The 111,955-nt window shown below is 43.2% G+C and overlaps 1 protein-coding gene across 4 annotated transcripts; it reads left to right on the forward strand.

Annotated features, from left to right (window-relative positions):
• The first annotated feature begins 13,965 nt into the window (after positions 1-13,965).
• wt1b (WT1 transcription factor b) lies at positions 13,966-88,777 on the forward strand. 4 transcript variants are annotated; one of them, XM_055649239.1, is made up of 8 exons: positions 13,966-14,653; positions 32,912-33,034; positions 40,143-40,245; positions 62,942-63,044; positions 64,833-64,983; positions 76,352-76,441; positions 78,552-78,644; positions 87,017-88,777. In XM_055649239.1, exons 1-8 carry the CDS (start codon positions 14,257-14,259, stop codon positions 87,136-87,138), a joined length of 1,182 nt encoding a protein of 393 aa, XP_055505214.1. In that variant the 5' UTR covers positions 13,966-14,256; the 3' UTR covers positions 87,139-88,777. The 4 variants fall into 4 exon arrangements, with proteins under 4 accessions (XP_055505214.1, XP_055505215.1, XP_055505216.1 ...); XM_055649240.1 differs by having other exon boundaries at positions 78,552-78,635; XM_055649241.1 differs by lacking the exon at positions 87,017-88,777 and adding an exon at positions 78,874-80,775.
• Positions 88,778-111,955: the final 23,178 nt, after the last annotated feature.

The following is a 111,955-nucleotide window of genomic DNA, read 5'->3' on the forward strand; positions in this document are numbered from 1 at the left end:
GATTCATTTACCATTGTAAATTGCCCCCAGTATATAGCACGTGGATGCGAAAGTGGATGTGAATAGGTGGTTAATGGTCGGCAAGAACATGAACAATAGGTTCAATACCGAACCCTAAATATTGTATGATCTGGCTTGTAATGTTAGTGCTGGGTGTGGCAGTTTGTAGTGCACACCTCGCTGGCCTTGTCTCTTATATCAAAACTGCAACAATAGCTCATGTCGTGGTTATAAAATGATACGACACAACTTATAGGAATGCAACATTCAATTTTTCATCAAGATAAAATATAATTTCATTTCAAAGATGTACAGATTTGTAAACTGCTTGCAGTGTGTAGGATAGTGCGAGTGTATGGTGTGATTGCTGGTCTGTGCAGACTTGGTGGGCCAATGGGCCAGTTTCCGTGTTGTATCTCCAAAGTCTAAAGTCTAAAGTAAAAGTAATTTGCTTTCATAAGACATAACCAGAAATTCAAATAACACCATAGTTCCTTTTTGCAATGAACTTTATTAATTCATCTTATTGATATGAATATATGCACCTCACAGAATATAGAAACGTGTTCACTAAAGAATGAAAACTTCCACTTGTCGGTCACACGGCCTATTTTGTCGGTCACAGAATTGGTAACTGGGTGGTTCAAATAGGATAATGCAGAGCTGGATATGATGCAGAGCAGTCAGTGTATGTGACAATGTTGCATCAGCTCCCGTTAATGTGGCATCTGAAGTATAGATTCCAAACCGAAAGCTAGAGGGCATGAGAGTGTCAAAAGAGTCAATATTCAATCTTTACAATACAATACAATACAATTTATTTGTTATCATTTGAACCTCTTGATGTTCAAACGAAATTTGGTTTCTGCAGTCATACACACAAGAAAAAAGAACCAAGACACAACCTAATTTACACAAACATCCATCACAATGATGGAAGGCAAAGTCTTATCTCTCCCCTGCACTATACCCGATGTCAGAGTCAAAGCCCCCGGCGGGCGATGGTAAGTGTCCAGCGGCCATTAAAGCCGGGCCGGGCGATGCAAGGCCGCGCTCTGGGTCTTGGTGTTGGAGCCTCCGGCGGGCGATGGTAAGTGTCCCACAGCCGTTAAAGTCGCGCAGGGCGATGTAAGGCCCTGCTCCAGGTCATCCTCAACCCCGCAACTCGGGCGGGAAAAGTCGCCGTTGCGGAAGCCCCGAAAAGCGGTCTCCCACCAGGGACCCGCGGGCTCTCGGTGTCACTGTCCACCAGACCTGCGGTTGGAGCCTCCGAATCTCCAGGTAGAAAGAATTCAAGCAAACTGTCATTCAGAGTATTGCAGGAAATAAGCAGTAACAACAGGAAGTTGTACCTGGATTGTCCATCTGTTCTATGGCTCACAAAATCATTAATTGTTGTATCTATTCATATTGGACCCATTTACATAGAACATAGATCAGTACAGCAAAGGCACAGGCCCACAATGTCCGTGCCAAACATGATGTCAGGTTAAACAAATTTCTTCTGCCTGCATGTGATCCATATCTCTCCATTCCTTGTATTTCCATCTGCCTATTTAAAAGCGTCTTAAATGCCACTGTCATAACTGCCTCCACCACCACCACTGGCAGCTCGATCCAGGCAACAACCACTCTGTGCAAAAAAAACTTGCTCCACAAATCTCCTTTAAACTTTGTTCCTTTCATCTTAAACTTATGCTTTCCAGTCTTTGACATTTACACCATGGGGAAAGAAGGTACCTTTCTATGCCTCTCATAATTTTATATATTTCTACCAGCTTCACCCTTCATCCTCCGAAGCTTCAGAGAAAACTATCCAAGCTCTCTATGTAGCTAATACACGCTAATTAATCAGGGCAACATTCTGGTCAACATCTTCTGCACCCTCTCCAAAATCTCAATATCCTTCCTGTAATATAGTGACCAGAACTGCACATAATACTCCAAATGTGGCCATTTAGAAATAAATGGTGCATATTTGTTCAATTTAACAAACAGCCCAGAAATATGTATTTGGTCAAGAGAGAAGTACACTCTCTTTTTCTGTAGCTACAAGCAAATGAACTAGGAGTGAAATATCAAAGGAGTCAGTGCCAAAGATTCAACAGATCTCTCCTCTTTGTCAGAACACTCAAACCTCCATCCGGTGATTTAAGCACATATAACCATGTGGCACTGAGGAAGTGCTGCAGTCCAAGAGGTTCTGTGGTCAACGAGATATATATCCCAAATTTTGCTGCGCCAGGCTTGTCATCTATATTTATTGTCCTGAATTGTTTAGGTTTACCTCAACTGAATTGAAAGATCTGAAGGAATCAAAAGAGATTTTTTTTTAAATGAATAATCTCTAGAATTTCTACGGGCGTGAGGTAGAGAGCATACTGACTGGTTGCATTATGGCTTGGTTCAACGACTTGAATACCCAAGAGTGAAGGAGATTACAAAAGTAGTGAATGCTACCCGGTCCATCCCCACTACTGTCCTCCCCACTATCTAAGGGATCTATAGGAGGCACTACCTCAGAAAGGCAACCACACCATCCTGGTCATGCTCCCACTTTACTCCTACCATCAAGAAGAAGGTAGAGGAGCTTGAAAACCATGATTCCGGCTTCATAGAAACATAGAAAATAGGTGCAGGAGTAGGCCATTCGGCCCTTCGAGCCTGCACCGCCATTCAACATGATCATGGCTGATCATCCAACTCAGTATCCTGTACCTGCCTTCTCTCCATACCCCCTGATCCCTTTAGCTACAAGGGCCACATCTAACTCCCTCTTAAATATAGCCAACGAACTGGCCTCAACTACCTTCTGTGGCAGAGAATTCCAGAGATTCACCACTCTCTGTGTGAAAAATGTTTTCGTCATCTCGGTCCTAAAAGATTTCCCCCTTGTCCTTAAACTGTGACCCCTTGTTCTGGACTTCCCCAACATCGGAAACAATCTTCCTGCATCTAGCCTGTCCAATCCCTTAAGAATTTTGTAAGTTTCTATAAGATCCCCCCTCAATCTTCTAAATTCTAGCGAGTACAAACCGAGTCTATCCAGTCTTTCTTCATATGAAAGTCCTGACATCCCAGGAATCAGTCTGGTGAACCTTCTCTGTACTCCCTCTATGGCAAGAATGTATTTCCTCAGATTAGGAGACCAAAACTGTACGCAATACTCCAGGTGTGGTCTCACCAAGACCCTGTACAACTGCAGTAGAACCTCCCTGCTCCTATACTCAAATACTTTTGCTATGAATATTCAGGAACAGTTTCTTCCCAACAACTATCAGTTTATTCAACACTTCAAACACCAATTAAACATCAAATTATGCACTGTCTTGGTTGCATTAGGGACTTCGGGTTTTTGTTTTGTTTTGCACTTAGATTGGTTTTTTTTAATCATTTATTGAACTATTTTATTTGTGTTATTATGTTACCTATTGAATACCATGGTTGCAGATCTGTTATCCCACTGCAAGTAAGAATGTTATTGTTCTGTCTCAGTACATATGACAATTAAACACTCTTGACTCTTGAGATCCAGGTTTCTAGCCCAAAGCACCCCAAAGTTCAGGAACAAGGCTCAAAACAAAAGAGCAAGCTATGTCCAAAGATTCCTCTGGGAATCTTTGACAGACTGCAGAACCATGTGCCAGGTTTTCCATATTTCAAATTGGTCAAGAATTTTGAATGTTTCTGAATGCCCCATTGTTGTTGCCAATGTTGTCATTTGCTGCCAATTTCAAACAAGTCCAACAATCTCCATTGCAATCAGTGATCTGAGAGCCAGTCTCCAGTAAAACATCAGCAAGATGCAACCTCATCATCCTACCACACTAGATCCAGGCCAGTAAGCCATCACCCATTCTCCCCTCACACTGTGGATATTTGTTTTGTTTGGCAGTATTAAGTTAAAGCAAATTAATGGAGTTATGGTACAGACCATAATAATTCTATCAATACATTAAATGGGTTTGAGGGTCTAAATGGCCTAAATGAATTTTTTGATTCCTAAAAAACTTAACAAGCCTAGTTCATTGTTTTACAAATACATAATATGAAATCACTATCCATCACTCAAAACTGCCAGAACACCCAATGGAAGTTCTGTTTTGTTTATTGTGTTTCTGTGACAAAATAACTATTTAAATATTAAATAAATAGCTGCTTTTAAGTACCTTCCTCTAGAAACTGAGAATACATCTTTGCTACCATGCCCTAGCTTATAGAGCATACAAGAGGGTGAATATTCAATTCTAATTAGTGACCTATTATGACCTAATGGCCAATATGATTCTTTGACATGCAATTCAGTACAACCTATCATAGTACAATTCAGTACAACCTATTACAGAGAGTGGTGGATGGAGCTCAGTCCATCACATAGATCTGACTCCCAGCCATTGAGTTCATCTGAACTTCATGCTGCCTTGGGAAAGCAGCCAATATAATCCCATCCCTGTCATTCCTCCTTCTCCCTGCCTCTGTCACAGAGTGGATACAGAAGCTTGAGAGTGAGCACTACCAGACTCAAGAACATCTTCTTCCCCTCTTCTGAATGCTCCTTCCATAAGTTAGGGTACAGTACGGATTCTCCAACCGGCCTCATTACGGACATTGGATTTTATCTCTGTAACCGTTGTGCTACAATGATGTATTCTGCACACTGTGTCTTTCCATTCGCTCTTCCTATTGCATTTTTGGTTTGGCTTGATTGTATTCCTGTATAGTATTATCTAATTTGCTTGGATTTCATGCAAAACAAAGCCTTGATACACGTGACAATAATAAACCTAAACCTACAGTACATCTAAAACAGAAAATGCAGGAAACATCCAGTAGATCATGCAGTATCTGTTGAAAGACCAATAGTTAATGTGTCGAGTCTGAGATTATTCTTGTTCATCTTCATAAGATCATTATCATGTCTTGAAATCTTGCAGTACGGAAATTGGCTACCACAGTTCCTAGCCTACTATAGCCACTAAAGTTGAACAATTTGGTTGCATAGTTTTTTAATGGCTTTCTGGTATTGTGGTTAGTACTATACAAATGCTTCTTTCTTATTTTCTTTAATGAGCACAGCTAAGATGTTCCAATTTTCTCACAGGTTTTCTTACATGAAAAAAACTCTAAGGAATAGAGAATAATCAAACATGTCTGGACAGGGTGGTGGTTTATTGAGTAATAGTCTATTCCCCCAGCACTTAGGTTTCAACCTCAATGAGGAAATAGGTTACTTGCTAATGCTCCCTATCTCTCCCGACCTATTTAATTTATTGCATTTATCTCAGTGAAACTCAGACTTATTTCACTGACTCTCTATAAGCAGCAAAAAAAATCGGCTAGCAGGAAATGTTTCAATCTGACTAGACCTGAGACAATAGTAGTATGATGCGGCAACCTTCGGTAGAGGTGTGGCATTGATGGCATAGGAAGCAAGCACAGACCTGTTCAAACTCACTGTGAGTAAGCAAAAAATTACCAATGTATTAATCCTGAGAACATTTTAGTTTACTTTGGTTTACCTAGAGATACAGCCTTCGGCACACCGAGTCCACACTGATCATCGATCATCTATCTGTTCACACTAGTTCTAAGTTGTACCATTTTCTCATCCACTCCCTACACAGCTGGGGCAATGCACAGCAGCCAATTAAACCACACGTCTTTCGGATGTGGGGGGGAAACCGGAGCACCGGGAGGAACCGGAGCATCGGGAGGAAACCCACATGGTCACAGGGATAACGTGCAAACTCCACACAGACAGCACTCGAGGTCAGGATTGAACCCCTGGTCTCTGTTGCTGTGAGGCAGTGGCTCTACCAGTTGTGCCACTGTGCCATTTTTATTTTGGGGGTAAACTGCAATCTATCAGACAGCGGTGAGTCTGAAGAAGGGTTTCGGCCCGAAACGTTGCCTATTTCCTTCGCTCCATAGATGCTGCTGCACCCGCTGAGTTTCTCCAGCTTTTTTGTGTAACCCTGGACAATTCTAATCCTATCTCATCAGCAAAACATTCCACACCACCTTTTGCACTATATATTCTCATTCAATTTTGCACTAATATCTTGACTTTTGGACAATTCTTTTAAATGTTCATTGGCTTGTAGAATGTATATGTTTACGTATGTATAATTTCTCTGAGTCTTTATGCCTGTTGCTAGCACGATTTGCATTGTACCTGTACCTCGCTGTACTTGTGCAAACTACAATAAACTCGACTTGACTTGACCACACTACCTCCACCTCCTATTATGGAGATGATGGAAATGGAATTGGAATTTCATGAAATGGAATGGAATTGATGAAGATTCATCACAGATGGTTTGCAATATTTTATCTCCCTTTAGCAGGGCCATAAAATACAAAGGAATGTCAGGTTGGGTTAGAAATCGATATATACGGCGTAATTTTAAATGATTTGTGCAATGCAATAATATATCTCTAAATCAACGGGCATTGATGAACCTCGGAGCACAAGAGAGGCAGAACTGGAATCTTGAACAAAACACAAAGTGTTGGAGGAACTCAGCGGGCAGGAAACATCTGTGCAGGGTATGGACAGACGACATGTCTGGTTTCGGGACCCTTCTTCAGCCTCAGTTTGTTGCAGTCCATTACATCCACAGACGCTGCCTGGCCCGTTGAGTTTCTCCATCCAGCACGGTGTGCTTTGATCAACTTTGGTGGGTGTGCAAGGAATCTACAGTTAACACAAATACAGTAAGGCGGATCATTGTTACTCGGCAGGAAATATTCGCAAGCATTAGGGAATTCTGTATTTTTATTTAAATGCACGGAGGCAGTTCTCTGCGAACGGTAACGGGCGGACAATACAATGCAATTGTTACAAGATCACACCATTTCAGCGCAGCGGTGAGTTAAATGCAGCATGATCGAAGATTTTGTCCTTCCGGATGAAAAAAACAAACTGGCTAAGATTGCAGGTAAACATCACGAGATATCTCTGTTATCGGTCCCTGAAACTACATTATCTGAGCATTACTGTTTTGCTTTTTTAGATGCAACACATTGACGATTAGATTTCCTACAATCTCCAGCAGTGGACCGATCGGCACATTTGTGTCGGGTTATACAGAGATCTAACCATCCAAATTATACCCCCTCAGCCACATATTAGGGATAATTTACCAACCCGCACGGCTTTCGGATGTGGGAGGAAACCGGGGAGCTCCCAGCCGCCGTACTTCAGTGGCGATGTCAACATATGTGTGCAAAAGACCATTTTGCAATACACACAGCTAGTCACAGATGATTTGAAATGAAACTTTACTTTTTAAGAAGATGGAAGCATTTCCCCATTAATCAATTATTTGAACAGATGCAGAATATAAAAATGAATTTCACTGTACCTTGGTACACGTGACAAACAAAGTGCCCTTTAACAATTGAATATGTCCTGGTAACACACAGCGGGTCGGGTAGTCGCTGTAATGGTTAAACACTTCAGAAATGCTTCATTAGCTCTGACGCTGTTTGGAAAATCCAGAATTTGTAAAAGCAGCTTATACATTTTTCTTTCAAAACAAACAATGTTATCTGCAGTAGAAAGCCAGCAACTGGGCTGTCGTGGAATTTAAGTAGGAAGGAACTGCAAACGCTGGTTTACACCGGAGATAGGCACAAAAATGCTGGAGTAACTCAGCGGGACAGGCAGGGTCTCCGGAGAGAAGGAATGGGTGACGTTTCGGGTCGAGTCACTTCTTCAGCCACATTCTTCGGACGTGGAATTTGATCTGAGCTAATTCCCGGTGATGAGACTGAGCAAGTCATCCATCTGTATCAGATGGCCCATCGTATCCACACTGAACTTCAACCACACTTTCACACCAACCCTACACTGAATCGGTGTTTAATATTATCCCTATATCCCCATGATGTGTCCCCAGATTCTGCCCCTCAGCCACCTATTAGGGACAATTGTATCAATCCGCACGTCTTTTGGATGTGGGAGGACACCCGCGCGGTCATAGGAAGACCGTGCAAACTCCACACAGACAGTGTCAGACATCAGAATTGAACCCGGGTCTCCAGAGCCACGAGGCGGCGGCTCGATTCCGAAATGTGGCTCCTTTCACTCCTCATCTCTCTTTTCTCTCTTCATTTCAAGCCTTTGTCATTTGCTCCACCCATCTCCCAATCAAACCCCATCATCTGTATCCACCTATCGCTCCCCAGGGTTTGTTCTGACCCCACCTCTCTTTTCCAGCTTTCTCTCCCCCCCCCCCCCCCCCCCATAAGTCTGAAGAAGTGCCCCGACCCGTAATATTGCCTGTTCGTTTCCCTCCACAGAGTGTGTCTAGACTGTTGAGTTCCACTAGCACTTTGTTTTTTTTGCTCAAGAGTCTCTGATATATTGCTGTAACTTCTGCATTGACTTTTATGGCCACTCTTGCATTTATCAAGCGCCAATCACGTTTGTATGAAACGTGGCTGCCGTATTCTGGCTGTATCGGCCGGAGTAAAGATGAAATTAGACCCCCTTCCCCCTCCCCCCCCCATCGTTCTTCTTTTATCCAAGTTTTGATGCGTTCTAAGTCGCCTCTCATATTGCGCCAATGTTCCTACCAAGGCGCAACGTTGCTCTTTAGACAACTGCATTTATGCTCTTGGATCGACTTGAAAGAACCTCCACCAAAACAAAGCCGAGGATTTTGATCCAAGTATTGAAGAAGGGTTTCGACCCGAAACGTTGCCTATTTCCTTCGCTCCATAGATGCTGCCTCACCCGCTGAGTTTCTCCAGCATTTTTGTCTACCTTCGATTTTCCAGCATCTACCGTTCCTTCTTAAACATTTAGGGGGGTGTACTTTGCAGTTGGCGGACATTCCCCGGGTGATCCTGGTTCACGAAACCACCATCCAAGGCTTTGCCTCACCTTAAACCTATGTAGAACGCACAAAGCCCCCCAATCTCACCCAACTCCCTAGACAACCTTTGACACCGGTGCCAATTTCGCCCGGGAGCGGTTAATAGTTTCATTTGACGTTGAAACCTATTTGAAGCATGAAGGATATAGATAGGATAGACAGTCAGAACCTTTCATCACATGGTAGAAATGTCAAAGACTGGAGGGCATATCTTTAAGGTGAGAGGGACAAAAATTTAAAGATGAGCGGGTTATGTTTTTACACAGAGAATAGTGGGTGCCTGGAAAACACGTTCAGGGTGGTGGTGGACACAGATGTGATAGCGGCATTTAAGATGCTTTTAGATAGGCACCTGGATATGCAGTGAATGCGGGATATAGATAGCATGTTCCTGCGTAGAAAGGAACTGCAGATGCTGGTTTATACCGAAGATACACACAAAATGCTGGAGTAACTCAGCGGGCCAGACAGCATCTCTATGGAAAAAGGATGGGTGACGTTTCGGGTCGGCACCCTTCATCATACATGTTAGCACAAGTTCTTTAGGGCATGTTCCTGTGTTGCACATTTCCATGTGCTATGCCCTATGTTCCCAACGGCTCGACAAATAGCATCTACACGGGTCTGGATGGAACTAAACCATTCCATTCGACGTCCAACACCCATTCCCATCTCTTCCACCTTCCAATTACCCGATTCAACGCCGCAAATAAAAGCCCTTCCACGGCGGGGTGCCAAAATGGACAAAGATGTCGCTTTTCGATTCAAAGTCTGTGCGAGATTGTAAAATAAACAGCCCTGGAACCCAAAAAAAACGGGCGAAATCTTCACAAATGAGCACAGGTAGAAATCTCTCGACAGAAATGCTGTCCATCCTTTTCTCCCCTCACCCGCTGAGTTACTCCAGCATTGTGTGTCCACCTTTTGAAATTAATTTAACTATGCGAATTGGCTCTTTTTGTTGTAAAGAGGACAGTTATACTTAAATGCGGGAGAGTGTGTAATTTTAAGAAGGTACACTGTGGTAAACGTAATTGTTCCCAAAAAAGAAGGATGGGGGTTGTGTTAAATAAATCGGACAGTGAATTGGATCTATTCCATTTAACGCGAGGCACAGTGGACCGTCACCTAACGAGAGGGTGTGAATAAACCCGAGGGGCTCAGCAGCGATGATGCGTCACATAGAATGGGGAATGGGAGGGGATGGGGGTTCTCAACATGACTTACAATGTCAGAACCCAGATGAATTGAACGAAAAGACGTGCGCTGAATTAACACATTTCTATTGAGAGGAAAAATGTAAAAGAGGTGAGTGGGGTGAGTTTTTTTTTCACACAGAGAATGTGGGTGCCTGGAAGGAACAGATCCCTTTGCAAACTTAGGTCCACGCTTTTATCAAGTGTCCTCGCGACACTGCAAATGTTGCACTCGGGACGGGGTCCGAGAGGGGGAGTGGGGTGTTGGAGGAAGTGTGGAGGGGTAGTGTGGAGGGGGGGAGTGTGGAGGGGGAGTGGGGCGGGGGGGGGGGGGGGGGGGGGGGGGGGGGGAGGGGGGGGGGGATGCCTATCGCAAACGCGTCTTCGAATAACTTCGTTGCCTTTTGAACCGAATTTGCCGATTCAGGGATTCAACTGAATCAACAAATCTCTCACCCGACGCCACGAACACGGCCTTTTTAATGGTTTCAGTATTTACACTCCACGACAAAATTAAAATTGACCTCTCGAGTCTAACATTGGACAGCGCTCCACCTCTCGCTGAACTGACAAGACTAGCGGTCCCAAAGTGTTTTTAAAGTTGGAATAATTCTGAACGCGCAAATCTATCACCTCAGTTTTCCACACATTCTCTCTGCCGGAATAATAATTTCAAATTCAAATCATTTTCTGAACCTGCAAAAAATCGTTCTTAATCTCCCTTTTTATTCACTTTTAAGCAAAAAAAAACCTAAAACGGTTTAGTTTTTTGTTTGCAATGTTAAAGTTTCACCACCCAATTTCCCCCCCAAACTAATTCCCTCCTTTGAATTTTCTCTTCCTGTTGTTTTTATTTCTTAACTAGTCATTGTTTTTTTTTAAACAAAGGATTAAAACATGTTTAAAACAATTTTGAGAAGTTTAACTTTTGTTTTATATTACGTAACATTGTGAGCCCCACAGGCGTACGGTTCAATTTGCCTGCGGTAAAATCCATCATACACCTGACGGTCCGCCATCCCGTTCAAATCCACTGTGCTTTACTTGTGTTTTCTTTGAATAGCGATTCCCTGTCCCATTTATCGAAGAATAGTGCGATGTAACAAGCTGTAAGCAAAAATCAATAGTATTAAGTTCAAGAAAACTCGCAATCGACCTACATTGCGCCTGTACTCTAGTATATGCAAAATTAATTCCACTGTGTTCTTGCATATGTGACAAATAAAGCACAATTGAACTATTGTTGAACTAGCTAGTATGCCTGTAACGTACATGCACTATACATACTCATGAAACATGAATATTATAATATTCTGCAATATCGAGTATTACAACGCAGGCCAAACGTGTTTGATTGTCATATGTAACGATAATGGAACAATTAGTTTGTTTAAACTGTTAGCAGCATAATGGGCCTGCAAACATAATACGCACAGTTAATATATAATAAACAAAATAATTGATAACCACAATAGCCATTCAAAAAATACCCCAAAGTCCTTAGTGCAGCCAAAGCAAGTGCAGACACAAGAAGGGCCCCGATCCCAAACGCGCCCATCCATCCAGGTTACTCCAGATGCTGCCTGACCCGCTGAGTTACTCCAGCACTTTGTGTATTTTCGCACCCCCACTTGAAGTTGGTGTCGTGTAGTCTCCTACAGTCTGATGGCTGTTGGGGAGAAGCTATTCTTGAACCTGTTGGTCATGGATTTCAGATTCATATACCTTCTTCCCGATGATAGGAGCGAAATGAGAGGGGAGGGTGATCTGGGTCTTTGATGTGAGTCGACATGGAATTGTAAAATATCCTATAATAAACTCAATTTACAAACTTACAGAAGAACCGCCCCCCCCCCCCCCCCCCCCCCAGACCACAACAGGGAGTGACCCAAACAAGCACAGTTTTCTTCCTCTTAATCGTATATCAAATTAAAAAAAGATGTCCCAAAATGTCAAACACATAATGTCTCCAATGTGCAGAAATAAAACCATCGGTAGCCTTTCCTCATGATTATTGATTAATAGATGTATTCCCCAACAGTCACATAACTATTTAGAACTTTAGCTGTGATTATTGTGTCACGGTGGACAAAAATGCTGGAGAAACACAGCGGGCGAGGCAGCATCTATGGAGCGAAGGAAATAGGCAACGTTACGGGCCGAAACCCTTCTTCAGACTGAGCCATTGTATACCTTCGCCCGCACGTGCCCTTCCACAATTTACCCAAATCCTAGCACAGTGTTTGCATGGGAGCTCTGGGGATATATTTTGTTTTAAAATGGACTCTTCAATACAGTTCCAATCAGGTGTCACTGTAAATAAATCGCAAAGACACGCTCTGGCGACGAAAGCTTCACAACTGTTCCGAAATATAAGTTTCCATCTCAATTCCAGGTTATCATTTACAAGAGAAGTGGAAGGTAAATTATATTTGTTTTCTTTTTCACAAACTGGTCCGCATTAAAAGTAATGAATGCATTGGAGTAAAGCCGCCTCACTCTTAGAACTCGGTGGCGGTGAAGTTTATGAATGTATACGATTAGAGTTGAGGTGGATTTGCAACTCAGTAGTTCTCTGTGTATTATGCAGTGCTACAGACTGGAAACCATTTATTGAATTACTCTGCAACATATTCCCCAGGCCACTGGAACCAGCGGCAAGCCTTCAACAACGTACACCGCTGAGTCGGTTATAAATCTTTAGCAAATTAACAAAAAAAATAGAAGTGCGTGGAATGCCTGACATGACAGCGCGTCTCACACCTGTTTTCCTGAACTTTTGTTACTAGCCCGCCCGTTGGTGTGGATTTCACCTGTACATCAACCCCCAGCCTCCATTAACCTGAACTGTTTTTATTTAAGATAGCAGATTTAACGAGCTTGCTGTTTAGCTGCCCGTCGGACTCCTGGACCGTGTGAAAATTAAAAGAAAAACATGTCAGGCAACAAGTAATCGCCCGCGAGGGGAGACTTCATTAACGTTTAAATGCCGTTTATGTGCTACCCGCTCTTTTAATGGATCCCAGATCTGTCACTTGGAACTGATGCCTCTCTCCTGTTCCATGGCGGGGTTTTTCTTTTGGTAAAGCTAATGGTTCATCTCCCAAATTACCAGCACCTTGGTCAATAGCCCCGTGGTGTGCTGTCTAAGATTAGTCAATGATATGATGGTTAACACGTTTAACACGAATTGCTGCTCTGCTCAACTCCGTCTACAACGAACACAGTGGGGAGCAAATTATAATCCATTGCCCATGACCGCACAGTGGCAGCAGAAGTTGTTTGAATTAATTGAAAAACATTTTTTTTTCTAGAGACCCAGAATGGTGAATTAAGTGATTGTCGAATTAAAATCGAAAAGAAGTTATTCAGATAAAAAAAACAATGTATTCTTTGGAGTATCAGGTTTTAAACCCCCAACAGATATCCCGACACCAGAGCATAATTTCTTGCAGAAGAATTATTAACTGCCCGGCCTCAATTTTATTCCAAGTCGCTCCCAGTCAGAAGAGCAATAGGTTGAAGTTGATCGTTCAATCCGACTTACTCGTCCGATCGCCAGGATCCGTTATCGCGGGATAAGGTCTTCAGAAAATCAATGTGGGGCAAGTTTGGTCCGATTCAACTTGGCGTTTCGACTTGAATGGCAACATTGTCATTCAATATTAGGGTTGACCCCCCCCCCCCCCCCCCCCCCCCCCCCCCCCCCCCCCCCCCCCCCCATCCACCCCCCTCCCCCTCATCCCCACTCCCTCCCCTCCCATTTCTCTCCTCCTTCCTAATCGACAACAGCAGCACGGGAGGTGGGGGGGGGGGGTTTCCACCGCTCAGTGTGGGAGGGGAGGTCTCGGGCTAGAGGTTGCAGACTCCACCTCTCCCAGTATTTCAGACCGGGAGTCTCCAATCCGCTCCGACACATGTTGGCCATAGTGTGTGTGGTGCTGCGGACATCCACACATCTCGCCACCCCATCACCGACACCCCCGAAACAATAACCTCTCCATTGCTGTCGAACCCGGGACTCTTAAAAAAACGGAGGAGAGCAGACCGTGTTCTGGAGGGAGGGGGTAGCTAAAAAACTTGGTTCATTGAGAAAGAGGAAGGAGGAAGCGCGAGAGGGGGGAAAAAAGAAATAAACGATTGATTCATCTTGGTTTAGAGAGACCGTGGATACCATGGGCTCGGACGTGCGAGACTTGAACTCGTTACTGCCTGCCGTGTCCACGATGACTCCGGGTAACGGGAGCTGCGCTATGCCGGGCAGCGGCGCTCCGCAATGGGCTCCCGTGTTGGACTTTCACCCGGGCGCGTCCTACAGCGCTCCGATCGCCCACCCTTCCTTCATTAAGCAGGAGCCGAGCTGGGGCACCACGGAACCGCACGATGACAACTGCCTCAGCGCCTTTACCGTCCACTTCTCCGGGCAGTTCACCGGCACGGCGGGCGCTTGTCGCTACGGACCGTTCGGGGCTCCAGCACCGACCCAAGCGCCGCCGAGCCAGCCCAGGATGTTCGGCCACGGGGGTTACCTCAATCACTGTGTCGACTCGCAGACAGCGGGCAGGAATCAGGGTAAGAAAGAGCACACTCTCTCTCTCACACACCCACACACACACACGCATAATAGAAAGTTTCATGTCGAAATAAACACAAAGTCCTGGAGTAACTCAACGGGTCAAGCGCCATCTGTGAGGGGGAATAGATAGGCGGCGTTTCGGGTCGGGACCTTTCTTCAGCCGTAAGAATATCCATCATAAGGATATTAAAGAAAATATATAGGAAGGAACTGCAGATGCTGGTTTATACCGAAGATAGATACAAATTGCTGTAGTAACTCAGCGGGACAGGCATTGCTTCTATCCAGAGACGCTGCCTGTCCCACTGAGTTACTCCAGCATTTTATGTCCATCTTCAAAACCTGTTGGAAATTATTATTCTTTACGCCTTGCCAGTTTTGTTCACGATTCCAACATCTTTAGCTCCTTGTGTCTCCGGGAAAATATATTTCGTAGCTTTCGACAAATTAACAGGATAATGGCATTAAGAGCGAGTCCTTGTTTTGCGCTGTTGGAGTAATTTGACTTGTAAAAGTGGGGTTCCTCGTGCCGGGCACACAATCAATATGAAACCATCTCCCCGCAACCCCGTTTATTTAGTGAGACAGCGGCGGGTTGTGTTGCGACGGGGTTAGCGACCATCTCAGGATCAAACAACACAAGCAAGTTTCAGGATAAGGTTAGGGATCCAAAGCAAGGTTTGTGCTTTAGTTAAGAGTGGACAGGCGGACGAGGATTCACTGGGAAGGCGCAGAGCTTCTCCAGTCGGTGTCAGCGCTCCTTCCATACCGAGTACCGACATCTCGCAACTCTGATTAGGCAGATGTCAGGAAAAGTTATAAAAGCAAACCCGGTTAAAAAAAAGAGAATACTTTATTCCAGCTGGTATATGACTGTGTGCACAAATTATTATTTTTTATCGTTGACCGACATTTCCCAAACCCGCGTTGGTTCTCGTTCAAAAGACGAAATGAAAACATATAAAATGCCGGAAACACTTATAATATTCCGGATCCGATGAGTATTTCAGGCATTGTCTGTCCTTTTCTTTTCAGATTTCCAACTGAGACTAATATTGTTTAAACTGTGGGCTAATAGAGAAAAATGGTAAACATTATGTAGTGTGTATTCGCTTGGAAGTCGAGGCATTTGGTCTTAATAGTGAAAAGCAGCGAGCAGGTTTATAAAGGTACCACCGGAGATATGGCAATATTCTGGATAAAATGAACCATTAGATGGATAATAATGAAAAAATAAAATGTATTGCGCATGCATTTTCTTTTCTCGTTCCCGTCGTGTCAGTTTTGTTCAAATTCAATGATGTTTTGGTTTTTCATGTTTAGAATTCGCATAGTCGCGGTTGACTGAATATAATCTAACAGGTGGAAAAATAAAGACTGACGCTTGATACAAGATCGGGGTTATAGGAGAAAAGCGAAGTGCATTTCGTTGTAGGAAACAGTGACTAAGCGAGGTTACGGCGAGATTATTTACAATGCATACAACTCCCGAAATATTGAGACCAATGAGTTGTAGATTAATATAGAATGAGTCCTATAATCTTGCTTTCAAAGGGCCATGGACCGAGGTGACTGGAAACCTAAAGGGAAAATTGTGCGGGATTTTAGATCGAGGATAATTCCAAAACAATTCGTTTTAACGCGAAGGATCGTCTCGATCGCGCAGAAGGAGACTGGTGACTATAATCATCACTAGATAGTCACAAAATGCTGGTGTAACTCAGCAGGGACAGGCAGCATCTCTGGAGAGAAGGAATGGGTGACGTTTCGGGTCGAGACCTTTCTTCAGACCGAGAGTCAAGTTCTGAAGAATGGTCTCAACCCGAAAAGTCACCCATTCTTTCTCTTCAGAGATGCTGCCTCTCCCGCGGAGTTACTCCAGTATTTTGTGTGTCTATCTTCGGTGTAAACCAGCATCTGCAGTTCTTCCCTTCACGTAATCGTCACTGGAGACTGTGTTGAATAGATAAGAGTCACATTACTGTTGCGAGGGGAGTAATACGGGAAGGAAAAGAGCGAGGTATATGTAACTACCACCAATCCACAAATGTTGTATCAAAATGTACGTGAATGAAGCCCTACATTATGTTTGGACACAAAGAGCTGCAGATGCTGATTTACAAAAAAGTATACAAAGTGCTGGAGTAACTCAGCGGGTCAGGCAGCATCTCTAGAGGAAGTCTGAAGACGGGTCCCGACCCTAAACGTCACCAATGCATGTCCTCCAAAGATGCTGAGTTACTCCAACACTTAAAGTGTCTTGACCTCTACATAATTTTTCTTTGGTGTCCTTTGTAGATTAATATTTTGCTTTTCTTTGGAACTCAGTGTTTTCGTAATAACGGCGATCGATACATTTCCTCTCGCAGTCTTAAAAATAGAACCGCTCTCTTTAGATTACTCCCCAGGATTGCTGAAATAAATAGCAAATTTCTTTAGAATCTGACTTCTAACAACGAAATGTAAAATGAAAGTGAAGTACGAGAGTGTTTGATCAAAGGACGCCATACAGTTACATACAGTAAGGTGCCAGTAACTGGGAGCGAATCAGGCGCCCGGGGTTAAGTTGCTGTTGAACATTAACACCAACTACAGATACTGGTAACTTGAAATAATAATAAAAAATACTGGACCCTCCCAATTATTCCAGTTTATTCCGTTTTTTATATTCTGCATTTTTTTAAATTGATCAATGGAGCAATGCTAACGTCTTTTTTAAATGATGAGAATTGTATTTGAAATGTGGGCTATTGTAAGAAGCGATTTGTTTCCGAACTTGTTCTTTTGAGTTTGGAGATGTGGCCGCTGTGTGTTGATTTGCCGAGGGTCGTGGGGTTGGTTTCCGCACACAGTATGAAACAGGTGGGCCGAACGGTGTGCGAATCTTGCCGCCGCCGTACAAGCTGCGAAGTGGATTTGGTGTGTGAAGGCATCTCAAGGTTCACAGCCTGGCTGGAATGCCGTTCGTGGGAAAGATGTTACCTTGGCGCGAAGATTACCTTCTGCCAAGTCTGCTCCGAGCGGCATCCAAACGGGACATCCCCCGAACTCAGCGCCCAGGTGCGCGTTCCTCTTCCGAATAACAAAGTCTCAGAAATCTGAGGCAGATCAACGATTTTTCAGCACACCTAATCAATTACAATTTTTTGGACATCTCTGATAAGACCTTTTAATTAAAGGGAACCTTGCTATTAAATAATTTGTTCCAAACTGAAACCGGGGGTGGGCGAGGGGGGGGAGTAAGGGACGATATCACAATATTTAAAAAAAAACTAATACCGGAAGAGCCGCAGCCAAAAAGAATTTAATGCTATTGCTTTGAGCAAATCTGAAGGTCATCGCTAGTTTCTCAAAACGGAGCGGCAGTGTGATCTCTGCTGCGGTGTGATTCCTTCCTATATGCTGGACTGCCAAAAAAAACGACCATTATTCCTCCTCGCTGCAGACAAGATAAAGGAATCAGCGAAAGAAAACACCGCCGCGAAACAGACATGTGTTGTCTATTCAATGTTATACCTATTGAGGGATTTGATACACAGGAAGTTTCAGAAACGAGAATGTCCAAACACAAAAGTTTTAATTCCATAGGATTTCACAATTGAAACTTGAAATTACAACTGAAAGAACATTTAAGCCGTGGTTTACTCTAGGGCTACGAAGTGTGTTAATTTTCAAATCATATTGAGGTTGAGGTTCTGGTTATTATTGTCACGTGTACCGCGGCACAGCAAAAAGCTTTGTTTTGCGTGCGATCCAATCAAATCGGAAAATACTATACATAAATATAATCAAGACAAATTCAAGTACAATAGGTAGAGCGAGGAAATAGGTAGAAATGAGGTTACAGGACGTTTCTAAATGAAGTTAAAGTCCCATTAGTGATCACTTAGATGTTTTTAAATGATGTGATTTTATTGATTTGATTTATTGATTAATTTCGAATCGGTAAAATAACTTTTTAATCATTATTCCCAAGTGATAACTCAACAATACAATCTCAGCCCTTCATCCCGACGGATTTTTCCCAAGCATTAGGTGTGGAATATTACAATGGGGACCCAAACCACACAGGTTATGTTGATAACTAAACTCGCATGAACGCTGAGGGAGTCTGACTGTTATCCATCGACATTGACAACTGTTGGGCTGTGGCCTCTCCAGAGTCCCGATGAATATTGAGTTTATATTTCGTAACATGTTGAAACTCCGAAACCGTAATACGTACCAACAGCAACTGAGAATTGCAAAACCGGAATTAATCAATTTTCCTTCTATACTCCTTTCCCACGCAATCGGATTGACGTCCCCAAATGTGTAACAAGTCGTTCACGACATTTAAACTCAATTTTGGCCTAAATTTGTTGGGTGTTTTTTTGTTGTCTTCAGCGCATGTTTGGGGAATCGGTATATTTTCCTCACCTCGATAAGCGTGGGAGAATTGTGTTCTTTCCTTGCCCGAGCTGTCGATAAACTTACGAGGAAAGTGGGGGAGGGTCTGGGAGGGAAGAGATCAGTATTGACGAATTTACAGCTGGGTCAGCGGCAAGTTCGGCCCCACAGCCGCGCGCTGAAATATCGTCTCAAATTGGCGGACGGATTCAATGTGGAATGTGGATCGAGTCCTGACAAACCACCTTCGATGTAAACGTGGAGAGGAGGAATGGGTGACGTTTCGGGTCGAGACCCTTCATCAGACTGAAGAAGTCCGAAACGTCACCCATTCCTTCTCTCCAGAGATGCTGCATGCCCCGCTGAGTTACTCCAGCATGTTGTGTCTACCTTCGATTTAAACCAGCATTTGCAGTTCTTTCCTACACATTCGACGCAAACGTGCTTGGTTGGGTGCGGCAAACAGTCCCCACTATTGCATTTGATCTTCTAGTAAAGCATTATGATTAAACCCAGTATGTAAATGAATGGGGCATGTTTTAGCAAGAAAGGAATAGGCGCGATTTTCATCCTCGATGAAAGCAGATGGGCGTGAATCAGACCAAGTTGACTGCGGCTGAGTTTATGAACGAAAGGGACTCTTAACCCCCCCCCCCCCCCCCCCCACACACACACACACACACACACACACACAATGACTTTTAATTAGATCAGGAATCCGACGCTGGTTTAAAAACAGGCGAGATAATTGAAAGTCATCCCAGCACCTTGCGCGCTGCACAAGATTCCAGCATCTGCAGTTCCTTGTGTCCAATTGAAACTAACTCGGCGTTGAATATCGCCGTGGAGTTTCACGCCGCCGCCAAACTCTCTCCGCTAAAACACTTAGTGATTTATTTTTGCAGTGAGACGGTTTGCTTTAGACCGTTGAAGGCAGTATAATTTCATGTACGGATTGGCGGGGCTGCGGCTTGAGCAGCGCGGACTTTGGTTCGCCGATCTTTAAACGCCAGTGCCGAGCGCGGATACGGCGTGACCCCGGAGTACTTTCACAATTAATCGCGCACTTTACGGATTGCCGGCCCTTTGGACCAAAGATTATTGGAACAACAAACTAGAAGGCAACCCACTCACAACCTTCCCATTGTAAATTGTTTGTAATCTTGACATTTAGTTCGAACACACCCAAAAAATATTGGTTTGCTTTAATTTGAGAATAATTGATTTTATTATTGTTTAAAAATGCCCCCCAAAAAAACGCCCAGCCGCTTTCTGGGACGGACTTGTGTCAATACAGCGGCGTTTTATAATTTCTCTTTGCAATTAATACCACATACGTCTGAGAATTTAATCTTACAGGTGCCATCAAGCCAAAAGATTGCATGGTGGAATATTATCTTGCACAGTGCAAGCGTAAACATGCAGGTGTCATCGCCGAGCACAAGATTTAGTTATTTAAGAAGGAACTGCAGATGCTGGAAAATCGAAGGTACACAAAAAATGCTGGAGAAACTCAGCGGGTGCAGCAGCATCTATGGAGCGAAGGAAATAGGCAACGTTTCGTCCCGAAACGTTGCCTATTTCCTTCTCTCCATAGATGCTGTAGCACCCGCTGAGTTTCTCCAGCATTTTTTGTGTACCCAAGATTTAGTTAGGCGGTAAACGGACATCCGATAAGTGCGAGGATCTCAATGAAACCGGCGGTTATATCTGAAGAGGGGTCACGACCTGAAATGTTGCCTATCCATGTTCTCCAGAGGTGCAGCCTGACCCGCAGAATTACTCCAGCACTCTGTGTCTTTAGTCACATATGAAAACGAGGAATAGATGTAGTCTGAACTGGAGAATCAACTGGAGAATACTATTAACAGCTTTAGAGTTATGCCAACAACAGGGCCCGTTTTGTTCTGAATTTTGGGGCATCGTATACTATTTTTATTGGATTAGTTAAACCCGACCCGATTACCCAGGAATTATATTATGCGTATTTTACTTACCATGTTGCGTTTAAGGAAATTTTCGAGTAAATTATTTACCTGAAGAGGAAACTTGCCGTTTTGCATTTTTTAAAAATAAAAACGTGGTTCTTTAAAATACCTCGTCAATTGTTTAAATTTCAGGTGAATTATCTTTAAATGGAAATGAAGATTCAGAGTGTTAATCCCACTTCCAACTCCGCGTGGGTTTTCTCCGGGTGCCCGGTTTCCTTCCACACTCCAACGATGTGCAGGTGTAAATGTAAATTGTCCCTAGTGTGTGGGACCGCGTTAATGTGCGGGCATCGCTTGTCGGCGCGGACTCGGCGGGCCGAATGGGCTGTTTCCGCGCTGTATCTCTAAACTAAACTAAACTAAACTCAGAATGAACTCCTGCCTCGAATAGACATTTTGCGCAGTCTTTATTACCTATTGGAGAAAATCGAAAGAATGTTCCTACACTTCGATTATAATTGACGATTACTAAATTGGGGAAAAAAAACTATTCAAGATAACGAAAAGTGAATGAGCATCGCCCCTTATTTATAGAATGATGTACTGAAATAACTGACATATAGGTTTTAAATAATTGCACATGAAATGCAAAATCTTCCAATGTTACACTTAATTCCTCGTCATAGGCTCACACCTGAATTGCTTTCTTGATGTTAAGTAGTAATGTATTGTAGCAATGACAACTCACCATTCCATAGGAGGAAATTCAGTGGTTGCAATGGGCAGAATTTCACCAACTGCGAAGAAACAGCGCGTTTTATTTTTGTTAAAACCATTGCAACAGCAACCCAATTTAACGCAATTCGCGGCTTCATTCTGTGATTCAGATTAAGTCTCCGTCATTTCCGAACTCACATTGTCAAGACTTTATATGAATTCATTTTATTTTCATTTTCCCTTTTCGGCTTCCACCGCGATTATAAACCAGTTACAAACCGCAGTCTACACCCACTTTTATCACAACCTCAGATAGACACAAAGTGCTGGAGTAACTCAGCGGGTCAGGCAGCATCTCTGGAGTAAAAGGATGGGTGACGTTTCGGGTCGGAACCCTTCTTCAGATTTCCAAATTCCACACCAGTGAGATGTTTTTTTTAAAGGAAGCTTGCGCGTTTTTGGAATTGTCGCCGTAGTTTCAGTTATGATTACCTGTATGGTGTAGGATTTGACGAATAAAAGCGCAAAGGAATCTCAAAACAATTAAAATATCCTAATTTGCGCCAATACAATAGTACAGATGTGTATAATTTGTTTAATCGTTTACAGTCGGGGAAAACCTGGACCTCAAAATTGTATATTCATATAGAGGAAGAATTATGTGATTAAAACAAATAGGTCAAATTGTTATAATATCGCGTAGAACTAGTCATTGTATGGGGCGATGCAGAAGCAAATATAGCTGGCGAATTTCCTCCCGCCTCCTCACTCCGGTATAAAACCCGGATTAAAACGCAGAAATCATTACTTAAGGGGATTATCTCAATGAATGCTCAACACCGTTTAAATTAAAACAAATTGAAGGACATGGATGGAACAAGATGAACTGTCTGGTTGTAAGGTCGGGAGATTTATTGAATGGTCAGGTTTGTCATTGAAATATGATTCCTGGATTTTGATAATTTAAGTATTTGCGCATTGTCGGTACTAACATATCTGAGGTTCAGGGCTGTTTTTTTTTAGGGCTTGATGTATCGTTTTTCAGAAGCTTCTCCCATCCTTTGGAAGTGTTTAGAGTGTAACAAGTAGAAATACCATGTCTTCTCTTATCTTCAGTTCGCCAACAAATCTCCTCAAAGAAGACAGACATAAAAAGCTGGAGTAAACTCAGAGGGTCAGTCAGCACCTCTGGAGAAACGGAATAGGCGACGTTTCGGGTCGAGTCCTTTCTTCAGACCCAAAACATCACCTATTCCTTTTCTTCAGAGATGTTGTCTCACCCGTTGTGTTACGCCAGTTTTTTGAGCCTAACTTCGGTTTAAACAAGCATCTGCAGTTCCTTCCTACAAATTTCCTCAATAGGATGTCAATTCCTAACACAGCGCTGAAGGCCAAAGCCAGGGTATTCCTCCCGCATTTTTTTTCTAGTGGGAAGGACATTAATGAGTGTCGTTTTGTTTTGGTGTTGAACGCGATGGCAGTTTACCCAATGTTCAGACTAGTCCCGAAGACCAAGTTCACTGGAGCCGATTTTTTTAATTCCCTCGTCTCCTCTCCAAATTTGGAGATCTTTATTGGGTTCGTCCAGATTTACTGGAAGAATTTAGCAATTTCCATATTTTTTCCAAGATCTTTCACTCTTTGAAGTGTTAGTATAATGTCTCATATTTTTTAAGTGCAGATAACACTCTTAGTTCTATCAACTTGTTTCCATAACGCGGGATTAAGGATAATGAATGCCTCTAGTTACTTTCCTCGTCATCTCTTTGAAACACAGGCATTCTTCAGTAGAGCATTGGAATAAGCAAATGACACTACCTTGGAATAATATTCCGTGCCTCCAGCCAAACACTGCATCATTCTATTTTGTATTATTAATTGACTCGCTATAGCGCAGGGAAGGTTTAAGTGAGAGGGTCAGCTACCATTCCTAAATTATTTTCATTCTTATGCCTTTTGCAAAGATTTTCCTCGCGTGCAATATACTTTTTTCTTGCCAGATCGCATCAACGGGCCAAGATGACATTGCAATCTAACCCCGTGTGTGATCTTATCAGCATTCCCTCTTCTCACCAAATACCCTCTTCTCACCAGATTGAATTGGATTTTGTCGTGTGAAGGAAAGTGATTTATACACTGCCTAATGAGCCATTGAGGTTTGACTAAAGTAAAGAATAACAGACTGCTCTGGGAGTGAAGCAGAGAGCTGTAACATAACTGAGCGCTTCTGACAACAGCAGAGAAGTCTGAAATTCACTGCAGCTAGAAATGGATGATAAATTCGGCAACATCAAAGATGTTATTACATTGGGCAGCCTGGTCCCAGACCGCCATTGTTTTCTGTATTTACTGATAGTCTTGGTCTGATCTCCCGGGGAGTAGTCGTGGTGAAAATTGAAAACAACGTTAGGGGACTAATAAGGACTACCTAGCCAGAGATGCTCATGTAAATAATGCACAAACTAACCAATGCTTGGACTTTCAATGGACAAACTATAGATCAGGGTGAGATTGGCGTGTTTCAAACAATATTCTTATTATTTGGACCCGTTGCTTCTATTTAGCAGCATTCCTGTATTAATTTTATGCTGGTATTAATAGGTAACTCAGGATTTGCAATAGAGCCACTTTATTCATCCGATTTATTATATAATAAAATGTTCCATTTTGAACGTTGCTATCAGTTTTTACACAGCTCTGCCTTGCAGGTTAATATATTATATTTCCCTCACTGAACACTCCCATGCAGCTTTATCTTATTTTCCAACACTGCCACCAAGTCGTATCATTTGTGCTCTTGGCAAAGCTGAGGCCGAGTTTGCTGATGGAGTTCTTATTTTTACTTTTATTGTCATTTGATGTATTTCTTGTGATGTGCTTCCAAGGCCAAGTTATTTTTACCATGAGGACAGATTGAAACAAGAACTGTGACACAGATTATAAAAGGGATTGGAGACTAATGTAAAAACAGAGCACAAAAACATGGATAATTTTTCGAATTGATTGATTGATTGAAAGAATCAGCTTGCGAATAGGCCCATTGGCCCAGCTACTCCCCACTAACCATCGATCACCCATTCACTCTAGTTCTATAGGTCCACAAAAATGCTGGATAAACTCAGCGGGTGCAGCAGCATCTATGGAGCGAAGGAAATAGGCAACGTTTCTGGCCGAAACCCTTCTTCAGACTGTTGTCCCATTTTCGCATCCACTGCTTACACACTACGGGCATTTTACAATTAACCCACAAATCTGCACGCTTTGGGATGTGGGAGCAAGCCGGAGAAGTGGAAGCCCACATGGTTACAGGGAGATCGTGTAAACTCCACACAGACAGCATCCGAAGTCAGGATAGAAACCGGGTCACTGGTGGTGTGCGGCAGCAGCTCTACCAGTTGTACCACTGTGGGGTCCAGTTTACTACACATACAAATATATTGCAGGGATATAATCAAATAATCAGAGAACAGTACAACACAAAAGCAGTTTATTTGTTTAGTAATAATCCTGCCAGAATTTTGAAAGAATAAGTCTCACGTTCCTGTTCCTTTCCCACAGAAATGCATTTTTTCCCCTTTTCAAACACTTATTTAATTTACCCTTTTAAGTTATTATTCAGACAGTTTCCACTCTCTTTCAGTGCACTGTTGGAGATTGTAGTAGATCAATATGTTAAAAAAACACTGTTCCCCCATTTCTCTTCTGGCTCTTCTGTCAATTATCTTAAATACCTTGCAGCAAGTTAGTTGGATTTTTACACTGTCACTTGCATTGCGTGTACATTTATGTTGCCATGTGTATGCGGGACATGGCGCTGAGCATAAAAGATCAAGAGTAAAGAGTGTTTAATTGTCACGTGCACCAACAATACAACAATGACATTCTTACTTGCAGCAGCATTACAGGCCTATAAACACAATACATACAAATAATATATAATAAACACCAATTCAATAAAGTACTAACTACAATACAAATGCAAGAAACCCCCCAAAGTCCTTAATACAGCCAAAGACCATGCATCCAAGTTTTCATAGTTGAAGTTGGTGGCGTTCAGTGCTCAAGAGCCTGATGATTGTCAGAAAGAAGCTATTCCTGAACCCGGCAGTCACAGTTTTCAGACTCTTCCACCTTAGCTTCTCAATGGTAGGAGTGAAATGAGTGTGGCTTGGGTGATGTAGGTCTTTGATGATATTGGCTATCTTTTTGAGGCAACACCTCCTACAGATCCCTCCAATGGCGCGGAGGTCAGTACCTGTAATTGTTTGGCAATCATTTACGTACCAAGGTTTTCAACAGCTTTTGCAACTTTATCTTTTATGAATGCAAAATATAACATATTGATAACATATTTGGTTAAAGGTAGGTAATTTGCATTATTTGTAGGTCATTTTTGTTTAAGAGCAGGGAATAATAAATGGCTGATCCTTGAGAAACTTTATTAATCAAGCATCTTCTGTGAAATCGGTCAGCTTTATGTTCTGAAAATATAAAGGCCAACTGAAAATTGTGAGCACGTGTGTGTGTATATATCTCACAAACGTTGTATGTGTATATTTTCCGCTAAGTTTCCATGGGCGACCATCTTCTCTCAGTCTGCTCGCTTACTACAGCAACAAATCTTGGTACCTAATCTTCAGTTAGCAAACTGCAAGGCTTGCAGAGTTCAAACATCAGGAAATGCTGCACATGGGTGAGAAACAGACACATGAAACTCCTTTCCCAAGTTGGTGCTTTATTTTAACGATACCAGGGAGCAACTGGAAGCCTCTCATTTGTCATAACATTGGCACAAGTCAAGGCTACACTTATAAAGTTCCCAAGAGGTGCAATAGATTGACTAGATACATTGAAAATTAGGCTTCACATTAATTCTCTTGTGAGGAACCTTCCCAGGTATGTAATGAAAGTAATAATATTGGGATACATAATATTCCCCGTGTTGTCTTTCTTTAGTGATGCTTTTATGGTCACACAGCAATATGAGGCATGGATTGTGCCTTGGAGATTTTTGTTGTCATATTAACCATTAATATTATGAGGCCGAGACATATGCTGCAGCATTTTACTCCATTCTTGTTCTTCCTCTTCTGAAAATAATCACTCACTCTGAAACAATCTCTCTGTCTTTAATCAAGTGAGGTTTTTCATTTTTGTGCCCTGACACTCAGCAGCAGCTCAGCCATGAGACAGAACTTCTTATTAGAGTGGCCCAATAGTTGAGCAACCGTCTCATAGCATCAGAGACCCGGATTGGATCTTCATCTCGGGTGTGGTCTTTGTGGAGTTTACATGTTCTCCCTGTGACCACGTGGGTTTCCTCCGGGTGCTCCAGTTTCCCCCCATATCACAAAGGTGCACGGGTTTGTAGGGTAATTGGCTGTTGTAAAAATTGCCCCTAATGTGAGGAGTGGATGTGAAAGTAGGATAACATTTAACCGGTGTGAACGGGTAATCCATTGCCAGCATGGACACGTTGGTCAAAGGGTCTGTTTCCATTCTGTATCTTTCAATCAATCATTCAAAAACAGGCAGACAAAAATGCTGGAGAAAGTCAGCGGGTGAAGCAGCATTTATGGAGCGAAGGAAATAGGCAACGTTTAGGGTCGAGCCTTTTTTACCTACGATTTTCCAGCATCTGCAGTGCCTTCTTAAACATTTAAAAACAGCTCATTCCAGGTCTGATTCAATATCATAAAGATTCTTCTGGTAGCCAGTGGACAAAGATCAGGAAAACTATGTGTACCACTGTTTACTCTCCTGCTTTGATAAAGATCCTTGCTATGCCATTGTCCCGCATATGACCAGCTAAGGTACTGGGCCAGAGATTCAATGCAAATGCTTTCTGACTGAACAAGGGATGTAATTTATTCATGAACCACCAAAAAAGCTACAATATAAATTTTCATATATTGCATAACGAAAGCAAAAAATGCTGGGAATGCTTAGATGGTCAGGTAGCTTCCGTGGAGAGAGAAAGTGAGTTAAGAGTTCCAATATATTGCATTGGGACAATTAGTTATTTTTAGGATCGCCATTTGGCACTGGTTTTATTTGAGCTATTTTCCATTTGTCTGATGTCTTCTCTGTTCTTAATGACTGATAGAGACAGAGGAACTTCACAAAAATTCCACTCATTCCCCAGTTTCTTCACTGTCCATGGCAGCTGTCCCATGTAGCGGATTGGATATCTGGAAAAAAAATTAAAGAACATATCTACTTCAGCCAAACAAAGTCCTTGAGAAGCTGGTGGGAGAAATGGAACGAGATTTCTATTCCATATAATTACAAGTGAAAATGAAGTGTCTGAAAAGTCAGATGGTAGAAATCTACCGGGTTGAACTATCATCCTGTACAGGTCAATGGTGACATGAAATTGGGAGATGCAGTTATTATGGACAAAGATGGCCATGAAATACTGCTGAATTTAGAGAATGGGCGTTAATTAGAAAATATATCAAACTTTAGTAAGTGCAAATGTAAGATTATATGGAAGATAGACACAACGTGCTGGAGTAACTCAGCGGGACAGGCAGCATCTCTGGAGAGAAGGAATGGGTGATGTTTCGGGTCGAGATCCTTCTTCAGACTGATGTAGGATTGTATGATTTGATGATTGAGAAGATCGTACCAGTTTGTCAAAAACACATGCTAGTTTGCAGTGAAATTTTGTTCTCCATGGTTTACTTATTATCAACGATGTCTATCACATCTTCGGGTGCCTATTATTTCTTTGATCTAGTTATGGCAGTGGTTTCCTACTTTACACGACAACAGGGAGGACACCAAAAGTACTTTGTTTGGCTGTAAAGTATTTTGATACATTCTGAAGATTTTACATAAATGAAAGCCCATTGATTAATCTGTTTCAATTCCAACCTTCCTTCCTCCCTTGCAATCGACAAAATAGTTTATTGCTCTCAATTCTTCATTGTCAACGATTTCTCTGGAAGATGTCAGTTCTGCCTCAAAGCCAAAAAGGAAACCTCACCAATTATTCAAGTGTTTGTCTTCCTCTTGTAGCTGTGACTGTCCACTCCTCCAGTTTCCATTAACAAGCATCCAGGGGGCCAGGTTTGGCACTGGGAATCTTCATTACGCCTAATGCGCCCCAGCAATTGTTCCTTATCACAGCAGATGGCCACCATGCAGCCAGACCTACTGTTTTCCTCATTCAGGACAGCGTTTTCTTTACAGCTCAGGAACCTTGGCGATGTCAATAGCAAAGAAATGACCTGGAATAAGTTCTAGGAGGAAAGGGAAATGTGGCGTCATTTTAGTTACAATAGAAATGAGAAAGATCATTATCACCACCATTCACTAATCTCTAACTAATGCTTTGACCACTTGAACTCACATCTTGGCTTCATTATCTGAGCTAATTGCAGTCATCTCTTTTCATTGCCATTCTCTCCCAAGCAAGGATGCTTCAATTTTTTTGTTGTTTTTATTTCTGAACTTATGAATTCTAATGTTTTATCAGCATATGTGTTATAGCCAACATATAACTAATGTTGCACAACCAATTATAGAGGAAACTTCCTATGTCCCCATGTTATAATCTAAGATGTCATGTATTTCATGATTTAAAAGTCACACGAACTATAGCTTGTACACTAACCCTTCTCATTTTACTTTGCAATATTTTCCTCTTTCGCCTAACATGGGAAAATAATAACTTTCTCAGACAAACCATAGCAGTCAACACAATAATTTAATGACACTGATCAACCACAAATCATTCCGACCATTTATCTGGACTAAGAAGATGCTTAATTTTACAATTTAGTTTAGTTTAGTTTAGTTTGGTTTAGTTTAGCGAAACAGGCCCTTCAGCCCACTGAGTCTGCGCCGACCAGCGATTCCCATATATTAATACTATACTACATACAGTAGACACAATTTACAATTATACCAAGCCAATTAAACTACAAACCTGTAGGTCTTTGGAATGTGGGAGGAAACCAGAGATCCCGGAGAAAACCCACGCAGGACAAGGGGAGAACGTACAAACTCCGTACTGACAAGCACCCGTAGTCAAGATCGAACCCGGGTCTCTGGCGTTGTAAGGCAGCAACTCTCCAAGTCATTATTTTGAATAGGAAATATATTCCTGTTCAAGGAAGAACTTCCAACAATAGAATTACTACTATTGTAATACTATAGGTAATAGTTCACCATTCACCACCCCTTTCTCAGGGGTGATTAGCATTAGGTAGTAAATGCTGGCTTTATCAGCAATGGGCACAACTGTATAAAAATGTCATTTCTACCATTAATTTCTGTGCCCAATTCCCCATTCTTCTTTGGAGATCTCTAGTTTTGGTGAACTTCTAGTTGTATCACAATTCGTGTTTGGTCCTTATCTTTCCATCGCCAATTTCGTTACATTTAAGCTTATTTTAGAGCAGAAATTCTGTAACTGGACAGAAACAACTCTATTCTGAAGAAACTTTTGCCTTTCCTTATACCTCATTCGTGTTCTGTTTTGTTTTAGCTTCCTTCCACCTTTTATCCTTGTTTTTCGCTGGTTGAGGTTTCCTTTCAATGACTCACATGTTCCGTATTTAGCAATGTCCCATAATTATGTCAACAGCATTGGTCCTAGGCCCAGCATCAGACTATGACCATTGCTCCCTCACCTTCCTCAGCTTCCTCTTTTGAAACTCCATTGTTTCTCTTTGGATGGTGGATCAGTTCCACCAGTGTAGAGAATTAACAAGCAGCATGTAAACATGGTTCCCTCTTTAGATTTTAGACTTTAGACATACAGTGTGGAAACAGGCCCTTCGGCCCACTGAGTCCATGCCGACCAGCGATCACTAGCACTATCCTACACACTAGAGACAATTTACAATTTTACCTAAACCAATTAGCTTACAAACTTGCACATCTTTGGAGTGTGGGAGGAAACCGGAGCACCCAGAGAAAACCCACGTGGTCATAGGGAGAACGTACAAATTCCATACAGGCAGAACCCGGGTCTCTGGCGCTGTACGGCAGCAACTCTACCGCTGCGCCACCACAGTGGAAAACTTTTTTCATGCAAATGCTAAACAATATGGCTTACGTAAGAAAGTCATGTGTTTTTGTATGTACATTCAGAACTGGTTTTGTTGAACCTCTGGAAAACACGGGTTCACAGGCAATTTTGAACCATGCAGTAACGATTGAGAGCTGTTGCAGAAAACATGTAGAATGGCACTCAGAGGGAAGGGCCTTCACTTACAGGGACGGACTGGAGAAGATACCATTGTTCTAAGAACAGCAAAGGTTGAGGAGTAATTTAATAGAGGTGCTCTAAATCATCAAGGGGTTCAGATAAAAAATGCTTTCACTGGGTCAAGAACAAGGGAGCCTGATGTCCGATGAATGGAAATACAAGGCATGTGGTTTCACTCCGCAATATGTCTAGGTTGGAAATTCACTGTGTGAGAGGATAGGGGAAGCAGGTTCAATCCCACAGTTTTTGAAAAGGAATTGGATAGATCCTTACAGAAGGAAGAAACCTGGATTGTGGGGAAATGGCACAGGTTGACTGGTGGTGTCGAGAGCATCTGATGACTCGACTAATCAATTTGCGCAGCTCCTTCCCATGACCGTCAGAAACAGCCTTTCTGAAACAAGTTGCTTTGAATTGCAACGGCAACTGTTTTGCAGGGAAGAATTTAATTTTCAAATTAATTGATTGTACAGATTGAATAGTTTCCTGAATTAAAGGATGTGACAATTTCTGTGCAGTACTGAGAAGAGAGGCAGAGACAGAGAGGTCTCCTCTCTTAGAACGTTGAACATAAACCAATTGCCCTTTGGCCCACAATGTCCATGCCAGCTATCATGCCGTTAATCTTCTCTGCCTGTACATGATCCATAGCCTTCTATTCCTTGCGTATCCAAGTGCCCAGCTAAAAGCCTCTAAAATGCCACTATTATATCTGCCTTCACCACCACCCCTACCAGCTAATTCCAGGAACCCATCACTGCGCAATAATCTTGCCCTGCACATCCCCTTCAGATTTTCCCCCCTCTCACCATTAGTCAACAATATTTCCACCCTGGGGAAAATGTTCTGACTGTCCACCCCATCTATGCCTCTCAATCTCTGACATTTCAGAGAGAGCGATGGAAGTTTGCCCATCCTCCGATGCGCCAGAGAAAACAACCCTCCACCTCTATCCCTCCTGCAGCATTTGCATCCTGGAATATTGAGCCATCGGTCGTGTTCCTCAGTCACGTTTTCGCAATAGTTATAGTATCCCAGTCCCAAGTTGCTATTCATGCATGAGTTCATCGGCCTTACCTATCAAGCTCCTTGTATTTAAAGAAATCTTGCATTTAAAGTTTAAGCCATCAGGCTTCCCTTGCTCTTTTTGAAGGGACTCGAGGATAGAATCGACACAGTGTGGCTCAAGGGATGGGTGGCCTCGTGATTTTAAATTCCCTTAACTTCAATAGGAAGTATGTGAGCCTGATTATTGATTCTCTGCCCCCCTCTCTACCTTGTACTATTCCACTTCCATGATCCTGTCTCCTGCCACCAACTACGAGTAATTGTTTTGCATTTACAGGGTTGATATTTACCTCCTGTCTCTTCTGACACAGTAGTTGGATGGAACCAATTTTATGATTCTATCGGAAGAAGTGAACAGCCAATGTCTTCACCACAACCAAAGTCATTAAAATCAAATGCTTTTCATTAATTTGATTGCCTTGGATTTGATTGTGTGAAAATTAGTTATTGCTTTTAGCAAACCAATTGGCTAGGGGCGGCATGCAGACGCTGTGGTGCAATTGCTACCTTAGTGTCAGAGACCTGGCTCAATCCTGACCACAGGTGCTGTTTAACCAGAGTTTGTACGATCTCCTTGTGACCGGTTGCATGGGTTTTCTCCAGGTGCTCCGGTTTCCTCCCACATTCCAAAGACGGGCAGGTTTGTAGGTTAATTGATTTCTGAAAATAGTCCCTTGTGTGTAGGATAGAACACAGTGCACGGGTGATCACTGGTGGCACGGTCTTTGTGAGACGAAGGGCCTGTTGCCATGCTCTATCTATGAACTAATCAAATCAATCAACTTTGCCTGCACTAGAAATATACTTGGTTGGTCGATGAAAGTTTGGGAAATGGAAGTTACTGTGTGAATTCTATTAGTGGTGGCATAAAATCATAATTCAGATTTTATCAATTCCTCACTAAATTTCTTTTGTGTTTGTTTCAGGTTATAGTGCTGTGGCTTTCGATACGACTCCAGGTTACGGTCACACCCCGAGCCATCACACTCCTCAGTTCCCGAATCACACCTTCAAGCACGAGGATCCCATCACCCAGCAGAGCAGTATAGGTAACACTTTTGTACTCCACTCATCAAAGGATCTTTTGCTAAAATAGCAAATCACTTGGCTGCCGTGAAGGGAGAGTGGACGCTGGCCCGCTTTGGCTGCCGCTGCTCTCTCTTCACATTGTGTTTTTGATTTTCTGTTTTCGGACTGAATTATGTTTTTAATTTGTGTTTCTGTGATGTCTTTATTATTTATTTTATTCTGATTATATGTTTTTTATTCCTGTTAATCTTTGTAAGGTGTCTTTGAGATGTCTGAAAGGCGCCCAAAAATAAAATTTATTATTATTATTATTATTACTTATTTTCTCCTTTCCATCAATTCCAATGGCTGAATGATTGCTGCCTTTTGTGCAAAATCATCTAGGAGCTCAATTAAATATCTGGTCCATTCTGGGCCGTGAAATAATTAAAAATATTTGTAGAAGTTCCTAAGCAATATTTTTGAAAAGTCTGAAATATGTTTGTCAGATTTATGTATCTATGTGACTGATTAACATATCTATATCTACTGGCCAAAGATAGACACAAAGTGCTGGAGTAACTCAGCGGGACAGGCAGCATCTGTGGAGAACATGGATAGGTGATGTTTCTTCAGATTATTGGCAAGACTGAATAAACAGTTAAACTGTAAAAAAAGTCAGAAGCAAATTAATTTTATTAATTTAACTAAACCGACTAATATGTTTATCTTTAAATGGGACGTGAGCATTAATTCCAATGCTGCATTTGATATCCATCTCTCATTGCCACTGAGAAGGTGGGGGTGTTTGTTATGTGGCATTTAAGTGGTTTTAGTATTGTGATGTTGAGAGAGCAGTAACACTGGGTTTACATGGTATAGTGGGCACCAATGTTGATATGTTTGATGAAACTTGAAAAAAAATGTTGATCATCGACATTCAGTCTATAGCAGGTGACAATGTTTGACGGATTGATTTTAAATGTGTGAGGGAACATTTATGTTCTTTTAGACGTTAGACTTTAGAGATACAATGAGGGAACAGGCCCTTTGGCCTACCGAGTCTGTACTGATCAGCGATCCCCATACTCTAGCACTATCCGTATACTATCAGTAGTAAACAAAGCAAACTCAATGCTTGCATTTATTTCAAGAGGGCTTGTATACAAAAACAAGGATGTGATGTTGAGGCTCTATAAGGCACAGGTAAGGCCACATTTGGAATATTGTGAGCAATTTTGGGCACCATATCTGAGGAAGGATGTGTTGGGTCTGGAGAGGGTCTAGAGAAGGTTTACAAGAATGATCCCTGGAATGAGTAGGTTAACCTATGATGAGCATTTGTCAACACTGGGGCTGTATTCGTTGGAGTTTAGAAGAATGAGGGGGGACCCCATTGAAACAGACATAATAGTGAAAGGCTTGCATAGAGTGGATGTTGAGAGGATGTTTCCACTGGTGGGAGAGTCTAGGACTAGAGGTCATAGCCTCAGAATTAAAGGATGTTCTTTAGGAAGGAGATGATGTGAAATTTATTGAGAGGGTGGTGAATATGTGGAATTCTTTGCTACAAAAGGCTGTGGAGGCCAAGTCAGTGGATCATTTTAAGGCAGAGATAGATAGGTTCTTGATTGAGGTTATGGGGAGATGACAGGAGAATGGGGTTAGGAAGGAGAGAGAGAGATCAGTCATGATTGAATGGCAGAGTTGACTTGATGGGTCGAATGGCCTAATTCTACACATCCAACTATGACCAATATCCTACACGTGTGGAAGGAAACTGGAACACCCGGAGAAGACCCATGTGGTCACAGGGAGAACGTACAAACTCCGTACAGACAGCTTAGTCAGTATTGAACCCGTGTCTCTGGCGCTGTAAGGCAGCAACTCTACTGCTGCGCCACTGTGCTGCCCCACAGAATTTATTGAGGTCATAAATTGTGATTATCAAGGACTCCATGAGAAACTGATAGGCAAAAGCTCAATGAAACCTGCCTGAAATTCTATTTTAGCGCAGGTGTAAGTCGAGCAGGTTGAAAGCCTGGTTGGTGAAACAAGGAGAGGAATATTGGTGAATTGCCTACTGGAATCTGCCGCAAAAAAAGCCTGGTGTAGAATACCATAATTTAATTTTGTGCATTTAAATACTAATTACAATGCTGGATGTGTTTTACGACTTTTCGACATCTGAGCATCAGTGTTTTTTAAAAGTGACCTAAAATTAGAGAATTCAAAGTTCATGCTGCTGGGTTGTGAACTACCCAAATGAAATATGAGGAGCTGTTCCTCCAAAGTGCCTGAAATGGATGGCTCTCCACATCGTCCAATCACTCTCCACATCCCTCACAGTTTTGCATTCCACAATTGAAAGGAACAAAAATAAAAGTGCTGGAGGAACGCAGTGCATTTGCTTCCGATCCATGATTCCCTCCAGCGGCTCGATTTTTTTTGCTTCAGATTCCAGCATCTGCAGTCTCTAATACCTCAAAGGAAAGGGAAAATGGAGAGATTTACTGCCAGGCCACCATGTTCCCTGGCCACCACCCCCAGCAGCGAACCAGAGGCCCTATCCTTACACTGGTTACAACAGTGCAAATCCAGGCTCTAATTTAATGGCAGCTGTAGTCTGCTTGCTAATTCACTAGAAATAAAAGTTTACATTTGTTCATTGCCAGAAAAGACCGAAACAACATTACTTTTATAAATATGCTGCCCTCAAACTACCCCTGATGAATGTCCTGCAGTGACTTGTTACAGTTCTCCAGCACATGATGTACATAATTTCAGATTAGTGCAATACATCATAGATACCACTGGCCTATGACAATATTGCACTGTATATATTTAAATAGATTGTAGCAACATAACATGATATAACCGTAGATTATGTCTCACGACATTGGAAACATTTATTGGTTGAGATTTTTAAATAGTTTAGCAAGCTAAAGAAACATTTCTATTTACTGACCAACAAAACACAGATGTGCTGGAGGATGTCAGCAGGTCAAACAGCATCTGTGGAGGCAATGGAGAGACTTTAGACTTTAGAGATACAGCGTGAAACAGGCGTTTCAGCCCACCGAGTCTCCACCAACCAGCAATCACCCCGTACACTAAAACTATCCTACACACGAGGGACAATTTTACAATTTTACCGAACTTACAAACCTGCACGTCTTTGGAGTGTTGGAGGAAACCGGAGCACCTGGAGAAACCCCACGTGGTCACAGAGAGAACGTGCTAACTATTTGCTGGATAGGCAACATTTTGGGTCAGAACGCTTCTTCTGACTAAAAGGTTGTGTTTCCATTTCCTCCACTGACACTGACGGACCTGCTGAGTTCCTCCAACACTTTGTATTTTGCTCAAGGTTCCAGTATCTGCATTCTCTTGGGTCTCCATTTCTATTTACTGCTTTGCCATTGTCAATTGATTTTGCAGGGACAGAGATTTCCTCAGTTAATGTAATGAACGATGAGGCCATCGTTAATAAAATGAATACAATTAATAAAAGCTTGTTTTATTTATTACAACCATTGTAAAAGCATGGAGATGCTGACCTTCTCTTAAATAAGCAGCTGCCTGTCTGTGAATTATCTGAAAAAGGACTTCTCATTGCAATGTCCTCTCAAACATGCAACAGTTTATCCGAAGTTGCAATTCATTTTGTTATAGAAGAACAGAAAGTTTTCATGATCTCCATTAAGCAAAGTTACAACAGCTCAAAAGCAGATCAATTAATTTGAAATGCTTGCACAAGTTTAACAAGCATGAAATAACAGATCTGGTGACATGAATCACGGCCATTCAGCCCAACTGATCTCTCTTGGTGTTTGTGTTGCACAACAGCACCCACCTCTCTGTAGGGTTGATGGGGAGAAATTAGCTTAGGCGGTGGCGTGTCCAGGTCTATAGAGGGCAATGTCTAAAAATTCTAGATGGGCCTATCAGACATAAAGTTAGGGAAACAGTGTGTAAGATCTTCCTGCATCAGTGCCACTTCCTAAAATGCCTCCTGCAAGGACCCGGCACATCAGCAGTTATGTGGTCAGGGGTCCGATTTCATACTGGGAAATCTGGCCAAATGGTTCATGTTTAGTTTCATTTAGTTTAGAGATACAGCGTGGAAACAGGCTCTTCGGCCCATCGAGTCCATGCCGACCAGCGATCACCCCGTACACTAATACTATTTTACGCACACACTAGGGACAATTAACAATCTTCACCAAAGCCAAATCACCTACAAAGCTGCACATCTTTGGAGTGCAGGAGGAAACCGGAGCAACCGGAGAAAACCCACATTGCACCAGCAGGTACCGCTGCACCACTGTGCTGCCCCAAATGTGGTAACTGGTCTATGGGTGGCACGGTGTAGAGTGCTATTAGAGGGGTATTGCTGAGGCCAAGACAGCAAGCCTAGAAACCTTCTGTCAGACCAGCCACTGAATCCAATAGTTTTGAATTGTCTCATTGAACCTAGAACAGGACAGGACAGGCCTTTCGGCCCACAATGTTTGTTCTGAACACGATGTCTAGCTGAAACTGATCTCACCTGCCTGTAAGTGATCAATATCCCTTTATGCCTTGCACTTCCCTGTGCCCATATAAAAGACTCTTAAACACCATTATTGTATCTGCCTTCACATCCACCCCTCAGACATCTAAAACCTACTAAAATCAAAGGAGACAGTCATAAAGAAAGAGTTTAAAAACAAAAAATAAAATATATATATATATATAAACACATAGAAATAATTTGAAACCAAAGCAAAATAATTATAAAGCTATTTATTTTTCTTTTGCCATTAAGTTCTGTGTTTTATAACCACCATTGGATTCAATAGCACTGGATCTAACTGCTGCACGATTTGAGTGACGATCCTTTTGAGCAAAGACAATGAGTATATTGCCTCCTGGGAACTGGTTTTGATCTGGATTATTTTCTTCTATCGATTTCTACAGTTCACAGTGCATGCCTTCTTTCAGTCTGAAAGGCTGAAAATCAACTGTTCCTCTAGGAGACAACAGCTTGTAGGATTCAGGCCTTTGATGATGTTTGCAACTAGTTTTTAATTTCAATTTTAGTTTTAGAGATACAGCATGGAAACTGGCCCTTCAGCCCACTGAGTCCACACCGACCAGCAATCACCCACATGCCAACATTATCCTGCACACTTGGGACAATTTACCAAAGCCAATTAATCTACAAACCTGCATGTGTTTGGAATGTGGGAAGAAACCAGAGCTCCCGGGGAAAATCCACGTGGTCACGGGGAGAACGTGCAAACTCCGTACACACAGCACCCGTAGTCAGGTCTCTGGCACCACTGTGCCACGCATTTGGTGCTGAGCCAATTGTCTATTTTAAATCTGACTTCAATAGACTTTATTAGCCAAATGGGGGCATGGGGAGAAAGAGTAGAGTCACACACACCATGATTTCATTCACTACAGAACAACTTTGAGAGACCATGCAGCCCTGTCTTATTGCCTTCTCTTATCTTTCACCTCAGCTGATCGGAATATGCTTCTTATGTAACTTTAACATTTTAATTACGGTTTATCACGGACAAGTAACTTGCTTGCATTGAAAGCTTGTTACATTAGCAGTAGAATCAAAACAGATAAACGTTTCAACTAATGCTTGTTTTGTGTGAATATGATCATTAATTAGTCTCATCTTTCTAAGTAATGTTACAACAAGGGAAACTGAATTGATCAGGGAGCTACACTTGATCACATCTTGACACTCAATTTCAGAAAGACAATTAATCCCCATGAGAAGCAAGACTGAAATGGTGTGTTAATATATTAATGTCTAACCTTAATATTTAATAATTAAAGCTTATTTTTGCGTCACTTGAAATTGTAGTGAATTTCCAGTTGGCCATCATGCTATTAATAGTTAGCAAAACAATAAAGGGCTGAAGGTGCTCAATGGATCAAGCAGCATCTGTGGAGGGAAATGGACAGACGACGTTTTGAGTCCATTTCTGATTCTGAAGAAGAGTTCTGACCTGAAACGTCAGTTCATTGTTCTCCACAGATGCTGCCTGGCCTGCTGTGTTTAGCCACTCGCTTGTTTTTTTTTGCTCAGGATCCCAGCATTTGCAGTCTCTTGTCACTGGATACTGTTAATGGGTGACTAAATTAATGGTCTGAAGAAGGGTCTCGACCCGAAACGTCACCCATTCCTTCTCTCCAGAGATGCTGCCTGTTCCGCTGAGTTACTCCAGTATTTTGTGATCCACCTTTGTTTTAAACCAGCATCTGCAGTTCCTTCCTACACATTAATGGTTGATTATTTGGACTCACCTTAAATACTTCCATTCATCAATCTTTAACACAACTTTCTTTTTCTCTACTTTCTTTATTTCTATCTTTCCTTAAAGCTTAAAAAATGAAGGGGTACAATAAATGTAATAAGATATATCTGGCTTGTACTACTGTAATTGTCTGTACTAATAAAAAAAAAATGTTTTTAAGTAAAAAACCCATTGGATGATTTGATGTGGAATATTTAAAGACAATTAATTATTTCTGTGCATATAGAAGGGCACACTGAGAAGGACAAAGCATAAGCACTGGTTGAAAGAATAAAGTAGTTTGTGGTTTGAGGGAATTTCTGATTTCTGGCTCCCAACAGTCTGTTCAAAGGTACTCATGCTTTGGGAAAGAGAGAAGAGCTGGAGAGAATTCGAGCTAGAAGTTTCTCTCGACACCCAGCTTCCTTCACATAGCCCTCCTGATCTCAAGATGTAAAGGCATGAATCTTATTCACACTTGTCATTAATCTTGCTTCATTTCCACTTGATAGCTAGTGACTGGTTTAGATCATATTCGCTGTCAGAGTATATGCAGGTAATTCATGCCACGTTGACTGAATCTATGAGTGTTAAGTGGGATATATTGGTCAGACTGGGTGAATTGAGTTTGTCATGCAGTCTAAGGTAATGGCAATTAGGACAAAAATGTTATGCATTTGCTAAATCCCATTTGTACCCATTGGAGTTAAGCACAGTGCCATGTAATATCTGGATCACATCTATGCTGCTTTAACAATGTCTGTTAAATCATTTCACAGCAGCTCATTCATTATGGCTGCCTGACAAGGCTGTGAGTAACTTGCCCCTGTCACTTATTCCACAGGAGAGCAGCAGTATCCAGTGCCTCCACCTGTGTACGGCTGCCACAACTCAACAGACAGTTGTGCAGGGAGCCAGGCCCTGCTGTTAAGATCCCCCTACAACAGGTAACATCTTTGCATTACTTCCAGCTGGAAGAGAAAGTCTTTTTTTTGTGCATTTCCTGGAGCTACAGGTTTAGGTTGAGGTTCAGGTTCATTATTGCCATGTGTATCGAGGTACAGTGTAAGGTTTTGGATTGCATGCTACCCAATCAGATCAGATAATACCATACATATATACAATCAGGTCAAACTGAAGTACAATAAGGAGAGCAAAGGAGAAGATACAGAGTGCAGAATATAACTCTCATCATTGTAGTGCCCCAGTTCCATAGACAAAGCCCAATGTCTATGTGGGGTAGAGGTGAATCAGCCAGTAAGTCTGAAGAAGGGTCACAACCTGAATCGTCACCCATCCTTTTTCTCCAGAGATGCTGCCTGACCCGCTGAGTTCCTCCAGCACTTTGTATCTATCTTCAGTATATACCAGCATCTGCAGTTCCTTTCTACACGCTCTTTATAGCAGGACCATTCAGAAACCTGATAACATGGAGGAAGAGGCTGTATTAGAACAGAATGCGGCAGAAAAAGGATTAAAGAACATCAGACACATTATATCTTTCGGTTTGGTGATCGATGCACTCAAAGATGACTCACTACTTGTTATTATCTATCATCCCCAGATACGCAGTCCAAGGATTTATTTATGCACAATCTTTAGTTTGACACTTGAATGTTTGTGTGATTGGCTCATGTATTTCTTGTGTTGGGCTGTTACAAATGAAGGATTTACATTTCTCTAGCTCCTTTCTCAACCCCAAACTTTGACAGCTCAGGCATAACATTTGAAGTTCAGCCACCCCCTGCACATAAAGAAACATGACAAACACCTTGAATACAGTAAGTTCTCATAAACAGCAACGTGTACCAGTGATGTTGATCAAAGGTAAATAACAAGCATAATACTGGGTAAATACCGCGTACTCTTCTTCATTGTACGGTCAACTCCAGCTGAAGGAACAGATGGGGATATGGTTTAACAGCAACTCCATCAATACAACATCCACTCATTACTCACAATAGTTCACATGTTGATATTTGAATTATGAATTATCTTTTTCCAAGGTAGGTGCGGTACCAACCTACTCAAGGCCATTGAGGTTCGAAGGATTCGTTTTGCCATTTAGACATGATAATCCTGAGCTCTCAAACAATCTGGTACGCAACTTGCCCAGGGGGAGAATGATTGTTGCACCCTCTGTGGTTTGTATGAGTTCATATAGGGCTGTCATGGTATCACATCGGTTACAACGTGCTGGAATAACTCAGTGAGTCAGGCAGCAACTCTGGAGAACATGGATTGGTGATGTTTCGGATCGGGGTGCAAACAAGGGTCCCAACACAAAATGTCCCCTCTCCATTTTCTCGAGAGATAGAGATGCTGCCTGACCCACTGTTACTCTAGCACTTTGTGGCCTTTTGTGTAAACCAGCATCTGCAGCTCCTTGTGTCTACAGTATTATAATGGTTGTGACTGTATCAGTGTCCAGATACCACGGCCATTAATTCAGGTACACAAGTTCAATTCCCGTCAAATCAAAAAACAATAAATGCACCTGGAATTTGCTAACAAAATCTCTAACATTAACCATAAAACTATTGGATTGTTGCTAAAAACCTATTTGGGAAGGAATTTTGCCTTCTTTAACCAGTCTGCCTGCATGTGGCTCCAGATCCACCAAGAGTTGAATTGTAGTGACTTCTCAATTCAAGGGCAATAGGGATGGACAAAACATGGCGGCATTGCCATTCTAATCCCTCAAGAGGAGAAATCAATAAAAATCTTCTCCAGATATATGCGCCAATTTTGCAGGTTGTACCAATAGATTTAGTTTTGTTTTAGTTATAGAGATACAGCGTGGAAACAGGCCCTTTGCCCCAACGGGTCCATGCCGACCAGCGGTCACCCCATACACTGGTTGTACATCAATTTACGGAAGCCAATTGATGTACAAACCTGACTGTCTTTGGGTTGTGGGAGGAAACCGGAACACTTGGAGAAAACCCACGTGGTCTCATGGAGAGCGTGCAAACTCCATACAGCCAGCACCCGTAGGCTATTAGTTTAGTTTAGTTTTATTATTGAATATATCATATTGTACAATCATGCAAAATAACAAGCAATTCCACGATGCACTGTAACCTCAAGAACTAGATGACCTTGAGATCCTGGTGGAATTTACCTATCTATCTCAAGATGGAGTAGACTGAGGAGGATATTACACAGGGTGAACATAGTCTTTGTGCTGTTGTGTGCTGTTTGTAATGGCAGAGGTGCAATGTCTGTGAAAGTCTGGGCTTGTTATTTACACACTGGGCTAATGTTGGCCCGCATTTAGAAGCCGGAATGTAGGGTATCTTAAAGCTCCTTGGCATTCCTATTCTGTAAATTGACCAGGGAAATGTTCATTCCCTTTAGAGTTAGATATAGGTCTTAGGGCTAATGGAATCAAGGGATATGGGGAGAAAGCAGGAATGGGGTACCGATTTAGGGTGATTTAGGTTATTGAATGGCGGTGCTGGCTCGAAGGGCCGAATGGCTTACTCCTGCCTCCACTCTGAAACCATACTTCGGCTGCAACCCCCGGGGGAATCATCTCCCATGAAAGTCAAGCCCTTTAAGAATTTTGTACATTTCAGTGTAACAAAAAAAAACAGTGAAATGAACATGTCCAAAAATACTTTGAGTACATGCTCCCATCAACGTCAAGGGAAGGAGATAATGATGTAATAAGGAAGGAAAGAAGTTTATCAAGATGGATGGTGTGTGGTAGGTTGATGACAGGGATGTTTTTGGAGCTGATATTGGTGAAAAGTGTGCACAATCTCCCACACAATCTATAAATATGACTCACAATGTAACATTGAACGCAACATCTCATCCAAGTGGCGACTGGAGTGACCTTCCCCACAGGATACAGACAGGAATACCTGGGCAGCAAGGGAAAACTTTTTTTTTTTTCAAACGTTAGCCGTGGATTGTAGCCAAGAGAGAAACAGTTCTGGGAATCACAATGTAAATTCAAATAAGAAAATTGTCTCACTGCTTTTGTTTTCCTGGCTGAAAGAAAAAGTGATAACGTTTTCTCCGTCGGGTGGAAAATCTAGCACCAAGGAAAAACATTGAGTGTGTTTGTTTTCGGTAGTGAAAATTTGGATCGTAACAACTCTCGGCATTAATCAACTTTCTTTTCTTGACAGAAACTATTGTTCTCATTCAGAAAGTATCACAGAGTTTTTCCAATCCCCTTTCCGACTCTAAAAATATGCCGAGCTTCCAACTTGTTATTTTTAATAAACTGTTACAAGAGTAGGATCAGGGTTAGGGATAAGTTATTGAAAGGTAGAACTATTATTAGAGCTTGTGTTACATTGGAGGATTAAGCATTCATTTCACAATTGGGCCTAATTTTAAAGACGGGGCATTTCATTGCCTGTCTGTCTAATGTACTTGTCGCAATCGTTTTATTGCTAGTAGCTGAATAAGTGGCTTTCTACAGGGAACAGGCTTACACTGCTGTATCGCAAAGCATGGAGGCAGAGTGGGTTACAACTATGTATGGAAGAACTAATGCACTTGGGGATTTTGCACAGTACTTTGCACTTAGGGCTTCATTCAAAAATTAAATGCGCCCCAAGTATTTTCATAAGAATCGTTAGGATCTAGAAAGCATTAACTGAAGTCACCAGGAAGTTACTAAGAGTTGCAGATGTGCAAGGTTTGTTGGTTAATTAGCCTCTGTAAATTGCAACTTGTGTGAAGGGAGTGGATGCAAAAATGGGAGAAAACAGACCGATTGTGAATGGGTGATCGGTAGTTAGCGCGGGCTCGGTGGGCTGCAGAGTCTGTTTGTATGCTGTATCTTTCAATCGATCAATTCAATCAATCATTGCTCAGTAGTCTAGGCAGCATCTATGGAAACAAGAAACATCAAAACTAGGGAAAATAAAGAAAAAAACAAGGAGAAAAGATAGTGAAGAGGGGTGGTAGAACAAAGGGAATATCCCTGATAGGACGAGGTCAAATGGCAATGTGAGTAGCAGTCAGGGCTGAACTGTTAGGAAAGGATAATACTTCTGCATAAAGTGTTGGTGACAGCAGGATGTGTGATGTGTTCAGTCGGCCAGTCTTTAGAAATAGAAACATATAAGAAAAGTGAGACAAAATTATGTCACAAGAAACTGCAGATGTTGGAACCTTGAGCAAATTACAAAGCACTGGGGAAACTCAACGAACCAGGCAGCATCTGTGGAGGGAATGGAAATTCAATGTTTCGGGTCAGGAACCTTCTTCAGACCGACCTGAAATGTTTCCTGTTCATTCCCTCCACAGATGCTGCCTGAACCGTTGAGTTCCTCCAGCACTTTGTGTTTTAAAACAAAATGATGGCAGGCAAATTGTACCTCACCGTACTTGTGTATTTGGCAATAAACTGGATTTGCCCTGAAATCCTTCATTAAACGGAGGAACTGGATAATGGAGAGCAGATAGTGAGGTATTCTATTCTCTGGTTGGGAGGAGGAATACAGAACATGAGGGATTAATCTTGCAAATACACTAGACCATGTAGGAGGGATGACAGGAAGCCCTTCCTTTGTCAATGGCTTCATTGATATTAGTGGACTTTTATTCACCGAAAGTCTTCACTAGAGTGGAGAAATGGACTTGGATACCACTCAACCTTCATCTAATTGCATAATAGAATATGGTTGTAGGTCTGAATGGCCTTATCCATGAGACTGAACTGACAGTAGAAGGTACAGTACATTTAGTATTTATAAACTCCTTAAGGGCCTGTCCCATTTTCACAACCTAATTCACAACCTCTGCTGAGTTTGCCCTTGACTCATACTCGCAGCATGGTCGGCACGAGGTCGTAGGAAGTCATCGGAGGTCATAGGTAGATTGTAGTAGGTACTAGTAGGTAGATAGTAGTACGATGCTAGTCGTAGGTACTGGTGGCATCAAGTAGGTCGGGACGTTTTTTCTAGCATGGTGAAAAATGTCCACGAGTAAAAAAGGTTGTGAATTAGGTCGTGAAAGCGGGACAGGCCCTTAATTGGAACTAACGTCCATAATGCTAACCAGAATTCTGCCTGAATTATGGGGAATTAGCTACAAGGAGAGATTGGACAAATTTGGATTGTTTTCTCTGGAGCGCCGGAGGTTGAGATGAAAATGATAGAGGTATATAAAATTATGAGCTGCCTAGATAGCGTAGACAGATAGAACCTTTCTCACAGGGTGGATATGTCAAAGATTAGAGGGCATTGCTTTAAGGTGAGAGGGCAAGGTTTAAGGGAGATGTGCGGGGTAAGTTTTTACACAGAGGATGGTGGTTTGCTGGAATGTGCTGCATGGGTGATGGTGGAGGCTGATACGATAGTGGCATTTACGAGACTTTTAGATATGGAAGGAAATGGATCATGTGCAGGCAGAGAGCAGTTTATCTTGGCCATGTTTGGCACAAACATTGTGGGCTGAAGAGCTTGTTCCTATGCTGTACTTAGTTTATTTTTAGGTTTTAGAGATACAGCACAGAAAGAGGCCTTTCACTGTGCTGACCAACGATCCCCATACAGTAACACTATCCTATAAATCAGAGACAGTTTACAATTTTTACCGAAACTAATTCACCTACAAACCTATCGTCTATGGAGTGTGGTAGGAAACCGGAGATCCTGGAGAAAGCCCACGTGGTCACATGGAGAACGTCTAAGCTCCGTACAGACAGCATTTGTAGTCAGGATTGCATTTCGTTGTCTCTGTACTGTACACTGACAATGACAATTAAATTGAATCTGAATCTGAATCTGAATCTGAACCCTGGTCTCTGGTGTTGTAAGGCAGCAACTCTATCATTGCACCACCGTGCCGCAACATAGTGCTTTTTGTTCTATGTTCTAAATGTCTTGTGATATGTATCGATACGCTCCCTGGTTGATGTTTATTGGTCATAGAGTCATAGAGTGATACAGTGTGGAAACAGGCCCTTCAGTCCAACTTGCCCACACCGGCCAACAATGTCCTAGCTACACTAATCTCGCTTGCTTATGCTTGGTCCATATCCCTCCAAACCTGTCCTATCCATGTACCTGTCCAACTGTTTCTTAAATGATGGGATAGTCTCAGCCTCAACTACCTCCTCGGGCAGCTTGTTCCATACACCCACCACCCTTTGTGTGAAAAAGTTACCCCTCGGATTCCTATTAAATCTTTTCCCCTTCACCTTGAACCTATGTCCTCTGGTCCTCGATTCCCCTACTCTGGGCAAAAGACTCTGTGCATCTACCGATCTATTCCTCTCATGATTTTGTATACCTCTATAAGATCTCCCCTCATCTTCCTGCGCTCCGTGGAATAGAGACCCAGCCTACTCAACCTCACCCTGTAGCTCACACCCTGGTGATCGGTGCTGCTATAGGCTGCAGTCTATTGAACCACTGAGGTTCTCTAGTAACCCTGCGAAAACAATGCGGCAGAGATGTGATGAGTAAGAGCATCGGATTAGAGAGAGAACAACACAAAGAAAGTAACCCCGTCAGGACCGTGGGGGGAGACAGTAATAAATGGAGTGTCAGGTTAAGAGAAAGTGAGGGGTAAAGCTCCTGCAGCAATTGTGTCGGCCAAGCACCTCCCAATAAAGCACCAACTCGGGTTCCTGAAGGAATTAATTACAGGAGCATTACGGGAAGAATTTGTGGAATTGCAGAGATTGTGGCACCGACCAGCACGGGAGGCAGCTGCTGATGCCGAGAAACTCCAGGAGAGTTTAATAATTTGCAAGCCTGATATGGAGGCAAGTTTGTGGCAGAATAAAAGAAAAGGCAGTCATGATAATGGATGGCGCTGTCGAAAGATGCTGATGTATGCAAGGTGGGGTCTGTAGTAGCACTAGATCATTAAAGGTAAACTGCGCTGGTGGGGGTCCCATGCATTCCGACTGATCTTCTGTGTCCCGCTGGTTAAAACTGAAACTTTCTTTTTAACTAATGATAGAAGGGGTAGAGTCCTCGGCTATGAAAATAGCAGGTACCGCTTCCATTCATCACACCTCTGTCGCATTTCTCTTGCTTTGTCAGGCCAGGCGGAGTTTGGCCATCCATCAGTGGCCACCTTGGAGTTTGCGGTTCAGGAGTTTACAACTATCAGCACGGTTTTTTTTTCTTTCTCCACCCAGACATCACTCACATTGCCCAGGGTTACTTCATTTGTTATACCTCTGCTACATTCCACCATTTTTATATGATGCCCCCTCCACTCTTCCCCTACCTCCCGTACCCCCCATTTGCATGCACACGCACACACACACACACACACACACACACACACACACACACACACACACACACACACACACACACACACACACACACACACACACACACACGCACATACACACACACACACACACACACACATACACACACACACACACACACACACACACACACACACACACACACACACACACACACACACACACACACACACACACACACACACACACACACACACACCCACATATACGCACACACACACACACACCACAGACGCACATGCACACATGCCCACACACACACACACACACACATGTGCATGCACACATACACATACCCACACAAAGGCACATACACAGACACACATATACACACACATGTGCATGCACACACACACACATACCCACAGAAATGCACACACACATGCACATACACACACACAAATGCACATACACAGTAGGACACAAACACACACAAACACATTTACTATACAGACACACACACTCTCACACACTCACACACACTCTCACACACACACTCTCTCACGCACACACACATCTCCTAGCATGGATCTCCCCAACAGGTCAGATTTTTCTGTCTCAAAACATCAATCCTCTATTTTCTGCACAATCGTTGATTTGAAAACAAAAATCGGCTTGTCAGCAAACTACAGCATTGGAGTGCAGTGTTGCCAGGTTCTAAGCCGTTGAAGATATCAAAAACTGCAGATGCTGGATTCTTGAGCATAACATAAAATGCTGGAGGAACTCAGCGGGTCAGCCAGTGTCTGTGGAGAGAGTAACTAGGCGATGTTTGGGGTACTTTGTGTTTTGCTCTAAGCTAAACTGAACTGTAATTAAGTGAATGCCACTTACACTCACAGAATCATGGAAGTATTGGAATGCAGAAGGTGGCTATTCGGCCCATAAAGCCGATGGCACCTCCAAGAGAAGCAATCACCTCAGGGCAAGACTGATGCATTGGGGAGTAAATGGCTGTGTCACCACTTGCCCTGATTATTCAATGTTTTCTGCTGTGCCTATGCAGTAGATACTTTCACAATGCCCATGAATTGGGCAGGAATGGGCTCAGATAGGGTGAATGCACTAATCTTTTTAACAGGGTTGGGGAATAAAGAATCTGAAGAGTCCAGACCCGAAACGTCACCTATCCATTTTCTCCAGATACTGCCTGACCCACTGAGTTACTCCAACAATTGGTGTCTCTCTTAGGGGAATCAAAAGTTTTGTGATCATAACTCTACACAATATTATAAATGTGGCCTAACTCAAGTCCTGTAAAGCTGCAACAAGAGTTCCTGATTCTTGTACCCAATCACTGGTTCGATGAAGGCAAGCATACCATACACCTCCTATACCACTCTATCTTCTTGTGTTGCAATTTCAGGATGATATAGACTTGGATCACATGAGTCAATATAAACTTGGAAAATCTACTAATGGCTGAGTCTTCACATTCTTCTCTCTCGCAAACAGATGATGATGTTGGAACATACTGTGTATTCTTGCTACCTGTCTTGCTTACATGTATCTGTTTTTGCTTTGTCAGTCTAATTTTACCTTCATTCTATACTATCAGCCTTGTCTCAATTGGTAGCACTTACAGTACACTCTGAATTGAATGTGTTGTGGGTTCAAGACCTGCTCCAGATGTGCTGAGGATGGCATTACCCTTCCCATAGATTGTTAAAACCATCTGTCTCTCAGATGAGTTGTGCAGCACCAAGGGGAAGTGCAAGCTGGCTTATGTCCTAATATATTTTTAACTCCCAGCTAGCATCGAGGAATAACTAAATTATTTTAATCATTTGGTATTTATTTCTACTATTGTACATATGTGCATTGGTTCGTGGTATGTCTCCTGTGTGCAAATGGAATTTCGTTGCTGTGTTTCCCATTCTTTCTATTCTAGTTTAGCAGTTTGTGGAGTCTCCTGAGTGCAAATTGGTTGCTGTGTTTCCCATGTTAGTTTAGTCTAGTTTAGAGATACAGCATGGAAACAGGCCGTTAGACCCACTGAGTCCACGCCAACCAGCAATCACCTGTACCCCAGTTCTATCCTACACTCTAGGGACAATTTACAGAAGCCAATTAACCTACAAACCTGTTTGACTTTGGAATGTGGGAGGAAGACGGAGGGCCCAGAGAAAACCCACGCGGTCACAGGGAGAACATGCAAACTCCGTACAGACAGCACCTGTAAACAAGACTGAACCCAAGTCTCTGGCACTGTAAGACAGCTACTCTACTGCTGTACCACTGTGCCGCCCATTACAACAGTAACTACACTTCAAAAGCTGTATAGCATGTTGATATGTCATGGTTGTGATTGACGCAATAGAAATGTAAGTATTTAATGCTCTAGAGGTTATGAATTAGAGACATTTTCATGGAGCTATACAGCACGGAAACTGGCCATTCAGCCCACCTTGTCAATGCCATCCAAGTTGTCATTGTGGGCTAGTCCCATTTGCCTACATTTGGCCCATTGCCCTCTAAGCCCTTCCTATGGATATATCTGTCCAAATGCTTTTCAAAAGTCATAATAATTGTATCCTCTTCTATTGCTATATCTTGCAGCTCATTCCAGATATGGACTACCCTATGAGTGAAAACATTGTGCTGAGATCCGTCTTCTATCTGTGGCCTCTCTCCTTCACCCTATGCCCTCTAGCTTTAGAATCCTCCACTCTGGGGAAAAATACATTGAGCGTTCAAATTATCCATGCCCCTCGTGATCTTGTACATCTTAATAAAGTCACCCTCAGCCTTCCATGCTCTAAAGAAATTAAGCCGTAGTTGCAATCATAGATACTTCTAAACTCTTCCTGTCCATATATCTGTCCAAATGTCTTTTAAAAGTAATAATTATATCCATTTCTACAGCCAGCTCTGGCAGCCCATTCCCGCTATGAAAGACCCTTTGAGTGGACAAAGTTGTGCTGAGAAACCAAATAAATGCTCTTGCTTAGTTTTCACGGTAACATTTTAAGCGTGAATATAAGATACGCGCTCAGCGGGCCGATCAGTGCTAGTTCTGGAGAACTTCTACACTCCATGCTACAATTGTTTGCCCAGATATAACTCCCTCATCAGCAGGAAGAGGGGCAGACGCACGCCCAGACACACGCACTGACAGTGTGGCTGCATTAACTCCAGCTGCCTTCCAGGCAGATGTCAGTGGAAAAAAAAAAGTTCTATTTTTCAAAGCTACTGGGTTCTTACTCAAGTTCTTAATGTAATGGTAGACGCTGTTATGTCTGTTTCTGTAAGAAAGAAGCACATCAACCTTGACAGAGTTCCAAGATATAAAACAAAGGAAGAGCTTACCCCTGGGGAACTGTGAGAAAATTGGACATGATATTGCATTCATGTATTGCAACACCAAGTTAAATGTGCTCCAAGTATCTCCAAACATAAGCAGCTAGCTGCTTTCTCCCCACTCCCTTTAAAGAATTTAATCTTTTGTGAGTTACATTTTGACAGGAAAGTTTGAAAATTAAGCTCAACAATGGCTTCTTCTTGGTAGAAATGAGGATCCTGTTGAAATTTAATTCTAGACATAGCCTCATCACTAAGAAGTGAAGCCAAGGTATTTAGCTGGCTTATCAAACTGTTGGTTAAAATGTCCAGCACTCCACCACTATCAACAGTTACCAGAGACATTTTATCTGAAGGATTGATGCCTATTAACTTTTCTTTCCCAGTCGTGCAGTAATCAAGTAAGCCTCACCAAAGATAAGCTTGCGATGTACTAGCCAACGTTGGAGAAAGTACTTCAAAAGCACATTGATTGTAATTACAGTTAATGAGCATTGGAAACTATTATTTTTGGCTGGCCCATGGGATAAATCAGTCCCCGTTGCCTGGACTGTGTGAGCATGCCCACTGGATGTCAACACGTTTTGGCTGATGGATCACCCTCATCTGGTGGGAGATGTTGGACATCTGATGGTGACTCTACAGCCTCACCACAGGCGATGGGCGAGTGGCGAGACGGTCATCAAGGCATGAGTTTGAAGACTAACATACAGTAGAGTCACAGAGTCATACAGTGTGGAAACAGGCCCTTCAGCCCAACTTGCCCACACCGGCCAACATGTCCCAGCTGCACTAGTCCCACCTGCCCGCGTTTGGCCCATATCCCGCCAAACCTGTCCTATCCATGTACCTGTATAACTGTTTCTTAAATGTTGAGATAGTCCCTGCCTCAACTACCTCCTCTGGCAGCTCGTTCCATACCGCCCTTTGTGAAAAAGTCACCACTCAGATTCCTATTAAATCTTTTCCCCTTCACCTGAAACTTTTGTCCACTGGTCCTTGATTCACCTACTCTGGGCAAGAGACTGTGCATCTACCCAATCTATTCCTTTCATGATTTTATACACCTCTATAAGATCACCCCTCATCATCCTGTGCTCCAAGGAATAGAGTCCCAGCCTATTCAATCTCTCCCTATAGTTCAGACCCTCTAATCCTGGCAACATCCTCATAAATCCTCTCTGTACCCTTCCCAGCTTGTCAACATCTTTCCTATAACATGGTGCCCAGAACTGAAGACAATACTTAATATAATAATCTTAGGGTTCAACAGCATAGGAGCAGACCATTCGGTTCTTTCTTTCAGTTATTTTAGTTCGTTTTTTTTTTAGCTTATTGTCACATGTACCGAGGTACATTGAAAAGCTTTTAGTTTTAGTTTTACTTTCAGAGATACAGCGCGGAAACGGCCCACCAAGTTTGCGCTGGCCAGCGATCCCCGCACACTAATGCTATTCTGCACACGCTAGGGACAATTTTTACATTTATACCAAGCCAATTAACCTACAAACCTGTACGTCTTTGGAGTGTGGAAGGAAACCAGAGATCCCGGAGAAAACCCATGCAGGTCATGGGAAGAACATACAAATTCAGTACGACAGCATCTGTAGTCAGGATCGAACCCTGGTCTCTGACGCTGTAAGGCAGCAATGTGTTCACAGTCGTGCGATCCGCAGGGTACAGATACATGATGAAGGGAATACGTTTAGTCCAAGATAAAGTCCAGTAAAGTCCGATTAAAGATAGTCCAATGGGTCTCCAATGAGGTAGAGAGTAGCTCGGGACGATTCTCTAGTTGTTGATAGAATGTTCAGTTGTCAACTAACAGCTGGGAGGAATCTGTCCTTGAATCTGGAATCCCTTCATGCCTGTGCTACCTTGCAATAAGATCATACATCGTGATAATGGCCTACAATTGCTGTCCTGACTGACTCTCTTAACCATGGATTTTCCTGTAATCAAACAAATCTTCCTCAGCCTTGAATAAACCCAATATGGATTTGTCCACAGCTCCCTGTGCCAGAGAATTACAAAGCCAATCACATAAGTGAAGAACTTCCTCCTCATCTCATTTTAATGTGGTCAACCTCTTTTCTAGACTGTCTCTTAGTTCTAGACTACCTTACCTGTGGGACCATGGTCACAGTGACAAGCCTATGAAACACTCCCAGAGAAAGTGTAGAAGAGGTTTACCAGAATGTCTTCGGGGATTAGAGTATTAGCTACAAGATATCAAATTATGAGAGGCATTGGCAGACTGGACAGTCAGAACCTGTTCCCCAGGGTGCAAACTATCAAAGGCTGGAGGGCATAGCTTTAAGTAGAAAGAAGCAAAGTTTAAAAGAGAGATGTGGGGCAGATGTTTTACTTTGAATGCACTGCCAGGGATGGTGGTGGAAGCAGATATGATAGTGTAATTTAAGAGGCTTTTATGTAGGATGCACATGGATATGCAGGGATTGGAGGCATATGGATCACATGCAGGCAGAGGAGGGTACTTTAAGCAGAAATATCGTGGGCCAAAGGGCCTTTTCCTGTGCTGTACTGTTATTGAACAATCCCCTCACTGTGAGATCTTTAAAATTTTGGTGCCCTGGTGATACTTATCCCTCAACTGACCGTATTTAAAAGAAAATATCTGGTGAGTACCGCATGCTCTCTGTGGGCAAGGGAGAAAGGTGTTACACAATGTCAGGGATAGACACAAAGTGCTGTCGTAACTCAGCAGGTCAGGCAGCATCACTGGAGAAAAATGACGGGTGATGTTTCCTGTCAGGATCCTTCTTCTGACTGTCAGTCTGAAGAAGGGTCCTGACCCAAAACATCACCCTTTGTTTTTCTCCAGAGATGCTGCCTGACTTGCTGAGTTATGCCAGCACTTTGTGTCTATCTTTGGTATAATCCAGCATCTGCATTTCTTTGTTTATACTACTTGTTCCATAATACTAGTCTTATTGTAACATCTTTCAGTTCTGGCGAAACCTAAACTCTGTTTCTTTCTGCGCAGAAGCTGCCTGACCTGTCAGATCTAAGTTTACAGTATTCTCTGCATTTATTTTATTTTTCCAGCACCTGCAATTATTTTGCCTTCTGGTTACTTTTCCCACTGCATGAGGAAGTAGGGACTCGGGAATATTAGATCCTGGCCTTCGGGACTTAGATAAGAAATTCTTCTACGATACGATACGATAAAACTTTATACATCCCCAGAGGGAAATTGGTCTGCCAACAGTCACTACACACAACAAGGAAACAGAAACTTGACGTTAAAAGTGAAAAAAATAAAAAGACAAGCGACTGTTGGCTGGCTGCTGTGTGCATAGTGCCTTAACCAGAACAAACAAACAACCTAACAAACGAACGAACGCACGCAGGCGACCTAACCCGCAAGTTCTGGCGAGTTTGCCCTCGACTCATACTCGCAGAATGGTCGACACGAGGTCGTAGGAGGTCTTTGTAACTCTCCTTCATGCTTCAACCAACATGTTAAAAAATGCCCGCGAGTAAAAAAAGGTCACCATGGAAAAAATCGATACTTTTTTTACTCATAGGTTTAGTTGAAGTAGGTCGTAGTAGGTCGGCATATTAGATCTTCATCATAGTCGTAGATAGTCTTTCATCATAGTCGAAGGGAGGTCGAAGGGAGGTCGAAGGAGATCGAAGGGAGGTCGAAGGAGATCGAAGGAAGTCGTCTTCACTCTCCACTATTCGGTGTCCAATTTTCCTGAAGTTAGTCGTAGCTAGTCGAAGCTAGTCTGCAACATAATCGATGGAGGTTGAAGGAGGTCTTCTACATAGTCGAAGGAGGTCTGAAACATAACATTTTTTCAAGCTCTCCTGAACTCTTCTAAACTCGCCAATTAGGTCGCCCAAGTGGGACAGCCCCTTTATCCCCTGGGCAGAGGATTGTAAAACTAGAGTGCCCCCCCCCCCCCCCAACTGGGTTTCCCTTTGTTTTTCCCCCGTCCCTTACCGTGGTCTCCATATGCCAGGTCCCCATTGTTCTTCATGGTGGTCCCCCCACGCCGGGTCCCCATAGTCTTCCCCTCCACCCCCTCATGTTCATCAACTGCCGATTGGCCCACCAGCTCCGAGGCCCCACCACCGCCGAGACTCCTGTCACCGCCGAGGCTCCTGTTGCAACCGACGCACCCTCTGCCATCAAAGCCCCACCTCCACCTACGTCGAGGCTCACATTGCCACCGACGCTCTCATCGCCGCCGCCGCCGCTGAGGCTCCCTCAGCCCAGGCAGGCCTCGTCGCCCGGTTTCTCCGCTGTCCCTGGGAGGCCTGTGGGGGCGAGTCGGGCCTACCGGGACACGTTCCGGTCAGCGCCGCGGTTGTACGGCGGGTGGATCGGGCCCACGCGACTTCCCGGAACACTCCCGCCGCACGTGTGGCTCTCCGGGACCTTCTACTCGTGAGGGGTGGTTCAAACGGGTTGATTCTGGGTCAACTATTAATTTTAAATCTGAGTTTGATAGCTTTCAGATACCTGAAGGTTTGAACGGATATGGAGATAAAGCAGGTATGGATATGGACACCAGTGAGTCAGAACCAAAATGAAGAATGGAACCATCTTGTGGGGCCAAGTAGCTCCTTCTCTTCCACATTCCTATTTTCTGCAACAAACCGTGACCAGATTTCTAAAATACTTCATTAACTGGTTGAACTAAAGTTATTATATTTAAAGTTATTTATATTTGCTCCCGTCTACACTGAATTGGTTGACACTTTGGCAATATTTTTGATGGGATCTTAATTTCTTTCATGGTCTAACTTTCTTTTGGCTGTTTGCTAAGATGAATGTAGACACAAGCAACTGCAAATGCTTGAATCTTGGATAGAACACAAAGTGCTGGAGTAACTCAACACGTCGTGAGATGCTGCCTTGCCTGCTGAGTTACTCCAGCACTTTGTGGTTTGTGCTCGGATTAAAGTGCTGATATGAAGTTTTTTTTTGTTCTTCCAAAATAATGTAGATATTATCCAACTTATTCTCTGCGTGTTATGTTAAGAAGATTACTGAAGATTTTGGGTACAGAAAAAAGCTGGAGAAACTCAGCGGGTGCAGCAGCATCTATGGAGCGAAGGAAACAGGCAACGTTTCATCCCGAAACATTGCCTGTTTCCTTCGCTCCATAGATGCTGCTGCACCCGCTGAGTTTCTCCAGCTTTTTTGTGTACCTTTGTTTTTCCAGCATCTGCAGTTCCTTCTTAAACACTGAAGATTTTGTCAGCTTTAACGGGTCTCATCCTACTATTTTTATGGATTTCTATATTCTTCCCAAGAAACCCTTTGACCTTCTAAGTATCCTGACCGTCAAGATATAATTTATAAATTCTCTTTAATTCCATAAAAATTAGTCCATGTACATTTCAGCATTAAATGTATTTGGCTTGAAACTTCATAGATGTTTGGATGAAAATCTGCCAGCAACACTGTAATTGAGAAATACCACATGAACTACAAAGAACAGAAACATACTGGTCAATTTATGTTCAACAGAACATGAAGTGCCGGAGGAACTCAGTGGGTCAGGCAGCAACTGTGGAGGGAATTGATAAGCAACATTTCAGGTCGCAACCCTTCTTCAGTCAGTTTATGTTGGTCTGTGATGGCCTTGCAGAAGCACAGTCTCAACCACAACATTCCCACAGTCTTGTTTTTTTTACTACATTTGAAAAAAAATCCTCAGTAATGAGACTCCTAATTTGAGGAAGGACATCCTTGCTATTGAGGTAGTGCAGTGTAGTTTCACGAGGTTAATCACCGGGATGGCGGGACCGTCATACGTGGAAAGATTGGAAAGACTGGGCTTGTATTCACTGGAATTCAGAAGGATGAGAGGGTATCTTATGGAAACGTATACAATTATAAAAGGATTGGACAAGCTAGATGCAGGAAAAGTGTTCCCAATGATGGAAGAGTCCAGAACCAGGGACCACAGTCTAAGAATAAAGGGGAGGCCATTTAAAACTGAGATGAGAAAAACGTTTTTACCCAGAGAGTTGTGAATTTGTGGAATTCTCTGCCGCAGAAGTGCAGTGGAGGCCAATTCACTGGATGAATTTAAAAGAGAGTTAGATCGAGCTCTAGGGGCTAGTGGAATCAAAGGATATGGGGAGAAGGCAGGCACGGGTTACTGATTGTGGATGATCAGCCATGATCACAATGAATGGCGGAGCTGTCTCGAAGGGCCAATTGGCCTCGTCCTGCATCTATTTTCTATGTTTCTACGAAAGTTAAGTCTGATAATTATGGGCGGCACAGTGTATCTCTAAACTAACTAAACTAATTAATAGAATGAGCATTAAATTAACAATGTGACTGTTAATGACTGCTAATCAACCTGTCTGGCCCAGAAAGTATTTATAAATGGACAGTTCATCTTTATTCTTTCCTCACTTGATTATATAGGTCAGATTTTATTTTCAGATGCATATTTTCATTTTCATTTTTCTTTCTTTAAGTCCTACTTTCTCTCTATCTCCACTTCTCTTCCTATTTTTGATTTGATAGCTATTTCATCTCATCCAAATTACACTGGCTTAAACAAAGCACTTTCCTTTGTTATTGCTGAACGGATTCTGTTACGTTCTATAAATTAATACCATTAAAGTATGTGAGATGGGTTCAGTGAGTTGTGGAGCTGGCGAAGACTTTAGATTTGGGAAGAGGAGAAGCTGAGGAGAGATTAGAACACCTTGAAGAAGATATAACAATCAAGACATTGCCCTGTTCTTATAAAACATAGAATAGAGAGCAGTGCAGCAAAGGAACAGGCCCTTCGGCCCACAATGTTCACGCTGAGCATAATACTAAGTTAAATTAATTTCCTCCTTGATCCTTATGATCCTTGATAAGTATGATCCTTATCTTTCCATTCCCCACATATCCGTGCGTTTATCCAAATGCCTCTTAAAAGCTAGAAGAGTAAAGAAGCAGGAGAAAGCTTGGAAACTTGGCTTGCCCTGCCATTTACTTTGATCATGGCTCGCATGTTCCAGGCCCCGACTCCCCCCTTTGTGTCTGTTCCTCATAGACCCTAACCTTCCAAAAGGTTATTTACTTTTCCCTTAACAAACCTCCCAAGCCTCCAGCCTCCATAATGCTCTGTGTGGCGAATTCCAAAGATTCACCATCTTCTACGAAAATATATATTTTTTACGTATTGTTGTGTTAAATGACTTTCCATTTACAAGACAAACTTTGTCCCCTTATTCACCTATCCCTCACTGGGATCATCTCAACCTGTCATGTCCGATTAGGATCTTGTATCTCTCAACAAGATCACCCCTCATTCTTCTGAACTCCACAGAATATAGACCCCACATATTTTTCTGCTCATGATTGGACAATGTTTTCATCTCAGGAATTAGTCTAAGTTCTGGCCACACACTCATCTCCCTGCTACCTTCAGGTAGAAGGTACAGGAACCTGAAGACTGCAACAACCAGGTTCAGGAATAGCTACTTCCCCACAGCCATCAGGCTATTAAACCTGGCTCGGACAAAACTCTGATTATTAATAACCACTTTCTGTTATTTGCACTTTACCAGTTTATTTATTCATGTGTGTATATATTTATATGATGGTATATGGACACATTTATCTGTTTTGTAATAAATGCCTACTATTTTCTGTGTGCTTAAGCAAAGCAAGAATTTCATTGTCCCATATAGGGACACATGACAATAAACTCACTTGAACTTGAACTTGAACTTCATAAGTGATAGGAGCTGAATTAGGCCATTTGCCCCCTTCACGTCTACTCCGCCATTCAATCATGGCTGATCTATCCTTCCTTCTTAACCCCATTCTCCTGCCTTCTCCCCGGTAACCCCTGACACCCATACCAATCAAGAATCTATCTACTTCCGCTTTAAAAATATCCATTGACTTGGCCACCACTGCCTCCACAGTGTAGTTAGTCTCTTTTGGACTATCACCGGGTCTGATGGGCTGAATGGCTTTTCCTTGGCTGCATGTTTTATGCTTCTGTGATTCTGCGCTCTTAGGCAAGTGAATCTATCAAGTGAACCTTAACACTGATTGGGCACATGCATATACTCAAAAGAGTGAATAATAAACGTGTCATGGTTAGCTTACTGCTTTCAAAGAAAGAAAATTAGTCCAGACAGATTATATTACATGCATAAATAGACGACTGAAGCTCTTTGGCAGCCCATCATTCAAGTCATATTTAAAAATCCTTAGGGATTAGAATCAATAGCTGAATATAACTCATGCTCAATTTTTAAGGTTGAAGTGGAGTCTGGAGTGATTTTGACAGTGGTGGATTTAGAGGGTGATATGTGCTGCTTGCCCTGCGAATGATACTGCTGAAATGGGAGGTTGCACAGAGATTACAAACTGCTGGCTCGGGAATCGCTGGCTTTTGGGTGTCAGATTCTGCCAGCTCACTGTGAAATTAAACCGCGTTTTGCCGGGTTTTTCATCCCCCGTGTAATGACCCATGTAAGAAGCTCTGCCAAAGGTTTGTCCAGCTCTTGTTAATCTGGTCATTCTCTGGCTGGCACTTACAGCAAACCGTGTAAGTCCGAATATGGAACATAGAACAGTACAGCACAGAATCAGGCTCTATCGCTGCCCCACCGTGCTGCCACTTCTGTCTGCACATGATCCATATTTGTCCCTTCCCTGCATATCCATGTGAGCAAAAAGCCTGCAGGAGGATGTTGATGTGTGCAAATTTCTATGGGGGTGTCCGTGTAAAGGTATTAGGGCGGCACAGTGGCGCAGCTGTAGAGTTGCTGCCTTACAGCACCAGTAACCCGGGTTCGATCCTGACTACAGGTGCTGTCTGTATAGAAACATAGAAACATAGAAAATAGGTGCAGGAATAGGCCGTTCGGCCCTTCGAGCCTGCACCGCCATTCAATATGATCATGGCTGATCATCCAACTCAGTATCCTGTACCTGCCTTCTCTCCATACCCCCTGATCCCTTTAGCCACAAGGGCCACATCTAACTCGCTCTTAAATATAGCCAATGAACTGGCCTCAACTACCTTCTGTGGCAGAGAATTCCAGAGATTCACCACTCTCTGTGTGAAAAATGTTTTCCTCATCTCGGTCCTAAAAGATTTCCCCCTTATCCTTAAACTGTGACCCCTTGTTCTGGACTTCCCCAACATCGGGAACAATCTTCCTGCATCTAGCCTGTCCAACCCCTTAAGAATTTTGTAAGTTTCTAATTCTATAAAACCGATTCCCCCCTCAAAATCTTCTAAAAATCTAAGCGAGTACAAACGAGAAGACACAAATCTTATCCAGTCTTTCTTCAATATGAAAGATCCGATGGAAAACGCTTCCACCCAGGAGATCAGTCTGGTGAACCTTATATCTGTAAAAAATTAGATCCCTCTATGGGGACAACACAATGTCCTTCCTCAGATTATACTAGAGAGCAAAACTGTACGCAATACTCCAGGTGTGGTCTCACCAAGACCCTGTACAACTGCAGTAGAACCTCCCTGCTCCTATACTCAAATCCTTTTGCTATGAATGCTAACATACCATTCGCCTTCTTCACTGCCTGCTGCACCTGCATGCTTACTTTTAATGACTGGTGTACCATGACACCCAGGTCTCGTTGCATCTCCCCCTTTCCCAATTGGCCACCATTCAGATAATAGTCTACTTTCCTGTTTTTGCCAACAAAGTGGATAACCTCATATTTATCCACATTATAGTGCATCTGCCATGCATTTGCTCACTCACCCAGCCTATCCAAGTCACCTTGCAGCCTCCTAGCATCCTCCACACAGCTAACACTGCCCCCCAGCTTCGTGTCATCCATAAATTTGGTGATGTTTCATTCAATTCCCTCATCCAAATCATGAATATGTATCGTAAATAGCTGGGGTCCCAGCACTGAGCCTTGCAGTACCCCACTAGTCACTGCCTGCCATTGTGAAAAGGACCCTACTCCTACTCTTTGCTCCCTGTCTGCCAGCCAATTCTCTATCCACTTCTATACTGAACCCCCAATACCGTGTGCTGTAAGTTTGTATACTAATCTCTTATGTGGGACCTTGTCGAAAAAAAAAAAAAAAAAAAAAAAAAAAAAAGAAAGTCCAGTTATAACACATTCACTGGTTCTCCCTTATCCGCTCTACTAGTTACATCCTCGAAAAATTCTATAAGATTTGTCAGACATGATTTACCTTTTTGCATAAATCCATGCCTGACTTTGCATGCCAATGATTTCACCACTTTACCAACACCCAGGTGTGCTGCTATCCCAATCCACCATTTAATAACTGATTCTAGCAGTTTAACCCACATTTATCCACATTATACTGACTGTTTGCTCAGACTAACTGGTCTGTAATTCAGTGCCCCCCAGTTTTCTCTCTCCATTTGGAGATGTTTCTCCCTTATATGTATCGTAAATAGCTGGGGCCCAGCACTACATTAGCTACCCTCCAATCCTCAGGAACTACTCCAGAATCCAAGGAGTTTTGAAAAATTATCACTAATGCATCCACTATTTCTGGGGCTACTTCCTTAAGTACTCTGGGATGCAGCCTATCTGGCCCTCGGGATTTATCGGCCTTTAATCCATTCAATTTACCTAACACCACGTCCCGGCTAACCTGGATTTCACTCAATTCCTCACTCAGTCATAAGGAGAGGTTGGACACACTTGGGGCTATTTAAGTACTCTCTGGAGTGTCAAAGGCTAACCTGGTGGGGGAGAGGGGAGGAGGGGTGTCAGGGGGGGGGTTGGGTCCGGGGAGGCAGATCAGGGCACCGGTGACCTGGTGGAAGTATATACAATTATGAGAGGCATAGATATGGTAGACAGAATCTTTTTCCTGTGATGGAAATGTCAAATAGGTTTGGGCAAAGTTTATAAGGTAAGAGAGGGAATATTTGAAGGCATGTATGAGGCAAGTTATTTACATAGAGAATGGTAGGTGCTTGGAATGTGCTGCCAAGGTAAGTAGTGGGAGCAGTACAGTAGACAATTTCAAAAGGTATTTAGACAGGCACATGAATAAACAATGAAGAGGTTTAGACCATGTACAGGTAGATGGGATAAGTTTAAGTTGGCATTGTGTTCGGCACAGACATTGTGGGTCGAAAGGCTTGTTCCTGTGCTGTACTGTTCTATGTTGTATGTTGTATGTTCTATGTTCTATGTGCTATGTTCTATGGAACCCAGAAATGCTTTGAGGATTCTTTAGAGATACAGCGCGGAAATAGCCCCTCCGGCCCACAGAGTCCGCACCGACCAGTGTTCACTCCATACACTGGCCATATCATACACACTAGAGACAATTTAAAATTTTACTGAAGTCAATTAACCTACAAACCTGTACGTTTTTGGAAGTGTGGGAGGAAACCGGAGCACCTGGAGAAAACCCACACTGTCACAGGAAGAACACGGTCACAAACTCCGTACAGGCAGCACCCGTATACAGATTCGAACCCGGGTCTCTGGCGCTGTAAGGTAACAACTTTACCGCTGCGCCACCATGCTGCCCTAAAACTGAAAACCTGTAAAAACTGGAGTGGTGCATTAATGCGAAACACTCCATGACACCTTCGTAGAGGAAGAAGCGTGTTCTCCGTGATGTCCTGGTCAATGTTTGCCCTGTTACCAACTTCACCAACGCAGATGACCAGGTAAGTGATCACGTACTGCTGTTGTGACCATGCAGTAGTTGCCTTGGCTTCTGCCGTACATTTCTCTGCAGTACATCAGTGAAGCCTTTTCAAAAAGCGTCGTGTCCATCTCCGTAAAGAAACGTGTGAGATCCTAAAGTGTTGAAAATAACTTTATAAATGTCCAAGGTACACAAAAAAGCTGGAGAAACTCAGCGGGTGCAGCAGCATCTATGGAGCGAAGGAAATAGGCAACGTTTCGGGCCGAAACCCTTCTTCAGACATTTATAATTTATAAATGTCCAACTTGACTTGTCTTATTTTCCATTGCGTAGGGAGTAATTGTCAACACCCTTTTTAAAGGGAATTTTGGGAGGAAATGTGACCAGGGGGAATAGAGTGTGTTATTTTGTCCTGACTAACCAATCATCTGCTTTCAGCCACACAGCGGGATACGAGACCGACAACCACAATGCCCCGATGTTGTACAGCTGCAGCACGCAGTACAGAATACACACGCACGGGGTCTACAGAGGCCTTCAGGTGAGTGACGCCGGCTTTAATCCCCCCCACTTGTCTCTGCCGCTGTCTTATGAGAAAGCCAACCCTTCGCACTTGACCTTGAGAAGGCTGATTGCAGGCAGTGTGAAAGTGGGTTGAACTACAAGACCACTTGTGGTACGCAGATGGTTCTAATTTGAGGCTTTCCCAATGCTTCAGACAAGAGATCCTGTTTTGTATCAGCAGATTTAAAAAAAAAATGTGGACTCCACACTCCTTCTATCATCCGTCTGAAAATGAGTCAAGATGGCAGTTGTCTGAAGATTTACAACTCTCACCCCTTTCAGCTGGATATTTTTGAGAAATTGGCAGAATAGTTTCAATCACTACTGATTTTATCTCCACTTGTTGCACTTCATTCTGAATATTAATCACTGCACTATCTTCTCAGTGAAACCTCTCTCTCTGATATATCACACCCACTGATATAACAGGTTATTTATGGTTTCCTCTCTGACAGGGAGGCCTTGATTAACACCCTGCCTATATAACACACTTCTATCTGGGCCATGGTTTTCGTCCATGGAAACTGGAAAAGCAAACGGTTTGACCCCACTGACACTGTGGAGTTGCCTTCTACACTCTCCCAAACAGATGGCGTGTCGTGCTCTAAGGATCAGGCAATGTATAATAGAGACAGGGAGGTTGTGCACAGCAGGTAACAATTAGTCGTAACATTGCATTCTTGTTTAAGTAGTGCTGCCAATGGAAAGAGAATGGAAACTCTTTTACCTGCCCTTATTAGTTTTAGTTTAGTTTAGTTTAGTTTAGTTTAGAGAGATACAGAGTGGAAACAGGCCCTTCGGCCCACCGACCAGCGATCACTGCACACTAACACTATCCTACACACACTAGGGACAGTTTTTTTTACATTTATAACAAGCCAATTAACCTAGAAATCTTGTGTTCAAGAAGGAACTGCAGATGCTGGAAAATCGAAGGTACACAAAAATGCTGGAGAAACTCAGCGGGTGCAGCAGCATCTATGGAGCGAAGGAAACGGGTAACGTTTCGGGCCGAAACCCTTCTTAAGGTTTCCTGGTCTGGATGTCTGCAGTCGCAAGCAGGGCTGTCTGTCATCCCCCACTTATGCAGTGATGGCATGGAGGGTGCGGATTCTGTTCAGGGTTAGCCATTGCTTGCGATGGAGGTCAAATCCCGGTGATGATCTCTCCGTTGTTGGTATTGGCATATTTCCAAGCTCTGTGCGCCACTCTGTCTTGGTGTCATAGTCTTCCAGGGATTTGGTTGGTCCAGACGGGTTTGTGGGAACAGTATATCATTATTGCTTTCAATACCAAGAACAGGTTAAGAACAAAATGTGTAGGAAGGAACAGATGATGCAGTTGGTGACATTTTGGGTGGAGACTGTCTGAAGAAGGGTCTCAACCCAAAAAGTCACCATTCCTTCTCTCCAGTGATGATTCCTGTCCCGCTGCGTTACTCCAACATTTTGTGTCTAACTTATGGGTTGAGGACAAATTGGATAGACATGAAGTGCACAAAACTCAACGGGTCAGGCAGCATCTCTGGAGAAAAAGTTCCCCCCTCCCCCCCCCCCCTCTTCTACTTTCAATCTGAAGAAGGGTTTCAACCGGAAAAGTCACCCATCCTTTTTCTCCAGAGATGCTGCCCGACCCGCTGAGTTACGCCAGTGCTTTGTGGCTATCTTCAGTATAAACCTGCATCTGCAGTTCCTTCCTACACAAGACGTCGGAGTTGGAAAATCTTGTATCACCGATGAAATCTGGTGCATGTTCGTTGTTTCAGGATGTTCGGAGAATCCCAGGTGTGGCTCCCACCATCGTCAGAGCGAACACAGAAGCCAACGAGAAGCGTCCCTTCATGTGTCCGTACCCCGGGTGCAACAAGCGTTACTTCAAACTCTCCCACTTGCAGATGCACAGCAGGAAGCACACAGGTAAACACAACATGGCTTTAGCTCATCGAGGTGCCCCCTGTAACCGAGCAGCCATGAAAGCACATTGAATGGATGACTGGCCTCATGTACCAAATTCACCCCCAACATTTGGCTGGACTCAGAAAGTCCCCAAACTTTGTGATGGAAAACAAATAGATGGAGCTTGGTTATGCACTATTCAGATTGATGTTAAAACTATGGCAGGGATTGCATATGTGAATCTAATGTCTCTACCGTTCTTCTATTGCCTTCTGCAGTCTAGCAGCTCAACATCTAAGTCACAGGGGCACAGCAGTTAGAGCTGCTGCCTCACAGCACCAGAAATCTGGGTTCAATGTTGACCTTAGATGCTGTCTATGTGGAGTTTGCACGTGCTCTCTGTGACCGCCAGGTTTTCCCCAGCTGCTCTGGTTTCCTTCCACTTTCCAAATGTGTGCAGGTTTATAGGTTAATTGACCTCTGTAAATTGCATGTAATGTGTATGGAATGGATGAGAAAGTGGGATAACATAGAATCCCCACCCCGAAAAGAAGATAGCATTGGGTTGTACACAATAACAGGTGTGTTTATGATTTACATCCATTTATTTTGGCTCTGGGGGGTCATGAAAATGAATGTATGAATGCATACTTTCCCTTTTGGGTTGAAAGACGTGAGATTGTATTTGTTTCATGAGAGTGTAAAGGTCTTATTCTGTTGCATATTGAGCATTGAACAAATTGAATGCTAGTTCTTTCAACTCACGCCATCTCTTTCAGCATACTCTTTGTATCAACATCATTCACATGGTGGTTAGAATCAGAATTATTGCGGCTCCGATGGAGGTTATTTGGCCCATTGAAGTGATGCTAGCTCCTAGTGAAGCAATTCATTGATCTTCAAAATAGAAACCACTACTCATTCATTTTTTGTGCCATGTGCACAGGGCGCCATAGTGGCACAGTGGTAGATTTACTGCCTTACAGCACCAGAAAGTAGGGTTCGATCAAAACCTCGGCTGCTGCCTGTACAGAGTTTGTATGTTCTCCCTGTGACAACGTGGGTTTTCTCTGGTTTCCTCCCATACTCAAAGTCGTACAGGTTTGTAGGTTAATTAGGTTAATTGGCTTCGGGAAACAAAAACTGTACCCTAATGTTTAGTATAGTACTAGTGCATGGGATAATCACTGCTTGGCGCGGACTCAGTGGGCTGAAGTGCTTGTTTCCGCACTGTATCTCGAAAGTCTAAAGTGCATTAGTCCATTTAATCTGATCTTCCATCTATTTATATTCTTTCCCTGGTCCATTTAAAAATGTCCATGCTCCTTCCTAAATCAATAACATCTACACATTTTAGCAGTTTATGTTACAAGCTCAAAACAGTAGGGATCCCTTAAAACAGTTCTTGGCTCACCACTCAGCATTCTCTTCCACTCCCCCCTCTCCTACACTCAAAACAGTGGATGCATTTTATAACGGCTGTTTGGGGAAGCACTCGTGAAAATAAGAATCAGATTTTGTTGAATGCAGCATCTTGAGGACAGGGTGACATCAAAGACAACTCCATCTACTCTCCTAGGCCACCATCTCATTTATAATTCAATCCTTTCCAGGGAGAAATTGTGAGGGGTGGTGCAATAAATATCTGTATAAGTTACAGAGATGGGAAGCAGTGAGTTATAGTTGCCTCCTGAATGGAGGTATTTATCCAGGACTGTTTCCACCAGATGGAGGATTTAGGACATATTACCTTGAAATCCAAATTTCCTATTTGAAATTTAGCCAAGTGGCCATTAATGGTTTAAATGCCTGCCAATTATAAAATCCCTAACTCCTAACCCCCCCAAAGGAAGTCTAATTTATTGTATTGTAAGGCTAGCCAAGATTTGTCCTTTATGTACTCGGTTCAGGAAGATTGTAAACCAATATCACAGATTTTTATTTGAATGGCGGAGCACCCTCTTGACTTGAGCCGCAATTTAAATCTAATATCGTGAAGGTACAAAAAAGAGAAAGATCATCTTGTCAAGTTGAGCAACATTTTCCCAACGAGAGGCACGATAATAAATACTGGCAAGAATAGGGGAACATTGTCAGAAACAGGAAATAAGAATTCCAGTGGGAAACTCAAACGGAATAAGCTTGCTGACAAGCTACAGATACGACATTTATCGATTTAAAAAAATAACTCCAGGGCAGGTTACTTCAGCGTGTAACTCTTGTGCTTTGAACATGCATAACAGGGCAAGTTTTCTGTGCAATCTACATAGTAAAACCATAAACACATTTATAAAGAACACATTTACAATTTCATCAAATTCAGCCTTAGTTAAAAAAACATGATTCATGGTGTGAGATAAAATTTAGTTCTGTTTGTAGACACAGTGCAGAAACAGGCCCTTCGGCCCACAGAGTCCACACCGACCAGTGAATCCCGTTACACTAGCACACACTACACACTAGGGACTATTTGCAATTTTTACCAGATCCAATTAAGCTACAAGCCTGTACGGTTTGGTGTGTGGGAGGAAACCGGAGATCCTGGGCAAAACCCACGCGGTCAGGGAGAGAACGTATAAATTCCATTCAGATAAGCACCCGTAGTCAGGATCGAACCTGTAAGGCAGCAACTCTACCGCTATAGTATAGAAGCTGGGATGTAATGTTCAAATTGTACCAAGGCATTGGTGAACCAAATCTGGAAATGTAATGTACAATTTGTAAATGCCCAGTTATAGGTAGGATGTCAACAAAATAAGCTAGATACAGAGGAATTTACTAGAATTTGTTGCCTGGGTTTCAACAACTAAGTTAAGAGATAGGTTGAATAAGTTAGGACTCTTGTTCTCTGGAGCGCAGAAGAGTTAAGGGAACCTGATAGAGGTCTTTTAAAAGGATGAGATCAGAGAAACAGACATCAATATTTATTGGACAAGCTTTTCTCATTTGATGAATGAAAAGAATCAAACACCGTGTGAATGCTTCAGAATTAAGGGACAGAAGTTTAATTATTAATATGCAGGGGGACCCACTTTACGCAGAGATGGTGGCGGTGTGGAATGAGGGTTGGCTGTGGAGAGGTTCATTGTCCCATTTAAAAATAAATTAGTTACCAATAAGTTATTGAGAAGGGAATGGAGGGTTAAAGTATAGAGTGCAGGCAGGTATTCTAAGGGGAAAAAATTTAAGTTCAGCATTGGAAACTGTAGGGCTGAGATGGCCAATATGTCCGTGCAATAGTGTTGATATGGGATTCATGTTTATATAGCAAAGTGCCTCCCAAATACTCTTGTTGCCGACCAAGAAAAAAACAAATTTAAGGTGTAATTTTCCTTAGTTTGCAAATGTTATTCTTAAACAATGGTATCCCAACTGGAAATAGTCTGTAAGAAATTTGGAAGTGGTTTTATTGAGAATTTAAACAGGACGGATTGACTTGTGAAGAATTACTCCTTAGCTTCTATGTGTTCTAACACTCTGTGACCCTTGTAACCTGTCTATCTGCTATTGTGTAATCAGAATTTGGTGTTTCATCAACAGGACATAGATCATTTGAAACATACATCAATATCCATTAAAGCAATGATTTTATGAATGAAAATTTTTCTTCATACCGTTGAATGCTTTCCTCTTGAGGCTGTCAGAATTAAGAAATAACCAATGATTATTGCACTTTTGACCATTTTTATATTCCGATCTTTATTTTTGGATGTAAGAGTGAAGGACCGTCCCAATGTGAGAGATCTGAAACCTTAGTTACCAATAAGTTATCGGCCAAGAAATCAAATAATAAAGTATAGTGATAACAATATTCTAAGACAAAATATCTAAGGCAGCATTGGAAACTGGAGCCTCTGCAGGTATATTCCAATATGTCCAAGCAATAGTGTTGAGGCTGGGATTCAAGTTCAGGGCAAAGAGCCATCGCATACTCTTGTTGCCGAGTTGAAATTACAAATTTAAGGTGATCAACACAAAATCAAAGGGAGACATCGGAATTATTCTTAAACAACGGTTTCCCAATTGGAAATAGTCTGCAAGAAATTTGGAAGTGGTTTTATTGAGAATTTAAACAGGACGGATTGACTTGTGAAGAATTACTCCTTAGCTTCTATGTGTTCTAACACTGTGGATGGCCCGTCCCTCCTGTCTATCTGCTATTGTGTAATCAGTGCAATGTTTCATCATTCACTAAGAAGATTTGGTCCCGACCAGTTCCAGAAAGTGATGATTTTATGGGAATGTTTTTCCACACGTTGCTGGCATTTCCTCTTGAGGCTGTCAGAATTGCATTCCACTCCTGAGTTATTGGTGACTTTTGACCATTCTCAAGCCAATGTTTATTTTTAATTTTAACTGTGAAGGACGGTTGGCCCTCCTTTCTCTCAAAACAAAATGTTTTTCATTTTTCTCTCTTTTTTTTGAAACACAAAGTAATCATACAGATAGAATAGTTGAAGTGATGTGTGACTGTGCTTGCTCCAGGGTTAAAGTTCTTGCGGTTTATTACGGTTCCACCTTTTGAAGAATGTGTGAATCCTTGGGTTGCTGGCATTATTCCTGAGTTATCGCTAAATCTCATTAAGATTGCTGACAGAATATGCTGAAATATTTAAAAGTGACACAGTGAAGAATTTTATTTCCAGGCATTGCCTTTTACAATCTTTAATGAAAAAATGTTGACAAACCAAATTGGGAAAAATATTATAAGTCAGTGCTTTTTTTTAATTGTAAGATCTTTAAAAAGTTAAAACGTTACTAATTTATTTTTTAGCTACATACTATACGTTTGTTAATTGTGCACACTGGCACCTTTTTGCCTACAAAAAAAAACACTTTTATTGGTCAATGAGATTGTCAAGGAGGGAGCACATTAACTTCAGATACAAGAGAGAGATTAGAAGACTTATTTTAATAAAATTAATGAAACATAGATCGAATCAAGATCCATCTTTTCTTTCAGAAGCAGCTTAGCGTTTGAAAGAGAAATATATTAAAATTAGGGAGCTGAAGAAAAAAAGTGGAATCAAGTGATCACAGTTGATTTTTTTCCCCACACAATGAGAACAGTCACAAGGGACAAATGTCCCTCTTTTGTTTCTATAATTCTATGATTTTGTGTCGAAGTATTGGCACCGCTGTTTGCTTTCAGGAAATCCATCGGAATTTAACTGCTGGATGGAAGTTTACGATGAAAATGTAGGGGAAAAAAAGTGCATCTTAAGCAGTTCCAAAGGAAATTTGATGTCCTTCCAGGGGCATTGGCAAGGGAACAGAACCATACTTCTATATTAGTCACATGAGTGGAACCAATGTCACACACAGATTGACAATTGTTCTTCCTTTTTTTAACCCCAAGGCCTCAGCCTTGACTCTGAAGCCGTACACAGGCATTGCTTCAAGGTCACTGCAGAGGAGATAAGTACGTGATGAGCCACAAAACTGCAAACGTATCCAGCAAATAGTGAAAGAATGTGTATAGTACTGGGACAATGTTAAAGCATGAATAACAGTTGAATGAAAACACCAGACCGATGAAAAAATTCCCCTTCAGCAGCAGTGGAATGAGTCCACATCTGATCCATTGCGCTCATTTCCACAAGGTCAGATTTCCTTGCTTTGCAGCACAGGGTGACCTGCATCTGACTCACATTTTTTCAGCTTCTATGCGTCCATATTAAAACCCCAGAATGGAAGGGCAGGAAACACATGTAATCTTCCAAAGGGAAACTGCACATGTTGTGGGGTTTGGGTTACGGACTGGCCTCTGCCCTGGGCACGTGGTGGTCTGTGGCTGATGAGCTCCATTGGGGGGGGGTTAAAGGGCTGTGGGGCCAAATGCAAGTGAATGGGACCAGCCCTATATGCCTACTTGGTCGGCGTGGACAAAGGGCCCTGTAAAGCTCTATGACTCTGTGGCTCTCTGCTGTATTGGATAAGGACCGGCACAGCCTTGGGTTGCTGCCTCACAGTGCCAGAGATCCGAGTTCAATCGTGATTATGAGTGCTGTCTGTAAGGAGTTTGCACGTTCTCCCTGTGACCGCATGAGTTTTCACCAGGTGCTCTGGTTTCCTCCCACACTCCAAAGGTGTACAGGTTTGGCTTCTGTGAATTGTAAATTGTCCCTAGTATGCGAGTTAGTGCTAGTGTAGGGGATGACTGCTGGTCGGCATGGACTTGGTGGGCCGAAGTGCCTGTTTCCACGCCATATCTCTAAAGTCTGAAATAAAGTCTGAAGCCTGATAAAGAACATCACTTCGCTTCCTGGGCAGGTCGAAGGGGATTGAAGTTGACTTAGTTTCATGGATTCTGAGTTGACTAATAAAGCTAATGCTGGAAGTTCAAGTCTTGCATGGTCTTGAGGTTCCATTATTATCCCAAAGGTTTCTTCTTGACTCTGAGTGCTCAGATTTTCCAGATTGGTCTACATATCCCAGAGATGTTATACTTCCCCATGGAGGCTTTTACATAAACCTTTTGCCGCATCTGGGAATGCTAATAAGGTTCTTAGATTGCTACTGAAGGAAACACACTCCACATTATTATTCCTCAAGTCACTCAATGCCAATAGCAGCTTCACTCCAACACTACAATCCAGATACTGCATGTAATGGCAAAAATAAATAATGTATTTCATTGCAATCAAGATGAAATACATAAAGTAATGACTTCGAGTCAACTCCTGTTTATTGTCATTTACGCAGGTTGGGACATTGTGGAGCTGCTGCCTCATAGCACCAGAGACCCGGGTTTGATTCTGACCTCAGTTGTTTCCTATGTAGAGTTTTCACATTCTCCCTGTGACTGTGTGGATTTCCTCTGGGTGCTCTGGTTTCCTCCCACATCCCAAAGACGTTATGGTTTGTACGGTAATCGGCCTCTGTCAAATTACCCTCAGAAGGTAGGGAGTGGATGTGAAAGTGGGATAACGTAGAACATAGTGTGAATGGGTGATTGATGATTGATATGGTATCGGTGGGCCGAAGGTACAGTTTCCATGCTGTCTCTCTGAGAAAACTAGTCCGGTGATATACAGGTACAAAGGAAATCTTGCTTGCAGCAATAACACAGGACTCAGATGCACACTCAGATGCACACTCAGACATTAATTATGTGTAAACTATAAAAGACGTTGAAAATACAATGAGATAACAAGGCATTAGTGCAAACCACAATGACAAATCATGGTACTGCAAGGGGTGGTCGGTAGTGCCCTGATAACGAGCTCGGATTAGAGTTTGCAGGTCAGATCAAGAACCTGGTGATTATAGGAAGGTAACTGGTCCTGAATTGGACTTGCCATAATCAGGATTTTCTAAGACCACATCTGGGATACTGGGAACAGTTTTTAGTCACCTCATTGAGGATGAATTTGCGGGGTAAAAAAGTTTACGAGATTGATTCCAGGGATGATGGGATTAGTTTACAACAGAAGATTAAGTAGATTGTGTTCATTCTCGGGAGAGTTTAGAAGAATGAGAGATGATCTTATTGCAACTTGTATGATTCAGGGGAAAGGTCATGGGGTAGAAACTGGAGGATGATTCTCCCCACGAGGGAGTTTAGATCCAGGGGAGGGAGTGGGGCATAGTTTCAGGATAGGGGGTTGGTTATTTAAGTCTGAGATGAGCAAGAAGCTTTTCTCTCAAAGAATTGCGAACCTTTATAAATGCCTAACCCGGACTGTGGAAGCTGCAGTAAGTCATTAAATATATTTAAGACTGAGATAGATTTTAAACATTTAGAAAGAGGCATAATATGCTTGCTCTCAGCAATTGAGTATAAGAGTCAGGAAGTCATGGTGCAGCTTTTTAGGAATTTGGTTAGGCGGCATTTAGAGTATTGTGTGCAGTTCCGGTTGCTCCATTACAGGAAGGATGTGGAGGCTTCAGAGATGGTGCAGAAGAGGTTTACAAGAATGCCGACTGGATTAGAAGGCATTAGTTATAAGGAGAGGGTGGACAAATTTGGATTGTTTTCTCTGGAGTGTCAGAGGCTAAGTATATAAAATGAAGGGATGCCAAGATAGGGTAGACAGTCAGAACCTGTTTCCCAGAGTGGAAGTGTCAAAGTCTGGAGGGCATAGCTTTAAGGTGAGGCAAAGTTTAAAGTAGATGTGCAGGGCATGTTTGCCGCACAGAGAGCAGTGGGTGCCTGGGACACGCTGCTATGGGAGGGGGGAGCTGTAGAGGCAGATGTGATAGAGGCATATAAGAGGCTTTAGGTACATGCATTTGCAAGGAATGGAGGGATATGGGTCAAGTGAAGGCAGAGAAGACTGGTTTAACATTGCATCATGTTCAGCGCAGATATTGTGGACCGAAGGGCCTCCTCCTGTGCTTCACTGTTCTATGTTCTATGTTGGCACTGGTAGGAAGCGAAGATGAGACCAAGATCAGATCCCATTTCTAACTCAATCACAGAGAACACATTGTAATCATAAAGATTATGACTTGGGGCGGCACGGTGGTGCGCGGAAGAGTTGTTGCCTTACAGCGCCAGAGACCCGGGTTCGATCCTGACCATGGGTGCTGTCTGAACGGAGTTTGTACATTAACCTGGTGATCTGCATGGGATTTCCGAGGGTGCTCTGGTTTCCTCCCACAATCCAAAGACGTACAGGTTTGCAGGTTAATTAGCTTCAGTAAAATTGTAAATTGTCCCTACTGTGTGTGGGATAGTGTTGGTGTACGGGGTGATCGCTGGTAGGCATGGACTCGTTGGGCCGAAGGGCCTGTTTCCGTGCTGTATCTCTAAACTAAACTAAAAAACTAAGCAAGTAGCAAGATGACCAATTGTGGGTCAATGATTCCACCTGATGCCACTGTAAGGAGTCCAGTCACTGCTCTCCTCCCACAATAAAGGGGCGAATACCATTCTGACTGCCCCACCCCGACTTCTTTGCAACTCTCAATAGCAGTTCCTCTAAACCTGAACTCCCAAACCCACTCTCTGCCTTCTTTATGAAGGAAGAAGCACTCCCATTGAATAGACTATGGACGATCGTGACTGATCACTAGGTGAAACGGAGAAGGGGGTGCATTCATCATCGACGCAAAATCCTTCCTTGGGATTGCAGAGACGGACTGCAGTTTTAGTTAAAATTCCACAGGATTATCAGATGAGAGATGCAGAGGGACTAAACAAGATAGAAATAAATCCTCCAGGAAGATCCCATGGACATTCGCTTTGAAGTAGCTCTTGTGAATTGGAGTGTTTGCAGATGATGGCAACGTTTGGATGCGCCTATTTCCTCTTCTTTTGGACGAGGCCAACACACATCTGTTTCTTAAAATGTCAACTTATTTCATACCCTTTTGCGTTGGGTCCGCACCAAAATATAAATCAGCGCGCAAAGTGCCAATAGGAAAAATTGAAACTTTCTGAATTTAGCAACAGGGAAAGGCCAATAAGCCCATTGAGCTACTCAGCTAGATCACAACCAAACTACATTATAGTCCTTCCACCCACTATAGCTCCATATCCCTCGAGACATCTCATACAACAAGCCACTCGCGATTAATTTATTTTTGCTGAAAGATTATTTAAAGTGTGCTGCCTGATTGCCATGTTAAAAGTCATCCCACCAGGGTATGCGGAAAGCTTTTTTTTCTTGGATCCTGCTTTAGTGCGATTGACCTACAATTGACATTTAATCGCTGCAAAAACACATCAGAAAAAGCTGAAGCTTGAAGGCGATGTTGTCAGGGGCTGAAGACAAGCAATAAGCACGTCAGGTTGTCTTGAGATATTGCGCACCATAGCCAAGCATAACATCTGACACAGCCCAAGCCAGATGTTTTAAAACATGAACACTTAAATAATACTTTAAAAAAAAGAACATACATTATCCTCCAAGTTTTAATTCAATCCATAACCTTTTACTTCATTCTGATATCTAAAACATATGGCATTACTAAAATGCTGGAGAATCAAAGATACGTATTAATTCAGACCGGTTTAATTGCAGGAACTTTTCTTAAGTATTAACTTTCCTTTTAACAAAGTATTTTATTTTTTGTTGCCGCATAGTACCGACAGAATTTGTTTTAATATGTCAAAGACTAACTCGTTCCCCGGAGATTATTTCCTGCAAACAACTGCAATTCCTGGAAGAGTTTCTCTGGTCAGAGTTTAATTGATTGTTTTCAACACCAGTGGCAGTTTCAGTAGAGGACACAAAATCAATTAAGCTGAATCGACACTGCGATGTAGCTCGCGCTTCCCAAACCACCGCTATTTTCCCCGGTCTCAAGAGGCTACAATTTTTGCGTATTTTGCAATCAAACAAATGCAACTATTTAACGCTTTACACGCCACCAGGAGGACACCAGGAGTAAGTGATCTGACCAATGCCGATAGCATCAAGGAGAAGATGGATGAGACAAGGTTAATAGGATGATGCGATCATTGGAAGGAGGCCTTAGTTGAGAATCCACATTGGCGTAGACCACTTCACGGGCTGTAAATTCTCTTAATAAGCAGATGGGAAAAAAGTAAAAATGCAAGGGTGGCATTAGGGCAGCACAGTGGCACAACAGTAGAGTTGCTACCTTACAGTGCCAGAGAACTGGGTTTGATCCTGACTATGGTTTCTGTCTGTATGGAAGTTGTATGTTCTCTCTGTGACCTCATAAGTTTTTCTCCGGGTGCTCTAGTTTCCTCCCACACTTCAAAGACATGTGAGGGTTTGTAGGTTAATTGGCTTCTGTAAATTGTCCCTTGGGTGTAGGATAGAAATAGGGTACGGGTGATCACTGATCGGTGTGGGCCTGTTTCCACGCTGCATCTCTAATCTAACCTAAACTAGACTAAACTAAACTAAACTAAATTAAACTCAACTCAACTAAACAAGGCAAGGTGGCTTGAGATGTACTCTGTTATGGTTGTTTCTTAACTCTCGTGACTTCAGGACATTATAAAACATTGACATTGGATTAAATCTCATGGGGAGGAAAGGGCAGTGTGGGGAGAAAATGGAGTGGAACGGGGGAATTTAGTGGTTCATAAAATTGGAAAATTCAATGTTCACACCTTTGGGTTGTAAGTTACCCAAGTTCTGCGTGCGGCCTATATTTGCCCAAATCAATTTTGAAAGGTGTAACTGTATCCACTTCTATAACTTCCTGTGGCAGCTTGTTCCAGATAAGAACTGCTCTCTGAGTGAAATGTTTGCCCCTGAGATCCCTCCCCTCACCTTAAGTCTATGCCCTTATTTGACATGCGATAATAACACACCTTACACTTGTCAGAATTAAATTCCATTTGTCTTTCCTTGGCCCACCTTGCTAACTGATCTAAATCCTATTGTAAACTTAGACATCCTTTGATCATGTAATTCAGGGAACAAACGTGAGGTCTAACCGCTCTTTATTCATTTCTGATAAGGTGAGAAGCCATACCAGTGTGATTTCAAGGACTGCGGACGAAGGTTCTCCCGTTCGGATCAGCTGAAGAGACACCAGCGAAGACACACTGGTAAGAGTGCGTTGGCACTGCAGACGTTATGCATTGATTCTCCAACATTTTAATAACATCAGCTCCATGTTGACTCCCAGGAAACAACCCAATAGGACCTATCCCCCCTTTGCTTAATTCCCTTTATCTCTGCAATTTACTACGTTGCTATCAACTTCTCATTAATTGGAAGGGAATGCTGGAAAATCTCAGCATGTCAGTCAGTATGGAGTTTGTAAGTTTTCCCCGTGACCTGCGTGGGTTTTCTCTGGGTGCTCCGGTTTCCCTACAAACTCCAAAGACATACAGGTTTGTTGATTAATTTGTTTGGTCAATTTGTAAATTGTCCCTAGTGTGTGTAGGATAGTGTTAGTGTGTGGGGATCGCTGGTCGGCGCCGACTCAGTGGGCGGAAGGGCCTGTTTCCACGCTGTATCTCTAAACTCAACTAAACTAAGAATATATGATGAAAGAAATTGGGGTTAATGTTTCAGGCGCTGGACCTGACATCAGAACCGGCCTATGCTGATACATGGGCATTGGTGTCGATTTATTATTGTCATGTGAACCGAGATACAGTGAAAAACGTTGTTTTATGTGCTATCCAGTCGAATCAGTCTATACGTGTTGCAATCAAACTGTACATTAGTGCAAAGAGAAAGGAAACTGAATGTAGAATATAGTGTAGTAACAAGGAACTGCAGAGGCTGGTTTTCAAAATAAAGACACAAAGTGCTGGAGTAGCTCAGCAGGTCAGGCAGCATCTCTGGAGAACATTCTTTTTGCAGGATATAGTGCAGATAGTCCGAAGAAGAGTCCCGACCCGAAACATCACCTATCCTTTTTCTCCAGAGTTGCTGCCTGACCTGCTAAGTTACTCCAGTACTCAGCGTCTATCTTTGGTATAAACCAAGCATTTGCAGTTCCTTGTTTCTACTTTCTGTTTTTATTTCAGATTTAGCTTTTGCAACTTTTGTTATGTGCTCTTTCTTTGTTGTTGTATCTCTATATCAATGGCTCAATGGTACTTTATTGCCACACAATTCAGTAAACTCTTACTTTATATAAGCACAATCATACCTAAGTACAAGAATGTAAGGATAGTAGATTACACCGAGGCAATGCACAAGAGACACCCGGTTTCCAACTCCATCTTTATCTTTCAAATTTCAAAGTTTTTATTAATGTAGAGTCTCATCTTGGCCTGAGAGGATTGTTGCCCTAGCAGTGGCACTGGGTCGGAGTTGTAGGGGTCGGTCTGGCCTGACAATGGTGTCAATGTCCTTCACTGTTGCTCTGCCACTCCATGCTGGAATGTCTGTAGCAATTGGTTGAAAGGCCACTTGTCTGACTCTTCACCGCCATGTTTATCAAATGACCTGCTCTCTGCATTCTGCTTATTTTCTCTTTTGCACTACCCGATATATTTGTGTACGGTACCATCAGCCAAGATAACACACTTCATAATTTTTCCACTGTATCTCGGTACATGTGACAATAATAACCCAATATTAATACCAAGATTTCCACCATCTCTACTTTTTTGCCATCCATTTCCTTCTGTAATATCTGACTAATAGCCCTGTCCCACGGTACGAGTTCATTCCAGGAGCTCTCCCGAGTTAAAAAAAAATCAAACTCGTGGTAAGCACGGAGAATGTACATAGCGGGTATGTCGAAGCTCGGGGACGTCTCTTACCGGCTCGTAATGCTAACGGCAGGTACTCGGGAAGACTCGCTAATGGCAGGTAAGCACGGGAAGACTCGTGAGGATTTTTCAACATGTTGAAAAATGTCCATGAGAGCCCCGAGCACCGACGAGTGGCCATTACCGGAAATCTCCGAGTTTGAATCAGGGCAAACTCGGGAGAACTCTTGGAATGAACTCGTACCGTGGGACAGGGGTTTAAGTCCCTCGGAATCACGCAGAGAGTTAACACCCACTACACCAGAGGACAATGTAGTCCAGGACTTTGCTTTTCATTTCCTTGTTAGATCAAGTTATTGATATTGTCTTTTCCCTGTTTGGGATTGTGCCTGATATTGGCAATGTTTGTACATTCGGTGAGCCCACCTGCACTGTGGATCAGTGTATAAGTGTGATAACCAGTTTGTTTTCTGTCTTCCCGTAGGGGTAAAACCATTCCAGTGCAAAACCTGTCAGCGTAAATTCTCCCGTTCTGACCACTTAAAGACTCACACTCGAACTCATACAGGTAAAACAAGTGCGTAAACAATTTTTTTTGACATATTTTACTTTCTTAGTCGCAGACTTTAATGTTTTAACAGCTAATATTCATCTGTCGCTTTTGTAATACCTGAACCCTTTGAGCACTGAATGTTCTTTTTTGGACCTAAAATGTATAACCTTATTAAAAAAAAAAAAAGGATGATTCTTAAGTGAGGTTGCTTTTGCGTTCAGCCACCGATTGATTCCCTCTATTTTCCCCACAGGAGCTGCTGGTCGCAACGCAGCCTCCTTGAACTGGGAGGGCAGGATGGTTGGGGCTGCATCTTCTCCATGACCACCATCAATGCCACTCCATGAAGGGCCAACATGGATGGGTGACTGTAGCAGGGGGTGAACCAGGCGCGCTAGTTCTGGTTTTGTTTACCACCTTTTCCCCACTGCCCAACGCCTCACCACCTTCAATCCACCCAGCCCCATTCACTCCTCCCACCCACCTCCTCAACATGGCACTTACAGTAATAGAGAATCCTGTCACTAGCTTGGATGCACTGTTTGGAAGCCAAATTCTTAACCTAAATAAAACATTGCCTCTAATCGAGGTTGGTGAGGATTCATACAATCCCAGTCCAAAGTTCAATACTCTTGGTGATCTGTAAAATCAAAAGTATTTTTTTAAAATATAATAATAATAATAATAATATTTGATCTTACCTATTTATCAAATCCACCAGCACCTTTATGAGTGACAGCTTTTTAAGTAATAGAGGCCCCCCTGATGATATGGAGTGGTACTCTCCATCCATGAGGATGTATCCTGCCAAGCAAAGGTCAGGGGATGAAATGCATAGCATGAACAAGGGTTGGGAGGTCTATGGGACTGTACAAGTAAGGTGCTAGTTAAACCATCCAAGGCCTACCTGCACTAAACAATGGTAAACTTCCTCCCAGAGGAAGTACCCGACCCTTTCTTGCTTGCCAAGTTCCTGGCAGCAGTGTTAAATGAACCTGAGCCCCAAAGGCAGTACTCCATTAGAAAGGCCATCCTCGAGTCTCTCACAGTACAGCTGTCCATCCAAGCCAGGCTGTCCAAGTGACCATGGCAGGTACTTCTCAAGTGAGGCACCTCCTCTCAGAGTCACCTCAGTCTCAAAGAACCCTCCTCACCATCTCCAACCTCTCAAGAATTCACCTGAGCAACCAAAAGTTATTTTTATTTTTTTTTTAATCTCTCTTGGTTTTTCAAAACTTTTAGGAGTAAATTGTACTTCTGGCTATTTTTACACTGAAGTAACATAGTTCTCAAAGGGTTATATTATGCTCAAGCCTTTCACCTCATTAATTATTGTAGAATATTAAATCTCTTTAATTTGGTAAATATCACTCAATTTTTCTTGACAGCATTTTTCTGTAAACGTGTGTAAATGATTCAGCTTCTGTCTAATACGTCAAACCTAAATTCAATACATAGCAGGACTTTTAAAGTTATGTGGTTTATGGGCAGCCTGATTCTGATCTTCTAACAGTTGGCCTAATATAGAGAGGGTAGTGTCTCGGAGGGTGTTAGTTTCAAGTAAGCCTTCCCATTTGCAAAAGATATACCAGGGCAGCACAGTGTCGCAGCGCCAGAGACCCCGCTTCAATCCTGACCTTAGGTGCTGTCAGTGTGGAGTTTGCACGATCTCCCTGTGACTGCATGGGTTTTCTCTGGGTGCTCTGGTTTCCTCCCACATCTCAAAGATGTACCTGTTAGTAGGTTCATTAGGCCTTTGTAAAGTTGCCCCTACTGTGCAGATAGGGGATGAGAAAGTGGGAAAACATAGAACTAGAACGGGTGCTCGATGGTCAGCGAGAACTCAGTGGACTGAAGGGCCTGTTTCCATGCTGTAACCCTAAACTAAACCAATTTTGCACTGTGCCCAATTGTACCTTCCGTCGAAGTCAGTATAAGGCAGGATATAAAACTAAAAGGAGCCACAAAAGATTGCTTATGCTGGAATCTTGAACAAAAACAACTGTGGACAGTCAGCACATGTAGAAGTAGCACCAGTCTGAAGAAGAGTCCCGACCCGGGATATCATCGCCCATTTTTCTCTACAGATGCTGCCTAACCCATGAATTCCTTCAGCAGTTTTTATTTTTGTAGAGGATATAAAATCAGTGTATTTTTTGTGTGCTGGCACCTGAAAAAAGTTAAAAACAAGATTGATGTACAGTAGCCAGTGGTTCTCTAGAACTATTATGTGCCTACTGGCAACTTTTTATCTGCAAATAAAAAGCATTGCATAAAGGCCATTTTGTACCTTGTTGCCTGTTTTTTTGGCCAGTTGATTAGCTTAACATTGTACCAACCCATTACTACCTCAGCCTTCTGCAACACACAGTGAAAAAGAAAATCTATGGGAATTGCTCATAGGAAAGCTTCAGATATGTATTAAATTCCCCTCCCTCCATTTTAATGGAGATTCAATCCAGTTAAAATGCAATATCCATGCAAAAAGCTGATGGAACAATAGCGTCATCTCCAGGAATTCCTTATTTGAAGATGTTACTCTATAGAGTATCCAAAAAAGAAACACATCCTCTCAAATGCTGTCTGGGGCGGCACAGTGGCGTAGTGGTGGAGCTGCTGCCTTCCAGCGCCTGAGACCAGGGTTCGATCCTGACTATGGCTGTTGTCTGTACAGAGTTTGTACTTTCTCCCTGTGACCGCGTGGGTTTTCACAGGGTGCTCGGGTTTCATCCAACACCCCAAAGACGCACAGGTCTGTAGCTTAATTGGCTTTGGTAAAAATTGTAAATTGTCACTAATGTAGTAGTGTTAGTGAATGTGGTGATCGCTGGTCGGCATGGACTTGATGGGCCGAAAGGCCAGTTTCCGCACTGTCTAAAATCAAAAATCTAAATCTAAAATGTTCCCCCACATCCTATCGTGGCTTAATATTCACTCTATACATGCAAGCACCTATTTGTCTAGAAGAAGGTGCTGTTCTTGGGCTACGGCTTAGTCCAGACCTTGGTGTATAGTTTGTAGCCGTAGCTCATTATGTTGCTCCTGATCCATCAGAGTGCTCTCACCATGTCTTGGTACCATTGCTGTTCCATTCTCCAGTACATGCACCTCCCCTCTTCAGTTAAGAAACAAATGGAATTTAAAAATAATATGATAACATGCCATATATACTCATGAATGCAAGAAAATAGGAGCAAGAAAAGGCAGCCACCAAGACTATCTCTCCATTTAATATGATCATGATCTAACCTAGGCTTCAAATGTTTTTAGATAAGCACATGAATATGCAGGGAATGGAGATATATGGATCAGATGCAACCAGAAGACATTAGATTAATTTGGCATCATATTCTGCACAGATACTGTGGGCTGAAGGGCTGTATTGTTCTATTTTATGTTCTACGTTCTGTTCTAGCCCTTAACTCCCTGTTCTTTAAAAGATATATCCACTTCCACTTTAAATACCCCAATAATCAAATGCTGGCAACTTTCAGAAGGAAAGAGTTTCAGAGATCCCTTTGTGGGAGGAAATTGTGACACCTCAGTTTTAAATGACCATCCTTCATCTTGTAACCATGTCCCCTTGCTCGACGTTCTCCCACCATAAGATCATAAGACATATGAGCAGAATTAGGCCATTCAGCCCATCAAGTCTCCTATGCTATGCAATCATAGCCAATTTATATTTCCCTCTCAACCCCATTCTCCTGCCTTCTTCCCATAACCTTTCACGGCCATTGTAATCAAGAACCTATCAATCACCACTTTAAAAATCCCCAATGTCCCCACAGCCATCTGTGGCAATGAATTCCACAGATTCACCCTCTGGCTAAAGATATTTCTCCTCATCTCCGTTCTAAGTGGATCTGGACATCTATCATTGTCTTTCCCACTTTGAATCTACAATATTTCAACTAGATCAGCCGTCAATCTTCCAAAGTCCAAAAACTATGACTGCAACTTTTAAGGACTTCTCTCCATTAAAGCTCTGGGTGCCTGCAATGCCAAAGTCTCAAAGGTTTTGTGTCAATCCATGATTACTCAAAGCAGGATAATGCTGTGACTGAAGAAGGTGGGAGTCTGGTTTGAAAAACAGCAAATGCTGGTAAACACTCCGTGGGTCAGGCAGCATCTGTGGAAAGAGAAAGAGAGTGAATATTTCAGGTCAAAGACCATTCATCAGAACTAGGAAGAGTTCTGGTGTAAGATGTTCGACTTGAAACGCTGACTCTTGTTTCTCTCTCCACAGATGCTGCTGAATGCTTCCAGCATTTTCTGTTTTTAGAGTCAGAGTCATACAGCATGGAAACAGGTCCTTGGGCCCAACATGTCCACGCTGACCAAGATGTCCGATCTCAGCTATTTCAGATTTCTATTTTAACATTCGCAATATTTCAATTTTCAGATCTGGTTTAGACAAAAACAAGATTTTGTTATGTTTAAGATGCCACCTGCCTGTAACGCTTCTTATTTATGGAAATGATTTTAATTTTTTCAGATATAACGAGACGACCTTTGGAAGCACTATCACAAGCTATTTGTCTGTTTAGATTCATGTCGCTGCCCTGGATAACTGTCACTTAACTAGCTTTAATCCTTCCATATGTTCCCATTATTGTCTCCTCAATAATCCCTTCTTCTTGTAAGGGTGAAGATCAAAAGGGAGTGAACATTGGGAAAAGATTGGGTGCATTCTTCACCCATGGTTCAAATAGTTCATGCTCAGAAGTTATAGGAGCAGAATTAGTTCGGAAACCAGGAACCCGCTCCCTCTAAAATCCAGAGTTCTCCTCAGACAACCATTCCCATTCCCATGTGGGGGGTGGGGGCACAGACATGTGATCATGTATTGTCTTTCTGCTGACTGGATAGTACGCAACAAAAGCTTTTCACTGCACCTCGGTTCAACAAAACTGAACTGAACAGACACAGAGTCACACTTGGTTGAGTGACAGAGGGAATTGCCAGACAAGAGGCCATTCAGTTCCTCAAGTCTGTGCTAGTCATTTGGTAAAGCTCCCCAACTCTCTCTCCATTTCATATTTTTATACAGCAAAGTAGGAGGACGTATGTCCTATCAAATCCAAGCTGCGTCTCATTCTAATCCCGTTCCCTCACTTACGTCGCTGTTTCTCTCCAACATACCTTAAATCAACACCTTAAATGTCTGCTCTTAGGTAATTTCCCACTTGATTCAGATTCCACTTTCTTATTCTATGAAAGCCCTTTACCATTTATATACACTGTATCTCCCACCAACCTCTGCTCTGAGAAGGACCCTGTCCTGTCCGTCCAGATGAGGCCCCTATCGCTGGTACCACTCCAATAAATGTAACCAGCACCTTCTCCAAGACTTTGCCACTGTTCCAGTGCATTGAATCAAATTCCCCTTTCCTTGTTGGTCATCTTCAAAACTGTATTGGAATGAGTTCAGAGAAGGAGGGATCATGAGTTACCAGATCAGACTCCCCTTAGATCATTTTGTTATGACTGGAAGGCAGAATGAGTGGGTGAGAGAATCCATGTCTTTAAAATACTGTGCGTACGTGCAATCAGACTGTTTAGCTTTGGTTGTACTGTTTAAAACACTTGATCCGTGCCTCTGTAACTTCTAAACTTTACTCATGGAACATAGAAAGGTACAGCACAGGAACAGACCCTTCGGCTCACAATGCCCATGCCAAACATGGTACTAGTCTAATCTGCCTGCATGCCATCCATATCCCTCCATTATCTGCATATCCATGTGCCCATCTAAAAGCATCTTAAATGCCACTGTTGTATCTGCCTCCACCACCCTGGCAGTATGTTCCACTCAAACATCACCCTCTGTGTTTCAAAGCTTTCCCTTAATATCTCCTTTAAACTTTGCCCCTCTCACCTTAAATCTACGCCCTCTAGTCTTTAAAATTTCCACCTTGGAGGAAAGGTTTTGGCTGTCATCATTTAATGCCTCTCATAATTTAACATACTCCTAACAGGTCTCCCGTCAACCTCTTGCAGTTCCAGAGAAAACATTCCCAGTTTGTCCAACCTCTCCTTGTAGCCAGCCCTCTCATCCAGGCAACATTCTGGTACTTCCAGCTTGTTCTTCTCATTCTCCTTTCCATAAATTGCAGCTCATCCAACATCCTGCTCTCCCTTTCTGAGCTGGTGATGTCCTTTTATTCAACCCCCTCTATATTCTCACCTCATCCCCTCCGTCTACCTCTGTCATCTTCTGCTGCTCTCTCCTGCTGGCCTTCCGATCTTCCCAAATGTAATCACTCCATGTTGTCAACTCTGCCGTCCACTGCCAATGTCCTCAGCTCTGAAATTCTCATTCTAACCCTTTCTGCCTCTGTAGATTTTTTTCCCTTAAAAACTACTTATTTGGTTGAGCATTTGGTCCACTTTCCTAATAGTGGTTTGGTGCCCCTCATGAAGGATATTAGAAACATAGAAACATAAAAAATAGGTGCAGGAGGAGGCCATTCAACCCTTCGAGCCAGCACTGTCATTCATTGTGATCATGGCTGATCGTCCCCAATCAATAACCCATGCCTGCCTTCTCCCCATATCCCTGGATTCCACTAGCCCCTAGAGCTGTATCTAACTCTCTCTTAAATTCACCTAGTGATTTGGCCTCCACTGCCCTCTGCGCCAGGGAATTCCACAAATTCACAACTCTCTGGGTGAAAAGTTTTTTCTCACCTCAGTCTTAAATGGCCTCCCCTTTATTCTAAGACTGTGGCCCCTGGTTCTGGACTCGCCCAACATTGGGAACATTTTTCCTGCATCTAGCTTGTCCAGTCCTTTTATAATTTTATATGTTTCTATAAGATTCCCCCTCATCCTTCTAAACTCCAGTGAATACAAGCCTAGTATTTTCAATCTTTCCTCATATGACAGTCCCGCCATCCCAGGGATCAATCTTGTGAACCTACACTACACTGCCTCAATCACAAGGATGTCCTTCCTCAAATTAGGACACCAAAACTGTATGCAATACTCCAGATGTGGTCTGACCAGAGCCCTATACAACTGCAGAAGAACCTCTCTACTCCTATACTGAAATCCTTGTGTTATGAAGGCCACCATTCCATTAGCTTTCTTCACTGCCTGCTGTACCTGCACGCCAACTTTCAGTGACCCATGTACAAGGACGCCCAGGTCTCGCTGTACGTCCCCCTTACCTAACCTAACCCCATTGAGATAATAATCTGCCCCCTTGTTTTTGCCAAAGTGGATAACCTCACATTTATCTATATTATACTGCATCTGCCACGCATCTGCCCACTCACTCAACCTGTTCACGTCACCCTGCAATCTCCTAACATCCTCTTCACAGTTCACACTGCCACCCAGCTTTGTATCATCTGCAAACTTGCTAGTGTTGCTCCTAATTCCGTCTTCCAAATCATTAATCTTGGGATAGTTTTTCTTACATCAAAGACTCTACACAAATTACAAAGGTTTATATGGGGATTTTTATGTTATGAGAACAGGCCTTTCCACCCAACCATCCATTCTGTCATTTATGCTCCATTTCAGCCTCTTCCCATTTTTGTTGTCTATTAATGTAACCCTGTATTCCAGTCTCCCTCATTCTTCCATTGTCCTGGGTCCCCATAGATGCATCCCTACTATTCACTTCAATCACTCCATTTGCAATCGAGCTCTCCATTCTCACCATACTTTGGTTAAAGCAGTTTCTTCTGAGTTGTCAAACCTTCACTGAGGAGATGGAAGGGACTGGGAGGAGTTCCTGGTGAGACTAGATTGTAAATTGAGCTGGACAAGAACTATTTTGGTACCACACATTATCTTTTTGTCATTCTCTTATTTTCGGAAGCAGAGAGAATGCTGGAAATAAGAAAATAAGACTAGAAAATGTAGGTCAGGCAGCAACTGTGGAAAGGGAAACTGAGCTTTCATCAGATCGGCATGGATACTGTGGGCCGAAGGGCCTGTTTCTATGCTGTACTGTTTCATGTGCTATTATGACAATTATTTTTATACATGTTGCCATTCTCAGTAGACACCATAATTATGACAATAAGGACAGTATTGACCTTGTGAACTGTTTTGTTCCTCAGCGTTATGGTCTTTCTCAACCTTCTGCCCTACTCTCCTCTCTTCGAAGGCTTACGGGATTTTAGTGTGACAAATCTTTCTTCCCTTGTAGGAATTGACACTTACAGAGGGGGAAGAGGACAAACTGAGAATAGGCATCCCATAAATTAACCCACTTCTAAAAGTCCTGCACAACTGAAGCAGAGAAACAAAAAAACCTACTAGAGTTGAGCTAAACGCTAATGAATCTAATCCTAAATAAATGGTGTAATAATTGGCGATGGTATCTTTTCTTTGTTGACACAAATATTCAAAGTTCATTGGAGCTGCTGTTTTAACAGGTGAAAAGCCCTTTAGCTGTAGGTGGCCAAACTGCCAGAAGAAGTTTGCGAGATCCGATGAACTGGTTCGCCACCATAACATGCACCAGAGAAACCTGACCAAGCTCCAGCTGGCTCTCTGAGCGATGAACGGGACTGCATCGTGCAGAAAGGGGGCGGCGCACTGCTGCAGACGGCGTCTGCTCTCCTCCTCTTCGCCCGTCTGTTCTCAACGTCCAGCAGCCAATGCGACAGAATCGATGCCCACACCTCTGTTGCCCGCCTCACCTCACCTGTGCGGGTGGGCCGGCGCCTCTTGCTCACGGTCATGGTTGCCAACTCCGCTTGGAAGTGTTCCCGGAGGTTTCACTATTTGACACCCAGCCTCCCAAGAGCCCTACTTAGTCACCTTCCGTCCCTTCTCCGCTACTGTGGACTCTGACACACAAACACCTGCCAAGAACATTCAGACAGCATTCACTTTCTGTGCCGGCCTGTAGAATGTAACACCGAGGTTGTGTGCGGGAGACTCCGAAAAGCGTCATGTCAATCTTGGAGAGTCGCCAACCAGTGGGCAGAACAAGATGTGTGGCCATCCTTTGTGGAAACCAGTAGCAAGACACTATATATAGAGCTAAGGTGGTGCTCATTGTATAATGGTGCTGTCTGCTTCTACAGCACCAAGTCACTCAACTCCTGTGGAAATAATGTAAATATAGGGAGCTGTTAGCATTGATTTTGTATTTTGTTTCCCTTTTAACTCGGAAACCCAAATGTAACTTGCAGCCACCGGACGCAAGTCAAAACTAGCGGGTGTGTGGATGGGCGTTTAATCCATCGAGTAGACTCGTACAGGAATATTTTAGCTGGGGAAATCACACTGTTTTGTCCATTGGAGGGAGATACATGAAGGGAGAAGAGAGGTTGGTGAGCCATGTTGTATAAGGACTGCTCTGATGTTGTAAACTATATATTGAGAGGCCATGCTGGCTATGTGGCTGGTTAGTCGTTACGTTAACAAACATAGTAAAAAGGAGGCTGGGCCACAAACTACCATTAACCATTCCTCTTGAAAACAAGTAACTTAATGACTTTCAAAATCTTCAAGTATATATGAAGAGAAATGTTGTAGTGTAATAGATTGTACCACATCCAAATTTCTTTGTTCATCTATTTACTATTACCAGCTGGAAATTATTATGTATATATCTGATAATGTATTGCTGTGCCTAAAATAGGAGGGTTATTAAAAGTAGAGAATAAACAGGAGAATTAGGTACGTCACAGGCTTGGTTTGCTTGTTTTAATCTGCGATAAGACTGAAAATATATCAGTGGTTTCATAACCCAACCTCTCACCCGAGCATCCACCCACACAAGCGCCCTCCCCACACTCTCATGTCAAATCTTGATTAGTACGGGTGTCAGGGGTTGTGGGGAGAAGGCAGGAGAATGGGGTTGAGAGGGAAACATAGACCAGCCATGATTGAATGGGGGAGTAGACTTGATGGGCCGAATGGCCTAATTCTGCTCCTATAATTTATGAACTGATGAAGTCAATGTTTTCATACAGAGCGGCCCAGTGGTGTAGCTGGTGGAGCTGCTGCCTCATAATGTCAGAGACCCAGGTTCGATACTGACCGTGAATGCTGCCTGTGTGGAGTTTACACGTTCTCCCTGTGACCGCGAGGGTTTATTCCAGGGTGTTCCCTTTATCTCCCAAACACGAGCAAGTTTGTAGATTAATTGGCCCTCCGCAAATTGCCCTTACTGAGTAGCGAGCCAATGAGCAAGTGGGATAACTAAGAACTAGTGTGGACGGGTAATCGATGGTCGGCCCAGACTGGGTGGGCCGACTGGCTTGTTTCCATGCCGTATATTTCAATGAAAATTTGATGGAAATTCAGTACCTGTTTGGTATCGCGGTCACCGGCCAATTTTGAAACCTCTGTTGTCATTTGAATATCATTCTGTTTCACTGCTTCACTCCACTTCTGATCATTACTCACTCTGATCCATTCTCACCACCCGTTGCCTTGGCTGTGATCTGCTCAATGCACAGGAGCAAAATCAGCCGCAACAAGGCATTTAACTACTTCATCTGGCAGGAAAGTTGGTCATTAAGTATCAAACACTAGGAAGTGTCTTGTTTATGTTAGAAGTGCTGCTTCATAAATAAATGGTTGGCCTAATCCAAATTGGCTGCTCAAAAGGTAGGTGTGAAATTGCGATGTGTATAATATTTAAGAAATTAGGACTTGCGTTTATATAGAGCCTTTCACTTCCATGGAGTGCCCCCAAAATGCTTTACAACCAATAAATATAAATAATGTCAGAAGTAAGGCAGAGAATCTGTTCACAGCATGTTTCCATAAACACTACTGATCTGTTATCATGCCACTAAATGAATGACAATCATTGAAAGGGATACATGAGTATAATGTCATGGAATCTAACATGGTGGCTCTTCCTCAATCTCAATGGTTCAAGGGTTCCGTTATTATCACGTGTTCCAAGTTAGAGTAACATTCTTTTTTTGCATACAGATCAATAAGATTATTGCCATACATACTGTAAGTACAATAAGTACATAATACATAGAAACAGCCCACTGAGTCTATACGCAAGAGTCGCCAGGTTTTGGCGCCATTTTCAAGTTCCAACTACAGCTGGCCATAAAGGCCCGTTGCAGCCGTCGCCTCCAGCCGGTCGTCCTGCAATCCGTTGTCCCTCTTCAACCTTCCAGGGACTACTCCCGCAGTTGATCTTGAAGGCGCAGCAGGTAAGATCCCTGGTTCCATGTTACGGGCCCTATACCCAGTGTCCGCCGCCGTTGCCAATTCCATCCACCTCCTCTACGGTTCCCGGCCTTCGGGGGCGAACAGGGGCCTGACTCGGCGGATTCCCTCTCCCGGTTCCGCGTCGGGCGATCCGGGCCTCCTGTCGGGGTATGGCCGCAGCTCGCCGGGACCTTTGCAAAATCTGGAAGTGGAACTTGGCGTAGAACATAAGAACATTAGAAAAAAAAGGAGTAGTCCTTCTTTATCTAGGGATATGGACCAAACGCAGGCAGGTAGGACTAGGGTAGCTGGGACATGTTGGGTGGTGTGGGCATGTTGGGCTGAAGGGCCTGTTTCCACACTGTATCACTCTATGACTAGTCCAACTCACGCTTCAATCCTGCTCAGCCATTGATTCACATAGTGACTGATTGAACCTTGGCCTCAATAGCACTTATCCATATCCTTCACTCCCTCTTAGTTCAAGCAATAGTCAATTTTCGCTTTGAACATATTCAACAACATAGCCTGCACATCTGTCTGGGGTGAGAATTTCAGACACATCTTATGGTTCAATGATTCAAAGGTATTTTATTGTCAGATGTACCTAGATACAATGAAATTCTTTGTTTTGCATAGAATTCAGTTTTATTTTCTAGTTTTAGAAATACTGCAGGGAAACATGCCGACCAGTTCTACACACTAGAATCAATGTACAAAAGCCAATTACCTTACAAATTGGCTGTGCCATTGTGCCGCCCCATTCCAAGATGCCTCTGATTGTTGTCGTGTTTTGACTTTAGAATGGCAACTATAAACTTGCAATCCATCGGTGATTATTTCAGGGACGTTTCTACACCTGCACTGTTCAAAACAATGAATTTTGTCTCGGGCTGTAGTAGATATCACAGGGAACCTTTCAAAGCAAGATTGTTTGACTCCTTCGGTTGATAAGAAAAGTGAGATAGATTTGTTGTGTGTGAAGATGGATTTTATTTAATTTAGCACAGAATTGCAGGTGATTTATTCACAGGCAGTGGGCAAAGATTGACTTCTTGCTCGCAAACCCATTTGGCAGCAAAGCCAAAAGCAGAGCCGCTGTGGTGAGGCTTTGTCACTCCCTGCAGACAAGGGGAGAGCTTGTGTTAGGAGCGAATGGAGTTGCAGGTGGTTTTCTGTTCATTGTCCCAGGCCATTAACTTGACATACTTTGACATCAGGCCAATTTTGTAAAATGCTGAATGGGCAAATATTTGAACAGTCGGAAATTGAAGGTGAAAAAACACGGGACAGAACACGGAGGCCAAAGCACAAATCAGGCCATTCAGCCCAACATTTATCCACCTGCCTCCTGCTAGCCCTTCTTTTCTAACCACGGCTTTTGTCTCCTCTGGTTGGTATATCCTGCCCAATGGGACAAGATGTATCCAGGGATAAAGATGAGAGAGTCTGGCAGAGCATCTGTAAACATTGTTTCCTTAAGTAAGGCTGTCTTAGTTTAGTTTAGAGATCCAGTGAGGACACAGGCACTTCGGTTCACCCAATCCACCCCAATCAGCAATCACCCCGTACACTCGCAGTATCCTACACAATAGAGATAATTTACATTTTTCACCGGAGCCAAATTAACCTACAAACCTGTACATCTTAGGAGAATGGGAGGAAACGGCAATACTCGGGGAAAACCCACGCTGTCATGGAGAGAACGTACAAACTCCACCCAGACAGCACCCATAGTCAGGATCAAACCCAGGTCTCTGGTGCTTGAAGGCAGCAACTCTGCTGCTGCACCACTGTGTAGAAGTTGTCTTTCTTGCATTAAGCCAAAGACCCAAAGACCTGCCCTCTCGGTTTTATGGAGAAGAGGCCACAATACTGCAATGAAGCAGATGCATTGTCCCAGTCAATATATATTCCCTCAACTAACAATTTATTTGAATATTGAATATTTATTACATGTCATTTGAACCTCAGTGAGGCTCAAACGAAACTTAGTTTCCACAGCAATACAAACAGAGACAATTCCTACAAGACATACAAACAATTCAATTTACACAAACATCCATCACAGTGAATCTCCTCCTCACTGTGATGGAAGGCAAAGTATTTTCACTGGTGAATTTGATCATTACTACGTTGCTGTTTGCGGGAACCTGCTATCCATTTATGACTTGCTGCATTTCCTTTGTTACAACTGTGAGGACATTTGAAAAAGTATCTTGGAATGGCCACAAGGTGGTGAAGTGAACTGTGGTAATGCAGGTCAATCCTCTCAATTTCCACCAGTCTCTGACGTGATTCTGGTAAATGTCATAATCCGATATTCTCTCCTCATCTTGGCATACTACTCTGCTCACACTTCCAAAGCTTCTGCCTGTGTCCTTGATCACTTAAGCCAACTTTATCCTCGGTCGTAACTTCACCATTAAGACTGCTAAATGCAATTTTATTGAAATAATGCACCAGGTTCTGGCTCCTGAACTCCACTGGGCCACGGCCAAAGTCGTAACTTCTTTGAATCCTCTTTTCCACTTCTCCTTCCAATGAGGTTTCCTGGAGAGAAATCCCACCATCTTGGCTCTCCTCTCCCTCTGCCTCTAACCTTGTCAGTTTCCATTTATAAAGAAATGTTTCAATGTTTCAATCTCTCCGATGACTTTTACTGGCGTTGCCACAACTCAGGCAAACTAGAGTCCATTAGGATTTATTACCTTGATGATAAAATTCCCAACAAGTCTCTGAAATTAACCCCGTCCCTCCCTAATCTCTTGATTTTCTCTTATTCCCAAGCATATCTTTCTTTTCGTTTGGTTTAGTTCAGAGATAAATTGTGGAAACAGGCCCTTCGGCCCACCGACTCACGAGTCAACCAGTGATCCCAACACACACTAACACTATCCCAAACATACTACGGACAAATTACAATTATATCAAACCAATTAGCTACAAACCTGTATGGTGGGTCGGTGGGCTTGATGATAAAATTCCACACTGCATCACTCTAAACAAATAAACTAATCTCCTCTGCCTGCAAATGATCCAGATCCCACCATTCCTTACATACCCATGTGTCTATTTTAAAACTTCATATCGGCCACTATTATATCTGCTTCTCCCACCAACCATGACATCCTTTCTGGCACCCCCACAATTATAGAGTCATAAATAGAGCCATACAGTGTGGAAATAGACCCTTCGGCCCAACTTTGTCACACTGACCAACATGTCTTATCAACACTAGACCCACATGCCAGCATTTGGCCCATATCTCTCTAAACCAGTCTTATCCATGTGCCTGTTCAAATGTTTCTTAAACGTTTCTGTGTTACATCTCCCTTCAACTGTACCCCTCTCACCTTAAAGCTCTTGATTTAACAATTCTCTCATCCCAGGAATTAGCCTGGCAAATCTTTTTTGAACTGCCTCCAATGCTACTATATAGTTTCTTGTGGATCAAAGCTGTGCACAGTACTGCAGGTTACGCTTCACCAACACCCAGTAAAATTGTAACAAATCTTTCCTGTATCTGAGCACCAATTTCTCTATGCAATAAAAGGTCAATTGGTCATTGGCCTTCTCAACTACCTGCTACCTCTGCCAGATAACCTTTTTGTGATTAATGCACAAGGCCACCTAGATCCTTCTGAACTTCACTCACTTGTAATGTCTTTCTGTTGAGATCGTAATCTGCCTTTTGAATCATTTCTCAACATACATGACTAATTATCATAAAACAGTTCTCACATTTAACACTATAGTGTCATTTCCCCCCCCTCTCACTCCATCCATACCTTGCTGCACAGCCACAATAATCCAATCGCAAGACGCCCTTCAGCCAAGTTTTAAATCGTTGGCAAACTTGGTCACTTTACATCCGCCCCTCCTCCTGGCCATTAACATAAATAGTAAGCACAAAAGTTCATAAGTTCATGCGTGGTTGGAGCAGAATTACGCCATTCGGCCCATCAAGTCACCACAGTCATTCAATCATGGCTGATCTATCTTTCCCTCTCAACCCCATTCTCCTGCCTTCTCCCCATAACCCCTAACAGCCGTACTAATCAAGAATCTATCAATCTCTGCCTTAAAAATATCCATTGGTGGCCTTCACAGCTGTCTGTTGCAATGAATTCCACAGATCCACCAACCTCTGACTTTCTTTAGTCAAAGGATAGTTAATCAGGAACTCAGTGCCACAGAGGCTGTGGAGGCCAAATCAGTGGATATTTTTAAGGCGGAGATAGACAAATTCTTGATTAGAACAGGTCAAGAGTTACGGGGAGAAGGCAGGAAAATGGGACTAGGAGGCAGAGATCAGCCATGATTGCATGGCAGAGTAGACTCGATGGGCCGAATGGCCTAATTCTACTCCTATGACTTGTGAACTTGTAAAGAAATTCCTCCTCATCTCCTACCTAAAGTGACATCCTTTAATTCTGAGGCTATAGCCTCTGGTCCTAGACTCTCCCATTAGAGGAAACATCGTCTCCACGTCCACTCTATCCAGGCCTTTCACTATTCGATGTCGTAAATAATTGAGCGGATGTTCTGAGAGCCGGCACTGACAAGATGGGCGGGATGGCCTCTCTCCATGCCTTATGGAAATGTAAGAAATGTTGTCAACCTCAGCTCCTCTTTACCTGTTTTAAAGATGTATCGGTCTTAATGTTAGAAGAGAGGCTAAAAATAATAAACAATTCTTTGAATGGCTGATCATCGCATCAGTTGTCTCACAGTCCCACTGGATATAATATTTCATTGACTGTGGCACATTTTTTCCTACTTGACTGGTCTGCCTCATTTCTTTCCTGGAAACATATTTCTCCCTGTCGAAGAGTCTTATTGCTTAACTAACATTTCTTAACTGACTAACACAGCCACGAGGTTGGGTTAAACACAGCTCACAGGCTGAAACATAACACTGTTGTTGGCTAATGTAGGTCACTTTCCACTTCTGCTTCTGCTTATGAGTCAGAAGCCGTGGGTTCAAGACCCCACCCCAGGCACATTAGTTCAATTTAGAGATAAAGCACCGAAAGAAGCCCTTCAGCCCATCGAGTCTGCGCTGACCAGTGATCCCCGCACACTAACACTATCCTACACACATTATGGACAATTTACAATCTTTTTAGTGAAGCCAATGAACCTACAAACCTGTACGTCTTTGGAGTGGGGGAGGAAACCGGAGCACCCTGAGAAAACCCACGCAGGTCACTGGGAGAACGTACAAACTCCATACAGACAGCACACATAGTCAGGATCGAACTCGAGCCTCTGGCGCTGTAAGGCAGCAACTCTATTGCTGTGCCACAGTGCCGCACACTTGAACACGTATGGATAAAATGCTGAAGTAATTCAACGGGTCAGGCAGCATCTCTGGAGAAAATGAATAAGTGAGATGAAGATTTAGATGAAGGAATTCAAAGTAACATTAGCAAATTTGCAGATAACACAAAGCTGGGTGGCAGTGTGAACTGTGAGGAGGATGCTATGAGAATGCAGAGTGACTTGGACAGGGTGGGTTAGTGAGCAGATGCATGGCAGATGCAGTTTAATGTGGATAAATGTGAGGTTATCCACTTTGGTAACAAAAACATGAAGGAAGATTATTATCTAAATGGTGTCATGTTGGGAAAAGGGGAAGTGCAACCGGATCTGGGGGTCCTTGTTCATTAGTCAATGAAATTAAGCATGCAGATACAGCAGGCAGTGAAGAAAGTGAATGGCATGTTGGCCGTTATAACAAGAGGAGTTGAGTATAGGAGCAAAGAGGTCCTTCTGCAGTTGTATAGGGCCCTAGTGAGACCACACCTGGAGTATTGTGTGCAATTTTGATCCCCTAATTTGAGGAAGGACATGCTTGCTATTGAGGGAGTGCAGCGTAGGTTTACAAGGTTAATTCCCGGGATGGCGGGACTGTGATATGCTGAGAGAATGGAGTGACTGGGCTTGTATACTCTAGAATTTAAAAGGATGAGAGGGAATCTTATTGAAACATATACGATTATTAAGGGTTTGGACACGCTAGAGGCAGGAAATATGTTCCTGATGTTGGGGGAGTCGAGAACCATGGGCCACAGTTTAAGAATAAGGGGTAATCCATTTAGAACGGAGATGAGGAAACATTTTTTTCACACAGAGTTGTGAGTGTGGAATTCTCTGCCTCAGAGGGCGGTGGAGGCTGGTTCTCTGGATACTTTCAAGAGAGAGCTAGATAGGCTCTTAAAGATGGCAGAGTCTGGGGATATGGGGAGAAGGCAGGAACGGGGTACTGATTGGGGGATGATCAGCCATGATCGCATTGAATGGTGGTGCTGGCTCGAAGGGCCGAATGGCCTACTCCTGCACCTATTGCTATCGTGATGTTTTGGATCGGGACCCTTCACAAGTAGTTTAGTTTACACAAAGTACTGGAGAAACTCAGTGGGTCAGGCAGCCTCCGTGGAGAACATGGACAGGCAATGTTTTAGACCAGGACCCTTCGTCAGATTGATTGTAGTTGTGGGGAAGAATGCTGGAAGAGAGGTGGGAGCGGGTCGAAGTCTGGCAAATGATAGGTGGAAGAGTCTTGACTGGAAAAGTCACCCGTTCTTTCCCTCCAGAGATGCTGCCTGTCCTGCTGAGTTACTCCAGCATTGTGAGTCTATCTTACATGATAGGTGGATACAGATGAGGTGGTGGGTGGGATGGGGGGGGGGGGGGGGGGGGGGTGATTGGCAGGTGGGTGGACAATGCCAGATATGGGAAGTAGACAAAAGCCTGTGAGATAAGAAAAGCAGCGGAGCAAAATCTGAAGCCTGAGCGTGCGATGTAGATGGAAGGGAAGTCGGGAGGAGAAAAATGTGTGAGCTTCCAGGAGGGGCACAGGGGCACAGGGAGGACAGGAGGGAAAATGGGGTGGGGGGGTGATGTTGGTTAGCTACCTAAAATTGAAGAATTCAATATTCATAGCGTTAAGTTGTAAGCTACCACCCACGCGGTCATGGGGAGAACGTACAAACTCCGTGCAGATAGCACCGTTCTGCTGGTTCTGAAAATCCATGATGTCAAAAGCTACAGTCTATATAAACATCTCACGAAGTCTTCGTAGACATGTTTCCTGTGATTTCAATTGTCCATCTCCACTTTAAAAAAAAAAAAATTAAGTTTATTTATTAGAAGTACAATACAATGGTACAAAAATTATGTTAACATATTACATTCTCTGTACAACTTCCTTTTTTTTTTAAGAGAAAAGTAAGAAGAGAAAAAGGAAAAAGAGGTTGTAGAATGTGAAGGATAGACTAGTGAGCGTGAGTGAAGAACAGATTTAAAAAACAGTGAAATGTCAATTGATATCAGTGGCATAAAACTACGATACAACACAAACAGGTTGAAGGCTATTGCTTGCATTGTGGCCATGCTTTCTATTAACTATATAGACAGGCTAGAATCTTTCAAAATTCTGGTGTTGCGTCAGAATATCTTAATCCATTTTTCTCATTGAAAGGAGAGGTTTGGCCAGAACAGACTGATATGGAAAAGTGTTCTTAAAAACTAAAGTATTCCTACTTTGCTGTTCATACATCAAAGTGCCTGGTGCAAGATTAAGCTCCACTTAGCCCGTGCTCCTAGCAGCCCTGTGGATTTAGTTAAACTCCTCTGAAAACCTCGTACCATGCTCAGACTCGCCTGCTGCATTAACAAACCCCCCCCTGTAATATGTATCTGGCCTGTAGCAGTGTTGAGGATTCATTGGTACATTATGTGATACGCTGTTGAAATAGGAGACTTTCGCTTTATGGAAGAACGATAAGAGTTTAGCCACTTGTGAACTCCGGGCCTGATAAAAGTGATGCCTGTGGGTGAGGCTCATTTTTCACCGGGCCATCTGCATTCATTCAAAGGAAGCCATGTCTTTTGAGAGAGCTCGTTAATCAGTGAAGGGCTGATAGAACTTTCCCTTGATGAGTTCAGGGAACCAAGATGTTAATAAACCTCATTCGAGGTCAAATGCCAGGCTTGTTGTAAACAAAACGATAGAGAGACCAGCTTACAGAAGCGTTGAGAGCGCATGTATGCTTAAAGAACTGCTCTACCATTTGTTATTACCCAAGTTGCTCATATTTATTTATCTTTCTTTTAGTGGATGTGTAAAGGGTGGCACAGTGGTGCAGCGGTAGAGTTGCCACCTCACAGCACCTGAGACCCGGGCTCGACCCTGACTACGGGTGCTGTCTTTGCGGAGTTTGTATGTTCCCCCTGTAATGGTGCGGGGTTCCTCTGGGTGCTCCTCGTTCATCCCACATTCCATAGATGTGCAGGTTTACATAGAAACATAGAAAATAGGTACAGGAGTAGGCCATTCGGCCCTTCGAGCCTGCACAGCCATTCAGTATGATCATGGCTGATCATCCAACTCAGTATCCCGTATCTGCCTTCTCTCCGTACCCCCTGATCCCTTTAGCCACAAGGGCCACATCTAACTCCCTCTTAAATATAGCCAATGAACTGGTCTCAACTACATTTGTAGGCTTGTAGGTTAATTTGTTTCTGTAAATTGCCCCTAGGGTGTAGGATGCTAATGGGATGCTAATGTAGTATAACACCGAACTGGTGTACGGGTGATCAATGGTCGGCACAGGCTCGGTGGGCCAAAGGGTTTCTTCCATGCTGTATCTCTAAACTAAATCATTCTGAGCACGGCTATTTTACACACCATTTCTTTCTGACTCAGTTTTCCTACCTTTATCATTTCTTTTGGGTTTAAACCATCACTTTCCTTTTCATGAAGCTACACATCTCCCCGACTGTTGTTGCATTGTTTCATAGATTCAGGTCCATATTTTTTTGGCCCTTCTAGTAAATTAGTTCGGCGAAAAATATGAACAGAAAATTATAGAAGCACTCAGCAGGTAAAGCAGCATCTGTGAAGAGAGAAACAGAGTTAATGTTTTAGACTGATGACCTTTCATTGGAGTGTTCCACCATTCTCTGTCTTTATTTCAGAATTCAATCATCTGCAGCGTTTTGCTTTTCAGTTATCCTTCCTGAGCCATAGCTCCATTTGCTCTTCCATTGAATTAAAAATAAATTCTACAGTGTTCTCTTGAAGAAAACCACATAGAATCATACAGCATGGAAACAGGCCCTTTGGCCCATTTTGTCCATGTCGAGTGACCTCCAAGCTCATCCAACTTGCCCATATTTGACCCATATCTCTCTAAACCTTTCCTATTCGTGTACCTTAGACTTAGACTTAGATTCCTTTATTGTCATTCAGACCTTTCGGTCTGAACGAAATTATGTTGCCTGCAGTCATACACAGAACCAATAAAAACAAAACATACAATAAACACAAATTAAACATCCACCACAGTGAGTTCACCAAGCACATCCTCACTGTGATGGAGGCAAAGTCTTATCTCCGCCTCTTCCCTCCTTGTTCTCCCTCTGCGCTGAGGCGATTGATCCAGGCCGGAGATGCCGCCCTCCAGTCCAGCGGACCTCCGTGGTGATGTCGCCGCCGCCGAAAGCCGGAACGCCGTCTCCGCTCCGAGACGGCCCGCCACAGCATCAGCTCCGGGTCGCCGCCCCAGCTCCGGTCCTGCAGTCTCCGCTCCGGGCCGCCGCCCCAACTCCGGGCCGTTGCCCCAGCTCCGGGTCCCGCCGTCTCCGCTCAGAGCCCCGCTGCATCAGCTCCAGGCCGTTGCCGAAAGCCAGAACGCCGCACCAGCAAGTCGGGCCACCGCTGCCTCAGCCCCGAAGACGGCCAGCCTCTCGTTGGTAAGCCCTGGCTGGCTCTGCCTCCGGAGCCTCGGGGTCGGTCGCAGGCTGGAGGCCGCCAGCTCTGCCATTAGGCCTCAGCGCAGACGGATGCAGAGAACGGGGATAAGACACAAAAAAGTCGCATTCCCCCGAAGGAAGAGACAGAGAACATGTTTCAACCCCCCCCCACCCCTACCCCCCCCTCTAACACAACCCAACAAACTAAAACTTAACCAAAACAAGACAAAAAAAACAACAGAAAAAAGTAAAAACAGACGGACTGCAGGCAAGCCGCAGCTGTTAGCAGCGCCGCCACTTCCGGACCTGTCCAAATCTTTTTAAATGTTGTTATCGTACCTGCCTTAACCAATTCCTCTGTCAGCTCTTACATATACCCACCAGCCTACGTTTAAGGAAAAGTGCCCCTCAGATCCCTTTCAATTTTATTTCCTCGCATTTTAAACCCATGCCTTCTTGTTCTTGTTCTTCTATTGTTCGTGGGGGGGGGGGGGGGGGGGGGAGGGGAGTTGGGGAACTGTGTCCATTCACGTATTTTTCCTCCTTATAATTCTACAAGATCACCCCTCTTCCGTGCTCCAAAGAATTAAGTCCCAGCCTTACTAACCTCCTCCGATAGCTCAGTGCCTCGAGTCCCGGCACATATAACTTACAGACGTGATAATCAAGGGCACAGCCATGACCTGGGATTGCTAATCTCCTCACAATACAATAGTCCATTGACGGGACGATCTTGACTCTCGTAGCCGACGGCATTTGGACCCTCCACGGATTGCAAACTTTACATCGAGATCTCGCAGTCTCGGAGAGGCCGAGTTGGGAGCTCCAACGACGCAGAGGTTCGACAAGCCCCGACGCTGGCTCTGATCGCCAGGCGTGAGGGAGCTGACATCCCACCGATGCGGGAGTTGATTTGGCCAGACTCGGAGGGCCCAAACGCCGCCGGCTACGGGAGTCAGGATCGTCCCATCAATGGAAGGCTCCAGGCTCCCGACCGCGGGAGAACAAAGAAGGGAAGAGATTGATCTTTTTTCGCCTTCCATCACAGTGAGGAATGTGGAGGAGTCACTGTGGTGGATGTTTATGTTAAGATGTATTTTGTGTGTTCTGACTTGGCAAAGGAAATCCCTCATATGTTGCAAAACATACTTGGCTAATAAAGTATAATTGTATTGTGAGGAGATGAGGAGATTGCCAATGCTACAGTAAGGTAGAATTGTGATCTCAGAATGTTGCTGGACTGGGGAGAATTATTCGTAGAAAGGGTTGAAGGGTGCAAAAGCAATGAGAGATATTTAAAAATAAGGCGCTGCTAGATGGTGCAGGGTTCCTATAAACCCAGACAGGTGAATCAATGTGGTTACCTCATGAGCAGCAAACAGACTACTGGAGGAACTCAATGGGTCAAACAGCATCTCACCCAAGTGGCGCAGCGGTTCGACACGGTGGCGCAGCAGTAGAGTTGCTCCCTTACAATGCCAAAGACCCATGTTCGATCTTGATGACGGACGCTGTCTATATGGAGTTTGTACGTTCTCTCTGTGACCGCGTGGGTTTACTCCGGGTGCTCCGGTTTCCTCCCACATCCCAAAGACTTTACAGGCTTATCGGTTAATTGGCTTTGGTGAAAATTGTAAATTGTTCCTAGTGTGTAGACTACAGCTCTGCCATTAACACCATTTTCCCATCCGAGCTCATCACCTTCTTTACCCCCTGTACACACACGACTGTGCAGCCATGTCCAAATCCGATTCAACTTAGAAACCTCCATTGTGGGCTGGTTATCAAATCACGATGAGATGGAGTACAGGAAGGAGATTGAGAACCTTGTGGGCATTGCTTTATGGTAAGAGACGCAATGTTTAAAGGAGATATGTGAGGCAATTCTTTTTACACAGAGAATGGTGGGTGCCTGGAACATGCTGACAGGGGTGGTGGTGGAGGCAATACAATAGTGGTTTGAGATGCTTTTAGATGGGCACATGGTCATACAGGGTATGGAGGGACATGGGTCACATACCGGCAGAGGAGATTAGTTTAAACTTAGTATCTTGTTCAGCACAGACATTGTGGGTCGAAGGGCCTGTTCCTGTGCTGTACTATTCTATGTTTTAATCTAAAGGTTTAATATTTTGTCTGATGGAAGTCAATTTAACTGACTTCTGAAAAGGGTCCTGATCCGAAAACACACATTTACATTCCCTCCACAGATGCTACCTGACCTGCTGGGTTCCTCCAGCACTTTGTGTTTTACTCAAGATTCAAGCATCTGCAGTTCCTTACGTCTCCTGCTTTGACTTACAGTGTGGAATCAGCGTGAATTCAGCCCACCGAGTCTGTGCCAAGCAGCAATCACTCACACACTAGCACCATCCTACACCCTAGGGCCAATTTACCGAAGCTAATTAACCTGCAAAACTGTACGTCTTTGGAGTGTGGGAGGAAATGAAGCACTCAGTTGAAACCCTCGTGGTCACAGTTAGTAGGTACAAACACCGTACAGACAGGGCCTGTAGTCAAGAACGAACCTGGGTCTCTGGCGCTGTTAGGCAGCAACTCTCCTGCTTCACCACTGTGCCGTCCTTTGTGACACTCAGGTAAGATTTCTTAATGGACACTCAGATAAGATTTAATGGGTTAATTGTTATGTATATGTGAAATATTCCACTCATTCATCTAGCTGAGCTGCAATAAGAACATCTTAAACTGGGCATGTACTGGAAAAGCCCTCTCCACAAAGTCAGATGGTTGACAAGGGCGAAGCTCAATGGTGGTACACAGCACTTTGATGAAAGGGTCTCCTACGAGGACTTCACCCAAACACACACTCTGGGATTGCGGGTAAGTACAGAGTGATGGGTCTTCATGTCTGTTTGGGCGACTGAAGTAGTGGTCAGGACGAACTGCCGGCTGTGTTTCAAAACAAGATAGAGCGTTCCTAATGTAAAAAAAGGCGACTATTAATTGCATGCATTAATCACACAAGACAAGGCTGGGTCGCTGAGTGAGAAGAGGCCTAGGAGAAGGCAAAGAATTTCTGCCACGACGGCCGTTGTGTTTAGTTGCATTTTCGCAACCAAAGCTGCTGGTTGGGCCCCAGGATATTTTTCTTTCTTGGCTCCCTCTCCCTCAGCCTTCCAGCACTTTTTCATTTTTCTTTCACATATCCGAGGAATGAGGATTCTCCGCGTTGTGTTCTGTCTGCCTAGGATGCTGGATCTCCTGGTTGCTGGCCCTTTTTAACTCCCCTTCCCATTCCCACACTGACCAACCAAAGCCGGAAAGGAAAGGTGGAGGTGGGACAAAACCTGGTGAGCGATAGGTGGGTACAGTTGAGGGGGAGGCGGGTGGGTGGGGGTGGGGGTGGGGGGGGGGGGGGGGGGGGGGGGGGGGGGGGGGGGGGGGGGGTGGAGGCGGGGGTCGAAGATCGGCAGATGGATGGTGCAAGTGACAAAAGGTAGAAGTGAAAAAATAATCAAAGGACGTCAGGTAAGAAAAAAAGAGAAATGTGTAAAGCCACAGGGGAGGGGATGTGGATGGAAGGGGAAAGGGGGAAGGGGAAAGAGTGGGGGGGGGGGGGGGGGGAGGTAGTGGGGGGTCTTGCCCAATCTAAAATAGTAAGACCCTACAGTGAAAACAGGGCCTTGCAAAAGTTGGCCCTGGCATTTCAAATGATTCAAAAATTACTAAGTCGAGAACAAGTTTAAAAAAAAAAATTTAAAGTATTAAAGATTCCAACATTTGAAACATAAGAAACACAACAGCATTTGACCAATGTTACTTCAAGCCAAAAATGTAAATGACCTTGTAATAGCGTTGCACACATTGTATTCTGCATGGGGAAGGGTTGTAGTAGAGAACACACATCATAACGTGAAACATCGTGGAATCATCAAGGGCTCGATGGGCCAAAACCACCTCTTGCAACCCTGAATGTAGCAGGAATTGATATTATATCACGGAAAGAGGAAAACATGGAAATACATCTGCTTCCCAACCTTTCTTTTGACTCCTCTTTCTTTTGTTTTAGTTGAGGTTAGTTTAGAGATACAACAGGCTTTTCCCCCACTGAGTCCACGCCGACCAGTGATTCCTGGACTTTAGTTCTGTCCTACACACTAGGGACAATTTGCATAAGCCAGGTAACCTACAAACCTGCACGTCTTCGGAATGTGGGAGGAAACCAGAGCACCTGGAGAAAACCCACGCGGTCACAGGGAAAATGTGCAAACTCCATACAGACATCACCCGTGGTCAGGATTGAATCTAGTCTCTGGTGCTGTAAGGCTTCCGCTGTACCGCTACACCACTGCCAAGTTGCATCTGTGGAGGGAAACCAAAGGTCGACATTTTGGTTTGGGATCCTTCGTCTGAAATATCATCTGTCAATTTCCCTCCACAGAGGAAGGGGCCTGACCCGAAACATTGTCTATCCATGTCGTCCAGAGTTGCTGCCTGACCTCCTGAGTTATTCCAGCACTTTGTGTTCATACACTAGAGTCCAGCATCTGCAATTCCTTGTTTCTCCCTCCATAGATGCTGCCTGGCCCGCAGAGTTCATGATTTGATTTATGTTCATGATTCCAATGTCTGCACTCTCTTGCGTCTCCATGCAATGTGCAGAACTATGTGACTCCACAAGATGGATCAGGTCACTGCAATTCTGCTCCATCTGATCATAAAGGAGACACAGTGGGCTATCGGACACGTCGGACTATATTTGATTGGATTTTACTGGACTTTATCTTGCACTAAACTCTATTCAAGTTATTCCTTTTGGATGGCTTGATGGTAATCATGTATTGTCTTTATGGTGACTAGTTAACATGCAACAAAAGCTTTTCACCGTACCTCTTTACATGTGGCAATATACTAAACTCAACTCAACTAAACCCAACATGGTATGGAATTTATTTGTCATATGTACTGAGGTACGGTGAATTTCATTTTTTGTGTACAGTTCAGTACAAGTATCACTACACCTAAGCACTTAGATACATCTTAGATAAGCATCTCAAATGCAGAACAAGTGTATAGCAGTGGTACACTGAGACAGTATAGAGACAGTTTGGTGCCATTTTCAAGTCCCAGTTGGTGTAAGTGCAGAGTTCTTGACCTGACCACATCAGCCCGTTGTCCAGGCACAATTGTAGGGTCGGCCTGGCCAAGCGTGGATGTTGGTGACCTCTGTCAACAGTGGTGGAAGTAACTTAATTTTCTCGCCATTATGATCATATCACTATCACTAACATATCATATCACTAGCATTGTTAGTTTAGTGGAATGGGACTGTTTGTGTCACCCCTTTTCCCACTGGAATTCCATCCCTGCCATCCCTGCTTACTATCACCTCAGGGTGACAATTAAACCACTGATGGGAGGAAGGACATCTCCTCCCTCGATGTTGCAAAACTCAGCTTGTGAGCCTCAGAGACAAGACTAAAGCATTTCCAGCAATCTGCAGCTGGAATTGCCAAGTGTTTGACCCATCTTGGCTTCTGCCTGTGGTCCCCACCATCGCAGGAATCAACCTTCAGCTACTTAATCACTCAGCGTTTCATTAAATGGCTGAGAGTGCGAAAGGCAGCGGAGGCAATGGGACACGATAACGTCCCAGCTGTGAAGCGGTGATTCTAGCCAAGCTGCTGCATAAATCTACAGCAACTGGCAACTGTCCTAACCTAGGAAATATTACCCAGATGTGTCCTGTCTGCAGAAAGATCAAATTCACTCAGACAAATTACTTCTTTGGTAAACTCTCATTCATCAGCTGAGTGATGGAAGGTGTCAATGACAACTCTATCAAGCAATAGACCCAGGACATTGGTGCTGGAGTACCTGAGGCTCAAGGCCCAAGGGCCAAAGATCACCCGCTGTCTTATCACCAACCTTGGCTGTATCATAACGCCATATCTGGGGATGTTTGTCGATGAATACAAAATATTCAGTCCCATGAACTACCCCTTGAATAATGAAGGAGAGACACAAAGTGCTGGAGAAACTCAACGGGTCAGGCAGCATCCCTGGAGAACACGAATAGGTGTCATTTTGGGTCAGGACCCTTCTTTAGACTGATATGTTCATAAAGTTCATGTTATAGGAGCAGGATTAGGCCATTCGGCCCACCAAGTCTACTCCGCTATTCAATCGTGGCTGATCTATCTTTCCCTTGCAACCCCATTCTCCTGACTTTTGCCCCATAACCCTGACACCCTCACTAATCAAGAATCCGTCAGTATCCGATAAGGTCATGATTGCAGGGGTGGGGAAAGAAAGCTGGAAGAGTGGAGGGGCCAGGACTAAGCATCGTATGTGGGCAGAGACTGGACAATGGGGGATAGGATGGAACCAAGGTATGTAGGGATGAGTTCAGTGGGGCAGGAGATGGCCAGAGCAATGGGTCTGCCAGGGCGCTCCTGTTTGTAGATCTTATCTTGAATAATGAAACTCAGCACATCTCTGCATGCAGCAACACTTAGGATAACTTTCAGGCATGAGCAGGGAAAACACATAGTTGCAGGAAATAATCATCTCTGCAGTAACTATATGCGGTTCTAGAGTTCACAAGCTCTCCCCCACCCCCCACCCCACCCCACCCCGCCATCAAATAGCTTGAGGATGACTGGGAAGTCATCGCTAATGAGAAATGTAACAAGACCAGCCAGGAAAAGATGGCAGCGACAAGCAGAAACTTGGTATTCCTGGATAAATGACTAATTTCTGGACTCCTTACAGTATTTTCATGAGGCAAGAATGTGTTGCAATATTCTGCAAAGGTCTGGGTGAGAGCATCTTCAAGAACTGAAGAGATGTGATACTGGACAATAAAGGTTTCTCGGTATTTGTTTCAGATTTTCAGCATCTGCAGTTTTTTTATGTTTCATAGTCTGGGACAAAAGACATTGATTGATTGGGGCTCCACCCACAATATGAATCACCCCTCCACTCATGGTGCAGTATGTGCTATGTCTGTCTTTATGAGCTGTATGTCTGAAGGTGGGTCCCGACTCGAAACATCCCCCATCCTTTTTCTACAGAGATGCTGCCTGACCCGCAGAGTTACTCCAGCACGTTGTGTCTGTCTTTGTGTTATGAAACAACATTATAATAATAATAATAATAATAATAATAACCTTATTTATATAGCACATTTTTAGTCAACTTGCATTGACCCCAAAGTGCTTCACATAATTACATTACATTTACACACAGGCAAAGGTGGGTGAAGTGTCTTGCCCCAAGGACACAACGACAGTATGCACTCCAAGCGGGATTCGAACCGGCTACCTTCCGGTCGCCAGCCGAACACTTAGCCCATTGTGCCATCTGTCGCCCCTATTAACAACAGTTACTCACTGAGGTTACTTCTGCCACACCTCCCAAACCACGACCTCGACCAACAAGAAAGAAAAGAACCACAGAATCAGGGGAACACCCACCGCCTGCAGGTTCCCTTCCAAGGCACGGCCTATACTGACTTAGAAAGATATTCTACCATTGCTTCTGGATCAAAATCCTCACGCACTCTCCCCATCAGCATCATGGGATTACCTTCAGCAGGACGACAGCAGCTCACCAACACTTCCTCAAAGGTAATTGGAACTGGCAGTGACAACCACATCCTGAGAATGACTATAAAAAGAACCAGGTTGTGTTTCAATTAAGGCTAGACAGCACAAGGAACGAAGAACTGCTCCCGTGAAGGACATTAGTCAACTAGATGGCTTTTCCTTACAACCTGGAAGTTTCTATAAAACTATCGTTCTCTTTTGTTGAAATTTTGTTGAAGTCATAGCAGGGAAACCCCAATACCCATTTACACAAATCCTACATAATCCACCCCAGATTCTCATAATTCACTCCACAATCTCTGTATTCGCCAGATGCTACCACTCACCCCCCATACTAGGGGCAACTTACAGTGGTTAACTAACCTATTAAGAGGCACATCTTTGGGATGTTGGTGGAAACTGGAGCCCCAACTGAAACCCCATCAGAAACTCATGCGCTCACAAGGAGAATGGCAACACCCGACGTCAGGATTGAACTTCCGACAATGTGAGACTGCGGCTCAACTAGCTGCATCACTGTGCCGCCTCTAATAAAACCGCTTCAACTTCCTTCTCCTTCTCTTTTGGAAATCAAATTGCCAGGAGTACTTAGGTCCCAGTCTAAAGCCAAGTTCCTGTCAAGGGGATACCATCATCATCTTCTTCCACCCTATTTAGCATATCTAGGTCCTGACTATTTATTTAATGACTTCCACATTTTCAATCCTGCTTTCCTGCCACATCTGATTTCTCACAACTCTTTCTCTTCTTTTTAAAAATGTTTTTCGTAGCCTTGCTCTCCAACGCCTATCAACGTACATTTTCCAAAATTCATCTTCAATGTGGGAAATTGTGTGGAGTTGTGGGGTTGATTGGAAATAACAAAAAAACAAACAGATTTCAGAGGGATTTGGGTGCCTGAATAGATGGCTTGCAGAAGACTAGTATCCATGTATGGTAAATGATTAGAACATTTCAACAGAATATTATCATTGAAGATAGACACAAAATGCTGAAGTAACTCAGCAGGGTCAGGCAGCATCTCCGGAGAATGGAATAGGTGACGTTTCAAGTCGAGATCCTTCATAAGACTGAGAGTCAGGGAAGGGAACAATGGAGGTATGGGAAGGCACAGAACAAAGCAGAGCCTGTATCGATGACTCGGAAAAGGTGGAGCCCACAATGGTCCATTGTTGGCTGGAGACGAGGTGATAATAGTGAAATTAGCAAGCGGACTAGGGTGGGGGAGGGACGGAGAGAGAGCGGGAATGCAAGAGTTACTTGAAGTTAGAGAAATCAAAATTCATGCCGCTGGGTTGTAAATTGCCCAAGCGAAATATGAGATGCTGTTCCTCCTCAGTGTGTTGGGCCTCACTCTCTCACCTCATTGCCTCCATCGTGATGAAGGTATAGAAGCCTGAGAACCATTACCTCCAGGTTTAGAACAGCTTCTTCCCAACAACTGTCTGGCTCTTGAACCACACTGCACAACTCTACCCATAACCATACAATGATCTACTATAGATTTTGTTTAGCTTGCACTACATACTTTGGTTTGCACTATTATGGTTTGGTTACCGAATATTACTGATGATTTATAGTATTATTTGTATTGTGTAATTATTTGAATGTGCCTGTAAGGTTGCAGCAAGTAAGACATTCATTATTCCATTCCCAATGCATGTGGCAAGCACTCTTGATTACAACCCAGCGGTATGAATATTGATTTCTCTAATTTAAAGTAACTCTCCTTCTCTGCCCACCTGTAGTCGTCCTGCTAGTTCCACTGTTTGCATCAATATATCCCTTTGTTATCACCTCTCCCACAGCCTACAATAAACCATTGTGGGCTCCACCTCTCCATGGTCATCGGCGCCGGCTCTGATTTGTCCTGAACCTTTTCATACCTCTAGTTTCCCTCTCCCCCTGTCTGAAGAAGGGTCTCGACCCGAGACATCACCTATTCCTTTTCTCCAGAAATGCTGCCTGACCCGCTGAGTTACTCCAGCATTTTGTGTCTATTATCAGTGTAAACCAGCATCTGCAGTTCCTTCCTACACATTCTTGACTCTCCCTCTTGATCCGTTCACCGATGGCTCACTGGATTAATATCTGGAAAGGGCTGGTTTTCTCATGAGGAAAGATTGGACAGGCTTGGCTTGTATCAGCTGGAGTTTAGGAGAGTCAGAAGGAACATGACTGAAAAATATAAGGTCCTGAGAGGCCTTGCTGGGCTGGGCGTGAATACGATGTGTCTTCTTACTGGGGAATCTAGATTTTGGGCTCTCTGTTTAAAATTAAGCGGCCATCCATTTAACACAGAGACTAAAGATAAACACAAAATGCTGGAGTAACTCAGCGAGTCAGGCAGTATCTCTGGAGAAAAGGAATAGGTGACATTTCGGGTCAAACCCCTCCTCTTCAGACTGAGAGTCAGTGGGGAGGGAAACAAGAGGTATAATAAGGTTTAGAAGCTGCCAATATACACGACAAACGTTGGATAAGCACAGCATAAAAAGCAAGGGATCTTGCTCACTTGGAGCATGAAGATAGATGCAAAATGCTGGAGTAACTCAGCGGGACAGGCAGCATCTCTTAATAGAAGGAATGGGTAGAGAATGTTTATTTTCAGTCATGGAGTGGTTAATCTGTGGAATTAATTGCGGCAGAAGGCTGTGGAGGCCGTCAATGGGTATTTTTAAGGCAGAGATGGATAGATTCTTGATTAGTACGGGTGTCCGGGATTATGGGGAAAAGGCAGGAGAATGGGGTTGGGAGGGAGAGATAGATCATCCATGGTTGAATGGAAGACTTGTAGACATGGTAGACATGGTAGAATACTACTTGATGGCTCGAATGGCCTAATTCTGCTCCTATTACATGAATTTATGAACATGGTAGTTATACTACACCAGCGCCCTCCCAATTATGTTGGCATAGCTTTCAATTCCCTTCACCCTCCTGTAACTATCTCACCTCTTATTTAAAAGTAATGCTATATCGTCACTTACTGTCCTGTGGGAACAAACTGCTCGTTCTAACCGCTCTCAGGATGAAAATGTACGTTTGAATTTACTGCTGGTTTTATTTTACAATTTAATTTATTTTTCCTTTCAGAAATTGCCCTCAATAGTCTATGTGACAGGAATATTTTGTTCATTTTCAAGTTCTGACAAGAAAAAGGAAAAGTGGAGCATTTGTTGAAAGGTTTGTCAAATTGGATTTTCTTTCATAACATCTGCTGAGTGGATTTTGCAATGTTTTGAGAGTTAACGTTCTCAATTCCCTCTCACTTGAGCAAACACACACCAAGAGTCCTGTAAAGAATAGGAGGCAACACTGAAAAACAGTAAAATCCCAGCTGATTTTGGGTAAGATAAATCTTTACATTTGTCCTCTTCCAGACCTTTGACGACTAGATTCCACTTTCTTGACTCTCGTGCAGCTGGAGATTTAAACCCTTGTGCAGAATTGGCGGGCTCATTCCTTAACAGTGACTCAACTTCAATGTTGGTATGTCAAGGAGGACTCTCTCGAACTTCTACAGGTGCACAGTAGAGAGCATGCTGACCGGTTGCATCATGGCTTGGTTCGGCAACTTGAGCGCCCGGGAGCGGAAAAGACTGCAAAAAGTTGTAAACACTGCCCAGTCCATCATCGGCTCTGACTTCCCTACCATCGAGGGGATCTATCGTAGTCGCCACCTCAAAAAGGCTGGCAGCATCATCAAGGACCCACACCATCCTGGCCACTCACGCGTCTCCCCGCTGCCTTCAGATAGACGGTACAGGAGCCTGAAATCTGCAACATCCAGGTTCAGGAATAGTTACTTCCCCACAGCCATCAGGCTATTAAACTCAACTCAAACAAAACTCTGATTATTAATAGCCCATTGCCCTTTATCTATTTATTTATGTGTGTATATATATATATACATATATATATATATATTCATTGTTATATGGTCACACTGATCTGTTCTGTTCTGTATTTATTTATGCCTACTATATTCTGTTGTGTTGAAGCAAGCCAAGAATTTCATTGTCTTATCTGGGACACATGATAATAAACTCCCTTGAATCTTCAATCTTGAATCTTGAAATACTTAAATAGACACAAAATGCTGGAGTAACTCTACGGGTCTGGCAGCATCTCTGGTGAAAAGCAATAGGTGACCTTTCGGGTTGAGACCCTTCTTCAGAATGAGAGTCAGGGGAAAGGGAAACGAGAGATACAGCCGATGATATAAAACAAATGAATGAAAGATATGCAAAAAGTAACGGTGATCAAGGAAAGGTGGAGTCCACAATGGTTCATTGTTGGCTACTCAGGAAATAACTGATTAACTGATTAGTGATTGCTATGCACATTGGAGTTGTGAAGGTGCAATATGAATGCAAGCACGAGATACTGCAGCTGCTGGAATCCTGAGCAAAAAACAAATCATTGGAATAACTCCATATGTGGGGCGGCATCTGAGGAGGGAATGGTCAAACAACGTTTGGGGTAGGGACCCTTCGTTAGACCGCAAATCTTTAGTCCTGTTTAGCAAGGATAAATCTGTGCATGTCCCTACCTTCTCATATGCTAGATATGTGTTTCTATTTTGACTTCTAACCCTTGGCCAGGTGAATGGCTCAATTTAAGTGAAAGTCAAAAAAGATGGCAAGAGCAGACAAAGAGCCGCAACCACACTCCACCATCATCTTTAACAAAATGTTGCAGGTGAGATATTCAATTAAAAGTCACAAATTCAGCAAACTGAGACACAGGATTAAAGGAGCAGATCATAAAGGAGCTATTGAACATGTCAGGCATTTATGTCAGGTGCCTGACCCGCTGAGTATTTCCAGCATTTTCTATTTT

The sequence above is a fragment of the Leucoraja erinacea genome, chromosome 18 (genome assembly GCF_028641065.1).
Source record: "Leucoraja erinacea ecotype New England chromosome 18, Leri_hhj_1, whole genome shotgun sequence".
NCBI lineage: Eukaryota > Metazoa > Chordata > Chondrichthyes > Rajiformes > Rajidae > Leucoraja > Leucoraja erinaceus.

Coding starts and splice junctions, on each gene's coding strand:
- wt1b (XM_055649239.1), top strand. CDS start 14,257: ATGGGCTCGGACGTGCGAGACTTGAACTCGTTACTGCCTGCCGTGTCC. Junction 40,246..62,941: donor TTAAGATCCCCCTACAACAG/GTAACATCTTTG, acceptor ATCTGCTTTCAG/CCACACAGCGGGATACGAGA. Junction 76,442..78,551: donor ACACCAGCGAAGACACACTG/GTAAGAGTGCGT, acceptor GTCTTCCCGTAG/GGGTAAAACCATTCCAGTGC.